This window comes from Bos grunniens, chromosome 23, assembly GCF_055505025.1.
Source record: "Bos grunniens cultivar Pamir isolate PY7600 chromosome 23, Bosgru_T2T1.0, whole genome shotgun sequence".
In the NCBI taxonomy this organism is placed as follows: Eukaryota; Metazoa; Chordata; class Mammalia; order Artiodactyla; family Bovidae; genus Bos; species Bos grunniens.
The window spans coordinates 27,190,764-27,318,722 of record NC_141187.1 but is presented as its reverse complement, the minus strand read 5'-3'; the positions used below and the strand labels follow the sequence as shown (position 1 = coordinate 27,318,722).

General features: G+C 38.3%; 1 protein-coding gene and 1 pseudogene across 1 annotated transcript; both read right to left on the bottom strand.

Annotated features, from left to right (window-relative positions):
- Positions 1–7,790: 7,790 nt before the first annotated feature.
- Positions 7,791–39,733, bottom strand: LOC147346995 (butyrophilin subfamily 1 member A1-like; annotated as a pseudogene).
- A 363-nt stretch (positions 39,734–40,096) lies between these two features.
- On the bottom strand, positions 40,097–103,583 carry LOC147346994 (butyrophilin subfamily 1 member A1-like). Its single transcript, XM_086370560.1, has 5 exons — positions 103,488–103,583; positions 95,511–95,531; positions 51,875–51,895; positions 41,493–41,601; positions 40,097–41,326 (listed from the first exon to the last, which is right to left on the bottom strand). Exons 1-5 carry the CDS (start codon positions 103,581–103,583, stop codon positions 40,803–40,805), a joined length of 771 nt encoding a protein of 256 aa, XP_086226686.1. The 3' UTR covers positions 40,097–40,802.
- Positions 103,584–127,959: the final 24,376 nt, after the last annotated feature.

Sequence of the window (127,959 nt, the reverse complement as noted above, 5' to 3'; positions counted from 1 at the left end):
GCCGCCATGAAATTAAAAGACGCTTACTCCTTGGAAGAAAAGTTATGAGCAACCTAGATAGCATATTAAAAAACAGAGACATTACTTTGCCAACAAAGGTCAGTCTAGTCAAGGCTATGGTTTTTCCAGTGGTCATGTATGGATGTGAGCATTGGACTGTGAAGAAAGCTGAGCGCTGAAGAATTGATGTTTTTGAACTGTGCTGTTGGAGAAGACTCTTGTGAGTCCCTTGGACTGCAAGGAGATCCAACCAGTCCATTCTAAAGGAAATCAGCCCTTGGTGTTCTTTGGAAGGAATGATGCTGAAGCTGAAACTCCAGTACTTTGGCCCCCTCATGCGAAGAGTTGACTCATTGGAAAAGACTCTGATTCTGGGAGAGATAGGGGGCAGGGGGAAAAGGGGATGACAGAGGATGAGATGGCTGAATGGCATCACTAACTCGATGGCTGTGAGTATGAGTGAACTCCGGGAGTTGGTGATGGACAGGGAGGCCTGGCGTGCTGCAATTCATGGGGTCGCAAAGAGTCGGACATGACTGAGCGACTGAACTGAACTGAAACCTTAATGTTAACATTAAAGGGTCACCAGGTTGCACCTCTCCAATCAGATGTCAAAGTCCATAGAAGGGTTTTGCAAATCACAGTTTGTGGACCTGTTCTGCATGGTGCATGCTCAGATGCTTTAGTCATGGCTGATTCTTTGCAACTCCAAGGGCTGTAGCCCACCAGACTCCTCTGTCCAAGGCATTCTCTAGGCAAGAATACTGGAAAGAGTTGCCATGTCCTTCTCCAGGGGATCTTCCAGACCCAGGGGTCAAACCCATGTCTCCTGCATTGCAGGCAGATTCTTTACTGACTGAACTACCAGGGAAGCCTCTAAACCACCACTAAATGGCATTTATTTTTTAATACTAGTTGCTTTTCACTTGCTAAGGCATATCCAACTGTTTTTGCAACCCAATGGGCTGTAACTCCTCATGCTCCTCTGTCCATGGGATTTCCCAGACAAGAATACTGGAGTGGGTTGGCATGCCTTCTTCCAGGGGATTTTCCTGGCCCAGGGATCAAACCTGCATCTTCTGTGTCTCCTGCATTGCAGACAACACTGAGCTACCAGGGAAGCCCTGTGGACCTGTTCTGACTCACTGTAAACTTTAGTGTAGTTCACAACCAAGATTTTTCATATTTTAAAAGGGGTATAGGCTGAGGGGGTGGGGCAGGTGAAATACATGACACAGACTACATGTGACCTCCAAAACCTAAAATATTTACTTTATGGCCCTTTGTAGAATAAGCATGCTGATTTCTAGTCCATAGGATTGATATTGAGGTGTGCAATGCATACTTAGCAGCTTTATAAAGTCTCCATGGTGCCTAAACATTTCATATTTTGTCCAAAACTGTTACTTCTTTTAGCTTTTCCTTTCAGTCTTTGTTTATATTTGATACGTGTCTCCCTGTTTCTGTTTTTAAATAATATGAATTATTTTTAGCAGGATAACCTAACCTACAATATTTCTATTTATTTATTCATCTATTTTCTTTAAAGTGATGTCTTATTTTTCTCTCCCGTGTAGCAAAAAGCTCTGCTCAAAGATTAAAAAGTATGCTATTGTTCAGTCACTAAGTGGTGTCTGACTCTTTGTGACCCCATGGACTGCAGCACACCAGGCTCTTATGTCCTTCACTATCTCCCAGAGTTTGCTCAAATTCATGCCCATTGACTTGCTGATGCTATTCAACCCTCTCATCCTCTGTCACCCTCTTCTCCTTTTGCCTTCAGTCTTTCCCAGCATCAGGATCTTTTCCAATGAGTTGGTTCTTTGCGTCAGGTGGCCAAAGTATTAGAGCTTCAGCTTCAGCATCAGTCCTTCTAATGAATATTTAGGGTTGATTTCCTTTAGGGTTAACTGGTTTGATCTCCTTGCAAGGAGATCTCTCAAGAGTCTTCTTCAGCACCACAAGGGCCTCTCAAGAGTCTTCTTCAGCACCACAATTCAAAAACATCAATTCTCTGGGCACTCGGCCTTCTTTATGGTCCAATTCTCACACTTATACATGACACATAAATAAAACATACTGCAAAATGTAGATTACACGTTAGCTTTTTGTGTATATCTGTGTGATCTCTGACATATGGCAACACTGGATTGGATTCCAGATTTACCAATCACGTGTGATCCCTCCTGGAAACATGAGGCACATACATCAGTAAACGAAGGATGTCACTGTCATCAGTGATTGCAGCCACAACCAATCAATGTTGAGTTGGTGAGCCCTGAGAGAAGTCAGGAAAGAAGACCTGTCATCTAGCAGCCATCAGACTTCCTAAAGCTTCCCAGAGACTCAGTAGTAAAGAATCCACCTGCCATTGCAGGAGCTGTAGGAGACCTTTGTTTGATCCCTGGTTGGGAAGATCCCCTGGAGGAGGAAAGGCAACCCACTCGCGTATTATTGCCAGTATGTTCCCATAGGCAGAGAAGCTTGGTGGGCTACAGTCCATGAGGTCTCAAAGAGCCAAACATGACTGAGGGATTGAATACACACAGCAGCCATCAGACAGCAGCCACTCCCCATGGTGAACTCTAAAGGGACTCAGGGTATGAAAACACAGGATAGAGGCCCCACATAGCTGAGGTGCGTATCAAAGGAATGATTTCAGTGAACCAGACTCTTCCCACACACATGGAAAGCACTAAATTCCTTGAGATGTCTCGTTGTTGTTGTTTAGTTGCTCAGTTGTGTCTAACTCTTTGTGTCCCCATGGACTGCAGTACCCCAGGCTTCCCTGTCCTTTACCATCTTTACCCTGTCCTTTACCCAGCATCAGGGTCTTTCCCAGAAAGTCCACCTTTTGCATCAAGTGGCCACAGTATTGGCCAGTTCAGCTTCAGCATTGGTCCTACCAATGAATATTCAGGATTTATTTCCTCTAGGATTGACTAGTTTGATCTCCTTGCAGTCCAAGGGACTCCCAAGAGTTTTCTCCAACACCACAGTTCAAAAGCATCAGTTCTTCAGTGCTCATCCTTCTTTATGGTCCAACTCTCACATCCATATACGACTACTAGAAACCAAATAGCTTTGACTCTGTAAATCTTTGTTGGCAAAGTAATGTCTCTGCTTTTTAATGAACTGTCTAGTTTTCTTTTATTAACAGTAGTTTTCTGTTCCTACTACCTGTCCTTTGTTGCAAAACTCCTGTATATCCAGACTCCCCCCTCACTTCCTTGGAGCAGTTTTCTCAGGGTTACTTGAGATGTTGACTCCCAGCCTTGAAGTCCGTAGTAAGTCTTCTGAATAAAACATAGCTCTCAACTTTTTGGTCGTGCATATTTTTTTTAGTCGACAGAAGGAGTACCAGAATAAACATATATTTGTGAATTAGATTATATAGACACACCTAGGAAGGTTTGCATTCCAAAAACCACAGAAGTTCTTGAATATGAAATCTCTGTGTGATGTGTATAGAGGTTTGGTTCTTCAGGCTATGTGCAAATATATATATATATATATATATATATATATATATATAAAGTAAAATTTTTTATTCTGATTGATTTCTTAACGTATAGTTCAATATAAGGCCGGTTTTCAATGGCAGAGATTTGGTTCCACGGAAACTCCATGATGCTACAGAGAGCTACTACTTTTTCCAGGAAGTAGGTAAACAGCTGGAAACAGAAAGCACTTTCTAGCAGCATGGCAACTCATTAAACTGCAAAGCAACCAGGTCTGCAACTTTTATACTAAAAATGGCACAAACATTAGCTGGTGACAGAAGTGAGAAGTGGGGAGCCAGATGTGAACATTGAAAGGAGCAATATGTGTCTTGTAAAGATGACAAAAACCCAAGGACATCTATAAAGATTTGAAAGGATAATTATAGAAAAGGGAACCAAATATTTTACTCAAATGTTTTTTAGAGCCTTTCTGTAGAGATACAAATATATATATATATATATATTTATCCAAAAAAATATATATATAGACTGGAAAATATACCCAGTAATCTGGACCTTCTTCATCTCTTTTCCAACCAAAAAGGCTTTGAGTCTATAGACAATATAGGATTCAGGAAGCCTTTTCGTATGTCAGCAACTGCTCTGTACTCCTTACAAGTGTACAGGGCACAGATGGTGCCTGTCATTATAAAAGGATATTTATGAGTATATTCAACCTTAACAACATATATACTCAACCATAATTCAAAGAAGTTAAAAAATTCTTATATTTAATTTAAGCATCACCTAGACTCTGCAGTTTTTATTAGGTCTCAATTGATGATCATAGATGTTTTTCACATTTTTAAAATAACAATGCTTCAGCATGTGGTTGTGAAGTTGTACAACTTTAATTCTTGTTCCACTTATGAGGTTCTTTATTGCCCACAGATGATTCAACCTTTCCCTTGTTCCCTAAGGGAGAATTCTGTCTGCTTTCCAATACCCTCCAAAGAGGAGTTTCTCATTCATCCCCTTATTTTTCTCTTTCCTGTCATTACCCAGACACCTAACTACTGGGGTCCAGCCCCAGTGGATCTAGGGAATTCAAAGGGGAGATGGCTTCAGCGATCAGGATACGATAAATTAAAGATATAAAGAGTGGTTAAATAGGGATAGCTCAGTGAGAAAATTCAGTGGAGAAAAGAGGCTGAATAACTTGGTTTACGTGGAAAGCTAATAAAATTCCAAAATAAGGAATTTGCGTCACCTACGTAGGCCGCAGGCATCCTCCCATTCTCCCGAAGGAGAGGAGACACTAGGGCCTCCCCAGTCGGATCTTAGAAGCCCAGGCAAAATTAGTAGGCTTGACGAGCCTCCACGCTCCAGATGGGAATTCAGCCAGAAGGTGAGAGAAAGTACGACATGGGGAGACCAAGCTTCGGTGAACAAGGCCCGCACTTTATTTTCCAAAGTAGTTTTTATACCTTAAGTTATGCATAGAGGATAATGGGGGAAGGGGTAGAGTCATGCAGTAAGCCAGGCTTTCTTCTTGCAAACTTATCATATACAAAAGTTTAGGTGATTTACATCATCTTTTGGCCAGGAGGCCTATCAACATTTTAAGATCCTTTCTTCAGAAAACTTATTTTTCTCTAAAGGTGATTATTCTAAAGTCAGGCACCACCCTCCAAAAACATTAGATAAAGTTGCATTCCTATAGGGCAAAGGTGCGATGGGCTATAACAAAAAAAGAATTAACTCAAGGGTCCAAGGTTACAAACATTAAAGCTACTATTACATTTCTATACACCAATTATATTAATCAATACACTCTCAGGGACACAGTAGGTAAGGGATATGGAAACTTAGCAGCAAACATTGGCCCAACAAGTGAAAAACCCTTCACCAATACAATTTTTAATCAATCTTTTAACTGCTCAAAGGAATCTGTATTTAGCCAGTTTAGAACATCTCATGCCTCTCACAGTTGGGAGGCTCTGAACAATCACATGTGGCTGGAAGAACCTGTTCAGGCAGGCTAGAGGACTTTCAAAGGAGTTTGTAGGTTAAAACACTCTTGTCACACCCAGGAACTTTATCAACTGGAGCTGTAAGTTAACTATTTTTCAGACAGAAGTGGTGGGGGACAGCCCCCCATAAAATCAGAGGTGTAGGTGAGAGCACAAAGCAGAAAGTAGGCAGACTCTGGTTTTGGGGGTAGATGCTCGAGAATTTCCAGAGGGACTCCTGAGGCTCGATCCCGCCTTTGCATATGCCGAGCCTCTTTCCTCATGACCTTTGCCACGGGCGGAGTTCCTCACGCTGGCTCCCGGCACCTAACAGCCCTTCTTATGAAACATTTCCTTCCCATGCACTCCAGTCTCTTGGCTTCCTCCTGCCAATCCCTTCTTTCTTAGAGATATTTTTCTTTCCTCATGGTACATCTTATTTTATTGATGAGTTTTAAGCAGAGCATTATTTTAATTACCATATAGTATATCCTCATGAGAATGTATTAGTTAATTCTTTCCTCCCATTCACACCAGGTAAAAACACACCTGAAACAGTTTGCTCATTGTTTTCTTCATTTTGGCTTTGTTTCAGAAATGTTTTTTAATACAGGTACTTAGGTCTTAGGCTTATTTACTTACAGTACAATCTACAAACATAAAAGGGCATTATCCAATAGAAATTATATCAGCTTTTACCAGTATTGCTGGCAATTGCTCATCTTATAGGGCTTCACTGGGGGTTCAGTGGTAAAGAATCCATCTGCACAAAGCAGAAGACACGGGTTCTATCCCTGGGTCAGGAAGTTCCCTTGGAGAAGGGAATGGCAACCCACTCCAGTATTCTTACCATGGGAAATCCCATGGACAGAGGAGCCTGGCAGGCTACAGTCCACGGGGTTGCAAAAGAGTTGGTCACAACTTAGTGATTGAAGAACAAGCCCATCTTATAAGGATCTTCATTCCTTCTGACTTTTCTCCACACTTTCTCCCTTCCACCCTCTCAAAAGTATTTGTCTAGTCTTTAATTGGTTGCACCAGTTATACTTTTACTTCTGTTTTGTTAAGTATATTAATTTTGATATTTCCCCTGTGCAAGCAAGAGTCTTTTCACTTAGCTCATATCTGTGCTTAATCCTTCATTTGTGTCTGACTCTTTGCAGTCCCATGGACTATAGTCCACCAGGCTCCTCTGTCCATGGGATTATCTCCACAAGAATAATGGAGTGGGTTGTCATTTACTTCTCCAGGGAGTCTTCCCAACTCAAGGATCAAACCTTCATCTCTTGCATTGACACATGTACATGCTAAGTCACATCAGTCATGTCAGATTCTTTGCAACCCTAAAAGTTCAATGAAATTCTTGTAATGAATATCAAGTGTATTCATTTGTTATGGCTGTTGTAACAAAGAGAACAAACTAAGTGGCTTAAAAAACAAAACTTTGTTGTCTCACGATTGAAGAGGCCAGAAGTTCAAGCTCAAGGTGTTGCAAGGGCCATACTTGCTCTGAAGGTGCTAGGAAAGGATCTCTTCCAAGAAGTTCTACTTGCTTCTGGTGATTTGCCAGCAGTCTTAGATTATGACAATAAAACTCCAAGCCTGACATGATGACATGATGCTTTCTCTATGTACACATGTGTGCTAAGTCGCTTCAGTTGTGTCCAACTCTTTGCTACCCTATGGACTATAGACCTAAGGCTCCTCTGTCCATGGAATTCTCCAGGCAAGAATACTAGAGTGGGTTGCCATGCCCTCCTCCAAGGGATCTTCCCAACCCAGGGATCAAACCCACATCTCCTGTATTGGCAGGCAGATTCTTTACCACAAGTGCCACCTGGGAAGCACCCCTATGTACATGTCTGTGTCTAAATTTCCTTTTTTATAAGGACATCCAGCACATTGGATTAAGGACCCACCCTACTCCAGTATGACCTTATCTTTACTGATTACCTCTGAATGACTCTACTTCCAAATAAGCTCATATCATGAATATTGGAGGTTAGCTCATAACATAGGGTATATTGAGATAGCAATAAGAAACAGGGAAATAGAACTGGAATATTTGGATAACTATTTTGAGAGGATTGATTATGAAAAGAAAAATAGGAAAATGTATAGGACCGTATATAATTCATGTTGTGTTATAAATGTTCACAGATCTACAGTAATTTGATAACTAATGATGAAGGAAGCATTGATATGTGAGGCGGTCATCAATCTGTGTTCCAGAGCTTTATTTTGAGAATTAGCCAGTAAGGAGGAAGAAAAAAATCTACTTGTATGTCTTTGGGGGAAAATTGTGAACACCACTGAAGTCCAAAGTAAACATTATTCATGAAAAGGTAGGCCCATGAAATACAGCATCAGTCTATTTTCCTTCACCTGGACAGATGGTTAGGTGGCCAGAGGACCAACATCTAAAAAGAGATTTTAGGACAACATAGAATGTGTTCTGGTGAAGGGTGAAAGTGTGAAATCTATCTGACGTGTCATAGAAAGACATATCCCCAGTCTCATAATCCAGGTATACCCCCACACTAAGGGGTTTCCCTCTTACAGTAAGAGGGGTTTCTGGGGCGGTGAGGGCACAGTACGCCCCCTGGTAGAACCTGATGACCCAGAAACCATTCTGTGGGGACATTGGGACCCTTCCCTTCCTTCTTACATTATCACTACAAACTCCCACATCCCAGGAACAGGTGTTCCCAACCTGCACCTCCCAGAAATGCCTCCCTGAGATGGTGCTCAGTTGACCCAGTGCACAGGAAACAGTGTCAAATCTCTGTGTGGAGCTGGGAAGATCTTTATGCTTGTTTTGCCAGGTAACTCATTTCCCTTCTTCAGATAGGAGAAGAACAAGATGCGCAGTGGCTGCATCCAGGGTCACATTTGCTGCAAAGACAAGTGGAACATCATGTTTCTGGGAAGGGTCTCAGTAGACCTAGGCCAGAGGGTTCTCATTCTGTGAGGACTCCTCTGACTCTGGGTAGATCCAGCTCACTTCCACTCAACATTCCTCCAGACTGTCCCACAAAGAGCAAGGTCCCTCATGGATCATCACATACTCACTAGATTTGAATTCTTTCTTCCAATCTATAAGGAACAAGTGAACATGAGAACCTACCATATGAAAAACACAGCTGCCTGTCTGTCCAAAATACAATGAGTTTAAACTACCTAGGATTAATTAAAGAATAATAACAACCAAAGAAATACTTTTTAATAACTTGAACTTCAGTTTACAATCCAATAAATTATGTCTTACTTGAGACCTGATCCATCCCTAGCCCACTCAGAGGGGTAGACATTCTTGCAGGATAAATATCTAGAATCTACTTATAGTGTTAGAGAGGAAATAAGGAACACGGCATGTCTGAACAAATAATTTATTTTTCAAGTCAGTTTCCACATCATTTAACTGATGAAAACCACTTTACATATGCTCAGGACACAATGTAATATTCAATTAAAGACAAACAAACAAAAGAAACTGTTAAAATTTAATGTTTCAAACACATTAATATCTGTTAATGAGTAATCTATGGAATTCATCCTACGCATACTTTGGAGTTTCTTTAATTTTCAGTATACTATTTTGTATACTGTAGGTGTTCATTTAAATATCTTTGATAGTAGGATGTTCTTCATCAGAGTCCATATCACTCACCAGGATATAATGGTGCATTCCTCCAGCCTGGAAAAGAACAAATAGGAAATCCTTTACCTTTTTCCTTTACTGTTTTTCTCTTGTCATTTTCATCCCTTCCTGTCTTTGTCCCATTCTTTTGAATTCCTTGGACTTCCTCTTTCTATCGTGCATCACCTTTATATTCCATTTTCTTTCAGATGTGATAATAAAAATTAGTATCATGTAAGTGTAAGACAGAATTATAGAAGAAACAAAAGGTGATAGGGACAGAGTTGGAGCATCACAGAGACAGCATGAAATAAAGACAAGACAGGAAGGAGAAGGGGAAGAATATGCTGAATAACTCCTCATTTACATTTCAGAGATAATTCATCAAAATTACAGATTTATGGGCTTCCCTGATGGCTCAGACAGTAAAGAATCCGCCTGCAATGTGGGAAACCTGGGTTTGATCCCTGGGTTGGGAAGATCCCCTGGAGGAGGGCATGGCAGCCCACTCCAGTATGCTTACCTGGAGAATCCCCATGGGCAGAGAAACCTGGGGGGCTACAGTCCATGAGGAAAACAAAGAGTCAGACATGACTGAGTGAATAAGTACAGAACAGCACAGAGACAGAAAAATAAATGCTTCTTTGCTGACTGTAGACATTTTAATGTTTATTCCCATATCTTATCCTATTGCTATAGAGACAGGACCCAAGAGAGAAGAAAGGATGAAACTTTCTGAGAGATAACCATTTCAGTTCAGTTCAGTTCAGTTCAGTTTAGTCGCTCAGTTGTGTCCGAGTCTTTGCGACACCCTGGATCACAGCACACCAGGCCTCTCTGGCCATCACCAGCTTCTGGAGTTTTCAAACTCATGTCCATTGAGTCAGTGATGCCATCCAACCATCTAATCCTCTGTCATCCTCTTCTCCTTTCACCTTCAATCTTTCCCAGCATCAGTGTCTTTTCAAATGAGTCAGCTCTTTGCATCAGGTAGCCAAAGTATTGGAGTTTCAGCTTCAACATCAGTCCTTCCAATGAATGTTCAGGACTAATATTCTTTAGGATGGACTGGTTGGATCTCATTGCCTGTTTACCCACCATGTGTGAACTGAACCATCCTCCTATCTGAGAGAAAACACACAAACAGGCATATATATGACAGGATTTCTTAACAGTATAAGGAAGATGCAATTAAAGCCATACATCTGCAAACAGTTTTGTCTGCATATTTGTCAAGTAATGCATATTTTTAAAATAATCAGAGGAATCTCTAAACTCTATTCTAAATGAAAAATTCACTTCAATTTGAAGAGAACTATCTGATCCATAGGGTTGTGATAATGTAAACAGTTCACACAGTGGGGTACTAAAAAAATATTGTAGGAATACCTCATAAAATAGCCTTAGACTGTAGAAATAAATTGTCATTGAAGTTTACTTGAGCAAAAAATGCAATATAAAATATCCAAAGGAAGAGTAATTTCTTGAATTATTGTTTGAATTTAAATAAAATTGAATAATAACTAAGGTTGGGAAGAGAAAATAAGTAGGCAAAATCAGGAAAAATATTTATAGACATTGGATCATCTGAGAGTATAATGCTCAAAATTCTCTAAGCCAGGCTTCAACAGTACATGAACTATGAATTTCCAGATGTTCAAGCTGGATTTAGAAAAGGCAGAGGAACCGGAGATCAACTTGCCAACATCTTTTGGATTATCAAAAAAGCAAGAGAGTTCCAGGAAAACATCTACTTCTGCTTTACTGACTACACCAAAGTCTTTAACAGTGTGGATCACCACAAACTGTGGAAAATTCTTAAAGAGATGGGACTACCAGACCACCTTACCTGCCTCCTGAGGAATTTGTATGCAGATCAAGAAGCAACAGTTAGAACTGGACATGGAACAACAGACTGGTTCCAAATCGGGAAAGGAGTATGTCAAGGCTGTATATCGTCACCCTGAGAGTATTTAATTTCTTTGCAGAGTACATCGTGTGAAATGCCAGGCTGGATGAACACAAGCTGGAATCAAGATGGCTAACCCTAACCCTAACCCTAATCCTAATTTCAATTAGCAGAAATATCAGTAACCTCAGATATGCAGACGACACCACCCTTATGGCAGAAAGCAAAGAAGAACTAAAAGAGCCTTTTGATGAAAGTGAAAGAGAGTGAAAAAGCTGGCTTAAAAATCAACATTCAGAAAACTAAGATCATGGCATCCGGTCCGATCTCTTCATGGCAAATAGATGGGGGAAACAATGGAAACATTGGGAGACTTTATTTTGGGGGGCTCCAAAATCACTGCTGATGGTGACTGCAGCTATGAAATTAAAAGATGCTTGATCCTTGGAAGAAAAGCTATGACCAACCTAGAGAGCATACTAAAATGCAGAGACATTACTTTGCCAACAAAAGTCCGTATAGTTTCAAAGCTATGGTTTTTCCAGTAGTCACGTATGAATGTGAGAGTTGAACTATAAAGAAAGCTGAGTGCCAAAGAATTGATACTTTTGAACTGTGGTGTTGGAGAAGACTCTTAAGAGTCCCTTGGACTGCAAGGAGATCCAACCAGTTCATCCTAAAATAAATCAGTCCTGAATATTCATTGGAAGGACTGATGCTGAAGCTGAGATGCCAATACTTTGGCCACCTGATGTGAGGAACTGACTCACTGGAAAAGATCCTGATGTTGGGAAAGATTGAAGGCAGTAGGAGAAGGGGATGACAGAAGATGAGATGGTTGGATGCCCTTACCGACTTGATGGACGTGAGTTTGAGTAAGCTCCAGGAGTTGGTGATGGATGGGGAGGCCAGGCGTGCTGCAGTCCATGGGGTCACAAAGAATCAGACACAACCAAGCGACTGAACTGAACTATGGTCAGAGTATGGTCAAGAAAAGTGGACCAAGTCTCAGGTTTACATGTGATATTAGTAATATATATATAAAAGGACAACAACAAGAGATTTATAAGAGACAAAGTATGTAAATCAAAAAGAAAACATGTCTCTCATCAGGTTTGGTGTTTGAACCATTCCTTTAAAACCTGGGATAAAATCTTAAACAAAACCATAGGCATTCTATCTCAGAGGACATGTTGAAGAACCCAAGTTAAAAAAAGCCTTCTATTAAATAGAGAAAACACTATCCTTCTTAGTCCAATCCTCTTCATTGAACCAACCCTATAGTGAAATTATGATAATCATCTGGAAGATAGTACATTAAGGTTGTATTAAAGGAAAATAAGGAAACTAAGAAAAAATATTTATAGGTAATACATCTGCAGAAGAAAAAGATCAGAAAAAAATTACCAATTTCAATCTGAAGTACATCTGAAAATCAAAAACAAAAAATCACATTCGTGTAAATATCATAGACAATCAACAGAAAATAAAAGATGAAAATCTCCAAGTATAGAATTCATAATTCAAAATTTAGAATAAATATGTATTTAATAAAATAATAAAATATTTTTACAGCAAACACTATACATATGACAGATTAAACAAATGTTTTTAAGGTAAAAACATTATTTGTGTAATCATAGATAAATATAGGTATATGTTCTGAAAAGGTCTTTTTAGAAGATGCTGTAACCTGTTGAGAAAGTGAATCAATGTATGTATGGGTACAAACTTTTTACAAGTCTGATGATTTCTAATTCTTTGCATTGAACAAATTTTCAATAAAATTAATTGTTACAAATTCATAGGACTTTCGAAATAACTTTGAAAGCCTGTACACTTTGATTTTATTATCTACTGCAGAAAATTTAAAAATTGAGTGATATGACTCTAACCAAATTCGCTCCACTACTTACAAAATAACTTAGATAATAGTATAAAATTTCTCAGCAAACAAACTTCTTATAAACAAACAGAAAACAAATGGAATAAAATTGATACTGATGCCTGATTCATGCATTTGGGGGAAACATAATTGGTAAAAATGAGTTAACGGAGGAAAAAATACTAGGATTACATGAGCAAAGTGTTAGAAAGCTGTGCTTTATATATTTGTTTTATCTTCTTTCTATAATGTGATTCCAGACTTGATTGAAGTCCCTTAAATTTTCATGCACATTTCAAGAGATTAGCTCATTTCCAGAATCGAAATTTTATTAAAAGACAGCATGTGAGGACCCTTAGAATTTATAGAATTCAAGTTTTTATGTACCAGGTACACTTTTACTTGTCCTACATTATTGGAGAAAACCTCTCTGGCAGTGTTACATCCACTACGTGGTCTTTTCTGATTTCTCCTTGGTTTACTAGACTAAAACATCAATCTGTATTCCAAGTTGTAACTTTCCTAAATTTAGATGCCTTTTAGGATATAATTCCTCACTTTAAAAGAAAGGAAACTAATGTAATCTCATATACCTTCCAGTAAGGTAGAACTCATTTCTTTAAATCAAATAACAAGAAAGTAATAGAAAAGAGGTGTTATGTGGTAGTGAAGAGAGATCTGTGTCAAATGAGACTATCTTGATGAAAACTGGTCAGAATTTGAAATGCTCGAACTTGACATATATCTTCATAAAAAATTCTTTTCATGGAAATTATTAAAGCAGAGACTTCACTTTGTTAATAAAGTTCTGCATAGTCAAAGCTATGATTTTTCCATTAGTAATGCATGCATGTGAGAGTTAGAGCATAAAGAAGGCTGAGCACTGAAGAATTGATGCTTTTGAACTGTGATGCTGGAGAAGACATTTGAGAGTCCCTTGGACAACAAGGAGATCAAACTAGTAATCCTAAAGGAAGTCAACCTTGAATATTCATTGGAAACTGATGCTGAGTCTGAAGCTCCAATAATTTGGCCACCTGATGCAAAGAGCCAACTCACTGAAAAAGACCCTGATGTCGGGAAACATTGAGGGGAGGAGGAGAAGGGGATGACAGAGAATGAGATGGTTGGATGGCATTACCGACTCAATGGACATGAGTTTGAGTAAACTCCAGGAGATAGTAAAGAAAGGCAAGCCTGGTTCACTGCAGTCCATGGGGTCACGAAAAGTTGGACATGACTTAGCGACTGAGCAACAACAATATTCATGGAAAGGCTCTGTCTCCTTGATTGCAATGACTGGAAATATTAAAGAGGTAATAATGCCGTAAATTGAGTAGCAAATGAAGATGGGTAACTTAAGTTGGAAGGAAAGATACTGACATAAAAGCATGTAAAACTGTCTTTGTTTGCATTTAAAGGAGATGATCTTTAAGAGTGGAAGGCAAGGGCATAAGAAATAGATGAGAGAATGACAGTGTACCCAGTGGAATACATTTGGTACTTGCCTTTTTCCTGTTCACTCTCCTTTGAAAAAATAGAAGGAAGAAGTAAGGAATTCATTCCAAACAGAAGCATAATGTTAAGAAGGAAGGAGATCCAAAATTAGGACTTCTTTCATAGTTTACTGTGTGGTATAACTTGATGTATATTTGTGAAAACTGAGGCCATAAATTTCCAAAGGACATTTCACCAATCCGAGGCTGGGCTGTTTTATATCCCTCCACCCTTTTGTACAAAAGGAAATAAATTAGGAAGTAAAACCCTAAGAGGAGATGGGGCAGGAATTTTGGGGGGATGCAAATATCAATCATTAGTCTGTTGTCGGGCCATCCTTTTTCACACTGAAATGCAGATATAGACACATGTAGGACACAGGGGGGCTTCCCAGGTTGCTCAGTGGTAAAGAATCTGCCTGCCAATGCAGGAGACTCGGGTTCAATGCCTGGGTCTGGAAGATTCCCCGGAGAAGGAAATGGCAACCCACTCCAGTATTGTTGCCTGGAGAATCCCATATACAGAGGTGCCTGGAAGCTCCAGGGATTGTAAGAGAGTCAGACAGGACCTAGGACTAAACAACAACAACAGAAGACAAGTACTTAAAAAGTGAGGAGGAAGCATATGGTGAAGGCACCCATTAGTGCAAAAATGTATCTGTAGCAGTAGTCATATGAGACTTCTTATTTACATTAAAGAGATAAATTCCTAAATTCCATTCCCAAAAAAGAATATAACTGAAATTTTCATGAGAAATTTGTACAACTATTTTGGAAAACAGTGTTATGGTATCTTCAAAATGTAGAAATAAAGATAATATTATGATCCAGACTTTCCTCTCCAAGAAAAAGAATTAAAATGGAATTTCTACATAAACATTGCAAATGAATGTTCACGGCAACTTTCCTGTATAGGCCAAAGATGTGAAAAAATTTAAATATTCATTGGCAGGAGAAGGATAAAAAAATTGCTGCATATGCCCACAATGGGACAATACAGAACAGTAGGGAATAAAATGCAGACTGTGGATATATGCAGCAATGTGCATAACTGCAAAATGAGTATTCTGAGTGAAGTCAGCCAAATATAAAATTATATAAACATGTGCATTTTCATAAAATTCTTGAAAATAGGAGATAATCTGTATTCAAAAAGACATTTATGATTACATAGGAACAAGATGGGGCAGAAAAAGGCCTGATGGCGTCATTACAAAAGTTATGAGAAAACTTAATGGTATAGATAGTTTCATTTCTTTAAATGTTGTTATTGCTTCATGGATGTGTATATATGTTACAATGTATTCAACTAAACATTTTCACAAGTACTACTTGCTGTATTTCAACTAGATCTCAATAAAGCATTGAGGCAAATCTCTCTTCAACTTCCAGCCCTAAGTTCTTCCCCATTTTCCCAACTCAGAATTTCTCTGTTAGGATTGCTTTTGCCATAATCATATTTTATTTTTTCTTAAGCAGTTTATTAGATACCCAAGGATACTTTCAACTTATCCAAAGATTCTCCTTTACTGAATTTAATTTACTAAGCACACAAATGCTCCTGAGCACCTAATGTTATCCTTTGAGCAGAAAAACAAGTAGTAAGTTTAGGAGGTTACTGTAGTCACTCAGGAGAGAACGAATATTCAGTAAGACCACTGTAATGGGAAGAAGTGGGGAGGAAGTAAATAAATGTTTTTGTTAACCATGTGTGTATTTCTTGTATCATTAATTGGCTTCCCAGGTGTCTTGTGGCTCAGCTGGTAAAGAATCTGCTTGCAAAACAGGGAACCTGGGTTTGATCCCTGGCTTGGGAAGATCCCCTGAAAAAGGGAAAGGCTACCTACTCCAGTATTCTGGCCTGGAGAATTCCATGGACTGTATAGTCCATGGGGTTGCAAAAAGTTGGACACGGCTGAGTGACTTTCACTTCACTTCAGGTGGTTCAGTGGTAAAGAATCCATCTGCAATGCAGGAGCTGCAGAATATGCCAGTTTAATCTCTGTGTCAGTAAGATCCCCTGGAGAAGGAAATGGCAACACACTCCAGCATTCTTGCCCACATAATCCTAAGGACAGAGTAGCCTGGCTACCTACAGTCCATGGAGTTGCAAAGAGTCAAAAATGACTGAGCCAAGAAACACACACACACACATCATTTATGCAGGGCTTACTTTCATTTTTTCTGGTAATATTAATTTTAACAAGTATAAAGATAGATTTAGACAAATCTTAGTCTTAGAGCTAGAGTGGCATTGTTTTCTCTGATTCTTCTTCCTCTTTTTCCTCTCCTCTACTTTTTCTCTTCCTCTTGTTTCTTCTCTTCTTTTCATGTTCTCCTTCTTCCCTCATTGTTCATCCTTCTCTATGGAGGCCACTATTTCCTAACAGACTTCTATATTTACTTTCTTTTCTTTCTTATTTTCTCTGCCTTTTTCTTCTCTCTTTTCCCTGTGAATTTATGCATTACTTCTCTTTCACAGATTCTTACATGGCTTTATTAGTGATTTTTCTCAATAAAAGAGAAATTCAATTTGATATATACAATTTTTTCAAAGACTATTAATCAATCATTTCTTTTTAACTTTGAAAAATCCTCTAATAGTTACTTTGCATTCCTAACTATATCACTTCAGGAAAAAAAAAGAAAAAAGAAATTAAATATTTGTAGTAAGCTCTCTATGAATCTCTTCAGAAATAAATTTCAAATTATTTAAAGAGATGGAAAAATGTTATTTTCAAGCATTGTCTTACAATTCTTATAATTCCTAAGCAAATAAGAACAAATAAGTTAAGACCTTGCTTCTCTTCTGGCTCAGCTGGTGGGTTCGACCCCTGGGTTGGAAAGATCCCCTGGAAAAGGGAAAGGCTACCACTCCAGTATTCTGGCCTGGAGAATTCCATGGACTATAGCCCATGGGGTCTCAAAGAGTCAGACATGGCTTGGCGACTTCCACTCACTTACTCAAGTTGAGTCTTATGAGGATCCTGTGTTCTGCCTTGAGGCACTATCTGGACTTCAACTGAAAGAGGACTGAGACCAAGAGAATCTTGTGGTGAAGCTAATAAGATCAGTTTCTGTGGGTCAAGGGAGCTGGTTTTGTATAACTGAATACAGTGAGGAAGAAAATTTTTAAAGAAATAACTCCAAATATTGGCTTAGATTTTGTGATTCTATTGCTGAGTTTAAGCTATGCATACATGGGGTACAACTAATGAAGTGAGGCAAAAAATATAAAGAATCTATACTGTTTATAGGAGTTCTATAGGACTGGAAGGCATTGAAGTTAATAGCAGCTAGAAAGAAGAGCTTTCATTGCACATATGGGCCCTGAGAAAACACCAAAATATGGGCAAATCTAGTAGTAAGACAAAATTAATTACATATTCAAGGCTACCCTAATCTTGATTTGACAAAATTTAAAACAAACCTTAAAAGAACCAAGGCAATTCTTAAGTAACTAAACTCTGTGCCAGACAAATTCAATGCTCAAAAAAAACAAAACACAGAAGCCAGCAGTCAACAACATAATATTCAAACTGTCCAACATCCTACAAGCAATTACTTACTAGGTGAAGGAGAAAAGTTTAATCCATAACTAGGAGAGAAAGATTCAAAAGAAAAAGACCTAGAATTGCAGATATTAGGGAATTAAATACTGGTTTAAAGATAGTATTTGGTTTATATTATTAATATAAACATTAATTTAAAAAACATAAAATACAGTAAGAAAAAAATACAAAGTACAAAAAGGAGACAATAGAATGGTTAAGGAAAAAACTAGTCTTTGAAAATTTAATTTACTGCATAGGGGTATATATTAAGCACTGCAGAAGCAAAAATATTAAAATTTGAGACAAAAATTATAACCAAACTAAAGCACAGAGAAAAAATGGCATCAACTGAATTGACACACATGTGTTTTAGATCCTAGAAGCAGTAGAATGAGCAGGGACAGTGAAGAAGAAATAGTTGTCTACATTTCTCCCAATTTTATAAAACTAAAAGCCACACCTGACTCCAAACTATATAAACAAAAAGAGTTCCTCACTAAGACACATTTTAAAAAAATCTGGAAACAGTCAGAGAAAAAGACATTTTAACAAAAATAAATACAAGAATGTATTTCTTACAGTTCTTTGTCATTAAATATGCAAACTGGAAGACTATCAAATCACAACTTGAAAGTCTGAAAGTGAAAAAAAATTAAAACTGGAATTCTATACTTAGTGATATATCCTTCAAAATTAAGGAGGGAAGATCATTTTTAAAACAAACCAATGTAGAAGCTTATGTTGCCAGAATAGTGCCACTACAAGATAGAAGTCAATGTTTATTTAGAATGAATGAAATAAAACAAAAATAGGAGAATAAGAATGTACAGAAGTTACATAGACAGAAATGATCAGAACTTAAATAGGGAGAGGTCCAACACTGGAAATTTTAGATGTGAAAAACAGACAGCCTGGAGCGAAGGGAGCCAACAAATGGCTAAATGGCTTATAGAGTTTTTTAAAAGCAGGGAATCATAAAGATATCCAGAAACCAATTTCTCAAAGAGCTTCAGGCATAAAGGATGTCTGAAAACTTACAACTTTTTTCTGAAATTATTCTGAAACATATAAATGCAAAGATCAATGTAAATTTCATGAGATAGACACAATACATAAAATTTAAAATTATTGAAGTATTTGTATTTAAAATTTACACTATCAGGATGCAGAAGACTACTCACACTCACACTCACAGAGAAACACACAGGGAATCAGAACTCACTTTTTGTTTTCTTTTCTTTGGGCTTTGACTGCTGTTAAATATACAGTCATTTTTCATAATGTGGTAGCTACATGTGTAAAGTTACTTCAAATACTGCATTAGAGAAAACAGAATCACAGCTCCAAAATTGCCTAACATAGAATTAGGTTTCTGGGTGCATCTATGCTCAAAGATTTTGTCCACCAGTTATTATGGAATTCTGTTGAATTTGAGTTTCTGTTTTAAACCAGCCTTAAAAATGCTGATCTCCACTATATTACATTGGGGGCAGGGAAATTACTAAATAACAGTAAAGGAGGTTTAATGAAATCAAATGATCTGGTTTTTTAAAAGAGAAATCTGGCATATCATAAACCTTAAACACGTTGAAATTTCAAAGGTATCTTGATAAAATTAATGAGAAAACAACTATCTGTTCCTTTGATTGCAACAAGAAGACCAATCAAAGAAGTAACCATGGGGAAAACTGGCAAATGAAGAGGGCAACCTCAGTTGGAAAAATAAATTAACAAGAGAAAAATCAAATAAAAACATGTCTATGTGAGTTGAAGAAGGAGATCCTTGCTTGTTGAAGGTAAGGGTAAAAATGTAAAAAAATGTAAATGAAGCCGCTCAGTCATGTCCGACTCTTTGCGACCCCATGGACTGTAGCCTAACAGGCTCCTCTGTCCATGGGATTTTCCAGGCAATAGTACTGGAGTGGATTGCCATTTCCTTCTCCAGCGGATCTTCCCAACCCAGAGATCGAACCAGGTCTGCCGCATTGTAGACAGACACTTTACCATCTGAGCCACCAGGAAAGTACAGGTAAGGAAGGTAAGGGTACAAGAAACAAATGAAATAACGACAAGATCCCAGTGGAATACATTATTGGTACTTGCCTTTTTCATGTTCACTGTCCTCTAAAAAGTAGAAGGGAAAGAGCAATCCATTCCAAATGGAAGCATTTTGTCAAGAAAAGAGATGGACAAAATTGAAAGCCCTTTTATAATTTACTCTTTGGTATATATTGACTCAGGTCTTACCTGGTGGCTTTGTGATAAAGAATACACCTGTCAAGTAGGAGTCCTGGGTTCGATCCCCGGGTTGGATATGTGACGTGGAGTAGGAAATGGCAACCCACTCCAGTATCCTTGCCTGGGAAATTCCATGGACAGAGGAGCCTGGTGGGCTACACTGCAAAGTGTTGGGAAGAGTTGGATACGATTTAGTGACTAAACAACAGCAAAGGAATAGAAAAGAAATGTTAAATGTAACTGAAGAGGTATCTATATCAATTGAGCTTATCCTGGAGAAAAATGATAGGTCAACAAATTAGAATACACAAACTTGGCACCTATCTTAGAAATAAAATTTTGTTCATGGAAAGGCTCTGTCTCCTTGATGGCCGTGACTAGAAAGACAAGACAGGTAATAATGTCATAAATTGAATAGCAAATGAAAGTGGGTAACTTGAGTTGGATGAATAAGATACTCACATAAAAGCGTGTAAAATAATGTCTCTGTTTGCATTCAAGAGAGATGATCTTTAAGAGTTGAAGGTAAGAGCATAAGAAATAGATGAGAGAATGACAATGTACACAGCAGAATATGTTATTGGTACGTATTTTCCTGTTCATTTTCCTCTGAAAAAGTAGAAGGAAGAAATAAGCAATTCATTCCAAATAAAAGCATAATGTTAAGAAGGAAGAAAACAAAAATTTGGACTTCTTTCATAGTGTACTGTCTGGTCCAACTTGATCAATATTTGTGGAAACTGGAGCCATAATTTTCCAAAGGACATGTCACCAATCAGAGGCTGGGTTGTCTTACATCCCCCTCGCCCCCCACCCCACCCCTAACCCCCGCTTTCTGCTAAAGGAACTAAATTAGGAAATAAAACCGTAATAGGAGATAAGGCCAGAATTCTTCAGGGATGCACAATATCAGTCATTCTTCTTTTGTTAGGCCATCCTATTTTACACTGAAATGCAGATATGCACACATGAGGGCTTTCCAGGTGGCTCAGTGGTAAAGAATCCAACCGCCAATGCAAGAAATGGGGGATTGGACACGACTTAGTGACTAAAGAACATCGACAGGAAACAGGTTCTTAAAAAGATGAGGAAGCATACAGTGAAGGCATCTATCTATGCAAAAATGTAGTCGTAGCAGAGTCATATGAGACTTCCTATATACATTAAAGATATATGTTCCTAAATTCCATTCCCCCAAAATAATATAACTGAAATTGTCATGAGAAAGTGGTACAACTGTTTTGGAAAACAGTGTTAGGGTAGCCTGCAATATAGCAATAAGTTTCCTGTTATGTTCCAGAATTTATTTTCCAAGGAAAAAGTAGTAAAATAGAATTACTACACAAATATTTGTTTTTTATTTTTGCAATTTAATCAGATTTAATTTTATCTTTTTAATTAATTTATTTTAATTAGAGGCTAATTCAGTTCAGTTCAGTCGCTCAGTCATGTCCAACACTTTGTGACCCCATGACCGCAGCACACCAGGCCTCCCTGGCCATCACCAACACCTGCAGTCCATCCAAACCCATGTCCATCAAGTCATTGATGCCATCCAACCATCTCATCCTCTGTCGTCCCCTTCTCCTCCTGCCCTCAATCTTTCCCAGCATCAGGGTCTTTTCAAATGAGTCAGCTCTTCACATCAGGTGTGGATGTGACTGGTGATAGAAGCAAGGTCCGATGCTGTAAAGAGCAATATTGCATAGGAACCTGGAATGTCAGGTCCATGAATCAAGGCAAATTGGAAGTGGTCAAACAAGAGATGGCAAGAGTGAATGTCGACGTTCTAGGAATCAGAGAACTCAAATGGACTGGAATGGGTGAATTTAACTCAGATGACCATTATATCTACTACTGCAGGCAGGAATCCCTCAGAAGAAATGGACTAGCCATTGTGGTCAACAAAAGAGTCTGAAATGCAGTACTTAGATGCAATCTCAAAAATGACAGAATGATCTCTGTTTGTTTCCAAGGCAAACCATTCAATATCACAGTAATCCAAGTCTATACCCCAACCAGTAATGCTGAAGAAGCTGAAGTTGAATGGTTCTATGAAGACTTACAAGACCTTTTAGAACTAACACCCAAGAAAGATGTCCTTTTCATTATAGGGGACTGGAATTCAAAAGTAGGAAGTCAACAAACACCTGGAATAACAGGCAAATTTGACCTTGGAATACGGAATGAAGCAGGGCAAAGACTAACAGAGTTTTGCCAAGAAAATGCACTGGTCATAGCAAATACCCTCTCCAAACAACACAAGAGAAGACTCTACACACGGACATCACCAGATGGTCAACAACAAAATCAGATTGATTATATTCTTTGTAGCCAAAGATGGAGAAGCTCTATACAGTCAGCAAAAACAAGACCAGGAGCTGACTGTGGCTCAGATCATGAACTCCTTATTGCCAAATGCAGACTTAAATTGAATAAAGTAGGGAAAACCACTAGACCATTCAGGTATGACTGAAATCAAATCCCCTATGATTATACAGTGGAAGTGAGAAATAGATTTAAGGGCCTAGATCTGATAGATAGAGTGCCTGATGAGCTATGGAATGAGGTTCGTGACATTGTACAGAAGACAGGGATCAAGACCATCCCCATGGAAAAGAAATGCAAAAAAGCAAAATGGCTGTCTGGGGAGACCTTACAAATAGCTGCGAAAAGAAGAGAAGCAAAAAGCAAAGGAGAAAAGAGAAGATATAAGCATCTGAATGCAGAGTTTCAAAGAATAGCAAGAAGAGATAAGAAAGCCTTCCTCAGCAATCAATGCAAAGAAATAGAGGAAAACAACAGAATGGGAAAGACTAGAGATCTCTTCAAGAAAATTAGAGATACCAAGGGAACATGTCATGCAAAGATGGGCTCGATAAAGGACAGAAATAGTATGGACCTAAAAGAAGCAGAAGATATTAAGAAGGGGTGGCAAGAATACACAGAAGAAGTGTACAAAAAAGATCTTCATGACCCAGATAACCACGATTTTGTAATCACGAACCTAGAGCCAGACATCCTGGAATGTGAAGTCAAGTGGGCCTTAGAAAGCATCACTACAAACAAAGCTAGTGGAGGTGATGGAATTCCAGTTGAGCTATTCCAAATCCTGAAAGATGATGCTGTGAAAGTGCTGCACTCAATATGCCAGCAAATTTGGAAAACTCAGCAGTGGCCACAGGACTGGAAAAGGTCAGTTTTCATTCCAATCCCAAAGAAAGGCAATGCCAAAAAATGCTCAAACTACCACACAATTGCACTCATCTCACACACTAGTAAAGTAATGCTCAAAATTCTCCAAGCCAGACTTCAGCAATATGTGAAACATGAACTTCCTGATGTTCAAGCTGGTTTTAGAAAAGGCAGAGGAACCAGAGATCAAATTGCCAACATCCGCTGGATCATGGATAAAGCAAGAGAGTTCCAGAAAAAAACATCTATTTCTGCTTTATTGACTATGCCAAACCTTTGACTGTGTGGATCACAATCAATTGTGGAAAACTCTGAAAGAGATGGGAATACCAGACCACCTGATCTGCCTTTTGAGAAATCTATATGCAGGTCAGGAAGCAACAGTTAGAACTGGACATGGAACAACAGACTGGTTCCAAATTGGAAAAGGAGTATGTCAAGGCTGTATATTGTCACCCTGCTTATTTAACTCCTATGCAGAGTACATCATGAGAAATGCTGGACTGGAGGAAACACAAGCTGGAATCAAGATTGCAGGGATAAATATCAATAACCTCAGATATGCAGATGACACCACCCTTATGGCAGAAAGTGAAGAGGAACTAAAAAAACCTCTTGATGAAAGTGAAAGTGGAGAGTGAAATAGTTGGTTTAAAGCTCAACATTCAGAAAACGAAGATCATGGCATCTGGTCCCATCACTTCGTGGGAAATAGATGGGGAAACAGTGGAAACAATGTCAGACTTTATTTTTTTGGCCTCAAAAATCACTTCAGATGGTGACTGCAGCCATGAAATTAAAAGACGCTTATTCCTTGGAAGGAAAGTTGTGACCAACCTAGATAGCATATTGAAAAGCAGAGACATTACTTTGCCAACAAAGGTCCGTCTAATCAAGGCTATGGTTTTTCCTGTGGTTGTATGGATGTGAGAGTTGGAATGTGAAGAAGGCTGAGCACTGAAGAATTGATGCTTTTGAACTGTGGTGTTGGAGAAGATTCTTGAGAGTCCCTTGGACTGCAAGGAGATCCAACCAGTCCATTCTAAAGGAGATTAGCCCTGGGATTTCTTTGGAAGGAATGATGCTAAAGCTGAAACTCCAGTACTTTGGCCACCTCATGCGAAGAGTTGACTCATTGGAAAAGACTCTGATGCTGGGAGGGATTGGGGGCAGGAGGAGAAGGAGACGACAGAGGATGAGATGGCTGGATGACATCACTGACTAGATGGATGTGAGTCTGAGTGAACTCCGGGAGTTGGTGATGGACAGAGAGGCCTGGCGTGCTGTGATTCATGGGGTGGCAAATAGTCGGACACGACTGAGGGACTGAATGGAACTGAACTGTCTGGTTTTGGTTTTAGGGTGATGGTGGCCTCATAGAATGATTTTGACAGTTTACCTTCTTCTGCAATTTTCTGGAAGAGTTTGAGCAGGATAGGTGTTAACCCTTCTCTAAATATTTGGTAGGATTCGCCTGTGAAGACATCTGGTCCTGGGCTTTTGTTTGTTAGAAGATTTCTGATTACTGTTTCAATTTCCATGCTTGTGATACATCTGTTAAGATTTTCTATTTCTTCCTGGTTCACTTTTGGAAAGTTGTACTCTTTTAAGACTTCATCCATTTCTTCCAAGTTGTCCGTTTTATTGTCATATAGTTGCTGATAGTAGTCTCTTAAGATTCTTTGTATTTCTGTGTTGTCTGTTGTTATCTCTCCATTTTCCTTTCTAATTTTGTTGATTTGATTCTTCTCCCTTTGTTTCTTGATGAGTCTGGCTACTGGTTTGTCTATTTTATTTATCTTTTCAAAGAACCAGCTTTTAGTTTTGTTGATTTTTGTTATAGTTTCCTTTGTTTCTTATTCATTTATTTCTGCTTTAATTTTTATGATTTCATTCCTTTTTCTAACCCTGGGGTTCTTCATTTCTTCTTTTTCTAGTTGCTTTAGGTGTAAAGTTAGGTTATTTATTTGATTTCTTTCCTGTTTCTTGAGGTACGCTTGTATTGCTATGAACCTTCACCTTAGCACTGCTTTTTCTGAATCCCATAGGTTTTGGGTTGTCCTGTTTTCATTTTCACTTGTTTCTATGCATATTTTGATTTCTTTTTTGATTTCTTCTGTGATTTGTTTGTTATTCAAAAGTGTGTGTTTAGCCTCCTTATGTTTGTATTTTTAATAGTTTTTTGTTTTCTGTAGTTGATATCTAATTTTACCTCATTGTGATCAGAAAAGATGCTTGAAATGATTTTAATTTTTTTGAGTTTACCAAGGCTAAATTTATGGTGCAGGATGTGATCTATCCTGGGGAATGTTCCGTGTGTACTTGAGAAAAAGGTATAATTCATTATTTAGGTGTGAAGTGTCCTATAGATATCAATTAGGTGTAACTGGTCTATTGTATCATTTAAAGTTTGTGCTTCCTTGTTAATTTTCTGTTTCATTGATCTATCCATAGGTGTGAATGGGTATTAAAGTCTCCCACTATTATTGTGTTACTGTTAATTTCCCCTTTCATACTTGTCAGCATTTGCCTTACATATTGTGGTGCATATATGTTTATAATTGTTATATCTTCTTCTTGGATTGATCCTTTAATCATTATGTAGTGTCCTTATTTGTCTGTTTCCATGGCCTTTATTTGAAAGTCTATTTTATCTGATATGAGTATTGCTACTCCTGGTCTCCCTTTGCATGAAATATCTTTTTCCAGCCGTTCACTTTCAGTCTGTGTGTGCCCCTTGTTTTGAGGTGGGTCTCTTGTAGACAGCATATATAGGGGTCTTATTTTTGTATCCATTCAGCCAGTCTTTGTCTTTTGGTTGGGGCATTCAACCCATTTACATTTTAGGTGATTATTGATAAGTATGATCCCGTTGCCGTTTACTTTGTTGTTTTGGGTTTGAGTTTATAAACCTTTTCTGTGTTTCCTGTGTAGAGAAGATCCTTTAGCATTTTTGAAGAGCTGGTTTGGTGGTGTTGAATTCTCTCAGCTTTTGCTTATCTGTAAAGTTTTTTATTTCTCCTTAATATATGAATGAGATTATTGCTGGATATAGTAATCTGGGTTGTAGATTTCTCTTTTTCATCTCTTTAGGTATGTCCTACCATTCCCTTTTGGCCTGAAGAGTTTCTATTGAAAGATCAGCTGCTATCCTTATGGGGATTCCCTTGTGTGTTATTAGTTTCTTTTCCCTTGTTGCTTTTATATTTGTTCTTTGTGTTTGATCTTTGTTAATTTGATTAATATGTGTCTTTGGGTGTTTCACCTTGGGTTTATCCTGTTTGGGACTCTCTGGGTTTCTTGGGCGTGGGTGGCTATTTCCTTCCCCATTTTAGGGAAGTTTTCACTATTATCCTCTCAAGAATTTTCTCATGCCCTTTGTTTTTGTCTTCTTCTTCTGGGACCACTATGATCCAAATGTTGGGACGTTTAACAGTGTACCAGTGGTCTCTGAGGTTGTCCTTATTTCTTTTAATTCTTTTTTCTTTTTTCCTCTCTGCTTCATTTATTTCCAACATTCTATCTTCCACCTCATTCATCTTATCTTCTGACTCAGTTATTCTACTGTTGGTTCCCTCCAGAGTTTTGATCTAGTTATTGCATTATACATTGTGATTTACTCTTTTTTATTTCTTCTATCTCCCTGTTAAACATTTCTTGCATCTTCTCAATCCTTGTCTCTAGTCTATTTATCTGTAACTCCATTTTGTTTTCAAGATTTTGGATCATTTTTACTATCATTATTCTGAATTCTTTTTCAGGTAAACTCCCTATGTCCTCCTCTTTGGTTTGGTTTAGTGGGCATTTATGTGTTCCTTTACCTGCTGATTATTTTTCTACCTTTTAATTTTGTTTAGATTGCTGTGTTTGGGGTGGCCATTCTGTAGGCTGGAAGTTTGTGGTTCCTCTTTATTGTGGAGGTTGCTCCCTTGGGTGGGGTTGGACTAGTGGATTGCCAAGGTTTCCTGGTTAGGGAAGCTTGTGTCTGTGTTCTGGTGGGTGGAGCTGGATCTCTTCTCTTTGGAGTGCAATGAAGCGTCCAGTAGTGAATTTTGGGGTGTCTATGGGTATGGCATGACTTTGGGCAGCCTGCATTTTAATGATCAGGGCTGTGTTCTGGCATTGCTGGAGAATTAGCATGTTATGTCTTGCTCTGGAACTTGTTGGCTCTTGAGAGGATTTGGTTTCAGTGTAGGTATAGAGGCTTTTGGATGAGCTCTTGTTGATTAACGTTCTCTGGAGCCGGGAGTTTTCTAGTGTTCCTAAGTTTTGGATTCAAGCCTCCTGCCTCTGGCTTTTAGTCTTATTCTTACAGTAGCCTCAAGAGTTCTCCATCCATACAACACTGATGATAAAACATCTATGTTAATGGTGAAAAGATTCCCCACAGTGAGTGACACCCAGAGAGGTTCACAGAGTTACATGGAGTAGAGAAGAGGGAGGAGGGCGATAGAGGTGACCAGGAGGAGAAGAGGGGGAGTCAAAAGGGGAGAGAGAAATCTACCCAGTAGTCAATTCCCTATGTGCTCTTCATAGTCTGGAACACTCAGAGAGGTTGATGGAATTACATAGAGAAGAGAAGAGGGAGGAGGGTGAAAGAAGTGACCAAGCGGAGAAGAGATGGAGTCAAAAGGGGAGAGACCAATCTAGCCAGTAATCAATTCCCTAAGGAGGAGAAGGGGATGACAGATGAGATGGTTGGATGGCATCACTGACTCAATGGACATGGGTTTGGGTGGACTCCAGGAATTGGGGATGGGCAGGGAGGCCTGGCATGCTGCGGTTCAGGGGTCGCAAAGAGTTAGACATGACTGAGTGACTGAACTGAACTGAACTGAAGTGTTCTCCACAGCCCAGAACACCCATAAAGAGTCACAGAATTATGTAGAGAAGAGAAGGGGGAGGGAGGAGATAGAGGTGACTTGGGGGAGAAAAGGGAGAGTCAAAAGGGGAGAGAGCAATCAAACCAGTAATCACACCCCTAAGTGAAAATGGATACTGAAGATTAGATACTTAAAGGTACAAAACTGATAAAAAATACCAAAAAGCAAAGGATAAAAATACAGAATAGGAGTTAGACTCTCAAAAATACAATATTAAAAATACAAAACAAAATCAATAACAAAAATTATAAAATATATATATGTGAAATTTGCTTTTAAAATAGATTTTTTTTTTGCAAGCTAGGTTATAAAAATGAAAATTAAAGGAGTACTAAAGAACTTTAAAATAAAAAGATTTTTAAAATTTAAAAATGATAATAGTAAAAATATATCTAGGAATTTCTCTGGAGCTGTTCTTGGCAGTGTGGGGTCAGTTCAGTTTCAGATAGTTCCTGTTCCAGCTTGTACTTCTTCTCAAGGTCTATAGGCCCCTTCCAATGCTTCAGTTGAGTTCAGTTCAGTTGCTCAATCATGTCCGACTCTTTGCGACCCCATGAATTGCAGCACACCAGGCCTCCCAGTGCATCACCAATTCCCAGAGTTCACTCAGACTCATGTCCATCGAGTCAGTGATGCCATCCAGCCATCTCATCCTCTGTCATCCCCTTCTCCTCCTGCCCCCAATCCCTCCCAGCATCAGAGTCTTTTCCAATGAGTCAACTCTTCGCATGAGGTGGCCAAAGTACTGGAGTTTCAGCTTTAGCCTAAGTCCTTCCAAAGACACCCAGGACTGATCTCCTTTAGAATGGACTGGTTGGATCTCCTTGCAGTCCAAGGGACTCTCAAGAGTCTTCTCCAACACCACAGTTCAAAAGCATCAATTCTTTAGCACTCAGCTTTCTTCACAGTCCAACTCTCACATCCATACATGACCACTGGAAAAACCATAGCCTTGACTAGACAGACCTTTGTTGGCAAAGTAATGTCTCTGCTTTTGAATATGCTATCTATGTTGGTCATAACCTTCCTTTCAAGGAGTAAGCGTATTTTAATTTCATAGCTACAGTCACCATCTGCGGTGATTTTGGAGCCCCCCAAAATAAAGTCTGACACTGTTTCCACTGTTTCCCCATCTACTTCCCATGAAATGATGGGACCAGGTGCCATGATCTTAGTCTTCTGAAGGTGGAGCTTTAAGCCAACTTTTACTCTCCTCTTTCACTTTCATCAAGAGGCTTTAGAGTTCCTCTTCACTTTCTGCCATAAGGGTGGTGTCATCTGCATATCTCAGGTTATTGATATTTCTCCTGGCAATCTTGATTCCAGCTTGTGCTTCTTCCAGCCCAGAGTTTCTCATGATGTACTCTACATATAAGTTAAATAAGCAGGGTGACAATATAAGCCTTGACGTACTCCTTTTCCTATTTGGAACCAGTCTGTTCCATATCCAGTTGTAGCTGTTGTTTCCTGACCCGCATACAGGTTTATCAAGAGGCAGGTCAGGTGGTCTGGTATTCCCATCTCTTTCAGAATTTTCCACAGTTTATTGTGATCTACACAGTTAAAGGCTTTGGCATAGTCAATAGAGCAGAAATAGATGTTTTTCTGGAACTCTCTTGCTTTTTCCATGATCCAGCAGATGTTGGCAATTTGATCACTGGTTCCTCTGCCTTTTCTAAAACCAGCTTGAACATCTGGAATTTCACGGTTCTCGTATTGCTGAAGCCTGGCTTGGAGAATTTTGATGCTTAGTCAGTGTTAACAATAGGGTTTTAATCTGCTGCACCTGTCACTGTTAGAGCGGTTCCCTCTTCTTTGTTTATTTGGCTTCCTCTGTTTGCAAGTCTCTTCAGTGTCTAATTTTCGCCCTAATAATGCAGGTGAAGGTCGTCACTTATTTAGGCTCACGTGTTCAGTTGTGTTGGGAGGGAGGAACACTGCAAACAAATATCACTGGTGTGTCGGAGGGTGCTCGCAGTATATGGACCACCCTGTGTTTGCCCAAGCTCAAGGCAGCATGTGCTTTCTGGGTCTACTCTGCTCAGGCTCCAGGATGATCTGCAGAGGAACTATCCAAAGCAGGCCCTGAATTTCGTGCACTTCCCAGGTCTGAGCTGGTTTCAGAAAAGGCAGAGGAACCAGTGATCAAATTGCCAACATTTGCTGGATCATGGAAAAAGCAAGAGAGTTCCAGAAAAACATCTACTTCTGCTTTATTGATTATGCCAAAACCTTTGACTGTGTGGATTACAATAAACTGTGGAAAATTCTGAAAGAGATGGGAATACCAGACCACCTGACCCGCCTCTTGAGAAACCTGTATACAGGTCAGGAAACAACAGTTAGAGCTGAACATGGAACAACAGACTGGTTCCAATAGGAAAGGGAGTACCTCAAGGCTGTATATTGTCACCCTGCTTGTGTAACTTATATGCAGAGTACATCATGAGAAACGCTGGGCTAGAAGAAGCACAAGCTGGAATCAAGATTGCCAGGAGATATATCAATAACCTGAGATATGCAGATGACACCACCCTTATGGCAGAAAGTGAAGAGGAACTAAAAAGCTTCTTGATGAAAGTGAAAGAAGAGAGTGAAAAAGTTGGCTTAACCTTCAACATTCAAAAAACTAAGATCATAGCATCTGGTCCCATCACTTCATGGGAAGTAGTGGGGAAACAGTGGAAACAGTGTCAGACTTTATTTTCTTGGCTCCAAAATCACTGCAGATGGTGACTGCCGCCATGAAATTAAAAGACGCTTACTCCTTGGAAGGAAAGTTATGACCAACCTAAGTAGCATATTAAAAAGCAGAGACATTACTTTGCCAACAAAGGTCCATCTAGTCAAGGCTATGGTTTTTCCAGTGGTCATGTATGGATGTGAGAGTTGGACTATAAAGAAAACTGAGCTCCAAAGAATTGATACTTTTGAACTGTGGTGTTGGAGAAGACTCTTGAGAGTCCCTTGGACTGCAAGGAGATCCAACCTGTCCATCCTAAAGGAAATCAGTGCTGAATATTCATTGGAAGCCCTGATGCTGAAGCTAAAACTCTAGTACTTTGGCCATCTGATGTGAAGAGTTGACTCACTTGAAAAGACCCTGATGCTGGGAAAGATTGAGGGCAGGAGGAGAAGGGGATGACAGAGGATGAGATGGTTGGATGGCATCACCGACTTAATGGACATGGGTTTGGGTGGACTCTGGGAGCTGGTGATAGACAGGGAGGCCTAGTAGCTGTGGTTCATGGGGTTGCAAAAAGTCAGACATGACTGAGTGACTGAAATGAACTGAACTGAAGTCTGCATATAAGTTAAATAAGCAGGGTGACAACATGCAGCCTTGATGCATTCCTTTTCCAATTTGGAACCAGTCTGTTGTTTCATGTCTGGTTCTAACTGTTGCTTCTTGACCTACGTACATATTTCCCAGAAGGCAGTAAGATGGTTTGTTATTCCCATCTCTTGAAGAATTTTCCAGTTTGTTGAGATCCACACAGTCAAAGATCTGGCTTAATCAATAAGCATAAGTAGATGCTTTTGTGGTATTCTCTTTTTTTCCTGATGATCCAACAGATGTTGGATCCAACTAATCAAACTGATCACATGGGCCAAAACCTTTCTAACTCATCAAAACTATGAGCCGTGCTGTGTAGGGCCACCCAAGACATACGGGTCATGGTAGAGAGTACTAATAAAACGTGGTGCACTGGAGAAGGGAATGGCAACCCACTTCAGTATTCTTGCCTTGAGAACCCCATGAATAGTATGAAAAGGCAAAAAGATATGATACGGAAAGATGAACTCCTCAGGTTGATAGGTGCCCAATATGTTACTGGAGAAGAGTGGAGAAATAACTCCAGAAAGAATGGAGAAATGGAGCCAAAGTGAAAACAATGCCCAGTTGTGGATGTGACTGGTGATGGAAGTAAAGTCTGATGCTGTAAAGACCAATATTGCATAGGAACCTGGAATGTTAGGTCCATGAATCAAGGTAAATTAGAAAAGTGGTCAAACAGGAGATGGCAAGAGTGAACATCAACATTTGGGAATCAGTGAACTAGAATGGACTTGAATGGGTGAATTTGATCCCTTGGGCTACCTGGACCAAAGGGAACCTCAGAATCCTTTCCTAGAGATCATGTGGATATGAAAGGTTGAGTAGGGGTCATCTGGAAATCTGATGGAGAGAGACAGAAAGGGACAGGAGATAGGGAGGCAACAGAAAGACACTTGCGGCATGAGTCTCTCAAATCTGGATTCTGACTGAGGTCTGTGAAGGACAGAATGTAAGGAAATTCTGAGTCCTTTCCCTGTTTTTGGCAAAAGCTACTGTGCCATTCACAGGCCATTGTTTTGGAGAGTCCCCCAGTTTGTATTGGGCCAAGCCTTTTTCAGGGTCAAAATTTTCCAGTTTCTGAGAATGTAGACAGAAGTGAGTTTAAGAGAGGCTCCTGGGATGTACCAGAACCCACTCTTAGCCTACCTGCCATAGAATGAGGTACTGAGAGTCCCCGGCTGACACTGTCCCTTTGGTCCCAGTGATCTCTCTGTGTGACTAATGGCACAAAATGGCCAACCATCCTGACAGTTACATCCGAAGTGAGAGGTGATCCCTGAGAAACATGCAGCTAAGGCACCATGTGACAGCTAAGGCACCATGTGACAGAACTGTGAGGCTAAGACACCATGTGACCCAGGCAGACAGACATTCCTGGGAACCACCAGGTGACTCACTGGTGATTGCCTGAAACGTGGAAGGCACTCTTGGGATGGCTCAGAGGCAACACCTAGGCTCCTGTAAATCAATCCAGACCAAAAGGGGGAGAAGTGAAAGTGACAGGGAAGAAGGCTGAGGAATCTGCCTTACAATCTTATTGGGGAGGTGGTGGCCAGGGGACAATGGTCTCTGTTTTGCTTCAACCACTATGTGCCTGACACGTGCATGGAAGTTATCTTGCTGGGGGTGGTTGCCCTTGTGGCCTGATCCGTTCCATGCCCCCCTTATCCTCACATGGGAGTCTGCATGTGTCAGGTGCCCTAATGGCTTTTAAGTGCCTGACCCATGCCCACACTATATTGGTTGGACTAGTCCTCAGTTAGAAAGGAGTCTAAAGGAGAGACCCTCACCTATTCGGGTGGTGGGGCCTTTGGAATACACCAGAGGGTAACGCTGGCCAGCGTTCCTCAGTTGCTTCTATAGCACTTGCCTGTTTGCAGAGGGTCCCTATGAGAAAGGAGAAGTGCGGAGGTAGGGAAGAGACTCGAATCCCCATACGGGCCACCAAAAATGTCATGTTCAAAGTGTGGTTTGGAAAAGAATTTCCAGAAATGAGGCAGAATTAGAGGAGAATAAAGTTTATTAGAGTGAGAGATGCTGTTAGAACAGCGGGCCAGCTCAAGGGAGAACTGACATTGAACAGGTGTCTTTAGTCCACTTTTATACCCTGGGTACAAGGAGGGGGATAGGTGTCTTGCGGGTCATTTGCTGATTGGATGAGGCACGTATACTGGGTGGGGGAAGAGTAAGGCAAATACCTTCTCTCTTTGTGGGGCAGGAGGAGAGACAGGTTATACTGCTTAGGAGGACCTGAAATCCATTAATAGTTACGAATGGGGGAGGGAAGGATGGTAAGGGTCTGATTTTTCCATTCTTGCATTCCAAAACTCTTTTGGTTTTATCTGCTTTTTCATCCTTGGGTCACTACATTCGTCCTTCTATTTTTAGGACCAATTCTTTGGCCCCCTTTGGCAAGCCTCAGGCAGGGGATGTGTTATTTTCTTCCTTCCTGCCATCCGCAGGTAGACAGGGTTCTGAACAAAGGCACTTTAGTTTAACTGTCAGGCAGAGGGGCAGGATTCTCTGAGGCAAATCATTCTGCATGATTATAATAACAAAAGCAATGAAAGCAAGTCAAAGAAACAGTTCCGTCATGGAGTCAGAGTTGGCTTCCATGGTTTACTTATTATGAGGGGTTTGGGGAGTTGATTTAATTATTGTGAGGACTATCAAATCTAAAATCCATAGGGCAGGGCAAGCTGGCAGATGCTATTTCTTTTGACTGCTTCACTTTTAAGGTTGAAATAATTTAGAATAGCACCTTCTAGAAAATACAGCAACCTATAGAATTTTATAATTTTTACATTAGAAAAGATTTGAGCACTTTCTTTAATCAAGAGACTATCACAGAACTAATGTTCCTTGGAACATTACTTTGGAGTAATGTTCTTTTGAAGTATGGTTCCTTGGAATCATACTTTGAGAATTAATAGCTTGTGGTCATTTAAACTAAGAGCTTTTACACCCACTGTTTAACTACAAAGTGAGCTTACAGCTGGTGCTAGTGGTAAAGAACTCACTTGCCAATGCAGCAGATGTAAGAGACATGGGTTTGATGCCTGGGTTGGGAAGATCCCCTGCGGGAGGGCATGGCGATCCACTCCAGTATAGTTGCCTGGAGAATTCCATGAACAGAGGAGCCTGGTGGGCTTCAGCCTATGGGGACAGAAAGAGTTGGCCACAACTGAAGCAACTTAGCATACATTTACTATAACGCTCTTTGATCACACTGCTGTTGATTTTACTTCTTTAATCATAAACCTGTAACTGGTCTCCAGCATGAAGTATATGTATCGTGATGCTTTGGTCTATATAAATAAGAAAAGAGTGAGTTTGTTTAGCAACAGTTGCTTTGGATTTGTGGATTTAGAAAACTAGGATTCTAGTTCCAGTTCTGGCATATAGTAAATGTGTGACTTTGGAAAATATTAAAAGCCTGATAACAATATAAATAATCAAAGATTTACTTTCAATTCAATTCACTTCAGTCGCTCAGTCGTGTCAAACTCTTTGCGACCCCATGAATCACAGCACGCCAGGCCTCCCTGTCCATCACCAACACCTGAGGTTCACCCAGACTCACGTCCATCGAGTCAGTGATGCCATCCAGCCATCTCATCCTCTGTCATCCCCTTCTCCTCCTGCCCCCAATCCCTCCCAGCATCAGAGTCTTTTCCAATGAGTCAACTCTTCGCATGAGGTGGCCAAAGTACTGGAGTTTCAGCTTTAGCATCATTCCTTCCAAAGAAATCCCAGGGCTGATCTCCTTCAGAATGGACTGGTTGGATCTCCTTGCAGTCCAAAGGACTCTTAAGAGTCTTCTCCAACACCACAGTTCGAAAGCATCAATTCTTCAGCACTCAGCCTTCTTCACAGTCCAATTCTCACATCCATACATGACCACTGGAAAAACCATAGCCTTGACTAGGTGGACCTTTGTTGGCAAAGTAATGTCTCTGCTTTTGAATATGCTATCTAGATTGATCATAACTTTCCTTCCAAAGAGTAAGCGTCTTTTAATTTCATGGCTGCAGTCACCATCTGCAGTGATTTTGGAGCCAAGAAAATAAAGTCTGACACTGTTTCCACTGTTTCCCCATCTATTTCCCATGAAGTGATGGGACCGGATGCCATGATCTTTGTTTTCTGAATGTTGAGCTTTAAGCCAACTTTTTCACTCTCCACTTTCACTTTCATCAAGAGGCTTTTGAGTTCCTCTTCACTTTCTGCCATAAGGGCAGTGTCATCTGTATATCTGAGGTTATTAATATTTAACCTTACAATCTTGATTCCAGCTTGTGTTTCTTCCAGTCCAGCATTTCTCATGATGTACTTTGCATATAAGTTAAATAAGCAGGGTGACAATATACAGCCTTGGCGTACTCCTTTTCCTATTTGGAACCAGTCTGTTGTTCCATGTCCTGTTCTAACAGTTGCTTCCTGATCTGCATACAAATTTCTCAAGAGGCAGGTCGGGTGGTCTGGTTTCCCATCTCTTTCAGAATTTTCCACAGTTGATTGTGATCCACACAGTCAAAGGATTTGGCATAGTCAATAAAGCAGAAATAGATGTTTTTTCTGGAACTCTCTTGCTTTTTCCATGATCCAGTGGACGTTGGCAATTTGATCTCTGGTTCCTCTGCCTTTTCTAAAACCAGCTTGAACATCTGGAGTTCACGGTTCACATATTGCTGAAGCCTGGCTTGGAGAATTTTGAGCATTACTTTACTAGCGTGTGAGATGAGTGCAATTGTACAGTAGTTTGAGCATTCTTTGACATTACCTTTCTTTGGGATTGGAAGGAAAACTGACCTTTTCCAGTCCTATGGCCACTGCTGAGTTTTCCAAATTTGCTGGCATATTGAGTGCAGCACTTTCACAGCATCATCTTTCAGAATTTGAAAGAGCTCTACTGGAATTCCACCACCTCCACTAGCTTTGTTCGTAGTGATGCTTTCTAAGGCCCACTTGACTTCACATTCCAGGATGTCTGGCTCTAGGTCAGTGATCACACCATCGTGATTATTTGGGTCATGAAGATCTTTTTTTGTACAGTTCTTCTGTGTATTCTTGCCACCTCTTCTTAATATCTTCTGCTTCTGTTAGGTCCATACCATTTCTGTCCTTTATCGTTCCCATCTTTGCATGACATGTTCCCTTGGTATCTCTAATTTTCTTGAAGAGATCTCTAGGCTTTCCCATTCTGTTGTTTTCCTCTATTTCTTTGCATTGATCACTGAGGAAGGCTTTCTTATCTCTTCTTGCTATTCTTTGAAACTCTGCATTCAGATGCCTATATTTTTCCTTTTCTCCTTTGCTTTTTGCTTCTCTTCTTTTCATAGCTATTTGTAAGGTCTCCCCTGACAATCGTTTTGCTTTTTTGCATTTCTTTTCCATGGGGATGGTCTTAATCCCTGCCTCCTGTACAATGTCATGAACCTCATTCCAGAGTTCATCAGGCACTCTATCTATCAGATCTAGGCCCTTGAATCTATTTCTCACTTCCACTGTATAATCATAGGGGATTTGATTTAGGTCATACCTGTATGGTCTAGTGGTTTTCCCTACTTTATTCAATTTAAGTCTGCATTTGGCAATAAGGAGTTCATGATCTGAGCCACAGTCAGCTCCTGGTCTTGTTTTTGTTGACTGTATAGAGCTTCTCCATCGTTGGCTGCAAAGAATATAATCAATCTGATTTTGTTGTTGACCATCTGGTGATGTCCATGTGTAGAGTCTTCTCTTGTGTTGTTTGGAGAGGGTGTTTGCTATGACCAGTGCATTTTCTTGGCAAAACTCTGTTAGTCTTTGCCCTGCTTCATTCCGTATTCCAAGGCCAAATTTGCCTGTTACTCCAGGTGTTTGTTGACTTCCTACTTTTGCATTCCAGTCCCCTATAATGAAAAGGACATCTTTTTTGGGTGTTAGTTCTAAAAGGTCTTGTAGGTTTTTATAGAACCGTTCAACTTCAGCTTCTTCAGCATTACTGGTTGGGGCATAGACTTGGATTACTGTGATATTGAATGGTTTGCCTTGGAAACGAACAGAGATCATTCTGTCATTTTTGAGATTGCATCCAAGTACTGCATTTCAGACTCTTTGTTGACCACAATGGCTAGTCCATTTCTTCTGAGGGATTCCTGCCCGCAGTAGTAGATATAATGGTCATCTGGGTTAAATTCACTCATTCCAGTCCATTTGAGTTCGCTGATTCCTAGAACGTCAACATTCACTCTCGCCATCTCTTGTTTGACCACTTCCAATTTGCCTTGATTCATGGACCTGACATTCCAGGTTCCTACGCAATATTGCTCTTTACAGCATCGGACCTTGCTTCTATCACCAGTCCCATCCACAGCTGGGGATTGTTTTTGCTTTGGCTCCATCCCTTCATTCTTTCTGGAGTTATTTCTCCACTTATCTCCAGTAGCATATTGGGCACCTACTGACCTGGGGAGTTCCTCTTTCAGTATCCTATCATTTTGCCTTTTCATACTGTTCATGGGGTTCTCAAGGCAAGAATACTGAAGTGGCTTGCTATTCCCTTCTCCAGTGGACCACATTCTCTCCACCATGACCTGCCCATCTTGGGTTGCCCCATGGGCATGGCTTAGTTTCATTGAGTTAGACAAGGCTGTGGTCCTAGTGTGATTAGATTGACTAGTTTTCTATGAGTATGGTTTCAGTGTGTCTGCCCTCTGATGCCCTTTACTTTACTCATCTATAAAATTGGAAGTAAGGATATTGATATCTTTAACATGAAACAATGGGTATCAAGACATGCGGAATTATGAACACTGAAATACAGACATAATTACCATAGAATTAAGTACTTTACATAAATTCATTACAATTTTAGAATTTAAAACTTTTTTCTATGTTGGCTTTCAACTGTTTCATGAAATTTATATAAATGCAGAAATTCTCTGGAGTTTCTGTAACACGTTTTGGGTTATTATTTTTTTTTAAAGAATAAATGATCAGATTGTGTATAACAAAACAAAATAAAAAAGAGTGCATTGTCTTGCTATGACTATTAATAGACTATAATAAAGTATCACACATTAATTAACCTTAAACGACTGAAGTTTATTATATCACAGCTCTGGGGGCAAGAATTGTGATACTAAGGTGTGGCAGGGCAATGCTCTTTCTGAAGGTGCCGGGGAGGAATCTGTTCCAAGTTTTTCTCCTAGCAGCTGGTATTTTGTTAGCAGTTTGGGGCGTTCCTTGGCTGTGGAAGCAGACTTCAGACTTCACATGGCATTCTCCTTTTGCCTATGTGGATGTCTAAATTTACCCCCTTTTTTTAAGGTCAACAGTCTTACTGTATTAGGGATGCACTCTACTCCATCTTTAATGACACCTGCAATGACTCCATTTTCAAACAAAGTCACATTCAGAGGTACTGGAGGTAAAGGATTTCAATATGTGAATTTAGGAGAGGTGGTGAGGGAGATACAGTTTAACCCATAACCTAGAGTATATTCTGAAGGAAATGGGAATCAGAGAAATACAAACACAGTTTTTATATAATTATTTTGAGAAATTTATGAAAGCAGAGTATAAAGGAGGATCTAGAGTTGGTAGAAAATTGTATTGTTTTGATTTTTAAGGTGGACAATATTTTGAAAAACATAAGGTTCTTGGGGAAAAGCTCGTGGAAAGTCTTAGAGGAACAACTGAGGATCGAAGTCCAGAGAGCACAGTACAGAATGAACGGAGATAAAGATGGATTGGTGTTCCCTGTGAAGAAAGGGAAATACTTCTGTTAATAACACAATGAGAGAAGAGTAACGGAGAGGTGGAGATTTAGATTTGTTATATTTATTATTACAAAGATGAGATAATTGTCTTCTAATTGATTATTGTTATTATTGTTAATTTTATTTGTCAAAGTGGGAACACGGTGGGTGAGTATAAGGTGGGAGTAGATTTGGAAGTTGAACGAAGGTAGATTTTTTAATGAATGAGAGGATTACTTGATAGTGCTGGTGTCCAAATTGTGATAGGTAATCACACACGTAAAGAGGAACCGTGTGCTCACATGTGTGAATTTCTATAGCATGTTTAACTGCCAGTATGAGAGATGAGTAATTAGATTTATCCATATTTGGAGGGTTTTTTTTCAAGTACATGTGGTATAAGGGCAATGAGGTCAGAGATTTTTACTCACTAGTAAAATAATATTTAAAATTATTAACCATGGTAACCACAAAGCAGAAGGTGGGAAGTAAAGTCAAGAGGTACTGAGGATTCAGGAGAAATTGGAAGACCCTAATGAGACTGACACACTGGAGTAGCTGAGCAAGCAAGTACAGGACTTTACATTTCTGGTTTCATCTGAATACTCAATTGTGGATGTCACCTGCTACCATCCTTAAAGGGAGGATGCTGAGTTAGTATTGGATTCAGTCGCAACAGGCAAAAATAAAACATACTAATGGTTTAAAGATACAAAATTTGTTTCCTACTGGAAGTAATTCAGAAAGTGAGCATATAGTAGTTTCATAAAGCTATCAAAACTCCAGAATCATTCTATTAATATCTTCTTTTCTGTCCATATCATATTACATGATCAGAGATATTCTTAGAGATCCACCCATCATGCCACATTCCAGCCATCCAAATAGTTAGAGAAAAGAAGAAAATCACATAATTTTCCTTTAAGAACACATTCCAGAGATGATACTGAATGTAGTCATTTAGTTGACAAGTCATGTCCAACTTTTTGCAATGCCACAGACTGCAGCACTCCAGGCTTCCTTATCCCTCCCCATCTCCCAGAGTTTGCCCAAGTTCATGTCCATTGACTTGGTGATGGCATCCAACCTCTGTCATCCTCTTCTCCTTCTTCCCTCAATCTTTCCCAGGATCAGGGTCTTTTCCAAAGAGTCATACAGAATAATTCATCTTAAAATGCCATAATAATTCATCTTAAATGGTCATAATTTAGTCACATTCAGCAGGGGATGCTAGGAAATCTCGTCTTTCTACTAGACTGTCATAGGCAGAGTAATAATTGAGGGACCTATAACTTAGGAAGAAGGGAGAATTAATATGAGAGGCAACCATCAGTGTGTGTATCAGAGCTTCATCTTAGAATACACCAGTAAAGGAGGAAGAAAAAAAATAAACTTGTGTCTAGTGGGGAGAACTGTAATCATCATGGAAGGTTAGGCATATGAATTACAGCATCATTGTGTTCTACTCCACCTGGACAATGGTCAGAGAGCCTGAGTCAGAGGACCAAAGTCTAAAAAGCGGTCTTAGGACACCATAAAATGTTTGATTGGAAAATGTGTAGATGTGGGGTCCATCTGTCATGTTATAGAAAGATACATCTCTAGCCTCATAATCCAGGAATACCCCCACACGAAGGGGTTTTTCTTTTAGAGTAAGAGAAGTTTCTGGGGTTGTGAGGACCCAGTACTCCCCGTCATAGAGCCTAATGGCCCAGAAACCATTCTGCGGTGACATTGTGACCATCTCATTCCTTGCTACATTATTCCTACAAACTCCCAGGTCCCAGGAATGTGCATTCTGAACCTCCACCTCCCAGAAGTATCTCCCTGAGCTGACATGCAGCTGACCAAGCACACAGGGACGGGAGACAAATCTCTCTGGGCAGCTGGGAAGATCTTGACATGGTTCTTGCCAGGTTACTCTTCTCCCCTCTTCAGACAGGAAGAGAGCAGGATGGGCAGTGGCTGCATCCAGAGTCAAGTTTACTGCAAAGACAAGAGATCATCAGTTTTCTGGGAAGAGTCTCAGTAGGCTTGGGCCAGAGTTCTGTGAGAGCTCCTCTGGCTCTGGGGAGATCCAGTTCACCTCCCTGAATCTTCCCTGGGACTAACCACAAGGAACAGGGTCTGTCTTGGACCATAATAGACTCACCAGTCTGGAACTCTTCTTTTCTCCAATCTGCAAGGAACAAATGAACATAGAATCCTCCATCTGATAGATAGAGCTGCCTGTCTGTCCAGAATACTATGGTAATAAATTCCTTAATTCAAGAATAATGACAACCAAAAAAGAAAAAAAAAAAAACACTCTTTTTATATATTTGAACCTCTTTTTACAAGATGATAAATTATGTATGACTTAAAGACCTGTGCCAACCCTATGCTCTCCTCATCCAAAATTCATATAGGATAAATATTTGTAATTTATTTAGGATGTTTGAAAGGAAATTTAGGATATGATGGGTCTGACCAAATAATATATTATTCACTCTCGATTCCTCAGATTTTAGCAGATGATAACCATTCTACCTACACTCAAAACATGTTGTATGCAACCGAAAATAATAAAACTACTAAAATGTAATGTCCCAAACATATTATTATCTGTTAGAATAATCTACTGGATTCATGAAATAAATTCCTGGAGTTTCCTTGATTTTCAGTAAATCATTTTGCACACAGTAGATGTTCATTTAAAATATCTTTTAATAATAGGATTTTCTTCATCAGAACCCGTGTTGCTCACCAGCATATAATGGTATATCCCTCCATGCTGCAAAAGAACAAAATAGAAAAAAAACTTTACTTTTATCCTTGCATGTCTCTCTTACTGTCTTATTTTATTACAAACAAATATAAGAAATATTTGTCTTTGTTCTATTTCTTCTACTGAATCCTTTGAACTTCCTCTTTCTATCCTATATCCTCATATTCCAATTTTCAAATATGGTGATAAAAATGATCAGGTAGAGGTTAGATAGAAATATAGAAAAAACAAAAGTGGCAGGGATAGGAGCATGAAGGAAGGAGCATAGAAGGAAGGAAGGAACAAATGAATGAAAGGGGAGAGAAAGAATTACAGGCTGAGTCATTCGTGGCTTGCACTTCAGAGAGAATTTATTGAAAGCATCTATATTTATAAAGATAATGCTTCTGATACCGCTTTGCTTAAACATTTTTGTTGTATTTCTGCATTCTATCCCACTGGCATAGGGGCAGACTCTAAGAAAAGTAGTACAGTGAAGGTTTCTGAGAGATAATCATTACTCACCAGACTTGAATTGATCCTTCTTCCTCTCTGAAAGAAAATACACAACCATGTATGTATATATAAACAGATTTTCTTAACACCACAAAGAAAATGTGAGTAATGCTATGCATCTGTCAATATTTGTGTCTGAAATTTGCTAAGTAATGTACATTTCAAACGCAATGAAAGAAATGTCTGAAGTTCATTCCTTCTGGAAATTTTACTAAAATTTGAAGAATATAATCTGATATGAAAGGACACCTTGTTGCTGTTCAGTCACTCAGTTGTGTCTGACCCTCTTTGAGACCCCATGGACAGGTGCATCCCTGTCCACCATCTCCCAGAGTTTGCTTAAACTCACGTCCATTGAGTCAGTGATGCCATCCAATCATCTCATCCTCTTTCATTCCCTTTTCTTCCTGCCTTCAATCTTTCCCAGCATCAGGGTCTTTTCCCATCAATTGGGTCTTCATGTCAGGTGGCCAATGTATTGGAGCTTCAACTTCAGCATCAGTTCTTCCAATGAATATTCAGGACTGATTTCCTTCAGGATGGACTGGTTTGATCTTCTTGCTGTCCAGGGTACTCTCAAGAGTCTTTGCCAGCAACATAGTTCCAAGGCATCAATTCTTTGGTGCTCAGCCTTTTTTACTGACCAGCTGTCACATCCATACATGATTACTGGGAAAACCATAGCTTTGACTATACGGACCTTTGCAGGCAAAGTAATGTCTCTAAACAGCATGTTTTAATATGTTGTTTAGGTTTGTCATAGCTTTTCTTCCAAGGAGCAAGCGTCTTTTAATTTCTTGGCTACAGTCACTGTCCTTTTGGGGGCCCAGAAAATAATAATTGTTGTAGTAGGATACTAAAAACAATGTAGAATTAGTTTAGAAAATAGTCATAGAATTAGAGATATAATATCAATGAAGTTTGTTTGACTGACTGAAAAAATATATGTTCAAGACCCTGACGGAAGAGAAATTTGTTGAATTAACTATTAAATGGTTAAAATAGAAATGAATGTACACTAATAATTTTGGTTGGAAAGAAAAGATGATGCAAACTCTTGTGAAAATATTTTTATACCTTAGATCACTGGAGATTATGGTCAAGCGAAATGTATCAAGATTATATTTGACATTAGTATATGCAAAGTGTCTAGAAGGTCAACAAAAGAGGAACTTATTCAGCTGCTTTGGAGTCTGAATACTATTCTTATATTGAAAGAAGATTATATATATATATATATATATATATATATATATATATATATATATATATATAAAGGGGGACTCCATCTCAGAGCACATGAGGAAAAATCAAAGTTAAAGGAAACTTTCTATTGAATGGAAATAATCACATTCTTCTTAGCCTAATCCCTTTCATCTCACCAATTTTTTTCACCAACTTTATAATGAAGCTATGATAGTCACCAGGAAGATAAAATAAAAGAGAAAGAATAAAAAGTAGAGGAGAGAATTAAGAGACTTAATATGGGAGAAGTTCAGAAAGTCAAAGAAAATGGAAAAGATAATTTGAAATTCACAAGAATGCCAAGGAAAGACAGCAGTATGTAAGAGGTGAATGTCAAGAAATGAGGGAAAAATTTATCTGGAAATATATCTTTTTTAAAAAGTCATAAAACTTACCAATTTCTTTCTTGAGTTGTTCTGAAAAATATAATGGAAAAGCTCATATAAATTTCAAGGAAAACCAATACAGAAAATGAAAGTGAAAATAAAATTTCCATTGTACAGTAGATAGAAAAGATGAATATAATTAAAAAAAAAAAAAAAAAAAACAAAGAAACAAAACTCCTGAAAAATACCAAGGAAGCAAATATTTTTATATTGGAAAAATGGTGAAAATTTGTTCTTGCAGATGAAAAATGTTGCCTGACACTTTGGTAAACAATGAATGTTGCCAACCATGAAGCCATCAGAACCTGATGATGTACCCTGAGGGGATTCATGATGGAGAAAACAAGATACATGGCCCCAGTATCAATGATGTATATCAAAGGAATAATTTCAGTGAGCTGAGACTCTTGTCTCTTGCCATATGTAGAAAGGCATTAACATCATTTACTTGAGATGCCTGTTTTGTTTTGGTTTTTTTTTTTTTAATTATTGTTAGAAGTAATCTTGATGTGTTCCACTATAGTTGTTTTTTTTTTTTTTTTCTCCAGTTAAAACTCCTATATATCTTGAATCCTTCCTTATCTCTCTGTAAGAGTTCCTCAGAACTCTCTGAGAGGCTGTATCCAGGTTTTAGTCCCAAGTAAGGTCCCCAATGGAGAAGGCAATGGCACCTCACTCCAGTACTCTTGCCTGGAAAATCCCATGGATGGAGGAGCCTGGTGGGCTGCAGTCCATGGGGTCGCTAGGAGTTGGACATGACTGAGTGACTTCACTTTCACTTTTCACTTTCATTCATTGGAGAAGGAAATGGCAACCCAATCCAGTGTTCTTGCCTGGAAAATCCCAGGGATGGGGGAGTCTGGTGGACTGCCGTCTATGGGGTCACACAGAGTCGGACATGGCTGAAGCGACTTAGCAGCAGCAGCAGCAGCAAGGTCCCCAATGGAGAAGGCAATGGCACCCCACTCCAGTACTCTTGCCTGGAAAATCCCATGGATGGAAGAGCCTGGTGGGCTGCAGTCCATGGGGTCGCTAAGAGTTGGACACGACTGAAGAGACTTAGCAGCAGCAGCAAGGTCCCCAATAAAATATAACTTGAAACTTTTAGCTTGTGCATTTGTTTTTCAGTCAACAATTTTGGTTTGGTGACCAACATAGGTTCCAAAAACAGACTGCTTTCCTTCACCTGAACTCGAGGAGGATCTCTAGCTTTGGGACCAGATGAAGTTCCCTTGTGCCCGTCTACATCCTTAGAGTTCCAGACAATTCTGGGTGGATCTTGGGTCTCCTGTTATTAACTGATGAGCCTGAGTTTTAGTCAGTGGTATTAATTCTCTGGCTGGAGTAGTAGTTTTTCCTTGAAATTTAGTTTCAAGAAGAGACGCCTGGGTGAAAGACACAGAAACTTTTGCTCGATTGAAAGACACTAAGAGAGTTATCCTCAGTTGAGATACACTGGGAAGATTTTATCGTGTGAGTATAGAATTTGTATCTACAAGTACTTGCTTTGTTGCATATTAAAGGACATCTCACTATAAAAATGGCCAAATTGAAGCTCTTTTAACATACCCAAATTATGTTTTTGTATGCACAGTTAAAAAAAGCTGGCTTGATGGAACATTTTTTCAGAATTCTGACTTTAAGGGGAAAAAAAAAATCTGCTATGGAGGAACTTGCATTTTTCTCCCTGTGTCTTTAAAACGTAAATGTTCTATCTGCTCGTCTCAGATATTTTTTCTGTGTTTTGAGAGCTTGGTCTCTGCCTTCCAGAAGGTAAACATATGGCAAGAATTTGGCAGGCAGTCAGATAGACTAGGATTCTGAGCAATCTTTTTGTCTGCCAACTCTTGGTAAGGAATCTGCCTGCAATGCAGGAGACCCAAGTTCGATCCTTGAGTCAGGAAGATCCCCTGGAGAAGGGAATGGCTACCCACTCCAGTATTTTTTCCTGATAGTCTATGGACAGAGGAGCCTGGTGGGCTACAGTCCATGGGGTCGCAAAGAGTTGGACATGACTGAGCAACTAACTACATGGCAACTCTCAAAAAATTTGTCATAAGGGGCCCCAACACATAAGGCCTTTGTCATCCTAACCTTCAGTGCACCTGCCTGTATAATGATAGCCCTTTACTTAGACAAGTTTTGTGAGTAAACATTTAAGATCTTGTGAAGATTGCATCCTTTTTGATCTCTTGTGGAGACACCTTTGCGTCTTATTGGTTTTAGTTGCTATTATGATTCTACTCATCAATGGCCAGACAATGGAGTCTTTACATTGAAGAAACTTTTAAACTGGTGAATTTTAGAAAGTTCTCACTATGAACAGCTATTTTATTGACATCTATGGAAAAAAAAAATTAGAAAGTGGATAAAAAATATATATGAAATGGGTAACCTAAAAACTCCCTTAGTTTAACACAAAAAAATTTGAGAAGCCTTATATTTGGTCTCAGCTGCCCATCAATCAGTCTTACAAATGCTAATAAAACCTTAGATCAACTTTTAATTAGGTTGATTAATAGAGGAATAAGAAGCTGAAGAAAAATCTAAAAATTTCTTCTCTAATAAGTACAAATTTTAAAGGGCCTCATCCCTTTATAATATGTGTAACTATTATAACTTTATAATATGTGTAATTAAAGTTACTGGGATGACAAGTGAAACATTTCACTATGTAAGGAAAGTAGGAGGTTCAGGAAAAGAAGGTTTGAAAAATGGGGATGTATTTTGTTAAGGGGAAAAACATGATTTTGTCCTAAAGCTGGTTATTCCTAAATGAAGAAGTCAGAGTGTTAGTCGCTCAGTTGTTTCTGACTCTTTGTGACCCCATGGACTGTAGCCCACAAGGCTCCTCTGTCCATGGAACTCTTCAGGAAAGAATACTGGAGAGGGTAGACATTCCCTTCTTCAGGGGATCTTCCCAATCCAGGGATCGAACCCAGGTCTTCTGCCTTGCAGGCAGATTCTGTACCATCTGAGTCACCAAGGAAAAGAGGCTAAATGGGGAAAAGGGGGGGTGGGGGGGTGTTAACTAATGTAGATACAGAAAGTTGTGAAAAATGATTCCTTAAAAAATAATTTTGTATATGTTAAGGCCGGAGTGGAATTGGATTTATTAGGTAAATAAATTATGTTCTTGAGGTCGAACTGGGGCAGGACAGGGGTTTTCTCTTTCTGTTAAGAGAACAAAGACTTTTGGAATGTTGAGCTACACTTGATAGCAGATTGTGAATTTCTTTGCCTTCTAAATGTTCTGTATTTGCCTTAAAATATTTTTTTGTCACTTTGGTTAGATAAATAAATGTTGATTTACAGTTTCTTATGATCCTATTTGATCAAGTTTTTTTTAAACTTTTTGATACCTTTGACAAACTTACCCAAGGAAAAGACAGAAAAAATTACTATGGCAAGAAAGAAAATAAACCTGGGAAAAGGTATGTAAATTATCTGTACAAGTGAGAGAAGACTTTAGTAAATGGTCAAGGGCATTGGAAGCATGAACCTAATGTCCACACTGGACAAGGCTTTGAAAGGACAATGAAGAAAGAAATATGAAACAAATTCACAAGCAAAATTTTAGGTTAGAATGGGAGACATTCAGAAGAACTGTGAGCCAATAAGAGGCTAATCCATAAAAATGTTGATTTTGAAAAGTTTTGTGGCTATAAAAGAACATCAGAAATAATTTGCCCGCTTCATTCTGAAATTCTTCTGCAAAATAAAAAGAGCTATGTAAATATTATTGAAAATAAATTCCATGAAAATAAATGTAAAGAAAATTAAACATATTATATTTGAAATGTACAGTTGTCATTAAACACATGCCAGAATGAAGCCTGTCTTAGCTCAGTTATGTGAAAGGAATGAAGGTAAAGTATTACATGGCAGGGGAAGTGAAGGTGTTAGAAACTCAGTCGTGTCCAACTCTTTGTGACCCCATGAGGTGTAGCCCACCAGGCTCCTCTATCATGGGATTCTCCAGGCAAGAATACTGGAGTAGATTGTTGTTCTCTTCTCTGGGGGATCTTCCCGACCTAAGGATCTAACCCAGGTCTCCTGCATCACAGGCAGATTCTTTATAGTGGGAGCCTCAGGGAAGCCCACATGGCAGGGAAAGGGGTTAGAATCAACAGAACTGAGCCTGACTCAAAGAAAGCGAACATATCAGAAATGTTAAAAATACCAAAACTCCGCAAGTACATGGTTAATAATATTCACTAGACAGAAAGGATATCTCTCTCTGGATTGCAAAGGCAAGAGAAATCAAATGAGTGACATGGGGAAAACGGAAGAGAAAATGAAGATTTCACACTTCAGTTAGATAATGACAATGAGAATAAATTATGAAACAGTGAATAGATATTTGGGTGGAGGAAGCTGATCATTGACAAATACAGAGATCTAAGTAGCAGATTAACTAGTGACTAGGAACAGAATGAAATATACTTTGTTATTGATTGAAAAGTTACCTTTTCTTTATGCTTCTGGAATAATGAATTATTTCCCTAACAGTCTTCTATCTTAGCCATGTAAATGTGCATTATTAACAACATGTGCATATTTAACACATTTAATGTATTTAAAATTTTTTCCAGTCATAATTCCTTTGATATTCAGTCTCTAACATGACTGTGAAGTAGATTTTATTCAAGGGAAACCTGTATCCTCTTAAAATGACCTTAGACGGCTTTTACAGCTTGCTCACTTGCTGGTTTAACAAGATGTTCCCAAGTCAATATGACGTTCCCCATGTGACCTGGAAATGGTACAATTTTTTTCAGAGATTTTCCGTTCTTTTCCTGAGCTATGGTTTATAGAGATCATGTTCTTTGCCATGGGGCTTTGGCCATGGGGGTTGTAATTGCTGGGGGATGATCAAAATACCTGGATATATTCAGTGAAACAAAATATATGTGTATCTCTATATACATATAAACTATATTATTGACTTGCCTTTTACCTTTTCTTTCTTGTTTGAAAAATAAAAGGAAGAAAAAAATCAATTTACCAGAATGAAAGTACAACATCAGGAATAGAGATGATCAACAATTTGAAAACATCCATAGTTTGTTTCAAAATGACCAATATTTCTGAGAATTAAAAGTTTCTGTAAGTTTTTGAACTCCGTGAAACCAGTCAGAAGCAATGTGTACATCATTCAGTTCTTAGTGCAAAAGAAGTTAAGATAGGAAATGATGCTGTGAGAGGGAGTAGGTGATATGTCTTCTGGCATAAAAATGACAATCATTGTTTTTTCCTTGGACCTTCTACCTTTTTCAGAGTAAACTACAAACACCTTGTAGGCACAACAGAGGCTACTCAGAAAGTGATGAGGATGCATGGAGGCAAAGCCTCCATATGACCAAAACTATGTCTGTAGCAGTAGTCATAGGAAGCCTGCTGTGCATATTCAAGATATATAGTCCCCAACTCCATCCAATCTGAAAACTGAAAAAAGTGATTGAGAAATACTGTTATAATGCTGCTGCTGCTAAGTCGCTGCAGTCATGTCCGACTCTGTGTGACCCCATAGAGGGGGGCCAACCAGGCTCCCCTGTCCCTGGGATTCTCCAGGCAAGAACACTGGAGTGGGTTGCCATTTCCTTCTCCAATGCATGAAAGTGAAAAGTGAAAGTGAAGTTGCTCAGTCGTGTCCGACTTTCAGCAACCCCATCGTCTGCACCCTACCAGGCTCCTCCGTCTATGGGATTTTCCAGGCAAGAGTACTGGAGTGGCTTGCCATTGCCTTCTCTGACTTTTACAATAGAGGATGGTAAAATTTTGGAAACATCAGAGGCTATTACCTTCTCTTCCTGTTTACATGAAAAATTCAGAACACAGATATGTATTATCAGACAACGTTTCTGAAGAAAGTGCTTCTAAATACATCAAAGAATTGCATTTGTAAAGTTACTATTATGGAAATCAAAGTGCAAAAATAGAAATAATTATATACCTGGGGTGGATTCGTTTTGATATTTGGCAAAACTAATACAATTATGTAAAGTTAAAAAATAAAATTAAATTTTAAAAAATTAATTATAGTTGGTAGAAAAAGATCCCAGAAATCTTCGTGTGAAATATATACTTGAGAATGCTTTGTACTATGATCAATGGAAGTGGAAGACTTAGATTCAAGCTTACATTTGACCAAAGGATGACATTGCAATTGACTTATATTTCATAAGGCAAAACACAGTTAAACATACTGAATAAGTAATTTAACAAAGTTTGGGCAAATATCAGTTGCATAAACTGTTATTTCCCCAGTTAGTCCTAATATTTGAAATTCGTAACAAAGGTCCAAAGATTGGGTGTCTCCAGAAATACATATAAGGTATAAACCAGGTGGCAATTAGTCAAATGCCCTTTATCTCACCACTTCTTAGTGAAACTATGGGAAATCTCTGGAGACAAAGAAGCCAATGTTTCTATGGGGAGAGTGGTGTGGAGTACAAAGAGAAAGAATGGGATGTAGGAAACAGAAAATGACAGAACTTAAGGAGGAGAAGGCCGGCACAACATTTGGAGAGAAACCTGTACACACTCAGGAGAAGATCAAGCCCAGAGATGACATACAGATAAAAAGGCAGGGAATATTAAAGTCACACAAAAAGGAGTTATTTTAAAAGGCATTTTGGAGTAGGGAGTTGTCAGAAAACTTACCTAAATTGTGCTGCAGTACTTCTGAAAAATAAAATGAAGGATCGATGTAAATATATTGTGAGGGAAACATGAAGAAAATCCAGTGTGCTCAAAACATTTCTATTTAACATGAAACAAACCAGCATGCAGATAAATATGAAAACATTGTTTGCAAATACACACACACACACACGAACACAGAGACACTGGCTGAGAGCTCACACTTATCCAGAGAAGAGTCTGCAGCAGTGCACACAGAGATAAAGAAGAGAATTTACTGACTGAGAAATATCTTAGGGATAGCATATATGATGACTGCATTTTTAAAGTGTTATTATTTCCTTTTGACATTACTGAGACTTTTAGTACTTGACTTGCTAGCTTTAGAAGGCATTGGATACCCTAACTTGATAGAAAGAGAACTGTGGTATTAATGCCAGTAGGAAGAGTTCTAAATCAAATGACCTGAGTTTTTCTTGAAGAATACCTTAGCATCAGAAACTATAAAACTGCTGAACTTATTAGGTATGTTCATAATAAATCTATCTGACAGGATGGAGCTGTCTACATTGATTCCTTGGCCAAGACAAACGAAAGAGGTAGGCATGGGGGAACTTGAACAACATGTGAAGATGGCAGACATCACTTGGAAAACTAAATGAGTAAGATGAAATCATGTAATAATAGGGATGTGAGAGTTGAGGAGGATGATCATTGATAGTTGAGGACAAAGGAGCAAGTTACAGATGAAACACCAACTAAGAACAGGCAAAAAACAATTTGACTTGCCTTTTTCCTGTGCAATCTTGTCTGAGAAAAGAAAAGAAAAAATACATTCAAAAGAAGCCGGTCTTTATAGGGGAAGCGTGTTCGGAGTATAAAAGGAAAGAATGGCAAAAGATGGGATTTAAAATGTAACATAAAATGACAGAATTGTTTTAAGGTGCAAGGAATAGAGGAAAAAACTAAGAATATGTGAAACAAATTTTGACTTACCTTTTTCCTGTGCAATCTTATCTGAGAAAAAACAGAAGAGAAAAGCAGTTAAAAGAAGCCAGTGTTTCAAGGGAAGATTGGTGTGAAGTACAAAAGAAAAGAATAGGAATAGATGGAATTTAGGTAAAAACAAACAAACAAACAAAAAAGACAACTTTTTTCCTGAAGTGCAAGTTACAGATTAAATAGCAAACAAGAATAGGCAAAAAACCTTTGACTTGCCTTTTTCCTGTGAAGTCTTATCTGAGAGGAAAAAAAGAAAAAGAAAAAAGCAATTCAATAGAGGCTGATCTTTACAGGGGAAGTGTGTGGTAAAGTAAAAGAAGGAAAGAATGGGAAAAGATGGAAGTTGGGTTACAGAAAATGACAGAACTTTTTCTTAAGGTGCAAATAAAAGATGAAACAACAATTAAGAACATACAAAAACATTTTTTCCCTTGCCTTTTTCCTGTTTCATCTTATCTGAATAAGATAAGAGGGAATAAAATATTTATGAATAAAAAGAAGAGGGAAGAAAATATTTCGTCAAAGCGCAGGCCCAATGTCAAAAACAGAGGGCAGATATTTGAAACCTTTCTATAGTTGACTCCATAGGTCAAATGAACCACTATTGTGGGAACTGGAAAGGGGATGCTCCACAGGACATCCTGCAGCCAGGGGCATTGTTGTATTACATCCCACCACCCCCATCTCCAACTCCTGGAGCAAATGGAGCAAAGCCAGATAACGACTCAACGAGAGGAGGTAGAATACAACTGCTAGGACAAACAATATCAATCTTCATCTTTTAGTGAACTTTCTCCTTTTTTCAGGATGGAGTGGAAACAAGGACATATATCTGAGTCACATATTTAGCAAGTAATAAAGAAAATTCCACGGGTATTGGAGACTGGGATGCCACAGTCTGTGGGGTTGCAAAGAGTTGGAAATGACTTAGCAACTGAGCACAAAGAAGTCTTCAGGCTTCTCAGGTGTCACTAGTGGGAAGGAACCCACCTGCCAATTCAGGAGACATAAGAGATGCAGGTACAATCCCTGGGTCGGGAAGATCCCCTGGAGGAGGGCATGGCAACCCATACCAATATTCTTTCCTGGAGAATCCCACAGACAGAGGACCCTGGCAGGCTACAGTCCATAAGGTGGCAAAAGTCGGACATGACTGAAGCAACTTAGCACACACACACTGAAAGAAGCCTACAGTAAAAGTACCCATCAGCTCTATATGGTATCTGTAACTGTAATCTTATGAAGGCTGCTCAGTATATTGAAGAGGTGTGCTTTTAGTTCATTAAACTTGTAAACACAATATGAATGAAAACCATCATTAGGAAATCAAGGATGTTAAACTTTTGATGTTTATAGTATTGTATTATGAAGAAACCTTTTAGGAATGTATAGGATTATAGTTTTTCACCTCATTCATATAGCATTTCAACACTGAGAAATTTGTTGTATATTTCCTTTTAAAAGTCCTTCTACCAAAATCTGAAAATAAAGTCAGTTTGCTAAATTAATAATTATGTCAGAATAAAAACGCAGAAAAAAATGATACTATTTACAGTAAAAAAGAAAATAAACCCAGGGAATACCATCAAATGTTTGTTATTTAAGGCACTTGGGTGATATGCTCAATGGCAGTGGAAGAGGGAGTCTGAATGCTACAGTGAAACCATGAAGGATATCTGAGTTTTCATAGTCCTTAATGCTCAAAATTCTCCAAGCCAGGCTTCAACAGTATATAAACCGTGAAATTCCAGATGTTTAAGCTGGATTTAGAAAAGGCAGAGGAACCAGAGATCAAATTGCCAACATCCGTTGTATCATCAAAAAAGCAACAGAGTTCCAGAAAAACATCTACTTCTGCTTTATTGACTATGCCAAAGCCTTTGACTGTGTGGATCACAAAAAAACTGCAGGAAATTCTTCAAGAGATGGGAAAACCAGACCACATGATCTACCTCCTGAGAAATCTGTGTGCAGGTCAAGAAACAACAGTTAGAACTGCACATGGAACAACAGACTGGTTCCAAATCAGAAAAGGAATATGTCAAGACTGTATATTGTCACCCTGCTTATTTAACATCTATACAGAGTACATCATGCAAAATGCAGGGCTGGATGAAGCACAAGCTGGAATCAAGATTGCCAGAAGAAATATCAATAACCTCTGATACCAAGATGACACCATCCTTATGGCAGAAAGCAAAGAAGAATTAAAGAGCCTCTTGATGAAAGTGAAAGAGGAGAGTGAAAAAGCTGGCTTGAAACTCAACATTCAGAAAACTAAGATCATGGCATCCGGTCCCATCACTTCATGGCAAATAGATGGGAAAATAATGGAAACAATGAGAGACTTAATTTTCTTGGATTCCAAAATCACTGCAGATGGGGACTATAGCCATGAAATTAAAAGATGCTTGCTCCTTGGAAGAAAAGTTATGTCTCTGCATATTAAAAAGCATTACTTTGCTGACAAAGGTCCATCTAATCAAAGCTATGGTTTTTCCAGTAGTCATGTATGGATGTGAGAGTTGGACTATAAAGAAAGCTGAGCACCAGAGAATTGATGTTTTTGAACTGTGGTGTTGGAGAAGACTCTTGAGAGTCCCTTGGACTTCAAGGAGATCCAACCAATCCATCCTAAAGGAAATCAGTCCTGAATATTCATTGGAAGCACTGATGCTGAAGCTGAAACGCCAATATTTTGGCCACCTGATGCGAAGAACTGACTCACTGGGAAAGACCCTGATGCTGGGAGGGATTGGGAGTAGGAGAAGAGGACAACAGAGGATGAGATGCTTGGATGGCATCCCTGACTCAATGGGCATGAGTTTGAGTCAACTCCGAGAGCTGGTGATGGACAGGGAGGCCTGGCGTGCTGCAGTCCATGGGATCACAGAGTCAGATATGACTGAGTGACTGAACTGAACTGAACTGATAAGGACTATAGACCAAGAAGCTTCTCTGGAAAGAATGGAGTCTTAGCTCATCTCCTAATGTTTGGCCAATAGCAACTGCATAGTAATGACCTTTGAACTTGGCACATGTTCAAGACTATGGCGCATGCACTAACAATGGGTAGTTTTCAGAAAATATATACAGAGTGTAATCATGTATCCATTTGTCTCTTCCCTTCTGTTCCACAAAATTCACATTGAAACTGTGGCGAGACTCTGCAGAATAGAAGAAGGCAGTGTTTATAGGAAAGGAACACGTGTTCTGAAAAAATTAAGGGATGGAAAAGAATGAGGACAGAGGGTAGGAAAACAGAAATTGAGAGAAAAATGTTTATGAAACAAAATAAGAGAAAATAACAGACATGAAGGTTCAGATCAAATCAGATCAGATCAGTAGCTCAGTCATGTCCGACTCTTTGCAACCCCATGAATAGAAGCCTGCCAGGCTTCCCTGTCCATCACCAATTCCCAGAGTTCACTCAGACTCTTGTCCTTCGAGACAGTGATGCCATCCAGCCATCTCATCCTCTGTCGTCCCCTTCTCTTCCTGCCCCCAATCCCTCCCAGCATCAGAGTCTTTTCCAATGAGTAAACTCTTCGCATGAGGTGGCCAAAGTACTGGAGTTTCAGCTTTAGCATCATTCCTTCCAATGAAATCCCATGGCTGATCTCCTTCAGAATAGACTGATTGGATCTCCTTGCAGTCCAAGGGACTCTCAAGAGTCTTCTCCAATACCACAGTTCAAAAGAATCAATTCTTTGGCGCTCAGCCTTCTTCACAGTCCAACTCTCACATCCATACATGACCACAGGAAAAACCATAGCCTTGACTAGAGGAACCTTTGTTGGCAAAGTAATGTCTCTGATTTTGAATATGCTATCTAGGTTGGTCATAACTTTCCTTCCAAGGAGTAAGCGTCTTTTAATTTCATGGCTGCAGTGATTTTGGAGCCCCCCAAAAATAAAGTCTGACACTGTTTCCACTGTTTCCCCATCTATTTCCCATGAAGTGATGGGACCGGATGCCATGATCTTTGTTTTCTGAATGTTGAGCTTTAAGCCAACTTTTCACTCTCCACTTTGACCTTCATCAAGAGGCTTTTTAGTTCCTTCTCACTTTCTGCCATAAGGGTGGTGTCATCTGCATATCTGAGGTGATTGATATTTATCCCTGCAATCTTGATTCCAGCTTGTGTTTCTTCCAGTCCAGCATTTCTCAAGATGTACTCTGCATAGAAGTTAAATAAGCAGGGTGACAATATACAGCCTTGACGAACTCCTTTTCCTATTTGGAACCAGTCTGTTGTTCCATGTCCAGTTCTAACTGTTGTTTCCTGACCTGCATACAGATGCTCAAAAGGCATCTCTTTCAGAATTTTCCACAGTTTATTTTGATCCACACAGTCAAAGGCTTTGGCATAGTCAATAAAGCAGAAGTAGATGTTTTTCTGGCACTCTCTTGCTTTTTCCATGATCCAGCGGATGCTGGCAATTTGATCTCTGGTTCCTCTGCCTTTTCTAAAACCAGCTTGAACATCAGGAAGTTCACGGTTCACATATTGCTGAAGCCTGGCTTGGAGAATTTTAAGCATTACTTTACTAGCATGTGAGATGAGTACAATTGTGTGGTAGTTTGAACATTCTTTGGCATTGCCTTTCTTTGGGATTGGAATGAAAACTGACCTTCTCCAGTCCTGTGGCCACTGCTGAGTTTTCCAAATTTGCTGGCATATTGAGTGCAGCACTTTCACAGCATCATCTTCCAGGATTTGGAATAGCTCAACTGGAATTCCATCACCTCCACTAGCTTTGTTCATAGTGATGCTTTCTAAGGCCCACTGAACTTCACATTCCAGGATGTCTGGCTCTAGATCAGTGATCACATCATCATGATTATCTGGGTCGTGAAGATCTTTTTTGCACAGTTCTTCTGTGTATTCTTGCCACCTCTTCTTAATAACTTCTGCTTCTCTTAGGTCCATACTATTTCTGTCCTTTATTGAGCCCATCTCTGCATGAAATGTTCTTTTGGTATCTCTGATTTTCTTGAAGAGATCTCTAGTCTTTCCCATTCTGTTGTTTTCCTCTATTTCTTTGCATTGATTGCTAAAGAAGGCTTTCTTATCTCTTCTTGCTATTCTTTGAAACTCTGCATTCAGATGCTTATATCTTTCCTTTTCTCCTTTGCTTTTCACTTCTCTTCTTTTCACAGCTATTTGTAAGGTCTCCCCAGACAGCCATTTTGCTTTTTTGCATTTCTTTTCCATGGGGATGGTCTTGATCCCTGTCTCCTATACAATGTCACGAACCTCATTCCATAGCTCATCAGGCACTCTGTCTATCAGATCTAGGCCCTTAAATCTATTTCTCACTTCCAGTGTATAATCATAGGGGATTTGATTTAGGTCATACCTGAATGGTCTAGTGGTTTTCCCTACTTTTCTCAATTTCAGTCTGAATTTGGCAATAAGGAGTTCATGGTCTGAGCCACAGTCAGCTCCTGGTCTTGTTTTTGCTGACCATATAGAGCTTCTCCATCTTTGGCTGCAAAGAATATAATCAATCTGATTTCGGTGTTGACCATCTGATGAGGTCCATGTATAGAGTCTTCTCTTGTGTTGTTGTAAAAGGGTATTTGCTATGACCAGTGCATTTTCTTGGCAAAACTCTATTAGTCTTTGCCCTGCTTCATTCTGTATTCCAAGGCCAAATTTGCCTGTTAGTCCAGGTGTTTCTTGACTTCCTGCTTTTGCATTGCAGTCCCCTATAATGAAAAGGACATCTTTTTGGGGTGTTAGTTCTAAAAGGTCTTATAGGTCTTCATAGAACTGTTCAACTTCAGCTTCTTCAGCATTACTGGTTGGGGCATAGACTTGGATTATGCCAAAAGATGGTGTATAGGTAAAAGGAAAGGGAATGTGAAAGACTCCGAGGAAGCAGTCATTTAGAGTCTTATTGGAGTACAAAACTTGTCAGAGAAATTTACCAAAGTTTTTCAAAAACTGGTCAAAAATATAAAGTGAAAATATCCAAATAAGTGTTAGAGAACAGAAAAGAAAGAACATACACATTTGATGAAAATTCATATGCAATGTTAAATGTACCAGGATGCAGGTCATTCCACAGAACACACACACACATGCAAGCACACACACATATACAAACTGCAGCTGAAAGCTACCGTTTTCAGGAAAATATTGGTCAGGATTACAAAAGAAGAAACGGAATGAATTTACTTAGAGAAAATGTCAAGAACAGTAGTAATAATGGTTACTTTTTTTTAAATTTTTATTTTATTTTTAAACTTCACATAATTGTATTAGTTTTGCCAAATATCAAAATGAATCCGCCACAGGTATACATGTTTTCCCCATCCTGAACCCTCCTCCCTCCTCCCTCCCCATACCATCCCTCTGGGTTACTTTTAAAACACGTTTCCTAGATTGCCAACCCAGGTTCGATGCATGAGACAGGATGCTCAGGGCTGATGCACTGGGATAACCCTGAGGGATGGGATGGGTAGGGAGGTGGGAGAGGGGTTCAGGATGGGGAACACATGTACATCCATGGCTGATTCATGTCAACGTATGGTAAAACCACTACGCTATGCTATGCTATGCTAAGTCACTTCAGTCGTGTCCAACTCTGTGTGACCCCAGAGATGGCAGCACACCAGGCTCCCCCGTCCCTGGGATTCTCCAGGCAAGAACACTGGAATGGGTTGCCATTTCCTTCTCCAATGCATGAAAGTGAAAAGAGAAAGTGAAGTCGCTCAGTCGTGTCCGACTCCTAGCGACCCCATGGACTGCAGCCCACCAGGCTCCTCCATACATGGGATTTTCTAGGCAAGTGTACTGGAGTGGGGTGCCATTGCCTTCTCCGAACCACTACAATATTGTAAAGTAATTAGCCTCCAATTAAAATCAATAAATTAAAAAAAAAAAAAAACACGTTTCTGACATCATGCTTTTTTGCAATTTATTTTGAGAAAAATTTCTTTAAAAAATGAAAAGGAGAAAAATGAGTGAACTTTCTGTATTGGAAAAAATAATTATTTCTTCCAATTATTATCTTATAAAATTATCTTGCTTCAAACTGTTTAAATTTCAATTTTTTTGGAGGTTAGCCTTCATAAGTTCCTTGACTGTTACTAAATATAGAGTCAATGCTTTTATTATTTTGGTAGTGCTTGTATACAATAGCCACACTCACTGTATTAAAGGAACCTGAACCACTGCCAGTAGAAAAATATCATGTTAGTTTCCTGAGTGATTCTTTTCACAATGTTTTCAGCAAGTGAGTAAACTATAGCTTCTTAAAATGTAGATTTCTATTTAAATTCATGCCTAAATGAAGTTCATTTTAATTAAATCACATGAAAGAAAGGAAATTATGCTCTAGACACAACATATGGAAATTGAAATCAAATGACCTGGGCACATGTGGGACAAACTTTCAAAACAGTCTCTGAGAATGCCAATACTTTAGAAATGTATGGCTAATAAATTTACATGGCAGGAAGGGACTGTTTATGCCAGTTGAAACAAAGTGACAAAGTAAAGAAATCATAATGGGAGAAATTGAATGTGAAATAAAGATGGTGAATTTCAGTTGCAAAGACAAAATACCAAAACAAAGCCACATAAAAGCATGCATAGAGACTTGAAGACAAAGATACCAGAAAAGAATGAATCCATGACTAGGTAGGCAAGGAAGTTACCTTGACATTGGGAACCTGACATTTTTCTCTTCACAAAAAAGAGAAAAAGAACTCAAAATACATTCAAAATAATGATCCAATGTGAGGAAGAAATAAAGAAAAATGTGAAAATCTCCCATACTTTACTCTTTGGTTCAACCTGACCTCATTTTCTATAAGATATGAAGACCTTTCCAGAAATCAGTGAAAAGATTGTTTTACTTTCATTCATCCCTTGGTGTCAAAGGAATCAAGACAGGAAATTACCCTGGGGAAGCAGGCAGAAAGGACTTCTTGGATAAACAATGTCCATCACTGGTCCTGTATTAGACTTTCTACATTTTTCAGAATAAACTGCAAACTCACAATTATACACAAAGAACAGCTTAAAAGAGATGAGGAAGCAAAGAAAGTGTTCATTAAAAAAATGTATAGCAATAATAAAAAATGTATACCTGTGGCTGATTCATGTTGATGTATGGCAAAACCCACAATATTGTAATTAGTCTCCAATTAAAATAAGTAAATTAATTAAAAAATAATATGATAATGACAAGGAAATGAAAAATAAAGTAAAATAAAAAGTATATTGCATTGGCATGCAGGCTCTTTACCACTAGCACCACCTGGGAAATCCATTAATCCATCTGGGAAATCCATTTATCAATACCTAAAAATGGAATCTATTCAACGTTATTTTAAAATGTTATATATTATCATAAGGAAATTAAAATAACATATCTTCCTAGGTAAAGAGCATGAAAAAATGTTCGTTATCAAATAGGTCATTACATATTTAAATAAATGATTGACTTTTTAAACTATTATTATGTGGTTAATTAAGCTATCTTCTTATTTTCTAACAGCCCTTCAAATGGCTATAGGTTATCATCCTCAGGTCTGAAACTTCCCTTTGGCCATTGACTAAAATGAATAAAATGAGTGTTAGAAAATTTGGAAAATCTCTGTTCTTAAAGGCAATATTTACTTCCGCTAAGCCTTAACAGCACTTAAAATCTGTGTCATGTATTGATTATACATAGCCTTGCCTTGTTCTTTATTTCTGCCATAATTTTATGTATATTAAACTAAGCTCCCATAGATAATGGAAATCTACTCTATAGCAGAAGGAACTCTACTCAAGCTCTGTGGTGACCTAAATGGGAAGGAAATCAAAAGTGAGTATATGTATATACATATAGCTGATTCACTATGCTGTACAGTAGAAACTAACACAGTGTTGTAAAGGAATTATATGCCAATAAAATTTTTAAAAAGAGATGAAGAAGGAAAGAGAAAAAGTGTTCATTTTTTCAAAAAAAGTATAGCAATAGCAATGATACTAATACATGCATTAAAGAAATATATTCCTAAATATCATCACCTCCTTTGAAAACAGAATTGTAATTGAAATTTTTCACTAGAAAAGAAGGATGTTAAGTTTAAAATGAATATTAGGGTGATATAAACAAAAAATAAAACAACTATAAAAACCATTTTAAAAAATTGGCTACATATGATGCAAGAACAGAAATTTGTAATCCTTTTGTAGTTTATTCCAAGTTTCAAAGTGACCAATATTTTTTAAATTGGAAGCAAAGACTTCTGAAGGACTTCTCATCAAATAGGAGCAATGGTATATCACACACACACACACACACACACCACTCGAAGCAAAAGTCATGAAGATGGAAAATGCCACTGTGAGATAGAATAAGACTTCTGAGATAAGCAACATAAATCATATGTATTTCGTTGGACCTTCTCTTTTTGTCAGAATACAACCCAAACATGCACACATAGATGAGTACTTAAGGTACTTAGAAAGTCACGAGGAAACCTACAAAAAAAGCACCCATCTAGCTAAAACTCCATCAGTAACAGTAGTCCCATGAAGCATGATTCATGCATTAAAGACAAGTATTCCCTACTTACATTGAACCTATAACCAAAAATACAGCTGAAAAAACATCATTATAAAAGGAAGAATGTTAAGCCTTTAATGGTTATATTAGCGTTTCATTAAAAAAAAAAAAAATTTAGGAGTATCCTAGAAATCTAGCCTCTCACGTCATTCACATAAAACTTCAAAATGGAGAAATATATTGTTAACAATCTTGCTCAGTATACAGAGTCCTTCTACAAACACTTCAAAATTATTGCTGCTTGTCACATCAATAATTATATCAATAAAATGCAAGAGAAAGACAGAAAAATTACTGTGGTATGAGGGAAAATAAACCCAGGAAAGGGTATGCAAAATATCTGTACCTGAGAGAAGACTAGTGAATGATCAAGGGCATTGGATGTGTGAGCCTAAAGTCCACACTGTATCTAGGAGTGACATCTGAATTTACACAGTCTTTGAAAGGACAAGAGTTGGAGAAAATTAACTTAGCAAGTGTGGAATCTTATCATAAAGCTTGGGGGAGTTATCCATGGTATATTAATGGCTGCCTGAACTTTGAATACATGACAGAAATCCTAAGTTATTGAAAGTGTACCAGAAAATAAACACAGAATGTAAACAGTGTGCCCCTCACTCTCATCCCCTTCATCTCACAAAATTCATAGTGAAACTGAGAAGGCCCTGGATGACAGAAAAAGATAATGTTTATAGGGAAGGAACATAGGAAATGAAATAGGATGTACTGAGAGTTACACAGGTCTAGGCTAATAGATGGAGAGAATTTAATATGGGAGAAGTCCATAAACAAAACATTGAGGAGAAAAGAGTAGACAATGGGATACAGTGTGAACCAAAAGATGAAGTGAAAATAAAGTGTCAGTTGTTCAGTCATGCCCAACTCTTTTGTGACTCTATGGGCTGTAGCCCACCAGGTTGTTCTGTCTATGGGATTTTCCAAGCAAGAATACTGGAGTGGGGTACAATTTCCTCTTCCAGGGGATATTCCCTACCCAGGGATCTAACCTGGGTCTCCTGCATTGCAGGCAGATTGTCTACCATCTGAGCTATCAGGGAAGCCCTGAGTCAAAAGATGGCATATAGATAAAAGAGAGAATGATAAAAAGAACCAAAAATGTGGTTGTTTAAAGCTTGTTGGAACAAAAATGTCTTGAGGGATATTTATCTATTTTTTTCCCAAAGAACACCTGAAAAATTAAGAGAAAAAAAACAGGTAAGTTTAATAGGATGAAAGGTCAAGGGAAACAAAATTTAGTGGAAAATTTACATACAATTATAAATGTAACAGGATTTAAACAAACACAGACACACACAAACATATGCAGGCATATACAATGTGCCAAAGTAGCTGACAGCTTTCTTTGGGGCTGATCAAAAATTAAATGAGGAAAAGGAATAATCTTGCTGACTTTAGGAAAAATTTCAGGTATATTGGTAGTGGTGGTTACCTTTTGAAAATGTTCTTGAATTATTTGGACTCTACTTGGGCTATTATGATTTGATTGGTTAACTTTAATAAAGTCTTTTGCTGCTACTAAATATAAATCATCATCTCACATAAAATATCCATAAGGAGTGAATTAGACTGTACTGAACTACTTCTAGAAAACCTGCAGGATTTGGTTCTTAGGAACCACTATTAACATTTTCTTATGCAATGATGATATAACTTTATTTTTGGTGAATTGCTATTTTAGTTCATGCCAAAAAGAACCTCATCTTATCTTGATTACCTCCTCAAAAAAAAATGCAAATATGAACCCATGCAAACAGAATTTGTTAAGAAGAGATGAGGAACCAAAGAGAAAAAAATCACCCATAGGTTCAAAACATTATGTGTAGCAATGACTGTATGAACTCTGCTGCATGCATCAAAGAAATAAATTTCCTCTGAAAACAAATGTATACTGAAAAACGTCCTTAGAAAAAATAGGATATTAAATTTTAAGGGATAATTTTGTGTTTTATGAAAAAAAATCTTATGGAACATTACAGAACAGAGATTATGATCTCATTCACATAAAATATTCAAGAGAAATATGTACTATTTTTAACATTTCTAACAATATCAAATCTTTTCATAAATAGTTTAAGTAATTGCAGTTGTCCATGTTAACAACTGTGTTAATAAAAGTAAGAATGAGGGCGGTCCTAAGATGGCAGAGGAATAGGACGGGAAGACCACTTTCTTCCCCACAACTTCATCAAAAAGAACATTTAAACGCTGAATAAAATCCACAAAACAACTTCTGAATGCCGGCAGAGGACATCAGGAACCCAGAAAAGCAGCCCATTATCTTCAAAAGGAGGTAGGAAAAATATAAAAGACAAAAAAAGAGACAACAGAGGTAGGGACGGAGCTCCGTCCCGGGAAGGGAGTCCTAAAAAGAGACAAGTTTCCAAACATCAGAAAACACTCTCACTGCCGAGTCTGTGGCGAGCCTTGGAAGCACAGAGGGCAACATAATAGGGAGGAAAAATAAGTAAATAATTAAAACCCACAGATTATGAGCCCAACAGTAACTCCCCCAGTGGAGAAGCAGAACAGCCTGCACCCGCCACTAGCAAGTAGGGGCTGGGCAGGGAGGCGCGGGCTGCATTGCTAAGAGTAAGGACTGGGCCTGAATGCCACCGAGGACAATCAGAGCAAACTAATTTAGTCTAGCAAACAAGACTGTGGGATAGCTACCACGCGAAAAGCACTAAGACACTGCCAGGCCCACGCACAGAACAAGGGGCTGAACAGAACTAGCCCCCTGCAGACTATCCCCCTCTGGTGACAGGCAGCCAGAGCCAGAAGGGGGCAATTGCAGCCCCAGAGAGACATTATCTACCAAACCGCAAGCAGGCTTCTTTGCTGACTAAGACTTCTTGGGGTTCTGGACAGTCATCAGCCTGAGAAGGTGCGCCGGTTATACACCCAGAAAACCTAGCGGCAGGGACAGGAGAGGTGATAAGTTGCAGTGAACATGCTCACCAAACACCTTATCACCCGATCTGCTCGGAGCTGGGAAGGGCACAAAACTCAGGCCCATCGGAGTCTGTGCCTCTGAGGACTACCCGAGTGCCTAAACCTGAGTGGCTGAGACCTGGGAGGTGCATGCAGCCCAGGGCCAACCTCGGACGGTTCCCGGAGGAGCAATCTAGAGCCTCAGCTGTGTGGGCAGGGAGGGTGCATGTGCTGTGAGCGGGGGCAGGCCTAGTGTGGCTGAGACACTATGAGCACCCGCCAGTGTTATTTGTTTGCAGCGTCCCTCCCTCCCCACAGAGCGATCGAACAAGTGAGCCTAAAAAAGTGTCCACTACAGCCCCCTTCTGTCAGGGCGGAAATCAGACACTGAAGAGACCAGCAAACAGAAGCTAAAACCGAGGGAACTGCCTTGGAAGTGACAGGTGCAATAGATTAAAACCCTGTAGTTAGTACCGACTACATAGGAAGGGGCCTATAGATCTTGAGAAATATAAGCCGCACCAAGAAACTATCCGAAAATGAATTGACCCCACACTGCCCACAGCAACACCAGAGAAAGTCCTAGATATATTTTTACTATTTTTACGATCATTCTTTTCCTTTTTTTTCTTCTTCTTTTCTTTTTCTTTTCTTTCTTTTCCTTTTTCTTTTTTTTTTTTAACGTTTTTAAAATTTTTAAGTCCTCTATTACTCCTTTTTCATTTTTATAACCGTCAAGGCTGTATATTGTCACCCTGCTTATTTAACTTATATGCAGAGTACATCATGAGAAACGCTGGACTGGAAGAAACACAAGCTGGAATCAAAACTGCCGGGAGACATATCAATAATCTCAGATATACAGATGACACCACCCTTATGGCAGAAAGTGAAGAGGAACTAAAAAACCTCTTGATGAAAGTGAAAGAGAGTGAAAAAGTTGGCTTAAAGCTCAACATTCAGAAAATGAAGATCATGGCATCTGGTCCCATCACTTCATGGGAAATAGATGGGGAAACAGTGTCAGACTTTATTTTTGGGGGGCTCCAAAATCACTGCAGATGGTGACTTCAGCCATGAAATTAAAAGACACTTACTCCTTGGAAGGAAAGTTATGACCAACCTAGATAGCATATTCAAAAGCAGAGACATTCCTTTGCCAACAAAGGTCCGTCTAGTCAAGGCTATGGTTTTTCCTGTGGTCATGTATGGATGTGAGAGTTGGACTGTGAAAAAGGCTGAGCACTGAAGAATTGATGCTTTTGAACTGTGGTGTTGGAGAAGACTCTTGAGAGTCCCTTGGACTGCAAGGAGATCCAACCAGTCCATTCTGAAGGAGATCAGCCCTGGGATTTCTTTGGAAGGAATGATGCTAAAGCTGAAACTCCAGTACTTTGGCCACCTCATGCAAAGAGTTGACTCGGAAAAGACTGATGCTGGGAGGGATAGGGGGCAGGAGGAGAAGGGGATGACATAGGTTGAGATGGCTGGATGACATCACTGACTGGATGGACATGAGTCTGAGTGAACTCCGGGAGTTGGTGATGGACAGGGAGGCCTGGCGTGCTGCGATTCATGGGGTTGCAAAGAGTTGGACAAGACTGAGCGACTGAACTGAACTGAACTGAACTGAACCTACTATTACTTTAAAAAAAAAAAAAAAAAGACTATTTTTTAAAGCTAGAAGGTGACAACTTTCTTTTGTATGTATGTATGTATGTATGTATGTATGTATGTATGTATGTATCTTTTTAATAACTTTTGTGACTTTGGTTTTTTCTTCTTCTTCTTCTTTTCTTTAATATTGTATTTTTGAAAATCCAACCTCTACTCTAGAATTTTAATCTTTGCTTTTTGGTATTTGTTATCAATTTTGTACGTTTAAGAACCCAATCTTCAGTACCTATTTTTACTTGGGACTGAGATTACTGGCTTGACTGCTCTCTCCCCCTTTGGACTCTCCTTTCTCTTCACTAGGTTGCCTCTGTCTCCTCCCTCCCCCTTCTCTTCTCTACCCAGTCTCTGAATCTCTGAGTATTCCAGAAGGTGGAGGACACTTAGGGAACTGATTAATGGCTGGATCTGTCTCTCTCCTTTTCATTCCTCCCTTTTATCCTCCTGGCCACCTCTGTCTCCTTCCTCCCTCTTCTCTTCTCTGTATAACTCCATGAACATCTCTGAGTGGTCCAGACTGCGGAGCGCACATAAGGAAGTGATTACTGGCTAGCTTGCTCGCTCCTCTTTTGATTCCACCTCATCTCATCCGGGTCACCTCTAACTCCCTCATCCCTCTTCTCTTCTCCTTGTAACTCTGTGAACCTCTCTGGGTGTCCCTCACTGTGGAGAAACTTTTCATCTTTAACCTAGATGTTTTATCAATGGTGCTGTATAGAAGGAGAAGTCTTGAGATTACTGTAAAAATAAGACTGAAAACCAGAAGCAGGAGGCTTAAGTCCAAATCCTAAGAACATCATAGAACACCTGACTGCAGGGAACATTAAGCAATAGGAGCTCATCAAATGCCTCCATACCTACACTGAAACCAAGCACCACCCAAGGGCCAACAAGTCCAGAGCAAGACACACCACACAAATTCTCCAGCAACACAGGAACACAGCCCTTAGCTTCAAAATACAGGCTGCCCAAAGTTACTTCAAATCCGTTGACATCTCATAACTCGTTACTAGACACTTCATTGCACTCCAGAGAGAAGAAATCCAGCTCCACCCACCAGAACACTGACATAAGCTTCCCTAACCAAGAAACCTTGACAAGCCACCAATACAAACCCACCCACAGTGAGGAAATTCCATAATAAAGAGAATTCCACAAACTGCCAGAATACAGAAAGGCCACCCCAAACTCAGCAATATAAACAAGATGAAAAGACAGAGGAATACCCAGCAGGTAAAGGAATCGGAAAAATGCCCACAAACCAAGCAAAAGAGGAAGAGATAGGTAATCTTCCTGATCCGAATAATGATAGTGAAAATGATCCAAAATCTTGAAATAAAAATGTAATCACAGATAAATAGCCTGGAGGCAAGGATTGAGAAAATGCAAGAAAGGTTTAACAAGGACCTAGAAGAAATTAAAAAGAGTCAATATATAATGAATAATGCAATAAGTGATATCAAAAACACTCTGGAGACAACAAATAGTGGAATAATGGAGGCAGAAGATAGGATTAGTGAAATAGAATGAAATAGAAGAGAGGATTAGTGAAGATAGAATGGTAGAAATAAATGAATCAGGAAAAAAAGGAAAACGAATTAAAGGAAATGAGGACAATCTCAGAGACCTCCAGGACAATATTAAAAGACACAATATTTTGATCATAGGAGCCCCAGAAGAAGAAGACAAGAAGAAAGACCATGAGAAAATACTTGAGGAGATAATAGTTGAAAACTTCCCTAGATAGGGAAGGAAATAATCACCGAAGTCCAAGAAACTCAGAGAGTCCAAACAGGATAAACCCAAGGCAAAACACCCCAAGACACATATTAATCAAATTAACAAAGATCAAACACAAAGAACAAATATTAAAAGCAGCAAGGGAAAAACAACAAATAACACACAAGGGAATTCCCGTAAGGATAACAGCTGATCTTTCAATAGAAACTCTTCAGGCCAGGAGAGAATGGCAAGACTTGCTTAAAGTGATGAAAGAAAATAACCTACAGCCCAGATTACTGTACCCAGCAAGGATCTCATTCAAATATGAAGGAGAAATCAAAAGCTTTACAGACAAGCAAAAGCTGAGAGAATTCAGCACCACCAAACCAGCTCTCCAACAAATGTTAAAGGATAGTCTCTAGACAGGAGACACAAAAATGGTGTATAAACTCGAACCCAAAACAATAAAGTAAATGGCAACGGAATCATACTTATCAATAATTACCTTAAACCTAAATGGGTTGAATGCCCCAACCAAAAGACAAAGACTGGCTGAATGGATACAAAAACAAGACCCCTATATATGTTGTCTACAAGAGACCCACCTCAAAACAGGGGACACATACAGACTGAAAGTGAAGGGCTGGAAAAAGATATTCCATGCAAATAGAGATCAAAAGAAAGCAGGAGCAGCAAGACTCATATCAGATAAAATAGACTTTAAAACAAAGGCTATAAAAAGAGACAAAGAAGGATACTACATAATGATCAAAGGATCAATCCAAGAAGATATAACAATTATAAATATATATGCACCCAACATAGGAGCAGTGCAATATATAAGACAAATGCTAACAAGTATGAAAGGGGAAATTAACAATAACACAATAATAGTGGGAGACATTAATACCCCACTCACATCTATGGATAGATCAACTAAACAGAAAATTAACAAAGAAACACAAACTTTAAATGATGCAAGAGACCAGTTAGACCTAATTGATATCTATAGGACATTTCAACCCAAAACAATGAATTTCACCTTTTTCTCAAGCGCACATGGAACCTTCTCCAGGATAGACCACATCCTAGGCCATAAATCTAGTCTTGGTAAATTCAAAAAAATTTAAATCATTCCAAGCATCTTTTCTGACCACAATGCAGTAATATTAGATCTCAATTACAGGAGAAAAAAATATTAGAAATTCCAACATATGGAGGCTGAACAACACGCTGCTGAATAACCAACAAATCACAGAAGAAATCAAAAAAGAAATCAAAATATGCATAGAAACGAATGAAAATGAAAACACCATAACACAAAACCTGTGGGACACTGTAAAAGCAGTGCTAAGGGGAATGTTCATAGCAATACAGGCATACCTCAAGAAACAAGAAAAAAGTCAAATAAATAACCTAACTCTACACCTACCAACTAGAAAAGGAAGAAATGAAGAACCCAGGGTTAGTAGAAGGAAAGAAATCTTAAAAAATCAGGGCAGAAATAAATGAAAAAGAAACAAAGGAGACCATAGCAAAAATCAACAAAGCCAAAAGCTGGTTCTTTGAAAGGATAAATAAAATTGACAAACCATTAGCCAGACTCATCAAGAAACAAAGGGAGAAAAATCAAATCAATAAAATTAGAAATGAAAATGGAGAGATCACAACAGACAACACAGAAATACAAAGGATCATAAGAGACTACTATCAGCAATTATATGCCAATAAAATGGATAATGTGGAAGAAATGGACAAATTCTTAGAAAAGTACAACTTTCCAAAACTGAACCAGGAAGAAATAGAAAATCTTAACAGACCCATCACAAGCACGGAAATTGAAACTGTAATCAGAAATCTTCCAGCAAATAAATGCCCAGGTCCAGATGGCTTCACAGCTGAATTCTACCAAAAATTTAGAGAAGAGCTGACAACTATCCTACTCAAACTCTTCCAGAAAATTGCAGAGTGAGGTAAACTTCCAAACTCATTCTATGAGGCCACCATCACCCGAATACCAAAACCTGACAAAGATGCCACAAAAAAAGAAAACTACAGGCCAATATCACTGATGAACATAGATGCAAAAATCCTTAACAAAATTCTAGCAATCAGAATTCAACAACACATTAAAAAGATTATACACCATGACCAAGTGGGCTTTATCCCAGGGATGCAAGGGTTCTTCAATATCCACAAATCAATCAATGTAATACACCACATTAACAAATTGAAAAATAAAAACTATATGATTATCTCAATATATGCAGAGAAAGCCTTTGATAAAATTCAACATGCATTTATGATAAAAACTCTCCAGAAAGCAGGAATAGAAGGAACATACCTCAACATAATAAAAGCTATATATAACACACCCACAGCAAACATTATCCTCAATGGTGAAAAATTGAAAGCAATTCCCCTAAAGTCAGGAACAAGACAAGGGTGCCCACTCTCACCACTACTATTCAACATAGTTTTGGAAGTTTTGGCCACAGCAATCAGAGCAGAAAAAGAAATAAAAGGAATCCAAATTGGAAAAGAAAAGTAAAACTCTTACTGTTTGCAGATGACATGATCCTCTACATAGAAAACCCTAAAGACTCCACCAGAAAATTACTAGAGCTAATCAATGAATATAGTAAAGTTGCAGGATATAAAATCAACACACAGAAATCTCTTGCATTCCTATACACTAATAATGAGAAAATAGAAAGAGAAATTAAGGAAACAATTCCATTCACCATTGCAATGGAAAGAATAAAATACTTAGGAATATATCTACCTAAAGAAACTAAAGACCTATATATAGAAAACTATAAAACACTGATGAAAGAAATCAAAGAGGACACTAGTAGATTGAGAAATATACCATGTTCATGGATCAGAAGAATCAATATAGTGAAAATGAGTATACTACCCAAAGCAATCTATAGATTCAATGCAATCCCTATCAAGCTACCAAAAGTATTTTTCACAGAGCCATAACAAATAACTTCAGAATTTGTATGGAAATACAAAAAAACCTCGAATAGCCAAAGCAATCTTGAGAAAGAAGAATGGAACTGGAGGAATAAGCCTGCCTGACTTCAGGCTCTATATCAAAGCCACAGTCATCAAGACAGTATGGTACTGGCACAAAGACAGAAATATAGATCAATGGAACAGAATAGAAAGCCAGAGATAAACCCACGCACCAATGGACACCTTGTCTTTGACAAAGGAGGGAAGAATATACAATGGAGAAAAGACAATCCCTTTAACAAGTGGTCCTGGAAAAACTGGTCAACCACTTGTAAAAGAATGAAATGGGACACTTTCTAACACCATACACAAAAATAAACTCAAAATGGATTAAAGATCTAAACATAAGACCAGAAACTATAAAACTCCTAGAGGAGAACATAGGCAAAACACTCTCCGACAGACATTTCTCCAAAGAAGACATACAGATGGCTAACAAACACATGAAAAGATGCTCAACATCACTCATTATCAGAGAAATGCACATCAAAACCACAATGAGGTGCCATTTCACGCCACTCAGAATGGCTGCGATCCAAATATCTAAAAGCTATAAATGCTGGAGAGGATGTGGAGAAAAGGGAACCCTCTTACACCCTTGGTGGGAATGCAAACTAGTTCAGCCACTATGGAGAATAGTGTGTAGATTCCTTAAAAAACTGGACATAGAACTTCCATAAGACCCAACAATCCCATTGCTGGGCATACACACCGAGGAAACCAGAGTTGAAAGAGACACATGTACCCCAATGTTCATCACAGCACTGTTTATAATAGCCAGGACATGGAAGCAACCTAGATGTCCATCAGCAGATGAATGGATAAGAAAGCTGGGGTACATATACACAATGGAGTATTACTCAGCCATTAAAAAGAATACATTTGAATCAGTTCTAATGAGGTGGATGAAACTGGAGCTGATTATACAGAGTGAAGTAAGCCAGAAAGAAAAACACCAATACAGTATACTAACACATATATATGGAATTTAGAAAGATGGTAACAACAACCTTGTATGCGAGACAGCAAAACAGACACAGAGGTATAGAACAGTCTTATGGACTCTGTGGGAGAGGGAGGGGGGGATGATTTGGGAGAATGGCATTAAAACATGTATAATATCATATAAGAAATGAATCACCAGTCCAGGTTTGATGCAGGATACAGGAAGCTTGGGGCTGGTGCACTGGGATGACCCAGAGGGATGGTATGGGGAGGGAGGTGGGAGGGGGGTTCAGGATGGGGAACACATGTACAACCATGGCAGATGCATGTTGATGTCTGGCAAAACCAATACAATATTGTAAAGTAAAATAAATAATAATAATTAAAAAATAAAAAATAAAAAAAGTAAGAATGAAAAATACTGTCCTTGGATATAAAAAAATTTCAGGGGAAAAAAAAAATCTGGGTATTCTTCCCAGACTTTAGGGCAGTGTAAGGATGACCTTCATCAATGAATCATTTCAGATTTTATTCAGGCTTGCAAAGGCCAGAAAAGAGAGGGATATGGGAGAAAGTAATATGCAAAATATTGCCTTGAATGGTAGAAATACTGTAGAGTGCAAACCAATGATGACATATTGATGAAAATGTGGGATATGTTTAAAACATCAAGAAAACAGGCATTTAAAAGTGTTTGGGGAATACAGGGATGTCAAAGATACTTTATAATATTTTTTTCTGAATTTTGTCTGTGAAATACAATGAAAAATCAATGTAATTTTCACTGAAAAGAAACACAAAGAAATAAGCTTTCAGATCAGAAAGTTAAAAATTGCAAAATTTTACAGTTAAGTTCATATTTGTATACACGTCACAAAGAGCAAATGTCTGCACAAATTGTACAGATGGGACAAATGAAAGCAAAAGCAATGGAGCATTGAATAACCCATGAAGATAAAACCCTGCACTTGAATTAATGATAAAATGAGAGAAAAATTATGTAAATTCATATCTACTTTGCAGTGGAGGAAGATGATCACTGAAAATTGAAGACCAAAGTCAAAGAAAGAGATGAAACCAAACCAAATGAAGGCACAATGTGAGGAAGAGATAACAATAATTTAATTTTTTCCATTATTTATTCATTCAATAAAGTGACTCCACTTCTCTAAGAATTAGAACCTAATGTCCCAAAAACCATGTAACTCATGAGAAGCAATGCTATTTTGCTTCCTCATCCTTTTCTATAAAGGAATTATCACACAAAAACTTCCTTTGGGAAAAACTGAATAAATATTTGGTCTTGAATTGGGCTTTCCAGGGTTTTTTTTTTAAGCCCAAAACAAATGACAAACATGCTCAAATATATGAAATAGGTACTGTAAATGTGATTCAAAAGTATATAATGAGAGTATGCCTCTGTCAGAAATTTGATCTGTGGCTGCATTCATATGAAGCCTGCTAAATGCCTTAAAAGTATATGTTCCTAAGTTCTATCCAGTCTGTAAACCAAGAGGTAATTGAAAAATGTCATTAGAAAAAGAAGATGTTACACTTTGAAAATTAAGTGCTTTATGAAGAAAAATTTTGTAATCATCCTAGGACAACAGCTTTCCTTGTCATTCACATAAAAAGTCCTCAAAATTGAGATACATCATTTATCAATTTTCCTCAAGATATAACCCCCTTGTTTAATTATTGAAAAGGCATTGCAGTTTACAGAAATAATAATAGCATTGATAAAAATTTCAAAGTACAAATACTACACATAGATGGGAAAAAGACAAGAATATATTGCAAAATATGTGTAGAACTGGAACATTTGAGTAATTTGTTCAAGAATAGTAAAAGAGTGAGACTCAATCTCACACTATCCAGTGGATGGCGTCAGATTTTATAAGATCTTTAACACGACAATGGAGGGAGAAACTTCATTATTAAATTGGGAATCCTCTTTCTCTTAAGCATTGGGAAATATTAATGGTAAAATAATCGCCCCCTTCAACTTGGGCACTTGTAAACGTCCTAAATTAACTGACATTTCTCAGAAAACAAAGAGAGCATGGTAACCATGTGCTGATGAGTTCAGTTCCATCATCTCAGAAAATCATGATACCATTTGGGAAGTCTCTGGAAAACAGACAAAGCCAATGTGATAAGAAGGAAAGGTAGAAAAGATGCAATGAGCGATGATGGAACATAGGGGGAAAACAACAGAAATGATGAAATAAGAAAGAGGTTCATATCCAAAAACTGGACAGAAGTGAGTGGTCATCCACGTGAAAAGTGAGCCAAAGGATGGTGTAGTGATAGAAGGACAGGGAATGTTCAATACAGTGTGGAAACAGTCACGAAGAGTTACTGGAGTGAAGAGTTGTGACAAACTTACCAAGTTTTATCAGACGATCATCTGGAAATAAAATGGAAACCGTCAGGTGAATATCATGGAAAACAAACATGAAGAAAAATAAAATGTTTTGAATAACCTGAAACTAATGTTAACTGTATCTGTATACATATAAACACATGCAGGTTTGCACATCATGAACACAAAACAGACTCAGCAATAGTGGCTGAAACGTGCTGTCTTTCAAACATAGAACATTCTATTTAAAAAAAAAAGGGGTGGGGGCAAACACAGACAATTTTCTAAATGAAGAAAGATGTTTAGAAATATTAGTTCAGGTAGTTACCCTTTCAAAATGTTTGTGCACATTTTGACTTTATTTAGGCTTATTCAATATGTTTGTTCTAATAAGTTTCTTGATGGCTACTGAAAAAAATATAGTCAGCTCTCAGTGTTATCATAGCTAAGTTCACCACACACACTGAATCAAGAATCTTAAGCCTTTGCTCCTAGCAGAAAATACAGAATTAGGTTTTTGGGTGCCTCGATTCCAGGAGCTAACCCACGCCCCCAAGCCCAAAGCCAGGGGCGGCGGCCGGGAGGAGCAATGCCACGCCCGAGGCCAGGGGCGGCGGCCGGGAGGACCAACCCTACATCCAAGGAGCCGTGGCTGCGCAGGCACAGGAGGTCCTAGAGGAGCTATCCCACATTGAAGGTCAGGAAGGGTGGCAGGGAGGAGATACCCCTCGTTCAAGGTAAGGAGCAGCGGCTGCGATTTGCTGGAGCAGCCGTGAAGAGACACCCCACGACCAAGGTAAGAGAAACCCAAGTAAGACGGTAGGTGTTGAAAGAGGGCATCAGAGGGCAGACACACTGAAACCATACTCACAGAAAACTAGTCAATCTAATCACACTAGGACCACAGCCTTGTCGAACTCAATGAAACTAAGCCATGCCTGTGGGGCAACCCAAGATGGGCGGGTCATGGTGGAGATCTGACAGAATGTGGTCCACTGGAGAAGGGAATGCCAAACCACTTCGGTATTCTTGCCTTGAGAACCCCATGAACAGTATGAAAAGGCAAAATGATAGGATACTGAAAGAGGAACTCCCCAGGTCAGTAGGTGCCCTATATGCCACTGGAGATCAGTGGAGAAATAACTCCAGAAAGAATGAAGGGATGGAGTCAAAGCAAAAACAATACCCAGCTGAGGATGGGACTGGTGATAGAAGCAAAGTCTGATGCTCTAAACAGCAATATTGCATAGGAACCTGGAATGTCAGGTCCATGAATCAAGGCAAATTGGAAGTGGTCAAACAAGAGATGGCGAGAGTGAATGTCGACATTCTAGGAATCAGTGAACTAAAATGGACTGGAATGGGTGAATTTAACTCAGATGACCATTATATCTACTACTGCGGGCAGGAATCCCTCAGAAGAAATGAAGTAGCCATCATGGTCAACAAAAGAGTCTGTAATGCAGTACTTGGATGCAATCTCAAAAACAACAGAATGATCTCTGTTCGTTTCCAAGGCAAACCATTCAATACACAGTAATCCAAGTCTATGCCCCAACCAGTAACGCTGAAGAAGCTGAAGTTGAACGGTTCTATGAAGACCTACAAGACCTTTTAGAACTAACACCCAAAAAAGATGTCCTTTTCATTATAGGGGACTGGAATGCAAAAGCAGGAAGTCAAGAAACACCTGGAGTAACAGGCAAATTTGGCCTTGGAATACGGAATGAAGCAGGGCAATGACTAATAGAGTTTTGCCAAGAAAATGCACTGGTCATAGCAAAAACCTTCTTCCAACAACACAAGAGAAGACTCTACACATGGACATCACCAGATGGTCAACACCGAAATCAGATTGATTATATTCTTTGTAGCCAAAGATGGAGAAGCTCTATACAGTCAGCAAAAACAAGACCAGGAGCTGACTGTGGCTCAGACCATGAACTCCTTATTGCCAAATTCAGACTTAAATTGAAGAAAGTAGGGAAAACCACTAGACCATTCAGGTATGACTGAAATCAAATCCCCTATGATTATATAGTGGAAGTGAGAAATAGATTTAAGGGCCTAGATCTGATAGATAGAATGCCTGATGAACTATGGAATGAGGTTCATGACATTGTACAGGAGACAGGGATCAAGATCATCCCCATGGAAAAGAAATGCAAAAAAGCAAAATGTCTGTCTGGGGAGGCCTTACAAATGGCTGTGAAAGGAAGAGAAGCAAAAAGCAAAGGAGAAAAGGAAAGATATAAGCATCTGAATGCAGAGTTCCAAAGAATAGTAAGAAGACATAAGAAAGCCTTCTTCAGTGATCAATGCAAAGAAATAAAGGAAAACAACAGAATGGGAAAGACTGGAGATCTCTTCAAGAAAATTAGTGCTACCAAGGGAACATTTAATGCAAAGATGGGCTCGATAAAGGACAGAAATGGTATGGACCTAACAAAAGCAGAAGATATTAAGAAGAGATGGCCAGAACACACAGAAGAATGTACAAAAAAGATCTTCATGATCCAGATAATCACGATGGTGTGATCACTCACCTAGAGCCAGACATCCTGGAATGTGAAATCAAGTGGGCTTTAGAAAGCATCACTATGAACAAAGCTAGTGGAGGTGATGGAATTCTAGTTGAGCTATTCCAAATCCTGAAAGATGATGCTGTGAAAGTGCTGCACTCAATATGCCAGCAAATTGAAGAACTCAGCAGTGGCCAGGGACTGGAAAAGGTCAGTTTTCATTCCAATCCCAAAGAAAGGCTATGCCAAAGAATGCTCAAACTACCACACAATTGCACTCATCTCACACGCTAGTAAATAATGCTCAAAATTCTCCAAGCCAGGCTTCAGCAATACATGAACCGTGAACTTCCAGATGTTCAAGCTGGTTTTAGAAAAGGCAGAGGAACCAGAGATCAAACTGCCAACATCTGCTGGATCATCGAAAAAGCAAGAGAGTTCCAGAAAAACATTTATTTCTGCTTTATTGACTATGCCAAAGCCTTTGACTATGTGGATCACAATCAACTGTGGAAAATTCTGAAAGAGATGGGAATACCAGACCACCTGATCTGCCTCTTGAGAAATTTGTATACAGGTCAGGAAGCAACTGTTAGAACTGGACATGGAACAACAAACTGGTTCCAAATAGGAAATGAGTACGTCAAGGCTGTATATTGTCACCCTGCTTATTTAACTTATATGCAGAGTACATCATGAGAAACGCTGGACTGGAAGAAACACAAGCTGGAATCAAGATTGTCGGGAGAAATATTAATAACCTCAGATATGCAGATGACACCACCCTTATGGCAGAAAGTGAAGAGGAACTAAAAAGCCTCTTGATGAAAGTGAGAGGGGAGTGAAAAAGTTGGCTTAAAGCTCAACATTCGGAAAACGAAGATCATGGCATCCGGTCCCATCACTTCATGGGAAATATACGGGGAAACAGTGGAAACAGTGTCAGACTTCATTTTCTTGGCTCCAAAATCACTGCAGATGGTGACTTCAGCCATGAAATTAAAAGACACTTACTCCTTGGAAGGAAAGTTATGACCAACCTAGACAGCATATTGAAAAGCAGAGACATTCTTTTGCCACCAAAGGTCCATCTAGTCAAGGCTATGGTTTTTCCTGTGGTCATGTATGGATGTGAGAGTTGGACTGTGAAAAAGGCTGAGCACTGAAGAATTGATGCTTTTGAACTGTGGTGTTGGAGAAGACTCTTGAGAGTCCCTTGGACTGCAAGGAGATCCAACCAGTCCATTCTGAAGGAGATCAGCCCTGGGATTTCTTTGGAAGGAATGATGCTAAAGCTGAAACTCCAGTACTTTGGCCACCTCATGCGAAGAGTTGACTCGATGCAAAGGACTCTGATGCTGGGAGGGATAGGGGGCAGGAGGAGAAGGGGATGACACAGGATGAGATGGCTGGTTGGCATCACTGACTCGATGGACGTGAGTCTGGGTGAACTCCGGGAGTTGGTGATGGACAGGGAGGCCTGGTGTGCTGTGATTCATGGGCTCGCAAAGAGTCAGACATGACTGAGCGACTGAACTGAACTAAACTGAACTGATTCACATCATCTTTATTTACAAATTGTTTTAGGTATGTTTCTATCAATGAATGCCTAAATGAAGACAATGTTACGAGAAAAAGATACAGTTTTAACTAGGTTCATAGGGAAATAATCAGTGGGACTTGGGATTTTTCTCTTCACACTTATTGATAAAATATTAAGGGAAAGAACTCAAAATTCATTCAAAATGATAGTGCAATGACAGGGAAGGAAAGGGACAAATATTTGAATAACTTCCATTCCTCACAGTGTGGCTCAACCTGACCAATATTTTGAGAATTGGCACCATTTTCAATGAAGGCTTGATAGTCTTCTCAGAAGACAGAGGAACCTTTTTTTTTTTTTTCACTTCCATTTACCTCTTTGATGCCAAAGAAACAAGACTGGAAATGACAGCATGGGAGGAGCTAGGTCAGGTCTTCCTCTGCGATAAGCAACAACCATATGGGGACTGTATTGCCTGTTTTCTTCAGAATCAAATGCAGATACAATTCAAACACTAGAGTGCTATTTTAGACATTATTAGGGAGATTTCCCTGACAGTTCAGTAGTTCAGACTCTGTGCTTTCACTGCAGGGGGCATGAGGTGGATCCCTGATCAGAAACCTAAGATCCCACATGCTTGGATTTATCTTTGGACTTTCTGTCCTCTCATTGATCTATATTTTTTGTGGATTGACCTAGAGATTGTCATACAGAGTGAAGTAAGTCAGAATGAGAAAAAACAAATATCATATAATATCACTTACCTGTGGAATACAAAAAAATAGTACGGATGAACATTATTTGCAAAGAAGAAATAGAGTCAGAGATGTAGAGAACAAACTTATAACTACTATGTATAAAATATATAACTAATGAGAGCTATAATATATAATAACTATAACTACTCTATAGCACAAGGAACTCTACTCAATGCTCCCTGGTGACCTGGGAAGGAAATCCAAAAAGAGTGGATGTATATATATTCATAACTGACCCCCTGTGCTGTAGAGCAGAAACTAACAAAGCATTGTAAAGCAATTATAATACAGAAAAACAAAATAAAGCAAAACACCAGAAATAGCAACTGTACTACCTCTTCAACAAAGCATAGGTGTTATTAGAAGAAAAAAACATCCTACAGCCCTCATGGTGTAGGTAAGAAAACTAAAGTACTAAAAATGCAAAAAGTGTAAGCATGCACTTTCCCCAAGCTGTACTTGTACCAGATGTTATATGAAGCCAGCTAAATACATTAATACAGCTAATACATAGTCCTGTACTCCACTCCTTGTAAAAGAAATTTAGATGAAAAACATGTTATTGGAGGAGAATGTTAAGCTTTCAGTGACTCTCTAACTACAGTAGTGGGAAAAAAAATCCACAAACATTTGGCTATATTCTAATGGGAAGAGGACAGGAACATAAAATGCATATATGCTTACTCCAAGTTTCCAAGGGTCAAGTATTTTAGAACTGGGAGCAAAATTTTCCAGAAGACATCTTGCCACTCAATGTCATGTTTTTTGCATCCCCTCCCCACCCCCACCTCTTGATTCAAAAGTACAAAGATAGAAGATGACGCTAAAAGAGGCATAAAAGGATTTCCTCTGGGATAAAAATATCAATCATATATATTTCACTGGACCTTCTTTCATTGTACTATTCTTCTCCAGAACACAATGTAAGTATGCACATAGATTGCAGTCAGATACTTAAAAAGTCATGGGGAAGCCTACAACAAAAGCATCCATCTAGTTAAAATTCCATCAGTAGCAGTACTCATATGAGGCATGCTTCACACATAAAAGAAGTGTATTCCCTACTTTCATTCAGTCTGTAACCAAAAATATAATGAAATATATCACTATCAAAGGAAGAATGTTAAACTTTTAATAGTTATATTGAAAGTGAAAGTGAAAATCGCTCAGTCGTGTGGGACTCTTTGCAACCCCATGGACTGCAGTCCATGGAATTCTGCAGGCCAGAATACTGGAGTGGGTAGTTGTTCCCTCCTCCAGGGATCAAACCCACATCTCACAAATTGCAGGTGGATTCTTTACCAGCTGAACTACCAGGGAAGCCCAGTGGTTATATTAGTGTTTCTTTAAATGAACATTTTGGAGTTTCTTCAGACTCTAGCCTCTCCTGTCATTCACATAAAATTTCAAAATAAACAATCTTTGCTCAATATACTAAGCCCTTCTACAATACAAACACTGAAACTTATTGCAGTCTGACAAGTTGAAAATTATGTCAATAAAATAGAAGAAAAAGTAAAATTACTATTGTATGAGAGAAAATAATCCCAGTAAATGGTATGCAAAATATCTGTGCACCCAAAAAAAGACTTTAGTGAATGGTCAAAGGGCATTGGAAAAGTGATCCTAAAGCCCACACTGGACCTATGAGTTAACACCTGAATTTACAGTCTTTGAAAGTACAAGAGTTGGAGAAACTTCATTCAACAAATTTGTAATCTTATCTTACATCATAAAATTTGGGAGCCGTAAATGGCATATCAATGACACCTTGAATTTTGAAAACATAGCAGACTTTCCAAGTCAATGAAAGTGCTCCAAAATAATAAATATAGACTGCAAACCATGTTTCCATCTTCCATGTTCCATGTTTCCAGATGGAAAATCACATTTATAATGAAATTATATCACAAAATTTATAATGAAACTGGCAAAAATATGAATGATAGTACAGGGCCATTTTTATAGGGAAGGAACATAGGAAATGAAAACGGAAGCTTTGGGGAAAAATCAGTTGTAAGGTAAAAAAAAAAAAAATGGAGAGAATTTAATATCAATGAAGTTCCTAAAGAGTTAAATAGGGAAGTTAGAGTAGACATCAAGAATAAAGGCAAGCCAACAGATGGCTTAGAGTTAAAAAGAGAGTAAATATTCAAAGTTTGGAGAAAGAAGAACCTCTTGATGAAAGTGAAAGGAGAGAGTGAAAATGTTGGCTCAAAACTCAACATTCAAAAAAATAAGACCATGACATCCAGTCCCATCACTTCATGGAAAACAAACAGGGAAACAATAGAAACAGTGACAGATTTTATTTTATTGGGCTCCAAAATCACTGCAGATGGTGATTGCAGCCATGATAGTAAAAGATGGGTGCTCCTTAGAAGAAAAACTATGGCCAACCTAGACAGCATGTTAAAAAGCAGAGACATTACATTGCCAACAAAGTTCGGTCTAGTCAAAGCTCTGGTTTTTCCAGTAGTCATGTATGGATGTGAGAGTTGGACTATAAGGAAAGTTGAGCACCGCTGTGGTGTTGGAGAAGACTCTTGAGAGTCCCTTGGACAAAAAGGATATCAAATCAGTCAATCCTAAAGGAAATCAGTCCTGAATATTCATTGGAAGGACTGATGCTGAAGCTGAAGCTCCAATACTCTGGCCACCCGATGCAAAGAACTGACTCAGGAAAAGACCCTGATGCTGGGAAAGATTGAAGGCAGAAGGAGAGGGGGACAACAGAGGGTGAGATGGTTGGATGGTATCACTGACTCAATGGACATGAGTTTGAGCAAGCTCCAGGAGTTGGTGATGGACAGGGAAGCCTGGCGTGCTGCAGTCCATGGGGTCACAAAGAGTCAGATACGACTGAGCGACTGAACTGACTGAGTAACTGAGTGTGTGTTTGGAATATTAAGGGCATTAGAGAAACTTTTTTCCTTTTCATACTCTTCAAGGGATTTTCAAGGCAAGAATACTGAAGTGGTTTGCAATTCCCTTCTGCTTAGGAAGCACAACTATGAAAAAAGCTAGTGGAGGTGAAGGAATTCCTGTTGAGGTATTTTAAATCCTAAAAGATGATGCTGTGAAAGTGCTGCACTTAATATGCCAGCAAATTTGGAAAACTCAGCAGTGGCTACAGGATTGGAAAAGGTCAGTTTTCATTCCAATCCCAAAGAAAGGCAATGCCAAACTACCACACAATTGCACTTATCTCACATGCTACCAAAGTAATGCTCAAAGTTCTCCAAGCCAGGCTTCAACAATACGTGAACCGTGAACATACAGATGTTCAAGCTGGATGTAGAAAAGGCAGAGAAATTAGAGATCAAATTGCCAACATCTGTTGGATCATCTAAAAAGCTAGAGAGTTCCAGAAAAATTTTACTTTTGCTTTATTGACTATGCCAAAACCTTTTGACTGTGTGGATGACAATATACTGTGGAAAATTCCTCAAGAGATGGGTATACCAGACTATTTGACCTGCCTCCTGAGAAATCTGTATGCAGATCAAGAAGCAACAGTTAGAACTGGACAGAGAAAAACAGACTGGCTCCAAATTAGGAAAGGTATACATCAAGGCTGTATATTGTCACCCTGCTTATTTAACTCCTATGCAGAGTGCATCATGCGAAATGCTGGACTGGATGAAGCCTAAGCTGGAGTCAAGATTTCTGGGAGAAACATCCATAACCTCATATACACAGATAACCACCACCATTATGGCAGAAAGCAAAGAGGAACTAAAGAGCTTCTTGATGAAAGTGAAAGAGGAGAGTGAAAAAGTTGGCTTAAAACTCAACATTCTGAAAACAAAGATCATGCCATCCGGTCCCATCACTTCATGGCAAATAGATGGAAAAACAGTAGAAACAGTGACAACCTTTTTTTTTTTGGACTCCAAAGTCACTGCAGATGGTGACTGCAGTCATGAAAATAAAAGATGCTTGCTCCTTGGAAGAAAAGCTATGACCAACCTAGACATCTTATTAACAAGCAGAGACATTACTTTGCCGTTGACCGGCCGTCTAGTAAAGCTATGTTTTTTCTAGTCATCATGTATGGATGTGAGATTTGGACTATAAAGAAAGCTGAGCACCGAAGAATTGATGCTTTTGAACTGTGGTGTTGGAGAAGACTCTTGAGAGTCCCTTGGACTGCAAGGAAGTCCAACCAGTCCATTCTAAAGGAAATCAGTCCTGAATATTCATTGGAAGGACTGATGCTGAAGGCAAACCTTCAATACTTTGGCCACCTGATGTGAAGAACTGACTCATTTGAAAAGACCCTGATGCTGGGCAAGATTGAAGGTGGGAGGAGAAGGGGATGACAGAGGATGAGGTGGTTGGATGGCATCACTGACTTGATGGACATGAGTTTGAGCAAGCTCTAGGAGTTGGAGATGAACAGCGAAGCCTGGTGTGTTGCAGTCCATGGAGTCACAAAAAGTTGGACACACCTGAGCAATTGAACTGAACTGAGAGAAACTTACCTATTTGTTTTAGAAGGTCATCTGAAAAAGAAATAGGGAACATCATTTTAAATATCATGGCTCAGAAGTAAAAAGGAATTCAAATTTAATCACTTATTCATGTACAATGTGAAATGTAATAGGATATAGACAAACACAGTTTAGCAGCTAAACAACAAATAGACAAGCACAGGTACATGAACACATGTATAGAAGCACACAGAAGTACAAATGTTGCTGCAAGTTTCCTTTAGTGCTGATCATACTAATCAAATAAAGAGGAAAAATGAGTGATCTTCCTGACCTGAGGAACAACTTCAGGAATAAAACAACTAGTAGTTTTCCTTTAAATAGATTCTTGATATACTGGACATCTCTTTGGCTGTAAGTATTTGGTTGGGAGTTGTTATTTGGAAACATCACAATACAATAGTTCTTGGTGTCATTAGCATAAAATATTCAGGATTGAGATATGTAGTATTTTTCAACTTTCCTAACAATATAAAATCTTTCTGCAAACAGGCAATTGCAGTTGGCCAAATCAATAACTGTGTCAATAAAAGTAATTAAGAATGAAGTAAAATTATCCTTTTTTGATATATTAGAATTCCAGGGGAAAAAAATTTTGAGTTTTTTGCATATATGGAATCTTAAGGCAATATAATAATGACCCTCAAGTTTACTTGTGACCAATGAATGATTTCAGTTTTTACTCAGGCTTAGAAAGACCAGAAAGAGAGGAATATGGGTGATATCGACAACCAAACTGTTGCCTTAGAATGGTAGAGATCCTGGAGATGGCAAGTCAATGATGGCATTTTGATGAAAAACTGGGATTTTTGTAAGACATCAGGAAAGCAGGCTTTTTAAAGTGTTTTGGGATGTTGAGGGATATCAAAGATACTTTAACAGTATTTTTCCAAATTTCATCTGTAAAATACAATGAAAAGTAAATTTCATTGGAAAGAAACATGAAGAAAACTCAGATTTATTGAAAATTGTATGCAAATTTAAATTATTAGGATACAGATAAACATACAAAAACCACACACACTTACACAAATATATATATATATATATATACACATATATACAGCGTTTGAAAATTCCCTTTTGAACAATGAATAGTATTCAACTAATGAAGATGGGGGAAAGGAATACATTTCTTGAACTGAGAAGACTTAAGAAATACAGTTTTTGGTAATTATCTAAAAAAAACTTTATGATTTGTTTTGGCAATAAACACTATTTTGTTACTCAGTTTTTCATCTTTAATTAAGTGATCTACTCTGTTAAATATATATACTCATCTGTCCTAGCACAGAGCTTTGCCATTTGAAATCACGAACACTGAGTTACAGAATCCTAAACTACTGGTCTCGTAGGATGTCAGGGTCAGGTTCGTGAGTGCCTCTATCCACAACTTTTTTCTCAACTGATTAATGCATAACTGTGTTTTGTGAATTGATTTAACTCATTGCTCAGTAAAGCTTACTTTAACAAAGCATAATGAAATGGAGGTTAATTAAATACTAAATGGGAGTGAAGGGGCTTCTATATCAAATAAATGAAAATATCATGGATAAAACTTTCAGATCAGAAACTTATAACAATTAAAAGTTTGATAGGTAATTTATTATCTTATACATTTTACAAAAAGAAAATGCCTGCATAAATTGCACAGATGGGACAAATGAAAGCAAAAATAACCCATGAAGAAAGCAGATTTCAATTGAAAGTCATAAAATGAGAAAAAAAATGATGTAAACCTATATCTACATTGCAGAGGATGAAAATGATCACTGAGAGTTGAAGATCAAAGTAAAAGAAAGAGATGAAATATGAGAAGGTAAAAAGTGTGAAACATTAATGGGACTTACATTTATCATTTTTACCCTTATCTGAAAAATAAAAGAAAGAAATAACCATTCAAACCAAATGATGGCATATGTGAGGAAAAGAAGACAATAATTTGATTACTTTCCATTATTTATTCATTCAACAAAATGGCCCCCTTTTTCTAAGAATTTGAACCTAATGCTCCAAAGATCATGTGACTCATGAGAGGCAATGATGTTTTAAGTTCCCTCATCCTTTTCTATCATACCAAAGGAAATCAAGGTAAAGTGCAAATTCCTCTTGGATAAACAGAATCGATATTTGGTCTTTCCAGGTTTTTCATAATAAAAGACACATATGCTCACATAGATGAAATGGTTCTATAAATGTGATACAAACATTTATAGTTAAAGTACTCTGTCAGAAATTTGATCTGTGGCAGTATTCATATGAAGCCTATGAATTCATATGCATCCAAGTTTCATCCAATATGTTAAACTAAGATACAGTTAAACATATAATTAGAAAAGGAGGATGTCAAACTAACTTGAAGAGCTTTATGAAAAAAAAAATTTTGGAATTATACTAGGCCAACAGCTTTTGTCATTCACATACAAAGTCCTAAATTTTGAGATATACTAGAGAATTTTGTAAGATATAACATCCTTGTTTAATTCCTGAAAAGATAATTTTCAATTATTTATGCAGTTTGAAGAAATAATAATTGCACAAATAAAATGTAAAAGTATAAAGAATAATCTAGATGGGAAGAAAGACAAGAAACTAGTGTAAAATATTTTAAAAACTGGAATATTTTGAGTATTATGTTTAAGAACAGTAAAGAGTGTGACTCAATTTCACACTTCAACAGTGGATGGCATCATATTTTTATAAGATCTTTCACAGGACGATGGAGGTAGAAACTTCTTTATTAAGCTGGGAATCCTCTCCTTGCTTAAACACTGGGAAAATATTAATAGTTTATTAATGGCCCCTTCAAATTGGGTACTGGTAAATGTCCTAAATTTACATGGTAACCATGTGCTGGGTAGTCCAATCTCTTCCTCTCAGAAAATTATGATACAAGTTTGGCGAGTCCTGGGGAGACAAAGAAAGCCAATATAATAGGATGAAAATGGAAAAAAGATGCAATGAGCAATGATGGAACACAGGGAAACATCAATGGAAAGAAGATAAGAAAGAAACTCACATCAAAAAATTAGATGGAAATGAATGGACATCCACGTGATGGTGGGCCAGTTTGATAAAAGGGCAGAGAATGTTCAAGACTATGTGGAAGAAGTCACTGGAAGTTACTGGAGTGAAGAGTTATTACAAATTTACCAATATTTTTCAGAAGATCACCTAGAAAATAAAACAGAGAGCTTCATGTAAATACCATGGAAAACAAATATGAAGAAAAGCGAAATATTTTGAAGAATCCAAAAGTAATGTTAACACTATCAAGATACACTGAAACACATTCCCATATACACATCATGACACAAAAGAACTCACCCATAGTGGCTGAAATCGCCTCTGTTTTGGTTCTATTCTATGGTTAAAAGAAGAGAACATTCTATGGTTAAAAGAAGAAGAGGAAAAAGAAAAGCAAATGCAGTCAATTTTCTAAATGAAGAGAGATTTTTAGAAATATTAATTCACATAGTTACATTTTCAAAATTTTTGTGTACATTTTAAATTTATGTAGGCTCTTATTATTCAATGCTGTGCTGTGCTTAGTCATGTCTGACTCTTTGTGACACCATGGAGTGTAGCCCACCAGGCTCCTGTGTCCATGGGGATTCTCCAGGCAAGAATACTAGAGTGAATTGCCATGACCTTCTCCAGGGGATCTTCCCAACCCAGGGATCAAACCCAGGTCTCCCACATTACACGTGGATTCTTTACTGCCTGAGCCACCAGGGAAGCCCAAGAATACTGGAGTGGATAGACTAAGCCTTGTCCAGGGGATCTATCCAACCCAGGAATCAAACTGGGGTCTCCTGCATTGCAGGTGGATTCTTTACTAGCTGAGCTACAAGGAAAACCCTCTTATTATTCATTATGTTGGCTCTAATAAGTTTTGTGACAGCTACTAGAAACATGTGGCTAGTTCTTAGTTTGTTGTAATCAGTTGAATAAGTTAGTTGTAAACACTGAATCAAGAATCTTGAACTTGAATCAAGACTTCCTCTGAGATAAAAAAAAAAAAAAAAAAAACACCCATCACGGGGACAATATTGCCTTCTCCGTTTTTTCCAAAATCAAATGTGAATACAACTCGCACACAACAGAGATATTCAAGAAGTTATTTGGGGGACTTTTCTGGAGGTCCAGTAGTTAAAACCCTGTGTTTTCACTGCAGGGGGCATGGGTTTGATCCCAGGTCAGGGAACTATGGTCCTACATGCCTGGGTTTATCTCTGGACTTTTTTTCTTGTTCCATTGATCTATATTTCCCATGGATGGACCTAGATACTGTCATACATGATGGAATAAGTCAAAAAGAGAAAGAGAAATATCATATAATATTGCTTATATGTGAAATCTAGAAAAATTGTACAGATGAACTTAGTTGCAAAAGAGAAATAGAAACACAGAAGTAGAGAATAAACTGATGGCTACCAAGGGGGTGGTGGTGGCAGTGGGATGAATTGGGAGATTGGGATTGACTTATATATACTACTATGTATAAAATAGATAAATAATGAGAACCTAATGTATAACACAGGGAACTCTACACAGTGCTCTGCGGTTACCTAAATGGGAAAGAAATCTAAAAAGAATGGACATATGTATAGTATTACTGATTCACTTTCTTGTAGAGCAGAAACTAACAAAACATGGTAAAGTAAGTTTACTCCAATTATGAGACAGGATTAGCAAACTGTATTACCTCTTCACTCAAGATTAGGTGTATCGATCAGCCTTATGGACTCTGCGGGAGAGGGAGAGGGTGGGGAGATTTGGGAGAATAGCAGTGAAACATGTATAATATCATGTATGAAACGAGTCGCCAGTCCAGGTTCGATGCACGGTACTGGATGCTTAGGGCTGGTGCACTGGGATGACCCAGAGGGAGGGTATGGGGAGGGAGGAGGGAGGAGGGTTCAGGATGGGGAACACAGATATACCTGTGGCGGATTCATTTCGATATTTGGCAAAACTAATACAATATTGTAAACTTTAAAAATAAAATAAAATTTATTTTTTTTTTTTTTATTAAGTTTATTAAATATTTTAAAAAAAAAAATCACATGCTCCCCATCCTGAACCCTCCTCCCTCCCAACCTCCCCATACCATCCCCCTGGGCCTTCCCAGCGCACCAGCCCCAAGCATCCAGCATCGTGCACTGAACCTGGACTGGCATCTCGTTTCATACATGACATTTCACATGTTTCAATGACATTCTCCCAAATCTTCCCACCCTCTCCCACAGAGTCCATAAGACTGTTCTATACATCAGTGTCTCTTTTGCTGTCTCGTACACAGGGTTATCGTTACCATCTTTCTAAATTCCATATACATGCGTTAGTATACTGTATTTATGTTTTTCCTTCTGGCTTACTTCACTCTGTATAATAGTCTCCAGTTTCATCCACCTCATTAGAACTGATTCAAATGTATTCTTTTTAATGGCTGAGTAATACTCCATTGTGTATATGTACCACAGCTTTCTTATCCATTCATCTGCTGATGGACATCTAGGTTGCTTCCATGTCCTGGCTATTATAAACAGTGCTGCGATGAACATTGGGGTACACGTGTCTCTTTCCCTTCTGGTTTCCTCAGTGTGTATGCCCAGCAGTGGGATTGCTGGATCATAAGGCAGTTCTATTTCCAGTTTTTTAAGGAATCTCCACACTGTTCTCCATAGTGGCTGCACTAATTTGCATTCCCACCAACAGTGTAAGAGGGTTCCCTTTTCTCCACACCCTCTCCAGCATTTATTATTTGTAGACTTTTGGATCGCAGCCATTCTGACTGGTGTGAAATGGTACCTCATAGTGGTTTTGATTTGCATTTCTCTGATAAAGAGTGATGTTGAACATCTTTTCAAGTGTTTGTTAGCCATCTGTATGTCTTCTTTGGAGAAATGTCTATTTAGATCTTTGGCCCATTTTTTGATTGGGTCATTTATTTTTCTGGAGTTGAGCTGTAGGAGTTGCTTGTATATTTTTGAGATTAGTTGTTTGTCGGTTGCTTCATTTGCTATTATTTTCTCCCATTCTGAAGGCTGTCTTTTCACCTTGCTAATAGTTTCCTTTGATGTGCAGAAGCTTTTAAGTTTAATTAGGTCCCATTTGTTTATTTTTGCTTTTATTTCCAATATTCTGGGAGGTGGGTCATAGAGGATCCTGCTGTGATGTATGTCAGAGAGTGTTTTGCCTATGTTCTCCTCTAGGAGTTTTATAGTTTCTGGTCTTATGTTAAGATCTTTAATCCATTTTGAGTTTATTTTTGTGTATGGTGTTAGAAAGTGGTCCAGTTTCATTCTTTTACAAGTGGTTGACCAGATTTCCCAGCACCACTTGTTAAAGAGATTGTCTTTAATCCACTGTATATTCTTGCCTCCTTTGTCAAAGATAAGGTGTCCATATGTGCGTGGATTTATCTCTGGGCTTTCTATTTTGTTCCATTGATCTATATTTCTGTCTTTGTGCCAGTACCATACTGTCTTGATAACTGTGGCTTTGTAGTAGAGCCTGAAGTCAGGTAGGTTGATTCCTCCAGTTCCATTTTTCTTTCTCAAGATCGCTTTGGCTATTCGAGGTTTTTTGTATTTCCATACAAATTGTGAAATTATTTGTTCTAGCTCTGTGAAGAATACTGTTGGTAGCTTGATAGGGATTGCATTGAATCTATAAATTGCTTTGGGTAGTATACTCATTTTCACTATATTGATTCTTCCAATCCATGAACATGGTATATTTCTCCATCTATTAGTGTCCTCTTTGATTTCTTTCACCAGTGTTTTATAGTTTTCTATATATAGGTCTTTAGTTTCTTTAGGTAGATATATTCCTAAGTATTTTATTCTCTTCGTTGCAATGGTGAATGGAATTGTTTCCTTAATTTCTCTTTCTGTTTTCTCATTATTAGTGTATAGGAATGCAAGGGATTTCTGTGTGTTGAAAAAATAAAATAAAATTTAAAAAAAAGATTAGGTGTTATTAGAAGGAAAAAATTTTCCACATGCCACGTGGTACAGGTAAAATAAAAAATTAAGTTATGAGGAAGCAAAATAAAATAATCCAAGCTATATGTATAAAAGTTGTTATATGAAGCCTGCTAAATACAAAGAAGTAAATCCTACATTCCACTCCTTTTGTAAACAAAAATTTAAATGAAAAAATGTTATTACAGAAGAAGAATGTTAAGCTTTCAATGACTATTAGTTTTGCAGGGTTAAAAAACCCACAAACATTTGAGTACATTTTAATGGGAGGATGATAGAATATGAAATGCTTCTACAGCTTATTCCTAGTTTCAATGTGAGAAGTATGTTAAGAACTGGGACAAAGTTTTCCAAAGGACAACTTGATTCAGTGGCAATTTTTCTTGCATCCTCCAGCCCCCACTTCTTGGCATAAAAGTACAAAGATAGAAAATGATATTATGAGAAAAGGTAGAATAAGACTTATTCTGGGAGAAACAATATCTATCATATATCTCTCACTGGACCATCTCCCTTTCCAGAATACAGTGCAAACATGCACACATACATGTGTCAGACACTTAAGAAGTCATGAGGAAGCCTATAATCAAAGCACCTATCTAGTGAAAACTCTATCAGTAACAGTGTCATAGGAGGCACACTTCATACATTGAAGTGATGTATTCCCTACTTCTATTCATCTGTAACCAAAAATATCATAGAAGAATATCACCACAAGAGAAAGGATGTTAAACTTTTAGTTGTTATGTCAATATTTCTTTAAAAAAGCTTTTAAAATTATACTAGGACTCAAACCTCTTATGTCATTCACTTAAAATTTCAAAATGGAGACATATGTTATAAATGATCTCAAAATTATTACATTTTCCAAGTGAAAAATTATGTGAATAAAATGAAAAAAAAGAGAGAAAATTACTATGGTATAAGAGAAAATACACCCAGGAAATGGTATATAAAATATATGTACACATGAGAGAAGATTCTAGTGAATAATCAAGGGCATTGGAATTGTGAGCCTAAAGTCCACTGGACCAATGAATTCACACAGTCTTTAAAAGTCTAAGAGCTATAGAAACTTCATTCAGCAAATTTGGAGTCTTGTTTGAACTCATAAGGTTTGGGAAGATATCCATGGCACATTAATGACCCCTTGAAAACATGATGGAGGTTTCAAGTGAATGAACATGCTCCAGAAAATAAATATAGACTATAAACCATTCCCTCAGTGTTATGTCTTTAACCTCACAAAACTTATAATGAAACTGGCAAAATTCTGAGTGATAGACTGGGGCAGTTTATAGGGAAGGAACATCGTGTACACCCATGGCTGATTCATGTCAATGTATGGCAAAAACCACCACAATACTCTATAGTAATTAGCTTCCAATTAAAATAAATTAATTAATTAAAAAAAAAACTGGGGTCCAAAAAAAGAAAAAGGAAACATTAGAAAAGAATCAGGTGTAGGGTAACAGATGTGAAGAGAATTTATTATTGGTGAAGTTTCAAGCAAATAATATGGGAAGTTAGAATAGACATTCATGCAAAAGGAAAACAACAGATGTTTTAGGGTTAAAAGGACAGGAAATATCCAAATCATTGAGAAAGGATAATTTAGTGTGTTTGGAAGATTAATGATATAAAAGAAATTTACCAATTGTGTTGTGAAGGTCATCTGAAAAAGGAAAAGGAAACACCGTTATAGATATCATGGTTTAGAAACAAAAAATAATTTAAATTTAGTGGACAATTCACATACAATATTAAATGTTACAGAATATAGATAAACACAGATACATACACACAAGTGTGCAGGCACACACATGTACCAGTGTGACTGAAAGCTTCTTTTCATCCTGAGAGTATTGGTCAAAAATTAAAAAGAGGAAAAACAGTGATCTTACTGACTTGAGGAAAAGTTTCAAGAATGCAATTACTAGTGGTTACTTTTAAATAAGTTTTTTATTTACTGGACATCACTTGGGCTCTCACTGTTTGGTCTGTTTATTGCTGTTATTTTTTAGTTGCTAAGTCATGTCCAGCTCTTTTGTGACCCAATGGACTGTAGCCTACCAGGCTGTTCTGTAGCCCACCATGCTCTTCGGCTCCTGTGTCTTTTCCCAGGCAAGAATTCTGTGGTGAGAAGGATGTCACAGTCATCCGCGATTCCAGCCCTCCAGGGCACTCAGGAAGGAGAAGAACATCTGCTCAATCTGGTAGCCCTCAGACTGCAGTCACTCCTTGTGGTGAGCACTGAGGAATTCAGGATGTGAAAAAAACACAGGATATTGGCCCCAGGATAGCTGAGATGCATATTAAAGGAATTATTTCAGTAAGCCCAGACTCTTGCTGCTTCCCATACATAGAAAAACACTAAATTCCTTAATTTAGGATATCCAGTTCTCTTTAATTCACAAAATTACTTTTTGTGTTCACACTGCCAGCCCTTCGTTTCAAGTTTCTATAAAACCTGACTTCTTCCCTCTCCTCCTTGGAGCAGTTATCTTAGGGTCATTTGAGATGCTGTCTTCTAGGTTTGAAGTCCTAAAAGTTCCCAGCAAATAAAGCGTAACTCACCTTTTAGGTTGTGACTGTTTTTTAAGTTGACAATGGAATTTTTCATTTTCATTGAGACCTTGAAAATTTGGTTCAAGGAAATTATGTTGATTCACAAATACTTTTATGGTTTCTTTCTCCTTTCAGAATTGAGCTTGCTCAGTCTTATTTTGGTTAAGAATTTGCAGGGTAGGGACAATTGCAAGACAAATTAACAATTAGTCTGTGGTTTTCTTCCATAACTTTTCAGTGATCTGCATAGTTTACGATTCATTACTCTTGATTTACCAGAGACTCTGAAACTAAGAATCAGCTTGATTTCAGTTAATTGAGCTATACTAATCTATTGGGCAAAAGGAGTCACTTTTCACAAATAAATTTTCTCAACTTAAAAAAAAGTATACTAGAATGGGTTGCCATCTCATTCTCCAGGGAATCTTCCCAACCAAGGGATGGTAAAGTCTTCTGCATTGGCAGGCGGATTTTTTTTTTTTTTTTTTAACCACTGAGTCAACTGAGTCACCAGAGAAGCCCCTTTGATAGGTTACTTTTAATAATTTCTTTGGGTGCTATTAAATATAAATTATAAAGTCTCAGATTTATTGTAGCTATACTGTATAAAATATCCACAGCAGTGAATTAGAGAATACTGAACTGTTTCAAGAAAAAATGCAGGGTTTGTTGTCATGGAGCATCTATTAAAACTTTGTCAAGCAGTGATGACATAACTTTGTTTATGGTGAATTGCTAATTTAGAACATGCCAAAATGGAGTTCATCATATCTCCATCGCCTTTTCAGAAAAAAAAAAATATTAACATGCACCCATGCAAACAGAATTAGTTAAAAAGAGATGAAGAATCAAAGAGAAAAAAATCACCGACTTCTTCAAAACAGTATTTGTAGCAGTAGCAGTAGCTACATGACGTCTGCTGCCTGAATTAAAGAGATACATTTGATTTCTTCTGAAAACAAAAGTATATTCACAAATGTCATTAGAAAAATAGGATATTAAACTTTAATGAGTAATTTCTGGTTTTATGGAAAATCTTTTGGAGACATTGCAAGATAATAGCTTTTGGTGTCATTCACATTTAAGTAGTTTGGTTTGAGATATGTATTATCTTTGAACTTTCCTAACAACATAAAATATTTCCACAAATATCTGAAGTAATTGCAGTTGGCCAAAATGACATTTGTGTCAATAAAAGTAAATAAGAATCAATTAAAATCATACTTTTTGGATATAAAAATTTATGTTAAGTGTTAGCATACCTGGAAGTAAAGAACTAAAGGGCCATGTAAAAAGGACCTTCAAGTTTACACTTGAAATATAAATGATTTCAAATTTTATTCACATCTTGAAAGGGAAGAAAAGGGAGAAATAAATATGGGAGAAGTTCACAAGCAAACTATTGCCCTAGAAAGTAGAGATCTGGGAGTGTGCAAGCCAATGAGGGCAAACTGATTAAAAGCTGAGATATGTTTAATACATCCCCAAAGCAGGCATTTTAAAGTGTTTTGGGATTATAGGAATGTCAATGATATTTTACCAATTTTTATCTGAAGTTTGTCTGTAAAATAAAATGAAAGTCAATGTAAATTTCATTGGAAAGAAACATGAAGAAAATTCAGATTTGTTGAAAAATTGTATGTAAATTTAAATTATCAGAATGTAGATGAACTCACTAAACACAGACACATAGAAACATACACACACACAGAGTTTGAAAGTTTCCTTTTGAGAAATCAATAGTACTCAATAAATGAAGAAGGGAAAAATGAATATACTTTCTAAACTGAGAAAACTAGAAATATTATATTTGGTAATTACCGAATAAAATTTGTCCTGATTTCTTTTGAAAGCATTTACTCTTTTATTACTTAGCTTTTTTATCTTTAATGAGTTCTCTGGCCCTGCTGAATATATAGACACATGTCTCTTATACTGGTGTTTTTGCTGTATATAAGATCACCAGATGCTGAATGACAGAATCCTGACCCACTACTTTTATGATATTCAGGGTCAGGCTCATGGGTACCTCTTTTCTCAACACTTCATTAACTGATTAATGTGTAACTGTATTTTATGGGAGTTTGATCTTAACTATGCCTCAATGAAGTTTACTTTCACAAAGTAAAAGAAAGGGAGGGGAAGGAAATATTAAGTGAGAGTGAAAGGACTTTTTAAGTCAAATGACTGAAACTATTTGGACAAAGCTTTCGTATCAGAAACTAAAAATAGAAAAATATTACAAGTAAATTCTTTGTAGTATGTACTTGAGAAAAAGGACATTTCTTTATAGATAATAAGGACCGGATAAATCATAGAATAACACATAAAAAGGTAAACTTCAGTTGAAATCATAATAAAATTTAAAAATGTGATGGAAAGTTAGGTGTATAGGTTGGAGTTGAGAAAGATGACCATTGAGAATTAAGGACAATATACTAAAAGAAAAAGGTGAAACATAAGCTATGAAATGTAAAAAAATAGGGGGACTTACCTTTATTCTGTTCACCGTTAACTGAAAAACAAAATGAAGCAATAATCATTCAAATAAATGAAGGCACAATGTCAACAAGAAAATTGGACAATAATTTGAAACTTTTTTATTCCCTATTCTTTTCTTAAAACTGGCCCGTCTTTCTAAGGATTGGAATCAAATTTTCCTAATTCCATGTAACCCATGAGAAGCAATGTTGTTTTATAACCTCTTATGTTTTCTGTTTTTTTTTTTTTTTTTCATTTATAGAGTGAAAACAAAACCAAAATATGACTTTATTATTTCCCAAGGACTTTTCTCCTTTTCTTTTTGATTTTTTAATTGGAGGATAATTGCACTACAATGTTGTACTGGTTTCTGCCAGATAACAACAGGAATCAGTCAAAATTGTATATTAATATGTATCCTCTCCCTCTTGAGCTTGCCTCCCCCATCCTGTCCCACCCCTTCAAGTAGTCACACAGAGCCACCTGGCTGTTTATACAGCAGGTTCCCACTAACTGTCTGTTTTACACATGCTACTTTCTCAGTTTTTCCTACTCTCTCCTTCCCCTACTGTGTCCACAAGTTCATTCTCTATGTCTGTGTATCCATTCTTTCTCTGCAAATAGGTTCATCAGTACTATTTTCTAGATTCCACACGTATGCATTAATATACGATATTTGTTTTTCTCTTTCTGACTTACTTCACTCTGTTTACCAGGCTCTCGATTCATATAACTCACTCCAACTAACTCAAATTCATTATTTTTTTATGGTTGCTGCTGCTGCTGCTAAGTCGCTTGAGGCGTGTCCGACTCTGTGCGACCCTATAGATGGCTGCCCACCAGGCTCCCTCTTCCGTGGGATTCTCCAGGCAAGAACACTGGAGTGGGTTGTCATTTCCTTCTCCAATGCATGAAAGTGAAAAGTCAAAGTGAAGTTGCTCAGTCGTGCTCAACTCCCAGCAACCCCATGGATTGCAGCCTACCAGGCTCCTCTGTCCATGGAATTTTCCAGGCAAGAGTACCGGAGTGGAGTACCATTGCATGCCACCCTTATGGCAGAAAGTGAAGAGGAATTAAAAAGCCTCTTGATGAAAGTGAAAGAGGAGAGTGAAAAAATTGGCTTAAAGCTCAGTTTTCAGAAAATGAAGATCATGGCATCTGGTCCCATCACTTCATGGCAAATAGATGGGGAAACAGTGGAAACACTGTCAGGCTTTACTTTTTGGGGCTCCAAAATCACAGCAAATGGTGATTGCAGCCATGAAATCAAAAGACGCTTACTCCTTGGAAGGAAAGTTATGACCAACCTAGATAGCATATTCAAAAGCAGAGACATTACTTTGCCAACAAGGGTCCATCTAGCCAAGGCTATGGTTTTTCCAGTGGTCATGTATGGATGTGAGAGTTGGACTGTGAAGAAAGCTGAGCACTGAAGAATTGATGCTTTTAAACTGTGGTGTTGGAGAAGACTCTTGAGAGTCCCTTGGACTGCAAGGAGATCCAAGCTGTCCATCCTAAAGGAGATCAGCCCTGGGTGTTCATTGGAAGGACTGAGGCTAAAGCTGAAACTCCACTACTTTGGCCACCTCATGTGAAGAGTTGACCCATTGGAAAAGGCTCTGATGCTGGGAGGGATTGGGGGCAGGAAGAGAAGGGGACGACAAGGATGAGATGGCTGGATGGCATCACCAACTCAATGCACATGAGTCTGGATGAACTCCAGGAGTTGGTGACGGACAGGGAGGCCTGACTTGCTGTGGTTCATGGGATCACAAAAAGTCAGACACAACCGAGTGACTGAACTGAACTGAACTGAATATTCCATTGTATATATGTACCACATCTTCTTTACCCATTCATCTGTCCATGGACATCTGGGTTGCTTCCATGTCCTGGCTTTTGTAAATAGTGCTGCAATCAAAACTGGGGTATATGTTTCTTTTTGAATTGTGGTTTTCTCAGAGTATGCCTCCAGTCATAGGACTGCTGTCACATATGGTAGTTTTAGTCCTAGTTGTTTAAAGAATCTCCATGGCTATTCTCCATAGTGGCTGTATCAAATTACATTTCCATTAACAGTACAAAAGTGTTCCTTTTCTGCACACACTCCCCCACATTAACTGTTTGCAGGTTTTTGAGGATGGTTATTCAGATTGGCATGAGGTGATACCTTCCTGTAGTTTTGATTTGCATTTCTCTAATAATGAACAATGTTGAGCATATTTTCATGTGTTTATCTGTATATCTCCTTTGAAGAAGTCCCTCATGGTTTTGTGCACAAAGGATTAAGATGAGAAAGAAAATAATGATGAATGTAGAGTAGAACTTTCCGTGCTATAAAAGCCATGACAATCGTTGATCCTATATTGGACCCTCCAGCTTTTTCACAGTAAAAGACAAAGATGGTCACAGGTATAATACAGGTATCTACCGTTTTTACTTGTGAAAGCATATGGTAAAAGTACCCTGTGTTACAAACTGTATCTGTTACTGTACCCATATGAAGTCTACTTCATGTTATTAACAAATATGTTCCCTAATTTCTTTCAATTTGCAAATCAAAATATAATTGGAAAATATCATTAGAAAAATGAGGATGTTAAACTTTGAATAAATATATTAGCACTTTATGAAAAAATCTTTTGGATTTATGCTAGGACAGCAGCATCCCTTGTCATTCAAATGAAAACTTCTAAATTGAGGTATATATTGTACATAAACTTTTCTTAAACTATAACATCCTTCTGCAAACATTGTAAAAGGATTGCATTTTGAAGAATTAATATTTATGTGGAAAAATACAAAAGAATAAAGAACACTTACTATAGTTTTAAAAAAGTCAGGAAAGTATTGGAAGGTATTTGTAATATTGGGAAAAGTTAGGTAATATGATAACAGGTTAGAAAGGGAGGAGGACAACAATTTAAAATACCTTAGTGTCCTGTGGGATTCTAACAGATATCTATTTCTGAAACTGAAAATGTGAGATTCCAAGGTTATCTCAGTAATTAGAAGATAATGTTTTGTACTTCCGTATATGCCTGGTTGCAAAAAAGAAAGAATATTACTGAAAATGTCACCCAACTAAGTCATCGTATAGCACTCCCTCTAGGATAAAAAGATACCAATCATTGCTCTTGCATTGAGCCTTCCACCTTTTCAGAATATGATGAAAATATATACAAACTCATTCACCAGAAAGGTAATTGAAAATAGATGACAAAGTAAAGGCACCCATCTGTCCATAGTTCTGCTGTTTAACAGTGGTCAAATGTCTGCTACATAAATAAATTTAATATATAACTGAATTGAATTCTTTCTGAAATTAAAATTGTAATTAAAACTTTTTTAAAAATGTCAAAGTTTTAAGGATTATATCCGATGTAGGAAAAATTTCTTTGGCAACTTCCTAGGACAATGTTTTTCTTTGGCTTTCACTTCACTGACTCAGTGGACATGAGTTTGGGTAAACTCTTGGAGTTGTTGATGGACAGGGAGGCCTGGTGTGCTGTAGTCCATGGGGTGGCAAAGCATCGGACACAACTGAGCAACTGAACTGAACTGAGGACAATGTTTTTCTTTGATTTCCACATCGAAAGTTAAGAACTGAGTGAAAGTTATCAATCATTGAAAAATTTTTGGCATACAAATTTCTTCTAAAGCATTAAACAAAATTCAAGTTGTCAACATGATCGTTGTGTCATTCAAACTCCAAATAAAGAAAACAAATATAAGAAGGAAATTTACCATTGTTGAAAGAACAATTCCAAAACCAATCTCTGGAAATATTTTTGTGCTTGGAATGCTAGGGTAATGTATTTGGGTTCAGTGGGTCAACCTTTTTCAAAATTCAATGAAAATAGACACAGACTAAACTATAGGAGAGGTACGTGACAAGAATGAGGAAGAACAGAGTAAAGACACCCATCTGTCCACAATCTATCTGCAGCGGAAGTCGTATCAGTCTTCCTACATAATTTTGATATATAACTGAATTAAATTATCTTTGAAATAAAAAAAAATACCACTGAAAGCTGTCATTAAAAGATGCTAAAGTTTTATATATTCTATCATGCTGTAGGAAAAAAATATTTGGCAGCTTGCTAGGGCAATGCTTTCTTAGTCTCTCACATTGAAAATTGAGAGAGGAGTGTAAGCAGTTAAAAATTTCCTGGGACATACATTTCTTTTAATATCACTAAACAAAATTCGGGTTGCCAAGAAGATCATGTGTTATTCAAAGAGCAGATCAAGATTACTAATATTGATATAAAAAATTGCAAGGATAACATCAAAAATATTATTATATTAGAAAATGTGTTCAGGCACAGCAGAAGAATGAGTGTGAAGTTAAAGGACCAAGAAAAGAAAGCAAATTTTATACAGGCTTAGAAGAATCAATGAGTAGCCAAACTTTATTCAGCCTTCTTTATAATCCAACTATCACATCCATACATGATTACTGGGAAAAACAGCTTTGACTAGATGACCCTTTGTTGGAAAAGTAGTGTCTCTGCTTTTTAATATGCTATCTAGGTTGGCCATAGTTTTTGTTTCAAAGAGAAAGCAACTTTTAATTTCATGGCCGCAGTCCCCATCTGCAGTGATTTTGGAGCCCCCCCAAAAATGAAGTCTCTCACTGTTTCCATTGTTTCCCCATCTATTTGCCATGAATTGATGTGACTGGATGCCATGATCTTCGTTTTCTGAATGTTGAGTTTAAAGCCAACTTTTTCACTCTCCTCTTTCACTTTCATCAAGAGGTTCTTTAGTTCTTCTTAGCTTTCTGCCATAATGGTGGTGACATCTGCATATCTGAGGTTATTAATGTTTCTCCTGGCAATCTTGATTCCAGCTTGTGTTTCAACCAGCCCAGCATTTCACATGATGTACTCTGCATAGAAATTAAATAAGCAGGGTGACAATATACAGACTTGACATACTTCTTTCCCTATTTGGAACCAGTCTGTTGTTCCATGTCCATTTGTAACCTGTATGTAAACTGCATACAGGTTTCTCAAGAGGCAGGTCAGGTGGTCTGGTATTGCCATCTCTTGAAGAATTTTCCACAGTTTTTGTGATCCACGCAGTCAAAAGCTTTGGCATACTCAATAAATCAGAAGTAGATGTTTTTATGGAACTCTCTTGCTTTTTTGATGATCCAACGGATGTTAGGAATTTGATCTCTGCTTTCTCTGCCTTTTCTAAATCCAGCTTGAACATCTGGAAGATCATGGTTCTTGTACTGTTGAAACCTGGCTCAGAGAATTTTATGCATTACTTTGCTAGCATGTGAGATGAGTGCAATTGTGTGGTAGTTTGAGCTTTCTTTGGCATTGCCTTTCTTTGGGATTGGAATGAAAACTGAGCTTTTCCAGTCCTGTGGCCACTACTGAGTTTTCCAACTTTGCTGGCATATCTTTTTAAACAATTCATAATCTCTTTTGTCATTAGTTAGGCTTTCATTATTCATATTTTTAAGGTATGATGAGCTATTTGACATTCAGTGGGGAAACTAAATGGAAAGATATTTCTATGGCAAAGTATATAAGTCTAAACTCTATCTGTATCAGTAGTTATATATTAATCAAGTAGGTATATTTTAAATGAATTCTATCAAAATTTAAAATATAGTTCTAATGTAATGTATCAGAATTACGAGCATCTGAATGCAAAGTTCCAAAGAATAGCAAGAAGAGATAAGAAAGCCTTCCTTTCAATGCAAGGAAATAGAGGAAAACAACAGAATGGGAAAGACTAGAGATCTCTTCAAGAAACTTAGGGATACAAAGGGAACATTTCATGCAAAGATGGGCTCAATAAAGGACAGAAATGGTATGGACCAAATAGAAGCAGAAGATATTAAGAAGTGGCAAGAATACACAGAAGAACTGTACAAAAAAGATCTTAACGACCAAGATAATCATGATAGTATGATTACTCACCTAGAGCCAGACATTCTGAAATGCGAAGTCAAGTGGGCCTTAGAAAGCATCACTACGAACAAAGCTAGTGGAGGTGATGGAATTCCAGTGGAGCTATTCCAAATCCTGAAAGATGATGCTGTGAAAGCACTGCACTCAATATGCCAGCAAATTTGGAAAACTCAGCAGTGACCACAGGACTGGAAAAGATCAGATTTCATTCCAATGCCAAAGAAAGGCAATGCCAAAGAATGCTCAAACTACTGCACAATTGCACTCATCTCACATGCTAATAAAGTAATGCTCAAAATTCTCCAAGCCAGGCTTCAGCAATACGTGAACTGTGAACTTCGAGATGTTCAAGCTGGTTTTAGAAAAGGCAGAGGAACCAGAGACCAGATTGCCAACATCTGCTGGATCATGGAAAAAGCAAGAGAGTCCAGAAAAACATCAATTTCTGCTTTATTGACTATGCCAAAGCCTTTGACTGTGTGGGTCAAAATAAACTGTGGAAAATTCTGAAAGAGATGGGAATACCAGACCATCTGACCTGCCTCTTGAGAAACCTGTATGCAGGTCAGGAAGCAACAGTTGGAACTGGACATGGAACAACAGACTGGTTCCAAATAGGAAAAGGAGTACATCAAGGCTGTATATTGTCACCCTGCTTATTTAACTTCTATGCAGAGTACATCATGAGAAACTTTGGGCTGGAAGAAGCGCAAGCTGGAATCAAGACTGCTGGGAGAAATATCAATAACTTCAGATATGCAGATGACACCACCCTTATGGCAGAAAGTGAAGAGGAACTAAAAAGCCTCTTGATGAAAGTGAAAGAGGAGAGTGAAAAAGTTGGCTTAAAGCTCATCATTCAGAAAACGAAGATCATGGCATCTGGTCCCATCACTTCATTGGAAATAGATGGGGAAACAGTGGAAACAGTGGCAGACTTTATTTTCTTGGGCTCCAAAATCACTGCAGATGGTGACTGCAGCCATTTAATTAAAAGACGCTTACTCCTTGGAAGGAAAGTTATGACCAACCTAGATAGCATATTCAAAAGCAGAGACATTACTTTGCCAACAAAGGTCCGTCTAGTCAAGGCTAGTGGTCATGTATGGATGTGAGAGTTGGACTGTGAAGAAAGCTGAGCATGGAAGAATTGATGCTTTTGAACTGTGGTGTTGGAGAAGACTCTTGAGAGACCCTTGGACTGCAAGGAGATCCAACCAGTCCATTCTAAAGGCGATCAGCCCTAGGTTTTCTTTGGAAAGAATGATGCTAAAGCTGAAACTCCATTACTTTTGCCTCCTCATGCAAAGTGTTGACTCATTGGAAAAGACTCTGATGCTGGGAGGGATTGGGGGCAGGAGGAAAAGGGGATGACAGAGGATGAGATGGCTGGATGCCATCACCGACTATATGGATGTGAGTTTGAGTGAACTCCGGGAGATGGTGAGGGACAGGGAGGCCTGGCGTGCTGCAATTCATGGAGTCACAAAGAGTTGGAAACGACTGAGTGACTGAACATAACTGAACTGAATAACTCACCCTGCCCCAAACCTTGCCTACCTACTCAGGACTCTAAATCTGACCCATCATTTACTCAATACCTCAAACCTGGTCCTGGCCAGTGATTGCTGGATTTGCTTATCCATCTCCTCTCCAGAAGATCAGCACTCCCCATTTCCACAGATAAATGGACTCACATAAACACTTCTCTTTATCACACATACAGAGGAGAATCTCTCTTTTTATCATACGTACATCATTTATATTCAAATGATCAAATTCACAATCCCAACAGGATACTGACCTCCCTTCTTACAGATCTCACTTCTGCTCATAAAGGACCAGTTATAGGAGGACCCCCCCCCCCCCCCGACCTCTGAAGTTCATTTACAACAACAGGTTCCTTTCTGTTTTTCCGGACAAAACTCTGTGAACAATTCTTAGCCCTAACTAGGAAGTATACCACCACACCTCTGTAATCACACTCTACATCTCTCCTTTCCTTCAGGCTGATCTGTCTATCCTGTCTCAGGAACTACAGGACATTCTCTTACTTTTTCATGGAGACTGCCTTCTGCATATGGTGTAAACACTCCTCTTGTAGGGGCTACACTGGCGAGTTCACTGTCAGTTTCAGAGACTACTAACATGTTCCCAGAAAGACTCCTATTTGCTATCGATTTCAGCTGTTGTCTTCTTACTCCTGGAATATTTTTCTTACGTGGAACCAGTACTTATTTATGTCTCCCCACTAACAGGACAGGAACATGCACCCTGGTATATCTGGCCCAGATATTTCTACTGTTCCTAACAATCAGACCCTTCCTATCCCACTAACTCATAACCAACCCAGATGGGCAATTCCATTCATTCCTCTATTAATCAGTTTAGGAATAGCTGCTGGGATTGGGACAGAGACCACAGGACTCACAGTGTCTTTAAATTACTATCACAGCCTTTTTAAAGACCTCACTGACAGCCTAGAAGAAACAGCTAACAACCTTATCACTATCCAAAACCAGATAGATTCCCTGACAGCCATGGTCTTCCAAAACAGAAGAGGATTAGGCCTCCTCACAAAAGGAAACAGCAAGAAATCTGACAAACAGGGCCTTGAGAATATGCCAACACCTCAGTAATTCATGGGAAAATTGGTTAAGCAATTGGAATTGGATGCCCTGGGTCCTACCTTTTCTAGGCCTTCTCCTTCTGCTTACCCTTATTCTAACTTTCGGCCCATGTTTAATGCACCATTTTTCAAAATTTCTTCAGGACCTCTTACAAGCCTTTACCAAATAAACTATCCACAAGCTACTTCGATCTCACTCAGATTATCAAAGACTTTGACCCACACAAATCCCCTTAATCCACATTCCAGCTTTTTCTTATCTTACCCCCACAATGACCCTGTCTGGCAGGAAGCAGTTACAGAAGATTGACCTTTGGCCCTTATCCTAAATCAAAAAGGCTGGAATGATAGGGCCCACATGGGGTTGCAAACAAAGAATAAATAAATCACAGTGATCTGTGAGACTGACCAAATTGCCCAAATAGCATCTTGTTATCTCACTGGCACTTAACTTCTCAAAGCTGCAAGACCACCATATTCCAGACCTCTGGCTACATGGCCATCCCGTCAGAGAATTTTTCATTGGTGAGGCATAAGAAGGACTCTGTCAGAAAGGGAGAACGCTGGTTCTCCTTAAGACCCAGTCATCCTTTTACCTCTAATAAATTTCCTTTTCTTGCCTCACTGCCCGGCTCACTCTCTTTTTCTCTTCACTCGTCTTACACTATCTTTGAAAACATGGTTCAAAACCTGGCAAACATCTATCTGTTGAGATTTTTTCCTTCTAGGAAACTTTTTCTTCCGAGCACTTCAAAATTGTGGGAAATTTTATACTAGTCTCCTCTTTTCCCCTGCTACCCCTGCCAACCTCCTGCACTGCACTTAATAAACGTCTCATGGGGGGAAATTTTCCTCAGAGTGGGAGCCTCTAATTTCTACTTCATTGCTACACATTCACCTGTCTGTCAAAGGCTACACAAGTGTCCCTCTGCTCAAACTAAGCCCTTTCCTGAATTAGCAAATGACCCCCAGGAAATAAACTGCCCAGTGAATCAGCTCATATGTTCAAGTATTTCTTCCTTAGCTTTTTGTCATTGAGACCAAGCTCACTCTGCTTGCAGCACGAAAAGCCAATAAGCATATAGATGGGATGTTGAGAGGAATGCCATGCTTAGTTTCTAAGTCTGTCTGACTCTTTGTGATCACATGGACTGTAGCCCATTAGGCTCCTCTGTCCATGGGGTTTCCCAAGAAAGAATACTGCAGTTGATTTCCTTTCCTGCTCCAGGGGATCTTCCCAACCCAGGGATCTAACCCAAGTCTCCTATGTCTCCCACATTGGCAGGCAGATTCTTTACCACTGAGCTACCTGGGAAGCCTCCCAGGTTGAGGCAAGGAATATGACTTTATTAGGAAAGACAGCAGATCAAGAAGATGGCTTACTAATCAAACTATTGTCTTAACATAACCATCTTCTCGGGGTTTGGGTATCAGATTCTTTCATAGAACAGAGTTGAGGGGAGGTGAGGAAATGAAGTTAAAATGCCATTAATCTGGCAGATATCTCCTAAAATGGCAAGCTTCAGGGAGAAGATGTTGTTCATTTCTTCCTTCTTGTAGCCACCCACAGGTAGACAGGGTCCCAAACAAAGGCATTTTGGTTTAGCATTCAAGCAGAGGGGCAGGGTTCCCCAAGGTAGGCCATTATGTGCCAGAGTCCAGCTCCAGCAGCCAGGGAATCAGCCTGAAGTGGTGAGCAGTGTCGGCAGACGATGTAGCCTCTGACTCATAGTACAGAACTACATGTTTATTTCAAGCTTCAGGTTATCTTTAATATTTAAAAATTTTTTTTCCAAATTTATTTATTTTTTAATTTTTTGAATTATTATTATTATTTTTACTTTACAATATTGTATTGGTTTTGCCATAGATCAACATGCATCTGCCACCGTTGTACACGTGTTCCCCATCCTGAACCCCGCTCCCACCTTCCTCCCCTTACCATCCCTCTGGGTCATCCCAGTGCACCAGCCCCAAGCTTCTTGTATCCTGCATCGAACCTGGACTGGAGATTAGTTTTTTATATGATATTATACATGTTTCAATGCCATTCTCCCAAATCATCCCCCCTTCCCTCTCCCACAGAGTCCAAAAGACTGTTCTATACCTCTGTGTCTCTTCTGCTGTCTCGCATACAGGGTTGTCGTTACCATCTTTCTAAATTTTATATATATGCGTTAGTATACTGTATTGGTGTTTTTCTTTCTGGCTTATTTCACGCTGTATAATAGACTCCAATTTCATCCACCTCATTAGAACTGATTCAAATGTATTCTTTTTAATGGCTGAGTAATACTCCATTGTGTATATGTACCCCAGCTTTCTTATCCATTCATCTGCTGATGGACATCTAGGTTGCTTCCATGTCCTGGCTATTATAGACAGTGCTGTGATGAACATTGGGGTACACGTGTCTCTTTCCCTTCTGGTTTCCTCAGTGTATATGCCCAGCAGTGGGATTGCTGGGTCATTTGGCAGTTCTATGTCCAGTTGTTTAAGGAATCTCCACACTGTTCTCCATAGTGGCTGAACCAGTTTGCATTCCCATCAACAGTGTAAGAGGGTTCCCTTTTCTCCACATTCTCTCCAGCATTTATTGCTTGTAGACTTTTGGATCACAGCCATTCTGACTGGCATGAAATGGTACCTCATTGTGGTTTGATTTGCATTTCTCTGATAATGAGTGATGTTGAGCATCTTTTCATGTGTTTGTTAGCCATCTGTATGTCTTCTTTGGAGAAATGTCTATTTAGTTCTTTGGCCCATTTTTTGATTGGGTGGTTTATTTTCCTGGAATTGAGCTGCAGGAGTTGTTTATATACTTTTGAGATTAGTTGTTTGTCAGTTGCTTCATTTGCTACTATTTTCTCCCATTCTGAAGGCTGTCTTTTCACCTTGCTTCTAGTTTCTTTTGTTGTGCAGAAGCTTTTAATTTTAATTAGATCCCATTTGTTTATTTTTACTTTTATTTCCAATATTCTTGAAGGTGGGTCATAGAGGATACTGCTGTGATGTATGTCAGAGAGTGTTTTGCCTATGTTCTCCTCTAAGAGTTTTATAGTTTCTGGTCTTATGTTTAGATCTTTAATTCATTTTGAGTTTATTTTTGTGTATGGTGTTAGAAGAGAGAAGGCAATGGCACCCTACTCCAGTACTCTTGCCTGGAAAATCCCATGGATGGAGGAGCCTGGAGGGCTGCAGTCCATGGGGTTGCTGAGGGTCGGACACGACTGAGTGACTTCACTTTCACTTTCATGTATTGGAGAAGGAAATGGCAACCCACTCCAGTTTTCTTGCCTGGAGAATCCCAGGGACAGGGGAGTCTGGTGGGCTGCCGTCTATGGGGTCGCACAGAGTCGGACACGACTGAAGTGACTTAGCAGTAGCATGGTGTTACAAAGTGTTCCAGTTTCATTCTTTTACAAGTGGTTGACCAGTTTTCCCAGCACCACTTTTTAAAGGGATTGTCTTTTCTCCATTGTGTATTCTTGCCTCCTTTGTCAAAGATAAGGTGTCCATAGGTGTGTGGGTTTATCTCTGGGCTTTATATTTTGTTCCATTGATCTATATTTCTGTCTTTGTGCCAGTACCATACTGTCTTGATGACTGTGGCTTTGTAGTAGAGCCTGAAGTCAGGCAGGTTGATTCCTCTAGTTCCATTCTTCTTTGTCAAGATTGCTTTGGCTATTCTAGGTTTTTTGTGTTTCTATACAAATTGTGAAATTATTTGTTCTAGCTCTGTGAAAAATACCGTTGGTAGCTTGATGGGATTGCATTGAATCTATAGATTGCTTTGGGTAGTATACTCATTTTCACTATATTGATTCTTCCAATCCATGAACATGGTATATTTCTTCATCTATTAGTGTCCTTTTTGATTTCTTTCATCAGTGTTTTATAGTTTTCTATATATAGGTCTGGAAATAGATGGGGAAACAGTGGAAACAGTGTCAGACTTTATTTTTCTGGGCTCCAAAATCACTACAGATGGTGACTGCAGCCATGAAATTAAAAGACGCTTACTCCTTGGAAGGAAAGTTATGACCAACCTAGATAGCATATTCAAAAGCAGAGACATTACTTTGCCAACAAAGGTCCGTCTAGTCAAGGCTATGGTTTTTCCTATGGTCATGTATGGATGTGAGAGTTGGACTGTGAAGAAGGCTGAGCGCTGAAGAATTGATGCTTTTGAACTGTAGTGTTGGAGAAGACTCTTGAGAGTCCCTTGGACTGCAAGGAGATCCAACCAGTCCATTCTGAAGGAGATCAGCCCTGGGATTTCTTTGGAAGGAATGATGCTAAAGCTGAAACTCCAGTACTTTGGCCACCTCATGCAAAGAGTTGACTCATTGGAAAAGACTCTGATGCTGGGAGGGATTGTGGGCAGGAGGAGAAGGGGACGACAGAGGATGAAATGGCTGGATGGCATCACTGACTCGATGGACGTGAGTCTGAGTGAACTCCGGGAGTTGGTGATGGACAGGGAGGCCTGGTGTGCTGCGATTCATGGGGTCTCAAAGAGTCGGACACGACTGAGCAACTGATCTGATCTGATCATAATATTATTATTTTTTAATTAATTTACTTATTTTAATTGGAGACTAATTACTTTACAATAATTTGGTTTTTGCCATACATCAACATGAATCAGCCACAGGTATACATTTTTTGATTATTGCTATACATTTTTTTAAAAATGAACACTTTTTCTCTTTGCTTCTTCATCTCTTTTAAAGCTGTTCTTTGTGTATAATCATGAGTTTGAAGTTTATTCTGAAAAATGTAGAAAGTCTAATACAGGACCAGTGATGGACATTGTTTATCCATTAAGTCCTTTCTACCTGCTTCCCCAGGGTAATTTCCTGTCTTGATTCCTTTGACACCAAGGGATGAATGAAAGTAAAACCATCTTTTCACTGATTTCTGGAAAGGTCTTCAGACCTCATAGAAAATGTGGTCAGATTGAACCAAAGAGTAAAGTATGGGAGATTTTCACATTTTTTTTATTTCTTCCTCACATTGGATCATTATTTTGAATGTATTTTGAGTTTTTTTAATTTTTTATGTGAAGAGAAAAATGTCAGGTTCCCAACGTCAAGGCAACTTCCTTGCCTACCTAGTCATGGATTCATTCTTTATTGGTATCTTTGTCTTCAAGTCTCTATGCATACTTTAACGTTGCTTTGTCTCAGTATTTTGTCTTTGCAATTGAAATTCACCATTTTCACTTCACATTCAATTTCTTCCATTATGATTTCTTTAGTTTGTCATTTTGTGTCAACTGGCATAAACAATCCCTTCCTGCCATGTAAATTTATTAGCCATACATTTCTAAAGTATTGGCATTCTCAGAGACTGTTTTGAAAGTTTATCCCACGTGTCTCCAGGTCATGTGATTTCAATTTCCATATATTGTGTCTAGAGCATCATTTCCTTTCTTTCATGTGATGTAATTAAGATGAACTTCATTTAGGCATGAATTGAAATAGAAATCTACATTTTAAGAAGCTATAGTTTACTCACTTGCTGAAAACATTGTGAAAAGAAGCACTCAGGAAACTAACATGATATTTTTCTATTAGCAGTGGTTCAGACTCCTTTAATACAGTGAGTGTGGCTATTGTGTACAAGCACTACCAAAATAATAAGCATTGACTCTATGTTTAGTACCAGTCAAGGAACTTATGAAGGCTAACCTCCAAAAAATTGAAATTTAAACAGTTTGAATCAAGATAATTTTATAAGATAATAACTGGAAGAAATAATGATTTCTTCCAGTACAGAAAGTTCACTCCTTTTTCTCCTTTTCACTTTTTAAAGAAATTTTTCTCAAAAAAATAATTGCATAAAAGCATGATGTCAGAAACATGTTTTTTTTTTTTTTAATGTATTGATTTTAATTGGAGGCTAATTACTTTACAATATTGTAGTGGTTTTTCCATACATTGACATGAATCAGCCATGGGTGTATATGTGTTCCCCATCCTGAAGCCCCCTCTCACCTCCCCACCTCATCCCTCTGGGTCATCCCAGTGCACCAGCCCTGAGCACCCTGTCTCATGCATCGAACCTGGACTGGCAATTTGAGAAACATGTTTTAAAAGTAACCATTATTATTATTATTACTGTTCTTGACATTTTTCCTAAGTAAATTCATTCAGTTTCTTCTTTTGTAATCCTGACCAATATTCTCCTGAAAAAGGTAGCTTTCAGCTGCAGTTTGTATATATGTGTGTGCTTGCAAGTGTGTGTGTGTTTTCTGTGGATTGGCCTGCATCCTGGTACATTTAACATTGCATATGAATTTTCATCAAATGTGTATGTCCTTTCTTTTCTGTTCTCCAGCACTATTTGGATCTTTTCACTTTATATTTTTGACCAGTTTTTGAAAAACTTTGGTAAATTTCTCTGACAAGTTTTGTACTCCAATAAGACTCTAAATGACTGCTTTCTCGGAGTCTTTCACATTCCCTTTCCTTTTACCTATACACCATCTTTTGGCATGCCCTACCCTTCAGTGTTTGTTATTTTCTCTTATTTTGTTTCATAAACATCATCCTTGTTAAGTTCTCTCGATTTCTGTTTTCCTACACTCTGTCCTCATTCTTCTCCATCCTTTAATTTTTTGAGAATGCATGTTCCTTTCCTATAAATACTGCCTTCTTCAATTCTGTAGAGTCTCACCACAGTTTCGATGTGAATTTTGTGAAACGAAAGGGAAGAGACTAATGGGTACATGACTACACTCTGTATATATTTTCTGAAAATTGCCCATTGCTAGTGCATGTGCCATATAGCCAAAGTTCAAAGGCCATTACTATGCAGTTGCTATCTGCCCAAACCTTAGGAGATGAGCTAAGACTCCATTCTTTCCAGAGAAGCTTCTTGGTCTATAGTATTTATCAGTTCAGTCTAGTTCAGTCACTCAGTCATGTCTGACTCTTTGAGATCCCATGGACTGCAGCATGCCAGGCTTCCCTGTCCATCACCAACTCTCAGAGTTTACTCAAACTCATGTCCATTGAGCCAGTGATGCCATCCAACCATCTCATCCTCTGTTGTCTCCTTCTCCTCCTGCCTTCAATCTTTCCCAACATCAGGTCTTTCCCAGTGAGTCATTTCTTCACATCAGGTGGCCAAAGTATTGGAGTTTCAGCTTCACATCAGTGCTTCAAATGAATATTCAGGATGGATTTCCTTTAGGATAGACTGGTTGGATCTCCTTGCAGTCCAAGGGACTCTCAGGAGTCTTCACCAACACCACAGTTCAAAAGCATCAATTCTCCAGCACTCAGCTTTCCTTATAGTCCAACTCTCATATCCATACATGACTACTGGAAAAACCATAGCTTTGACTAGATGGACCTTTGTTAGCAAAGTAATGTCTCTGCTTTGTAATATGCAGAGACATAGCTTTTCTTCCAAGGAGCAAACATCTTTTAATTTCATGGCTGCAGTCCCCATCTGCAGTGATTATGGAACCCAAGAAAATAAAGTCTCTCACTGCTTCCATTATTTTCCCATTTATTTGCCATGAAGTGATGGGACTGGATGCCATGATCTTAGTTTTCTGAATGTTGAGTTTTAAGCCAACTTTTTCACTCTCCTCTTTCACTTTCATCAAGAGTCTCTTTAGTTCTTCTTCGCTTTCTGCCATAAGGATGGTGTCATCTGCATATCTCAGGTTATTGATATTTCTCCCAGCAATCTTGATTCCAGCTTGTTCTTCATCCAGCCTGGCATTTTGCATGATGTACTCTGCATAGAAGTTAAATAAACAGGGTGACAATATACAGCCTTGACATATTCCTTTCCTGATTTGGAACCAGTCTGTTGTTCCATGTGCAGTTCTAACTGTTGTTTCTTGACCTGCACACAGATTTCTCAGGAGGCAGGTCAGGTGGTCTGGTATTGCCATCTCTTGAAGAATTTTCCGCAGTTTTTTGTGATCCACACAGTCAAAGACTTTGGCTTAGTTAATAAAGCAAAAGTAGATGTTTTTCTGGAACTCTCTTGCTTTTTCGATGATGCAACAGATGCTGGCAATTTGATCTCTGGTTCCTCTGCCTTTTCTAAATCCAGCTTAGACATCTGGAAGTTCATGGTTTACATACTGTTGAAGCCTGGTTTGGAGAATTTTGAGCATTAAGGACTATGAAAACTCAGATATCCTTCATGGTTCCACTGTAGCATTCAGACTCCCTCTTCCACTGCCATTGAGCATATCACCCAAGTGCCCTAAATAATAAACATTTAATGGTATTCCCTCAGTTTATTTTCTTTTTTACTGTAGTAATAGTTTAATTTTTTTCTGCATTTTTATTCTGACATAATTATTAATTTAGCAAACTGCCTTTATTTTCAGATTTTGGTAGAAGGACTTTTAAAAGGAAATATACAAAAAATTTCTGTGTTGAAATGTTATATGGATGATGTGAAAAACTTTAATCCTATACACTCATAAAAGGTTTCTTCATAATACAATAGTATAAACATCAAAAGTTTAACGTCCTTGATTTCCTAATGATGGTTTTCAGTCATATTGTGTTTACAATTTAATGAACTTAGAAGCACACCTCATGTATATACTGAGCAGCCTTCATAAGATTACAGTTACAGATACCATATTAAGCTGATGGGTACTTTTACTGTAGGCTTCTTTGAGTGCGTGTGTGCCAAGTTGCTTCAGTCTTGCCTGACTCTTTGCAACTTAAGGACTATAGCCTTCCAGGCTCCTCTGTCCTTGGGATTCTCCAGGCAAGAATATTGGAGGAGTTGCCATGCCCTCCTCCAGGGGATCTTCCCGACCCAGGGATCGTACCCACATCTCTTATGTCTCATGCATTGGCAGGTGGGTTCTTTCCCACTAGTGCCACCTGAGAAGCCTGTAGACTTCTTTGTGCTCAGTTGCTGAGTCATTTCCAACTCTTTGCAACCCCACAGACTGTGGCATGCCAGCCTCCACTAACCATGGAGTTTTCTTTATGACTTCCTAAATATGTGTCATTGTTTCCACTCCATCCTGAAAAAGGAGAAAGTTCACTAAAAGATGAAGAATGATATTGTTTGCCCTAGCAGTCCTATTCTACCTCCTTTCATTGAGTCATTATCTGTCTTTGCTACATTTGCCTCAGGAGTTGGAGATGGGGGTGGTGGGATGTAATACAACAATGCCCCTGACTGCAGGATGTCCTGTGGAGCGTCACCTTTCCAATTCCAAAAACTGTGGTTAATTCGACCTTTGGAGTAAACTATAGAAGGGTTTCAAGTTTCTGCCCTCTTTTTTTTTTTTTTTTTGTCATTGGGCCTGCATTTTGACAAAATATTTTTTTTCCTTCTTCTTTTTTCTTCAGAGAAGTTGAAACAGGAAAAGGCAAATCAAAAAAATGTTTTTGCATGTTCTTAATTGTTGTTTCATATTTTATTTGCACCTTAAAAAGTGTCCTGTCATTTTCTGTAACCTAACTTCCATCTTTTCCCATTCTTTCCTTCTTTTACTTTACCACACACTTCCCCTGTAAAGATCAATCAGCTTGTTTTGAATTGCTTTTTTCTTCTTTCCTTTTGCTTGGGTAAGACTGCACAGGAAAAAGGCAAGTCAAAATTTATTTGTCTGTTCTTATTTGTTGTTTAATCTGTAACTTGCACTTTAAGAAAAAAAAAAAAGTTGTCATTGTTTTGTTACCTAAATTCCAACTTTTCCTATACTTTCTTTTAACACTTCACGCCAATCTTCCCCTAAAACAAGTGGCTTCTTTTAACTGCTTTTCTCTTCTTTTTGTTTCTCAGATGAGATTGCATAGGAAAAAAGTAAGTCAAATTTTTTTTCACATATTCTTAGTTGTTTCATCTATTCCTTGCATCTTAAAAAAAAGTTCTGTCTTTTTGTTATCTAAATCCCATCTTTGCCACTCTTTCCTTTTATACTCCACATCGCGCTTCTCGTGTAAAGATCCGCTTCTGTTGAATTTATTTTTTCTTCTTTTCTTTTCTCAGATGAGATTGCACAGGAAAAAGGCAAGTCAATAATTTTTTTTGCCTCTTCTTAGCAGGTGTTTCATCTGTAACTTGCGCCTTTGTCTTCAACTATCAATGATCATCTTCCTCAACTCCCACACTTGTACTATTACATGATTTCATCTTACTCTCTTAGTTTTCCAAGTGATGTTTGCCATCTTCACATGTGGCTCAATTTCCCCCATTTCTACCTCTTTCATTTGTCTTGGCCAAGGAATCAATGTAGACACTTCCATACTGTCAGATAGACTTTATTATTAATATACCTAAAAAGTTCAGCAGTTTTATAGTTTCTGATGCTAAGGTATTCAAGAAAAACTCAGGTCATTTGATTTAGAACTCTTCCTACTGACATTAATACTACAGTTCTCTTTCTTTCAAATTAGGGTAGCCAATGCCTTCTAAAGCTAGCAAGTCAAATACTAAAAGTCTCAGTAATGTCAAAAGGAAATAATAACACTTTAAAAATGCAGTCATCATATATGCTATTCTTAAGGTATTTCTCAGTCAGTAAATTGTCTTCTTTTATTTCTGTTTGCACTGCTGCAGACTGTTCTCTGGATACGAGTGAGCTCTCAGCCAGTGTCTCTGTGTTTGTGTGTGTATATTTGCAAACAATGTTTTCATATTTATCTGCATCCTGATTTGTTTCCTGTTAAATACAATTTTTTTTGAACACACTGGATTTTCTTCATGTTTCCCTCACAATATACTTACATAGATCCTTCCATTTTCTTTTTCAGAAGTACTGCAGCACAATTTAGGTAAATTTTCTGACAACTCCATACTCCAAAATGCCTTTTTAAAAAACTCCTTTTCAAGTGACTTTAATATTCTCTGCTTTTATATCTGTATGTTATCTATGGGCTTGATCTTCTCCTGGGTGTATACACATTTCTCTCCAAACGTTGTGCTGGACTTCTGCTCATTAAGTTCTGTCTTTTGTTTCCTACATCCCATTCTTTCTCTTTGTACTACACACCACTCTCCCCCTAGAAACACTGGCTTCTATTGTCTCCAGAGATTTCCCATAGTTTCACTAAGAAGTGGTGAGATAAAGGGCATTTGACTGATAGCCACCTGGTTTATACCTTATATGTATTTCTAGAGACACCAAATCTTTGGAGCACTGTCAGAAATTTCAAAGATCAGGACCAACATTTATACAACTGATATTTTTTCCCCAAACCTGGAGAGATTACTTGTTTGGCAATTTCCACTATCTTGTGTCCTATGAAAGATGAGTCAGTTCTGATGTCCTTTGGTCAAATGTAATCTTGAATCTAAGTCTTCCACTGATATTGATCATAGTCCCAAGCATTCCTTCCTTGCATGCATGTGTGCTAAGTCCCTTCAATCATTTCTGATTCTTTACAACCCCATGGACTATAGCCTGCCAGCTCCTCTGTCCATGGGATTCTCCAGGCAAGAATACTGGCGTGGGTTGCCATTTCCTTCTCCAGGGGATCTTCCCAAACCAGGGGTGGAACCTGGATCTCCTGCATCACAGGTGGTCTCCTGCATGGCAGGCAAATAACTGAACTACGAGGGAAGCCTCCAAAGGCTCACCAGTAAACAAACACGTCACGTGATGGTGCCTGTTTGCACTGCACCCTGAAAAAAAGAAGGTCCACTGAGCGATGAAGGATGGGTATTGTTTGTCCTAGCAGTCCTGTTCTACCTCCTCTCATTGAGTCATTATCTGTCCTTGCTACATTTGCTCTAGGAGTTGGATATTGGGTAGTAGGATGTAATACAACAATGTCCCTTACTGCAGGATGTCCTGTGGAGCATCGCCTTTCCAGTTCCCACAATAGTGGTTCATTTGACCTATGGAGTCAACTATAGAAGGGTTTCAAATGTCTGCCCTCTTTTTTTTGACATTGTGCCTGCATTTTGACAAAATAATTTTTCCCTCTTTTTTCTTCAGAGATTAAACAGGAAAAGGCAAGTCAAAAAAATGTTTTTGCATGTTCTTAACTGTTGTTTCGTCTTTTATTTGCACCTTAAAAAAAGTCTGTCATTTTCTGTAACCTAACCTCCATCTTTTCCCATCTTTTCCTTCTTTTACTTTACCACACAGTTCCCCTGTAAAGATCAGCTTCTTTTGAATTGCTTTTTTCTTGTTTTCATTTGCTCGGATAAGAGTGCACAGGAAAAAGGCAAGTCAATTTTTTTTGCTTGTTCTTATTTGTTATTTCATCTGTAACTTGCACTTTAAGAAAAAAAAAAAAGTTGTCATTGTTTTGTTACCTAAATTCCATCTTTTACTATTCTCTCCTTTTGTACTTCATGCCAATCTTCCCTCAAACCAACTGGCTTCTTTTAACTGCTTTTCTCTTCTTTTTGTTTCTCAGATGTGATTGCACAGGAAAAAAGTAAGTCAAATTTCTTTTCACATATTCTTAGTTGTTTCATCTATTCCTTTTTTTGACATTGGGCCTGCATTTTGACAAAATATTTTTTTCCTTCTTCTTTTTTCTTCAGATAAGATGAAACAGGAAAAAGGCAAGTGAAAAAAATGTTTTTGCATGTTCTTAACTGTTGTTGCATCTTTTATTTGCACCTTAAAAAAAGTTCTGCCATTGTATGTTACCTAAATTCCATCTTTTGCCACTCTTTCCTTTGTACTCCACACCATGCTTCCTGTGTAAAGATCAGCTTCTTCTGAATTTAATTTTTCTTCTTTTCTTTTCTCAGACGAGATTGCACAGGAAAAGTGCAAGTCAATTTTTTTTTTTTTTTTTTGCCTCTTCTTAGTAGGTGTTTGATCTATAACTTACACCTCTGTCTTCAACTATCAATGATCCTCTTCCTCAACTCCCACATTCATATTATTACATGATTTCATCTTACTCTTTTAGGTATCCAAGTGTTGTCTGCCATCTTCACGTGTTGCTCAATTTTCCCCACCTGGTTTATACCCTGTATATATTTCTGAAGACAACAAATCTTTGGATCTTTGTCACGAATGTTAAATATTAAGACTAACTGGTGAAACAAGAGTTTATGCAACTGATATTTCCCCAATCTTTGTTAAATCACTTATTCAGTAAGTTTTGCTGTGTTTTGCCTTGTGAAAGATAAGTCAATTCCGATGTCATCCTTTGGTCAAACGTAAGCTTGAATCTAAGTCTTCCACTGCCATTGAGCATACTACAAAGCATTCTCAAGTTTACACTTCACACAAAGTTTCCTGGCATCTTTTTCTACCAACCATTATAATTATTTCTATTTTTGCACCTTGATTTACATAATAGTAACTCTACAAATGCAATTTTTGATGTATTTAGAAGCACTTTCTTCAGAAATGTTCTCAGATAATACATATCTGTATTCTGAATTTTTCATGCAAACAGGAAGAGAAGGTAATAGCCTATGATGTTTCCAAAATTTTACCATCCTCCATTGTAACAGTCAGAGAAGGCAATGGCACCCCACTCCAGTATACTTGCCTAGAAAATCCCGTGGATGGAGGAGCCTGGTAGGCTGCAGACCATGGGGTTGCTGAAAATCAGACACGACTGAGCAAATTCACTTTCACTTTTCACTTTCATGCATTGGAGAAGGAAATGGCAACCCACTCCAGTGTTCTTGCCTGGAGAATCCCAGGGATTGGGGAGCCTGGTTGGCCCCCCTCTATGGGGTCACACAGAGTCGGACATGACTGCATGACTTAGCAGCAGCAGCAGTATAACAGTATTTCTCAATCACTTTTTTCTTTTTTCAGATTGGATGGATGTGCACAGCAGGCTTCATATGACCGCTGCCACAGACACAGTTTTGGTCATATGGAGGCTTTGCCTCCATGCATCCTCATCACTTTCTGAGTAGCCTCTGTTGTGCCTACAAGGTATTTGTAGTTTACTCTGAAAAAGACAGAAGGTCCAAGGAAAGAGCAATGATTGTCATTTTTATGCCAGAGGACATATCACCTACTCCCTCTCACAGTGTCATTTCCTATCTTAACTTGTTTTGCACTAAGAACTGAGTGATGTACACATTGTTTATGACTGGTTTCATGGAGTTCAAAAACTTACAGGAACTTTTAATTCTCAGAAATATTGGTCATTTTGAAACAAACTATGGATGTTTTCAAATTGTTGATCATCTCTATTCCTGATGTACTTTCATTCTGGTAAATTGATTTTTTCTTCCTTATTTTTCAAACAAGAAAGAACAGGTAAAAGGCAAGACAATAATATAGTTTATATGTCTAGAGAGATATACATATATTTTGTTTCACTGAATATATCCAGGTATTTTATCATCCCCCAGCAATTACAACCCTCGGGCCAAAGCCTCATGGCCAAGAACATGATCTCTTTAAACCATAGCTCAGGAAAAGAATGGAAAATCTCTGAAAAAAATTGTGCCATTTTCCGGTCACATGGGGAACGTCATAATGACTTGGGAACATCTTGTTAAACTAGCAAGTGAGCAAGCTGTAAAAGCCGTCTAAGGTCATTTTAAGAGGATACAGGTTTCCATTGAATAAAATCTAACTTCACAGTCATGTTAGAGACTAAATATCAAAGGAATTATGACTGGAAAAAATTTTAAATACATTAAATGTGTTAAATATGCACATGTTGTTAATAATGTACATTTACATGGCTAAGGTAGAAGACGGTTAGGGAAATAATTCATTATTCCAGAAGCATAAAGAAAAGGTAACTTTTCAATCAGTAACAAAGTGTATTTCATTCTGTTCCTAGTCACTCTTTAATATGCTACTTAGATCTCTGTATTTGTCAAAGATCAACTTCCTACACCCCAACATCCATTCACTGTTCCATAATTTATTCTCATTGTCATTATCTAACTGAAGTGTGAAATCTTCATTTTCTCTTCAGTTTCCCCCATGCCACTCATTTGACTTCTCTTGCCTTTGCAATCCAGGGAGAGATATCCTTTCCATCTAGTGAATATTATTAACCATGTACTTGTGGAGTTTTGGTATTTTTAACATTTCTGATATGTTCGCTTTCTTTGAGTCAGGCTCAGTTCTATTGATTTGAACCCCCTTCCCTGCCATGTGGGCTTCCCTGATGCTCGCTCTATAAAGAAACTGCCTGCAATGCAGGAGACCTGGGTTAGATCCTTAGGTTGGGAAGATCCCCCAGAGAAGAGAACAGCAATCCACTCCAGTATTTTTGCCTGGAGAATCCCATGATAGAGGAGCCTGGTGGGCTACACCTCATGGGGTCACAAAGAGTTGGACACGGCTGAGTTACCAACACTTTCACTTCCCCTGCCATGTAATACTTTACCATCCTTCCTTTCATGTAACTGAGCTAAGATAGGCTTCATTCTGGCATGTGTTTAATGACAACTGTACATTTCAAATATAATATGTTTAATTTTCTTTACATTTATTTTCATGGAATTTATTTTCAATAATATTTACATAGCTCTTTTTATTTTGCAGAAGAATTTCAGAACAAATCTGGTGAATTATTTCTGATGTTCTTTTATAGCCACAAAACTTTTCAAACCAACATTTTTATAGATTAGCCACTTATTGGCTCACAGTTCTTCTGAATGTCTCCCATTCTAACCTGAAGTTTTGCTTGTGAATTTGTTTCATATTTCTTTCTTCATTGTCCTTTCAAAGCCTGGTCCAGTGTGGACTTTAGGTTCACACTTCCAATGCCCTTGACCATTTACTAAAGTCTTCTCTCACTTGTACAGATAATTTACATACCTTTTCTCAGGTTTATTTTCTTTCTTGCCATGGTAATTTTTTCTGTCTTTTCCTTGGGTAAGTTTGTCAAAGGTATCAAAAAGTTTTAAAAAATTTGTTCAAATAGGATCATAAGAAACTGTGAATCAATATTTATTTATCTAACCAAAGTGACAATAAAATATTTTAAGGCAAATACAGAACATTTAGAAGGCAAAGAAATTCACAATCTGCTATCAAGTGTAGCTCAACATTCCAAAAGTCTTTGTTCTCTTAACAGAAAGAGAAAACTCCTGTCCTGCCCCAGTTCGACCTCAAGAACATTATTTATTTACCTAATAAATCCAATTCCACTCCAGCCTTAACATGTACAGAATTATTTTTTCAGGAATCATTTTTCACAACTTTCTGTAGCTACATTAGTTAACCCCTCCCCCGCCCCTCCTTTTCCCCATTTAGCCTCTTTTCCCTGGTGACTCAGATGGTACAGAATCTGCCTGCAAGGCAGAAGACCTGGGTTCGATCCCTGGATTGGGAAGATCCCCCTAAGAAGGGAATGTCTACCCTCTCCAGTATTCTTTCCTGGAGAATTCCATGGACAGAGGAGCCTGGTGGGCTACAGTCCATGGGGTCACAAAAAGTCAGAAACACCTGAGTGACTAACACTCTGATTTCTTCATTTAGGAATAACCAGCTTTATGACAAAATCATGTTTTTCCCCTTAATAAAATACACCCCAATTTTTCAAACCTTCTTTTTCTGAACCTCCTACTTTCCTTACATAGTGAAATGTTTCACTTGTCATCCCAGTAACTTTAATTACACATATTATAATCTTAACCCTTAAAAACCTTAATCTCTAGTGAAACTCAACAAGCACATAATTGTGAACTGTTTGTCATACCAGAATTTCTTGACTGGCAAATTTAAAAATATTCCATATCCTCTAGAAACATACCTCTTCCCACAGCACAATTTCTTTCCTCAGTGTGGTACAAAACACATGTCTAATAAATCCAGTCATCATTAGTTTTCCTCTCATAAGAAGACAAAGCAGATAAATGTAAAAAGGTTTAGTAGTCAGTGTTCCATTATTTTATCTTAAATGAATGATCTAAGTATTCAGTGATTTCCCATTGTTTAACTTATCATAACTAAAATTTTATCTGGAAAAACTATTTTAGACATACAAAAGCAACTACTCTTAGATTTCAATGAAAATTATAATCTCATTTACTTTTATTTTATACTTTATAAAAATATCATCACACCATTTTTAATGCTGACAAACTTTGCAATAGAAGTAACATGAACTTAATCACTGACAGTAAACCTAGGTACAAAAGGGTATCATACTCAATACTGATGACTCTAAAACCATGTCCATATCATTAAAAGCCTAAAGCAACTTTAATACCTGGTATTAAATTAATTCTGATCACATGAATCTGAAATTATCTGAGCCAGTTTCCTTTATTTTTAATTTGTAACCATCTACTTTTAAGTCAATTAAACACAGTTCTTTAATAATTTAATGTTGATAATACTATCTGAAGGTAGAGACACAGCATATGTATAATACACACATACATATAAACTGACAGAACTATAGATCTCATGGCTTCACTTTAAACTGTAGTCATAAATCCTGTGGTGGATTCATTTTGATATTTGGCAAAACTAATACAATTATGTAAAGTTTAAAAATAAAAGAAAAGAAAAAAAAAATAAACATATAAAAAAAAAATAAATGAATAGATGGGGAGCAGGAAATGTAATGGACATCAAAATGATAATTATGTAAAACAACTATACTCCAATAAAAATTAATTTTAAAATATGGTAAAAAAAATAAAATAAAATGTAGTCATAAATCAAATATTAAATATAAATTTTGTTGGTTCATTTCAGTAGCTCAGTCGTGTTGGACTCTTTGTGACCCCATGGACTGCAGCACACCAGGTCTCCCTGTCAATCACCAACTCCTGGAGTTTACTCAAGGTCATGTCCATCGAGTCAGTGATGCCATGCAACCATCTCATCCTCTGTTGTCCCATTCTCCTCCCACTTTCAATCTTTCCCAGCATCAGGGTCTTCTGAAAAGGGTCAGTTCTTCCCATCAGGTAGCCAATGTACTGGAGTTTCAGCTTCAGCATAAGTCCTTCCAAGGAATATTCAGGACTGATTTCCTTTAGGATTGACTGGTTGGATTTCCTTGCTGTCCAAGGGACTCTCAAGAGTCTTCAACACCACAGTTCAAAAGCATCAATTCTTTGGCACTCAGCTTTCTTTATAGTCCCACTCTCATATCCATACATGACTACTGGAAAAACCAGAAATTTGACTAGACAGACCTTTGTTGGCAAAGTTGTCTGTGCTTTTTATTATGCTGTCTAGGTTGGTCATAGCTTTTCTTCCAAGGAGCAAGCGTCTTTTAATTTCATGGCTGCAGTCACAATCTGCAGTGATTTTGGAGCCCAAGAAAATAAAGTCTCCCACTGTTTCAATTCTTTCCCAGTCTATTTGCCATGAAGTGATGGGACCAGAAGGAGAAGGCAATGGCACCCCACTCCAGTACTCTTGCCTGGAAGATCCCATGGATGAAGGAGCCTGGTAGGCTCCAGTCCATGGGGTCGCTAAGAGTCAGGCAAGACTGAGCGACTTCACTTTCACTTTCCACCTTCATGCATTGGAGAAGGAAATGGCAACCCACTCCAGTATTCTTGCCTGGAGAATCCTAGGGACAGAGGAGCCTAGTGGGTTGCCGTCTACGGGGTCGCACAGAGTCAGACACGACTGAAGCGACTTAACAGCAGCAGCAGTAGATGGGACCAGATGCCATGATCTTAGTTTTCTGAATGTTAAGTTTTAAGCCAACTTTTTCACTCTCCTCTTTCACTTTCATCAAGATGCTCTTTAGTTCTTCCTGTCCTACCATAAGGGTGGTGTCATCTGCATATCTGAAGTTATTGATATTTCTCCTGGCAATCTGGATTCCATCTTGTGCTTCATCCAGCACGGCATTTCACATGATGTACTCTGCATATAAGTTGCATAAGCTGGGTGACAATATACAGCTTTGACGTACTCCTTTCCACATTTGGAACCAGTCCGTTGTTCCATGTCGAGTTCTAACTGTTGCTTCCTGACCTGCATACAGATTTCTCAGGAGGCAGGTCAGGTGGTCTGGTATTCCTATTTCCTTAAGAACTTTCCACGGTTTATTGGAGAAGGAAATAGCAACCCACTCCAGTATTCTTGCCTGGAGAATCCCAGGGACAGAGGAGCCTGGTGGGCTGCTGTCTATGGGGTCACACAGAGTCGGACACGACTGATGTGACTTAGCAGCAGCAGCAGCATTGTGATCCACACAGTCAAAGGTTTTGGCATAGTCAATAAAGCAGAAATAGATGTTTTTCTGACACTCTCTTGCTTTTTCAATGATCCAATGGATGTTGGCAATTTGATCTCTGGTTCCTCTGCCTTTTCTAAATCCAGCTTGAACATCTGAAAGTTCTCGGTTCCTGTACTATTGAAGCCTGGCTTGGAGATTTTTGAGCATTACTTTGCTAGTGTGTGAAATGAGTGCTATTGCATGGTAGTTTGAGCACTCTTTGGCTATGCCCCCTTAGAGATTAGAATGAAAACTGACCTTTTCCAGTCCTGTGGCCACTGCTGAGTTTTCCAAATTTGCTGGCATCTTGAGTGTAGAACTTTCACAGCATCATCTTTTAGGATTTGAAATAGCTCAACTGGAATTCCATCACGTCCACTAGCTTTGTCTGTAGTGTTGCTTCCTAAGGCCCACTTGATTTCACATTCTAGGATGTCTGGCTCCATGAGTGATCACACCATTGTGATTATCTGGGTCATGAAGATCTTTTTTGTATAGTTCTTCTGTGTATTCTTGCCACCTCTTCTTGATATCTTCTGCTGAGGAAGTCTTTCTTATCTCTCCTTGCTATTCTCTGGAATTCTGAATTCAAATTGTTATATCTTTCCTTTTCACCATTGCCATTTGCTTCTCTTCTTTTCACAGCTACTTGTAAGCACTCCTCAGACAACCATTTTGCCTTTTGCACTTCTTTTTCTTGGGGAAGGTTTTGATCACTGCCTCCTGTACAATGCCACAAAACTCTGTCCATAGTTCTTCAGGCACTCTGCCTATCAGATCTAATCCCTTTAATCTATTTCTCACTTCCAGTGTATAATCATAAGGGATTTGATTCAAGTCATACCTGAATGGTCTAATGGTTTTCCCTACTTTCTTCAATTAAAGTCAGAACTTGGCAATAAGGAGTAAACCCTCTAGTTTATAAATAAGAATTGAAATAAGTTAAATTTATTTTCTCAGGTGATTAAGGCTGAACTTCCTGTGGAAAAGACATTTAAGATTTGTATTTGTTCTTGATAAATCCCTGAGGAGCTTGTGAATTAGATTTTTGGGTGAGGAAGCCTTTCCACCAATTTGAATTTAAAAATACCTCCCCAGTCCCCTGCCACCCAGACCCTTCCTCTGACTTTGGTTCTACTTTGTCAGGTTCTAATTCCTCTGACTTTGGTTCTACTTTGTCAGGTTCTACTTTTTTGAGCTAATTAGGTTCAGACTCAGGTCATTGTAGGTTGTATTTATCCTTCTGATTCTTACAGTTTTGCTTTAAATTCCCCAAATAACAGGTCTACCACTTGTTGTTGTCATTTAGTTGCTAAGTCAGTCCAACTGTTTTGCGACCCCATGAACTGTAGCCCACCATGATCTTCCATCCATGGGACTTTCCAGGCAAGAGTACTGGAGTTAGTTGGTAGCCATTTCCTCCTGCACGGGATCTTCCTGACCCAGGTATTGAATACCCATCTCCTGCATTGGCAGGCAGGTTCTTAACCACTGAACCATTAGGGAAGCCCAGTCTGCCACCTAAATGGTGTTAAAACATTGACTTGTCTTACTATATTTTATTTAACTTGATATTTTATATCACTGATAAGATTTCCAACTAAACTGAAAATCAAGCCTTCTATCTTCTAGAACTATAGGGTTCAAATGTATCATCCCTTAAAATTTGCACAAGGCATTTAATGAAGATCTTCTTTCTGAGTGCATAAATCAAGCATACAGCAAAAAATCCCTATTACTGTTTTTATTAACCTTAAATATTAGCTCTCAGTTTTTATTTTACATTGTATAAATTCAGGTGACCCTATTGGTTCCCTTTAGTATATGTAATTAATATTTCCTGAGGAACAGATTTATATGCCTTGTCTTATAATATGAGGCTGGAGAAGCCCTCCCCAGTGAGGCATAATGTCTATCCCACAATACAATCTGGCAAAAGAGATGTAACAATCTTAAAATACAGAAACTCATTTAAATACAGCAATTTTTATAAACTTTGATCTCAGTTATATCAATTTATATCTTTTTCAAATTTTTAAAAAATTTATTTTATTTTATTTTTTAACTTTACAATATTGTATTTGTTTTGCCATATGTCAACATGAATCCTCCACAGGTATACACATGTTACCCATGCTGAACCCTCCTCCCTCCTCCCTCTCCGTACCATCCCTCTGGGTCATCCCAGTACACCAGCCTCAAGCATCCAGTATCGTGCATCTAACCTGGACTGGTGACTCATTTCCTGTATAATATTATATATATTTCAATGCCATTCTCCCAAATCATCCCACCCTCTCCCTCTCCCACAGAGTCCAAAAGACTATTTTATACATCAGTGTCTCTTTTGCTGTCTCGTATACAGGATTGTTACCATCTTTCTAAATTCCATATATATGCATTAGTATACTGTATTGGTGTTTTTCTTTCTGGCTTATTTCACTCTGTATAATAGGCTCCAGTTTCATCCACCTCATTAGAACTGATTCAAATGTATTCTTTTTAATGGCTGAGTAATACTCCATTGTGTATATGTACCCCAGCTCTCTTATCCATTCATCTGCTGATGGACATCTAGGTTGCTTCCATGTCCTGGCTATTATAAACAGTGCTGCGATGAACACTGGGGTACATGGGTCTCTTTCCCTTCTGGTTTCCTCAGTGTGTATGCCCAGCAGTGGGATTGCTGGGTCATAAGGCAGTTCTATGTCCAGTTTTTTAAGGAATCTCCACACTGTTCTCCATAGTGGCTGAACCAGTTTGCATTCCCACCAACAGTGTAAGAGGGTTCCCTTTTCTCCACACCCTCTCCAGCATTTATTGCTTGTAGACTTTTGGATCGCAGCCATTCTGACTGGTGTGAAATGGTACCTCATAGTGGTTTTGATTTGCATTTCTCTGATAATGAGTGATGTTGAGCACCTTTTCATGTGTTTGTTAGCTATCTGTAGGTCTTCTTTGGAGAAATGTCTATTTAGTTCTTTGACCCATTTTTTGATTGGGTCATTTATTTTTCTGGAATTGAGCTGTAGGAGTTGCTGGTATATTTTTGAGATTAGTTGTTTGTCAGTTGCTTCATTTGCTATTATTTTCTCCCATTCTGAAGGCTGTCTTTTCACCTTGCTTATAGTTTCCTATGTTGTGCAGAAGCTTTTAAGTTTAATTAGGTCCTATTTGTTTATTTTTGCTTTTATTTCTGGTATTCTGGGAGGTGGGTCATAGAGGATCCTGCTGTGATGTATGTTGGAGAGTATTTTGCCTATGTTCTCCTCTAGGAGTTTTATAGTTTCTGGTCTTACATTTAGATCTTTAATCTATTTTGAGTTTATTTTTGTGTATGGTGTTAGAAAGTGTTCTAGTTTCATTCTTTTACAAGTGGTTGACCAGTTTTCTCAGCACTTCTTGTTAATTGGATTGTCTTTAATCCATTGTATATTCTTGCCTTCTTTGTCAAAGATAAGGTGTCCATAGGTGCATGGATTTATTTCTGGGCTTTCTATTTTGTTCCATTGATCTATATTTCTGTCTTTGTGCCAGTACCATACTGTCTTGATGACTGTGGCTTTGTAGTAGAGCCTGAAGTCAGGCAGGTTGATTCCTCCAGTTCCATTCTTCTTTCTCAAGATTGCTTTGGCTTTTCGAGGTTTTTTGTATTTCCATACAAATTGTGAAATTATTTGTTCTAGCTCTGTGAAGAATACTGTTGGTAGCTTGATAGGGGTTGCATTGAATCTATAGATTGCTTTGGGTAGTATACTCATTTTCACTATATTGATTCTTCCAATCCATGAACATGGTATATTTCTCCATCTATTAGTGTCCTCTTTGATTTCTTTCACCAGTGTTTTATAGTTTTCTATATATAGGTCTTTAGTTTCTTTAGGTAGATATATTCCTAAGTATTTTATTCTTTTTGTTGCAATGGTGAATGGAATTATTTTCTTAATTTCTCTATTTTTTCATTATTAGTGTATAGGAATGCAAGGGATTTCTGTGTGTTGATTTTATATCCTGCAACTTTACTATAATCATTGATTAGTTCTACTAATTTTCTGGTGGAGTCTTTAGGATTTTCTATGTAGAGGATCATGTCATCTGCAAACAGTGAGAGTTTTATTTCTTCTTCTCCAATTTGGATTCATTTCATTTCTTTTCCTGCTCTGATTTTTGTGGCCAAAACTTCCAAAACTATGTTGAATAGTAATGGTGAAAGTGGGCACCCTTGTCTTGTTCCTGACTTCAGAGGAAATGCTTTCAATTTTTCACCATTGAGGATAATGTTTGCTGTGGGTTTGTCATATATAGCTTTTATTATGTTGAGGTATGTTCCGTCTATTCCTGCTTTCTGGAGAGTTTTTATCGTAAATGGATGTTGAATTTTGCCAAAGGCTTTCTCTGAATCTATTGGGATAATCATATGGTTTTTATTTTTCAAATTGTTAATGTGGTGTATTACATTGATTGATTAGTGGATATTGAAGAATCCTTGCATCCCTGGGATAAATCCCACTTGGTCATGGTGTATGATCTTTTTAATGTGTTGTTGGATTCTGACTGCTAGAATTTTGTTAAGGATTTTTGCATCTATGTTCATCAGTGATATTGGCCTGTAGTTTTCTTTTGTGTGTGGCATCTTTGTCAGGTTTTGCTATTAGGGTGATGGTGGCCTCATAGAATGAGTTTAGAAGTTTACCTTCCTCTGCAATTTTCTGGAAGAGTTTGAGTAGGATAGGTGTTAGCTCTTCTTTAAATTTTTGGTAGAATTCAGCTGTGAAGCCATCTGGGCCTGGGCTTTTATTT

Coding starts and splice junctions, on each gene's coding strand:
- LOC147346994 (XM_086370560.1), bottom strand. CDS start 103,583: ATGTTAGTAGTCTCTGAAACTGACAGTGAACTCGCCAGTGTAGCCCCT. Junction 51,896..95,510: donor TAACGGTGAACAGAATAAAG/GTAAGTCCCCCT, acceptor GTTTTTTCTCAG/ATAAGATTGCACAGGAAAAA. Junction 41,327..41,492: donor AAAAGAAGAGTTCCAGACTG/GTGAGTCTATTA, acceptor TTGTCTTTGCAG/TAAACTTGACTCTGGATGCA.